The sequence below is a fragment of the Drosophila obscura genome, unplaced genomic scaffold, assembly GCF_018151105.1.
Source record: "Drosophila obscura isolate BZ-5 IFL unplaced genomic scaffold, ASM1815110v1 contig_1, whole genome shotgun sequence".
In the NCBI taxonomy this organism is placed as follows: Eukaryota; Metazoa; Arthropoda; class Insecta; order Diptera; family Drosophilidae; genus Drosophila; species Drosophila obscura.
In genome coordinates this window covers 10,551,918-10,672,063 of record NW_024542679.1, presented here as the reverse complement: position 1 = coordinate 10,672,063, position 120,146 = coordinate 10,551,918, and the positions used below count along the sequence as shown (strand labels likewise).

Genomic DNA, 120,146 nt, shown 5'->3' with positions numbered 1-120,146 from the left:
ACGGTTTTCTGCCATTTGAGGGGTGGAAAGTGGTGGCAAAAAATGAGAAAAATTAGGGCGAAAAGAGAGAGCAACGAAATACAAAGAGAAACAAGAAAAAACGAGAATTTAAAAATATCAGCGACCTTCTGCTGATTTCTGTGCGCCTGGTATCTCAGATTTGAATTTAACGGTTTTCTGCCATTTGAGGGGTGGAAAGTGGAGGCAAAAAATGAGAAAAATTAGGGCGAAAAGAGAGAGCAACGAAATACAAAGAGAAACAAGAAAAAACGAGAATTTAAAAATATCAGCGACCTTCTGCTGATTTCTGTGCGCCTGGTATCTCAGATTTGAATTTAACGGTTTTCTGCCATTTGAGGGGTGGAAAGTGGAGGCAAAAAATGAGAAAAATTAGGGCGAAAAGAGAGAGCAACGAAATACAAAGAAAAACAAGAAAAAACGAGAATTTAAAAATATCAGCGACCTTCTGCTGATTTCTGTGCGCCTGGTATCTCAGATTTGAATTTAACGGTTTTCTGCCATTTGAGGGGTGGAAAGTGGAGGCAAAAAATGAGAAAAATTAGGGCGAAAAGAGAGAGCAACGAAATACAAAGAGAAACAAGAAAAAACGAGAATTTAAAAATATCAGCGACCTTCTGCTGATTTCTGTGCGCCTGGTATCTCAGATTTGAATTTAACGGTTTTCTGTCATTTGAGGGATGGAAAGTGGAGGCAAAAAATGAGAAAAATTAGGGCGAAAAGAGAGAGCAACGAAATACAAAGAGAAACAAGAAAAAACGAGAATTTAAAAATATCAGCGACCTTCTGCTGATTTCTGTGCGACTGGTATCTCAGATTTGAATTTAACGGCTTTCTGCCATTTGAGGGGTGGAAAGTGGAGGCAAAAAATGAGAAAAATTAGGGCGAAAAGAGAGAGCAACGAAATACAAAGAGAAACAAGAAAAAACGAGAATTTAAAAATATCAGCGACCTTGTGCTGATTTCTGTGCGCCTGGTATCTCAGATTTGAATTTAACGGTTTTCTGCCATTTGAGGGGTGGAAAGTGGAGGCAAAAAATGAGAAAAATTAGGGCGAAAAGAGAGAGCAACGAAATACAAAGAGAAACAAGAAAAAACGAGAATTTAAAAATATCAGCGACCTTCTGCTGATTTCTGTGCGCCTGGTATCTCAGATTTGAATTTAACGGTTTTATGCCATTTGAGGGGTGGAAAGTAGAGGCAGAAAATGAGATAAATTAGAGCGAAAACAGAGAGCAACGAAATACAAACAAGAAAAAAACGAGAATTTTAAAATAGCAGCGACCTTCTGCTGATTTCTGTGCGCCTGGTATCTCAGATTTGAATTTAACGGTTTTCTGCCATTTGAGCGGTGGAAAGTGGTGGCGGAAATGAGAAAAATTGGAGCGAAAAGAGAGAGCAACGAAATACAAAGAGAAACAAGAAAAAACGAGAATTTAAAAATAGCAGCGACCTTCTGCTGATTTCTGTGCGCCTGGTATCATAGATTTGAATTGATCGGTTTTCTGCCATTTGAACGGTGGAAAGTGGAGGCAGAAAATGATAGAAATTAGATCGAAACGAGAAGGAACGTTTGAGTCGCTTCTGGGGACGCGACTGTACTCTACTGAGTATATATACTTTATGGGGTCGGAAACGTGTCCTTATCTGCGTTACACACATCCACTTTTACCACAAATACAATATACCCCCTTTTTGAGTACGGAAATAAAAACCAATTTCGGGAATAACCAACCAATACCACTGTCGTTGTATAAACTGGCACATCTATATACTGTATGGTTAGTGGCCTAGTTAAACCCTTTGGGGTTGCAATAGTAGCACTCCGATTCAGACTATTGATCTGCCTGTTCAGACAATACCCATTCCAATAGCAATGCAGGGTATTATTAGCAAACAGTCGTCAAGAGTCCAAAGACTGCCTGCCAAACCAGTTTTAAAATCAAAAATGCTGATAAACAATACGAGTGTGCCCACCCAGGGCGCCCCAGTCCAGAATCTGTTATCAACATTTCGAGACGCTGCTCCGGATATCCACGTTTACAAACGTGTGCGTGTTTACACACGCACACACACCTTCAGACATGCACGCTGTGCCGGCAATTGCATTCCAGCCCAGACTCTCCTCTCACACTGGAAGCCTGGCTTGGCTTCGGCTTCCAGCTCGACTATGAGCGACAGATCCGAGCGACTCTCGGCTCAGTTGACCAGACAGCAGAGCAGAGCTAGTAGATTCAGAACCCTGCTGGACAGTCAAGAGAAAGATGGATCTGTGAGAATCATTTGATTCATAGGAAGTGGATATGTACGAATATATCTGCATTTATTTTAGCTTGACTCAATTCACACCTTTCGGCTGCCTCTCATGGGTGGGTGGGTTTGTTGTACATGTGCTAGGGGCTAGGGGCTGGGGATGATGGGTCTGGTCTCTGGGTCGGAGGCAGAAGCTCCCTCCGACTTGGGCTGGCCACTGCCCGCCCCCGCCGGCCTGTGCTTGTGGGAGGCGAGCTGTGCCCGGGTGAGGACGCTGCAGCTGCAGGTGACACAGTGGTAGTGGGTGTGCCGCAGCGCGTAGGAACAGGCCGGGACGTTGCAGGACTCGCTGCTGGTGACCTTGCGGAAGCCCGCGGAGCGGACATAGTCCAGGCGCAGGTGCAGACGTCGGTGGGCCACCACCTTGTTGGAGTCCGTGCAGACGTAGTCGCACTTGCGGCAGTGAAAGTGCGAAGTCTTCTTGGCTGCTGCTCCCCCTGGGGAAGCCTCTTCGGGACAGCCGGAGGCATACAAGCAGCTGGCCACGCCGCAGCGCATATTGGCCCGAAACTGCTGGAAATCATCGCCCATCAGCGTGTCCATGCGATCGTGCCGCGCCGTGTGCTGCACGAAGCGCGTCTTGTCGCAGAAGCTGTAGTGGCAGTCCCGCCGGTTGCAGTGGAAGTGCGACTGGTGGTTCCTGTACCCGCACCGATCGAAGCCGCAGTCCTCGTTGAAGCGGAACTTCAGGTACCCGCTGGGAATGTCGTGATCCCGCGCCCGCTTCGGGGTTGGCCGAGGCGGCGTCACCGTCACCGTTGTCGTCGCCGTGCTGCTCATTCCCAGCGTTGGTGTCCCCACTGACGAAGTGGCTGCCGCCGCCGCCGCTGATGCAGCTGCTGCTGCTGCACTGGCAGCGGCTGCATTGATCAGCATCATCTTCTGTTGGGCGGCATTCTCGAGCAGCAGGCGCATGTCCAGTGGGGCCATCGGCTGGCTGTTGCTGGCAGCGGCCAGGAAGCTGGGCAGCAGCACCTGCCTCTGGTACAGGTCGATCAGCTGTTTGAATTGCAGCAGATTCAGATTCAGACCGGTATCCGCCGCTGGCAGCTCTGCTCTTGCTTCTCCACTGTCGTTGGCCTCGGGCTGGAATGGGCGCATGCTCAGATCTTCGGGCTGGTCCAACGCCAAGTCCGCTTCCTTTTGGCCCATCCTATCGGCCACTTCGGTCTGGTGAGCGGTGCAGGCGTTCTCCGGATAGAAAGTTCCTGCCGCACGGACAACTGAAATGGCGGAGGGTAAGTGGCGAGTGGTGGCATGCCCCTGAATGGATTGACTCACCGGAAACCCTCTCCGGAACTCTGCCCGAGACGTTCTTTGATGATACTGCATCTGCAGAGTGAGGAATGGGCTGAAAGGATATCGGTAAAATATCATTTAGAATTCATTCAGGAACTATCTGTGCCCTACCTGGGCTGAGGCTTCCTCCTTGGGGCTGACTTGGACTTGGATTCGTTTGCTCGTCTCCTCCGGGCATGTGGCCCACCAGCGACTCCGCTTCCGGCTCCGACTAGGGGTGAGATCTGTGGCTCTTCCTGCACGCTCCTCTCCACTCTCGCCCGTTGCGGCGCCACTTGGGGTGGCAGCAGCAGGCGCAGCACTCGGTTGCTCATTCCTCTCCAATTTGAAGCTGGTAAAGATGGCCTGCGGCGACAGCTGAGCCTGCAAGAAGCCTTTGTTGGTTACTCAATCAACGGATTCTCCTACCCAATACCCGTGAGTGGACTCAGTCCCCGACGCTGTCATAGTTTTCGATTTTTGGAACTCAGATTTTCGGATTTTGGATTTATGACAAACGGTGCGCGCCCGCAACCAGTTTATTATTTCCGAAATTACTGTTAATGTTTGTCGTTTGCCCAAAATGTCACTATTTGAATTTTGTTCACGCATCAAATCAATAATAAAGCGAGAAAGAGACACATGGAGAGAGAATGAGCGACGTGTACGAGCCACTGGAGAAACCACACAAAACTATATACAAAAAAAAATAGATATAGAAAATGCGCCATGGAATGTCCCAACCAATGGATACCCTAACCCATAAATGGGCATATGAAAGTCGCAAAAAAGTTAATGGTGGTTGATTGAGAAATGATATTGGAAATTGGGAATCGCTGAGCTGATTCCCTTAAAATTAATGGAATATTTTCCAGGAGTATTAAGTTCCCTTAACTTTGCTCTGAGCTGTTATTTATCCAAATATTCAATCATTTGAGAAGACTTTCCATGTGTGGAGAGCACTCGTATTCGTAGTCGTACTCTCCATGGCTCGTATTAATAATTACACCGAAAACATTGAAAGACAATGAAACGAGTTTGCTGCTTGGCTCTGATAACTTGTGTGTGTGTGCCACACTCCAGCGATACGCACACCTTATTTGTTTAAATACGATACGTACATATGTATGGGGAATTATTATTATTATTTTAATTATTTGTACTGGTTGCTGGCTGTGTGTCGTATCGTTCCTTTCAATCGCCATGGGAGAGACACAGAGAGATTATCGAATGAATCGCTCAGAGGCACCTTCCACATCCACTTCCACTTCTCCCATCTAGCCCTTGCACATGCACAGATTCCATTCCCTTGGACCGATTTGGGTCAGGCATTATAATACGTGGATCCGCAGCAATCGGGCAGGCTGGCAGGCGGTGGGGGGCTTATTTCCCAAAAGAATGCCACAAATGGCAATGGACAAAATATTTATTCAAATGTGATTGTTTATCCACAGCACAGCGCAGCACAGCACAGCAGAGAGACAAGCCACCCCAACCAATGAATGGGTCCGCCAAGGAGAGTGACGCGTGGGCTGTGGGTAATCGTAAGCGCACACACACAAGTGCGGCAAGGCAAGTGGATGGTGCGGCATGGTGGTGGAGTGGTACGCCGTGTGGTGTGGTGTGGTGCGTGTGCCTGAGCCCAGCGAGCGATCAAACTCGGATCGACGAACAAAAACAACAACGAAAAAATGTAGAAATTATGAAAATGACAGTTAAAAGCACAAAACGTTCGTCGATGCCGCCGCCAGACGGGCGTAAATGAAATAAATGCGGAAACACTCGTTGTCAATATTAATATGACGAATATGGCAAAAACCAAATCTGAATACACCACACGGCACGGCACGGCACACAAAATGCCGCATTAGGGCCCCCAGTCGATAAGAGACTAGATGGGATGGGATGGGTAAAGGGGGAGGTGGGTAACAGGGCCAAGCGGCCAACGTTGCACACAAATAGGCGCAAAATGCCAAACAGCAGAACTGCATTCGGGCTACTGGCTGCCCCAGACACACCGAAAAGGAGTCAGCCCCGTAAGTGGGTCAAATCACCGATACGAATCCCCAACAAATGCCCAAATACTCGATCTACTGGTACTTACGCTCTTGTAGACCTCCACAAAGCGATTCTTGGGCGGACGGCCGCGTTTCCGATTGAAGAATCCATCGATGGAGGTAATTTGGGTCGTCTGTGTGCCCTGGCTGGGGGTGTTTGGCTCGCCGCTGGCATCCACATCCGCTCCTGGTGTGGCGGACTCCATTGGGCGTGCTCTCCGACAGCTGGCAATGACAAAAAGAGTTGAGTTTGCAAAGTGATACGATGGGGGGGAATTTTAGCCCAAAATTTTACACCAACACATGCACACACAGACACAGATGAGTCATTCAATCAACGATTCACTCCGGCACTCAGCCACTCAGCAGAAATCAAAGAAAATAGCCAGAAAAGGGGGGGCCTTTGACCCGATCGGAGGTCAGGTTTCGGCGCCAGGCCCCCTCGCCGGGCTCAAGTGACCGGCCCTCGGACCAGCCAGGGAGGGGGGTGGGGTTGACTGCAGCGCGTCTTGGCCAGAGCACAGACGATTCCCCGAACACTTTGCATATGGAGCATATCGATATGGATCGATATTTATTATGCGGCTGTGCGGCTGCTGTCGACTCCAGCGAATTCCAGCGAGAGATCTGTGGCGGATTAATGGCGAAATCCTGCACAATGCAGCTCTGCCCAGCAATGATGCAGATGGGTGGTCGTCCCCACCAATTAGGCACCGTACCCTTCCCCTTCCCGTGCCCCTGCCCGCCCCACCTGGCGATTGTCTGTTGTCGATTAGCTCTCTTCTTTGGCTCACATGCCGCTCCCCAGTCCTGGCAGATAGACATCTACATGGGCCCATGGGAGGGAGCGTTTTTTTGTTTTAGTCATTTAACATCCAGCTGCAGCGGCATCCATATCCATATGAGTTACTTGCACTGCTGCCAGGAGTCCAATTCAATGGCACTCATTAGTCGCTGGGCCCACAACTGGAGGAGCCCTGCACAAAAGAGCAGATTCTTCAGATTACCAACGATTACCAATAACTGACAGTTTGAAGGCGAAGGCAACTTTATCTCGATGCCGAATCAGCCACACACAGAAACAAACAAACAAACACACACCGTGGCAGGGGCACTCTTTGATAGAACCGATCTGCAGCACATCACCCACCAATTATATGGCCAGTGGGAAGGCACCAGCAGCACACATTGCCCGCCAGTGGGGGTGCCCTGATAAATCAGTTCTCTTGGCGACACCTTGGAGCACTCAATCGTAGCAGTCCAGCCAGCCAACTTAATCGAATCGAAAACCAAAATCCAATCACCAAACCAAACGAAACCGAACCGAACCGAGCCGAACCGAGACGCGTCTATCGCTGCCAAGAAACGCTGATCGAGTGGCGGGCCAGACCGGCAAGCCAAGTCGGACCCAAGCGAGTCGGCTCGAGCCGAGCTCAGGCGGTAACGAAGGCGCGCTCCACGAGCCACCATGAGTCATGCCGAGAGCCGAACACCCAACGAATTCCGATTCGGGTTTGGTTGGGGCGCCCAGCGTAAAGAGGATTTGGATCCTACACTTGTCTGGGAAGACAAAGAGAAATTTGTACAGAAAGCAACAAACAAACACAGTCCAATGAATGACTGACTATCCAATGGGATAGCAACTGCAACAATACCGATGTACCGATTTGACAGTCAGAAGAGATGGAGACGATCCCTCCTATGTCCGTTTATATTGTCAAAGGGTTTATTCAACGCTTCTATTAGTTCCCTCTGCGTGTGTTCTTTGGGTAACTCATGTGGCCATCTGTTTGCTGTTTTCTGCCCAGTAGGTAGGTAGATGCTTAATACATGTATGAATTTCATCTTACAGATCCTGGCTCCCTTATCCTAGATTAGATTATGGTTATCTTCAATGTCCAGGCGTAGTCCAGGCCCCGCTTATCCATGTGGTTCTTTGGGGGAAATTTGATGTGCAGCTTGTTATGGTTCGATGTCCACTGCAGATGGGGGGATTAATAAATATATAAAGAGCAGATTGAGGACTTATCTATACCTGAATATCGGTTCCCTCCATGCCCAGCATGACCACTTGGGTTGTCTGTTTGGTCAGGACCTCGCCGTCGGTGCCAAAGTCGAGGCCGGTTAAGTGCACGTTGCGGGATATGGTGATCTGCTTGCCCAGCGGGTGTATGTCCAGTTCGTTGGTGTCGTACGGATAGTCCAGCACGAAGGCGTAGATGGTGACGCTGCTATTGGACTCGGACTCGGCCTCGGCCTGCTGGCCACGTGTGTACCACACGTTCGGCGTCTCGGTGTCGTTCTGATAGATCCATGGCACGCTGCCGTAGATACCCTCGCCGTTGATCTTCAGCCAGCGGCCCATGTCGCGCAGCCGCTCCTCGAATATGGGCAGAATGGTGCCGTACTTGGTGGGTCCCACATTGATCAGGACATTGCCGTTGCAGCTCACCGTGCTGACGATTTCTGAAACATGCGAAATGCGTAATTGATTTGGAGCTGGCTGGCTGGCTGGCTGGCTGGCGATAATACAGACCCTTTATTAGGTCCTTGGAGCTCATAAAGCTGGCAAGACTGACGTCGAAGCGTTGGCCCCAGCTGCTGCGCTCCAGGGTGAAGGCGTTCTCCCACTTGTGGGACTGCAGCACGCCCGGATTGAAGCGATCCGCGCAGTTGTAGAAGTCGCCGTGCGTGCAGGCCGTGCCCATGCCCCAGCGATCGTTCGTCACCACTGTGTCCCGCACCGGACTGTCGTTGTAGAGCCAGGCAATGAACTCCTCGGACTTCCAGTACTTGGCCGGTGCCTCCCAGTCGCCGTCGGACCAAATTATCTCCGGCAGATACTCCTGCACCAGCTCCAGCTGCTCGGGCCGCACCTTCTGGTCCACGAAACTGTGCTGCATCAACAGATGCAGCTTGTCATCGATCCACAGGCGATTGAACCACTCGAAGAGCGAATAGTACAGGCCGAACTTCAGATCCGAAACGCTGCGCACAGCTGCCGCCAGTTCCTCTGTGGAGGTAAGAAGAAGAGAGCTGAGACTGTGCCTCAAGCTGTGGCACGGAACAGGAATACTCACTGACTATATCGCGCTTGGGTCCCACGTCCATGGAGTTCCAGCTGAAGCTGTGCTTCGAGGGCCAAAGGGCGAAGCCATCGTGATGCTTGCTGGTGAGCACAACATATCTGGAGATAGGTAATTTTCAACTGTATAATCAGCAGTACGGAGTATATCTATCCATGAGTATATATATATGATACCTGGCTCCGCTATCGCGAAACAGCAACGCCCATTGAGTGGCATTGAAAAGCTCCGCTGTGAATTGGTCTGCGAATTCCTGATAAGTGAAGTCCGGCTTGTAATTGAGCTGCATGAATCGTACGTACTCCGGTGTGCGCAGATCTGGAATACACTCAGCTCAGAGCTCTGGATTCCATACTCTCCACCATATGTGTGTGCGTCGCGCGTGTGTGCGTCATACTCACTCTTCCAATTATGCCAGAACCATTCGGAGCCGAAGCTCGGCACCGAATATACGCCGTAGTGCAAAAATATGCCCACTTTGGCCTCATCGTACCAACGGGGCAGGGGCCTCTGGTCCAGACTGGCCCAATTCGGCTCGTAGCGGGTCCGCGGTGCCATCCCCTGTGCTTCATCCGATTGCCATGCGACCAGCCCCATCCCCACGAGCACCATCCCCATCCAAGCGGGGAATCCAAATCGCATTCCAAATCCCATTCCTCTAATTAAGCCACTGAATCTGCTCTAGCTCTGCTCTGCTCTGCCTCTGCCTCGCTGCACTGCTCGACGCTCGACGCTCGGAGCTCAACTGAGCCGAGAGTCGCTCGGATCTGTCGCTTATAGTCGAGCTGGAAGCCGAAGCCGAAGCCAAGCAAGGCTTCCAGTGGGAGAGGAGAGGCTGGGCTGGAATGCAATTGCCGGCACAGCGTGCATGTCTGACTGTGTGTGTGTGTGCGTGTGTAAACACAGCCGTGGATATCCGGAGCAGCGTGTCGAAATGTTGATAAGAGATTCTGGAATGGGACTGAGACGGGCACTTGTATTATTTATCAGCATTTCTAATGTGTAAACAGGTTTGGCAGGCAGTCTTCGGGCTCTTGACGACTGTTTGCTAAAAATACCCTGCATTGGCATTGTCTGAACAGGCAGATCATTAGTCTGAATCAGAGTGGTACTATGGCATGCCCAAAAGGGTTTAACTAGGCTTAGTTGTGGGATAGACTGTTAACACTAACAATACCAACCTTGTCCACATTTACTTGTAGCCTTCTGCTGTTCCAGTGGCAGAGGAGAACACGTGGACTGACAACATATTTTTCTATAATTAACCAGCCGAAAGTGGAGTGCAGGATGGTGTTTGCATTATCGACAAGTGGTTCGTCCATTTTTAACCCATGGAAACTGTTCAAAGTTCACACAACCCGTAAATGGATCAGGCATACCTTTAAAAGCGGTAGACTCCTCCAAGGAAGGCATCAGTCTCTGGCGTCTGCTCCCCTGAACAAGTCCATTTACACACCAACATGAAGCTGACCATTTTCATCGTCGGTAAGTGCAAAGCTCCGATCCCCGCCAAAGGATCGGTTCTTAATCTCCTTCATTACTTCATTTCTTATCCTTTCCATTTCTATACATTCGCAGCGAGCATCCTGCTCATCAGCTTCGCCGATCTGGGCACTGGATGCAAGACCCCAAACAACAAGCCCCCAAAAGGCAAGCCCCCAACCAATCCCTGCGACTTGTGCGGCTTATGCGGTCCCGGTGGAACCGCCTGCCAGGGATGCAAAGGAAGGGACGGTCTCTGCCAGGAGCTGCTCGACAATGTGCGCGTCCTTGAACGCAAGATCCGCCAGTGCGTGTGCGGGGAAAAGTCGTGGTTGCTGTAAAGTGGATCCCTCAGCCTCCTACTCCTACTTCCTGTTGTGACCCCTGCCTGGACTACTCTTACGCCATTGTAATTGTTATGTTTTCATCAATTCATCTTGTTTAAATTTACTCTTGTATGCATAAAAAACCATGCGGAATGCTGACATCGGTCGCCTTCCCATCTTTCATTCTGTTGCAAAAATGTTCGCATTTATATTCCATCAAAAAGAAAGCCACGAAAGTCGGTAGATCGTTGAAGGAAATGTGGGGGTGGTGCATACATACATAACTGATCGGAATTGTCGTGCTCCAACTCCGGCTGTATAAATTGTATACGCATTTATTTTAGTGGATTTAATCAGAGTTCAGTCTATAGCCAACAAGTGAATGGCATTCGTATATTTTAATTCGATCTACCCGTTTCCATTGATATTCCCTTTGATCGAGCGTATTCAATTGGTCATTTGTGATTAATGCTGTAATAGCCGGAGGACTCCAGGGTACGACCTCGTGCATACCCATCCAAAATGAGAACAGAACTACATTATTTTTATTTTGTCACATTTAAAAAATTTATTTTTTTTTGTATTGATTTTTTGATGTTTTTTATTCAACTTTTACACAGAGAAAAAATTAGATTGCAATTGTTGCATTTGTTTGTTTAATTTGATTAATTAAAATTTGTTAAGTTGCTAGAATTTGTTAAGCGCTACTAAAATTTAAATTTGTTGTTTTGTTTTTGTTTTTCTTCATTACATACATTCATAGGTAGTATATATAATATATATCAATATATTGTTTTCTCTGATGAACTCGCGTCAGAAACTCCATGGACCTGCCTGCTTGCCCGCCGATGCACATACTCGTATCATAATGGGAACGCTTAACGGTTACAACACATGGCTAAAATGTGTACAACATAGATGGGCTTTAACTGGACACTATTCGGGCAGCAGTGGAGCAGTGGATCGAGACCATATTGCAATCCATATTCAAAATCCGAAAATAAGACAAAACGAAACGAAACTGATATCGAGATGAAACTGAAATCTCCGCTCAGATTACACATGGTGGGATAATCGTTTGAATAGAACTTCCTATCGAGAGTCGCGGATGCAATTGGAATGCAGTTCAAAATATAATATTATGTAATATAGTACTCTATGTACTGTATGTATGTGGTCTGATGGTGTAATGGGTGGAGTGTGGATTCAGTGGAGGCGCGTCGCTTAATTGATTTGTAATTTGATTCTTGAATGCTTTAATTGGTTCCCTTAAACAACACACACACAGATACGCACATCGATAATATACACATACATATGCACATACATGTAGTAGTAGTAATGGTAATCGTAATATTTGTTTTTTGCTTAATCGGTAACTCTGTAGTCCGTAATAGAATATGTAAAAATTCTACAATATATAGCCATAAATCTATCTTGTATATAGAATATTTACTTTCTCTTGCTTATGCGCTTGATTTCGCCTTTTGTTTACTTGTCTCTTTCTTGTTTTATTTTTCCATTTCATTTATCATTATTGTTTACAAAATACTTTGAGGAGCACTGGACGTGTCTAAGATTCTTCCTTCTCTCTGCTTACACTTATCCATGAGAACGAAACGAAAACCTCTCTCTCTCTCCCTCTCTATCTACCTCTTCCGCAGATACATACATATATGTGTATGTATGTATGTACGATAAAAATTCAAACAGAAACCCTAGTTCCTAATTCCGTAACAACATCAAAAGCGTGGCGAACTCAACTACAAAGCCTATCAACATGGGTGGAGCAACTCAAAGGGATGATCAGGCATGGGTGAGTGGGTATATTCATGTAATTCGGGAGCTCTACAACTTATAGGTGTGTCTACTACAGACAAAATAAGTTATATGTGTGTGTGTGTGTGTGGCTAATACTCGTGTACTTTTGCTGGATCGAACAAACAAAAATAATTAAATAATTGCATATTTTTATGTAGCTTTTACGTTTTGCATTTGCATTTGCTTTTGTAAGTTTTAAATTTATTTAAGTTTACGTGTTATTATTTAATAGATCACATTCATGGTTCTATTTCTTCACTTGCTCTATTTATGTTCACATTTAATTCGTAATACAGTACACATATCGATTGGTTTTCTCTCGTTTTTTGTTTTTTTTTTAGTTTTGTTTTATATATTTTTATTGCTGCTACGGTGGCCCTATTTACATAACACTAGACATATATCTCTACTTTTGTGTATGTGTGTGTGTGTCTGATGCTCGAAAGAGATGGGATTGAATTGATACTTGAGTTTTGAGTTTTGAGATGGCTAAAACACATGTTAGCGTTAGCGTTATTGTATGCATTTGAAGTGGGGGTGTAAAGCAAGATTTTGTTAATATCTAAATGTTACATATGAATTCTACACCGTCTGCTTCTGCTTGCTATCGAGATCTTTGTGGGATTGATTGATAATTATTGATGGATTTGATGGATTAAGTTTTAAGCTATTCGTAAATTCTCGTTTGCTATTTTTTTTTTTTGTTTTGTTTTTTCTTGCGTGCGTCTGTGTTCATGTTTTAGTGTTATGTTTTGTGGGTTGAGTAAAAACTACAATTACATTTGTCGAATACTGGGGATCTGTTTGATTTCGTGCAACATCAAGATTTTGTTTTTGTTCAGATATTACAGATTACAGATGAATTTTGCTCCGATTTTTTCGATTTTCACTTGTTTTTTCGTTATTCTACGCTAAAAATTATTTTAAAATTTATTAACACAGATGACTTTATATTTTCCGAAAGTTTTCCTCTTCTTCTTCTCCATTTCATTTTCCTTTTCCACTTTAGTTACCCATTTTAGTTTTCAATAATTTTTTTGTTTTGTTTTTTTTTTTATAAATAATTTCATTGCTTCGATCTTGTAATCCAAAAACAATTCGTTTGCCAAACTATCTAGCCGAAAGTTATCCATACATGTATACAGGTTAATATCTGGGTGTTGTTGTTTTGAACCGATGCTGATGATCGTCGCTTCATTGTGTTGTTGCAATTGGTTTATTAACTACAGATACTACGGATAAACACACAGCTACGCACATTGAATGAATTTTCTGCTGGATTTTCGCCTTTGCTTGTTTAATATTAAAACCTTACTCTAGAAACACATCGAATATTAGAAATATTGTATCTTTCATATATATATATCTATATATATGTATATTTGTTATATGCGCAGCCCCTCTATGGGGGCTGCGATCTCTATAGCAAAGTTTGTAACTCTGCGCGCAAACAAAATTATTATAGTATTGATTAAAATAATAATACAAAGATTAATCGTAATTGGTGGAAATATTTTTGAGAATTCCAGTTGGTTCTATTGTTGGTTTGGATTTTACTTGGTTTGTTTTTTTTTGTTTTGTTTTGTCTCTCTCTTTATCCGGGATCTGCTCTTGGGCGTCCAGCGGATGGATACTTGTCTGTAATACTCTCCGAACTATGATTTCCGAATCTCTAGCTGGTTTCTGTGTGTACGTGTTTGTTTGGGTTCATGTTTAATGTTCGTGTGTTTGTATGCGTTTCTCAATATTCATAATTATTATATAATATCACATCAACTTTGTTTTTTTTTTATTCTTCATTTGTTATTATGCATTACTTCCTCTGCCCCTCCTCGCCGCAGAGCTCTACTGCTGCTTATTGTTTTCTCTCATTCTGGTTTATAAAGATCTGGAGTTTATCAGTGTACTATCTATATACGGGCATACGATGAAAATCATGCAATGATGTACACACATCCGTACACTAATAACTCCATGATCCGTCTACGTGTGGGGGAATTTTGCCCTTACGCTCGAAACGGGTCCCCGACAACCGCTCACTGAGTGAAGTTCTCTCTGTCGCTCGTCCGAGTCTGACAATTAACATTTTACAATATTTTGAATATTTCTTATGGTTTGTGTGTGTCGCCCGTCCGCCTTCAATGCGGAGCCGTTCCTCCTCTTTTTATAAATTTTCGATTTATATTTTCCAAAAAGTAACTTTTTTTTTTTAAGCCAAAAGTCAGTCCAATAAGAGTTTTGAGTTGCCTGCAACTGCAGTTGATTTGTTTGTTTGTTTGTTGGGTTTTCTTCCTCTAGAGGAGGTTTTCAAAATAATTGTTGGTTAGAGTTGAGTTGTTTGTTTGTTGATTTGTTGCTTGCAGGATTGGTTGATTGGTTGATAGTTGTGGTCCAAAGTTGTTGCCTCTACGGTTAAACGTTTCCTGGTTACAGGATGAAGATCTTTGATGGAACGCACCCGCACGTTCGCGTTCCCGTTCCCAGCGGGAACAAGGCCCAGGGACGTGGACGCGAGTGTGTGTGTGGATGTGGGGGCCAGTGCTGCTACTACGGCTTTTCGGCTGCTGCTGCTGATGCTATTACTGTTGTTCGGAGGGATTGAGTATTAAGTAGCGCCTCTGTGTCCACATCCACATCCACACCCACGTCCCCGTCCATGTCCCGGCCAGGGCCTCACTCGGATGAGTATAGCTTGTTCTTGGTCAGTGTGAAGTCCGGACTGATGTTGATGGTGTTGCTACGGGTGAGATTTCTGCGAGGCAAGAGAATAGCACGGATTAGTGGTGTCTCTCCAATGGAAGAGCGACTCTACTCACTTGAGAAACTGCGGCAGCTTCGAGGTCCAGCCGCTCTTGTCCTGCTTCAATGTCAAGTACAGCTCGAAAATCGACACAGTGTCTGGGTCCACTTTGAACGAGGCGATGCGCCTGAGGGGAGCAACAGAACCAAATGGAATCGTAAGCGCGGCTCCAACGGAGATCACTCAGATCAGATCACTCACCTGACATTGTTCGGCTCGCTCTCGAACTCGATGAAGAGCGTGCAGGCGCGCTCGCCACACGGCTCCCGGTCCGACATTCGGATGACCTCGGCGGCGATGCGCTCCGTGAGATCAGCGGGCAAGTTCACCTCAGTGCAGGCCAGGTGGCGCTGCTTGGCATCCCTCAGCTGGAACTGCAGCTGCTGCGACAGGTCCCGCACGGCGCTGGCGCTCACGTCGTCCATGTTGTCGGCGGCTCCGAAGCGAGCGCCAGCCGTCGACTGCAGTGGCGAAGCCGGCATGGGGCTGGGCCCGGGTCCGTGGCCATGCCCAGGGTGGTGGGCGGTACTGGCCAGCACGTTGGTCATGTAAGCGTGGTGGTAGGCAGCGGAGCTGCCGTTGACCACGTCGAAGCTGGCTGCCACCGCGGACTGCTTGCCAGAGCCGGTCACCGGGGGTGCCATCGGCACCGTTGGCCGCGTATTGAGCGCTTGGTGCTGTCGCATGTGCAGCACGGAAGCTGGATGCCCGTCCACAACGTCTGCGTCCAGTGCGGCGTCGACGTCTGCCTCGTTCTCCTCCTCCTCCAGCGGATGCGGCGCGGTGGATGCAACGCCCGAACTCGGCCAGTCTGCTAGGGAGAGGGGAGAAGAGAGTGTGGTTCAGATTACTGACTCGTTCATCGACCGGCAAAAGGGCAAGAGAAAAGGCAAAGGAGAATTCATAAAGAAGAAGAGAACACAAAAAAAAAAATCAGCTGATGTCTGGGGGGTTGGAGAGACCCACACGGCTTCGGATTCTCACTCGGATTTCCACTCAAGACACTGCGCAGACTCCACTCGAGTTGCTTCCAGGGAGCCGGAGCGCGGGGCGACACGAAATCACCTGGCAACAACAGCTGGAAATCAGCCGTTTGCTGTGCACTCTTTCGCCTCTGCTTCTGCGTTTCCAGCTGACGACTCTCCCCCTTTTCGCCTCTCTCGCAGTCAGCAGTTTAGTTTGTGCCATTCATTCCCCTTTCTGCCTTCCTCAGCCCCCCTCGACACATCAGGCGTTATATGACGTCTTCCTCATTTTGCCTTTACTTTACTGCACAGTATTTCTTTTTTTTTTTTTTTCTTTTGCTTTTTGTTTTATTACCCCACCAGAGAGGCCGTACAGTGGGACAAACAAGCGAAAGACACGCACTTCGAGAAAAGTATTTCTGTATGAGTGTATGTTTTGCTTCTGCGGATAATGAATACATATTTAATTCTGGAATCGGATGCAGCACTGTCATTTAATTTGTACATCTTTATGCCGAATTCCCCGTTTCATCCCATTGTCTTTCGTGTTTAATGTGTGTACTTGTGTGTGCGTGTATAAAAAGCAGTTACATTGCCCCTCAACATTGTATAGGTTCGTATGTGTGTGCAAGTACAAATTAACTGCTTTGACTCGACGTCTCGACGAGCGTCTTGTAATTAGCGCGGAAACTCTTTAAAGAGCCACGCCACGCCGTGCCACCCCCCGCCGACGTAAACCATTGTACACAATCATTGCAACGTCGCACAGTGGGGCCTCAGCCGCAAAGAGGTGGCAAAAGTTTCATCTAATTCATCTAATTTGTGGGTTGTTTTTTAACTTTAACTTGAAATTAAAAAAAAAAAATATATATCCCTACATATATTTTCAACAGATCAACATGCTCTTTGAATATTTCTTTACCTAAGCTGAAAAGCTCTCCCACATAAAATCCAAATTGTGCCGTTTTTCGTGCGAGGTAGCGTCACTCTCTCTCAGTGTCTCTCATTCACTCTCCTACCTTCATCAGCGTGTGTTATTGGATTTTGTCAAGTGCGCGCTGTCTCCTCTCACCCTGTCCATGGGTGCGGAGAGGGGAAAAGGGTTTGCTTCGTGTAAAGTCAGGAAAGCGAAAGCCAAAAGGAACGGGAATATGAAACAGAGACAAGCGACCACCAATACACATTTAATTGCAAAGTACTCATCCGAGACCGAACCGCATATTTAGTTCGTCTCTCTCTCTATCTCTCTCTGTCGCTCAGAGTATAGTTGGTGTGTGAGAGTGCTTTTTGATAAATATACTTTGTTCTTGTCAGAGCCGGCAAATGGAAAAGAGAGTGAGTGAGCGATAGAAAAGCTTAAGGGACATCTGCTTTGTCGCTCCTTGCGCGTCTCCTTTCGAAGAAATGTGTTGCTTTCGCAGATCTTTAATATCGTTTACAGGTACAGAAAACACGCTAATCGGTGCTTTAATTGGTGGCAAGTTTCGTAGGCCACACATTTGCACGCGTGTGCGTACATTTTAGTTTGTGAATCAATAATCAAGTTTATAAATTATTCATTACGACCAATTTTGGAAGTCATTCGCCCCTGATTGGAATCTTGGCAAGGGCTACCCAATCAATGTTCCACAAAAACACATAAACACCGAACGTACAATCGCCCAAACAACTATTCGTACATATGTACATAAATACATATGTATGTATTTATTTAGTAAATAGTGGTTAGTGGAGAGCCCTATTAGAGAACATTTCAAATCAAATTGGGTAATTAAACTTGATTTTCTCTGTACAGATTCAAATTCGCTACAATTGGAGACAAATTTGGATATTAAAGTTATTTATTTAAACTTCTTTTTAATATTTAAATACACTACTTTTATTTGTATTTGCATACAAATCAGAGGAATACTATTTGCTGTCAAGGGTGCACGTATAATTGTTTTACTCAGTGTATCTATGTATGTACATATAGAGATGACTTTCCTGGCAACCCTTTTCCCTCGTACAGACACAGAGAAAGTGATACTTATGGTCATGGGCATAACTAATGTTTATTCAAAGAAATTAAGTAATTAATTAAACAACATTATTTCCACTGGCCCCACAGACACAAACACATACACACACAGATGATGGAGACTACTCCCCTGAGCCACCCATGGGGTTCCACCATTTGACTAGGACATGAATATGCATGTCCACGTCGTTGGCAATACAGTTACGTGTGCGAGAGTGTGCAAATGCAAGTGTGAGTGAGAGTGTGAGTGTGAGAGAAGCTGGCTGACTATCGGATGTCCTTCGAAAATAAAATTGCATGCGCTCAGTCAGTCATGAAATTAAATTGACTGCAAATACAGCGGGAGGGAGGGAGGGAGGGGATTCCAGCCGGAGGGAGCGAGAAAGTCAGCCAGTGAATGTTCGTCTGTGTATGTGAGTGTATGCGACATGTTGTTGCATGTCGTTGTCGTTGTCGTTGCCGTTGCAGTTGCCACAGAGAGTTCTTGTGCTCGCCTTTGGCTGATTTTACATTTTCCAAAGAGACAGAGGGACGGGACGGACAGGAGCGTCTAATTTGCACAACTCTTTTCTTTTGCCGCTGCCTTGGCAAAGTTTAAAGTGACAGGATTAACAGGATGTTGCATAATCCGACCGTCAGACACATGAACAGGATATGCCTGCATGGCCCCCAGACAGTAACAGGACAGAACAGGACAGGACGGAGCACGGCACGGCGTTCTTTCACGACACACAAAAAATGCATAATGCAAATTACACATTTTCAACCCTCCGAAAAGCTTTCACAGCATTTACATACGAACATGTGTAGGAATATAATTATATGTATGTACATACATATGTAGGATGATATGTACATTGTACATACACGGTGTGTCCAAAAAGTGCTTAAACCGCAGGAAAGTATTGATGCTCTTCGACGTTTTCCACAGCGGCAAACAAAAATTCTACAGAAAACTTCACAATGCGAAATGAAATACTTTTTGAAACTCTGACAATCTGTGCTAAGAAAGCCGAGTTTAAAAAATAAATAAACTACTGAAATGATTAAATTCGAATTGATTGAAAAATCATTCTATTAAATGAATTTGCGGAGCATCGGTTGAAGGCATACACAATTCGAAAGCAAATCTAAATTTTTTGATTCTTCTGAGTGCTGAACACTGAAAGCAAGAGCCTCTTCAGTGCTCCAGTTTCTCTGGGCCCGTCGATACATTTACTACCCAATCACAGGGTCAGAGAACTACCTCGACGAATGGAGCTAATCAAATCAAAATCACTCAAAGAAGCATTCCACTGCCAAGCACAAGAAAAATCCATCAAAATTTTCCGTTCGTTAGGAAAACACTTGAATAAATGTATTTTATAATCCCTGGAAAATTTGCTGAAAACATCAAATGAAATGTTCCCGTACAGCAGTAAAATTAATTGAATCAAAAAATGGGCCATAAACATGAAAAATAAAAATGTTCGTGGCACATTAAAAATATCCGAAATGGCCCTACTTCTTTTCATTCTCTAAAGAAACACAGGCCGCATAATGGATATCGTGGCGGCTCGCAAGGTATACACACTGACCTTAAGTTCAAAGTTAATGCATTTCGAATATTTAAATTAACCAAGTTTTTGTTCTTTGATTCAGCAAACATCACAATTTTTATTCTGACTGTAATTGATTTCTTTTTTTTTTGCTGAGTAGACTCTGGCCACCGATTAACTTAATAGCGGAATAATAGAAATTATTTTTTCTGGCAACTATTTTTAGCTGCATACAAATGCGGACTCTGCCTTTCAGCCAAACTGTGTTTTAACAAACGCTGTTGTTCCCAACTTTGTTTGTTCAAGCCCCAAACAATGGGAATAAATTATCAGTTTGTCGACAGTTTCTATGCGATTAAGTCTCCTCTCTCATTTAAAAAGTTACTCGAATGAAACCTGGTATTTTGTTTCCCCTTAGAATTATTTGAACTATAGCACAGAAGAGTTGGAACCGATTACTGCAAATGAAGCGACTAAGCATTGGCACATTTTTTAATACAAATTCTACTGTTTTCTTTTTTTCATAAAAATGGTACGGAACTAAAATTTCGAAATCAAACAAAATATTTTCTTTTCTTGAACACAATTTCTATCACACTGTCACTCGCGGTAGGATAAAAAATGAAGAGGAGAAGGATATGTGTGTGGTACTCACCTTTGATTTTATTAACACCGAATTTTCCCTGAATGTGATTTTGTACTGAGAGCACTTCCATCTTCATAGAATCGCCGTTTGGTCTGCTTAAAACCGTTGCTTTTCGTTGCGTGCCGTTTGCTGCTCGAGTGCGTCTGTGTGTGTGTGTAAAGTACACACTAGTGTGGGCTATGGGTGTGGTGTGGTGTGGTTGTGTGTTCTTCTAGAAATGCAATTTAATCACAAACAAATTTGATTTGATTTGAAGTCCGTGGAAGGGATTCACGGTCGCACGGTGTCACGGATATATACGGATTCGATTCGGATTTTCACTTGGCTGCCCGCGTCTGTCGCGCCGCTCAACAAACAATTGGTAAAAGTATCAACAACTAAATTTGTTATTCTAGTTAAACGTTTAAATTTAATACATTCTAAAAGTCAACGGAAATTGCCGCCCCGTCCCGTTGCCTGCCTGCCACACTCTCTCTCTCGCTGTCTGCCTTCGTCGTTGTTGTTCATTCACGCACAGCACATGGCTCGTTCTGTTCTTTTTGTGATTCTTGTCGGAATTGTAGTTGTTGCTCGGGGAGGTGCTACATATGGCTTGTGTAGTGTGGGGGTGCTGCATCCGTGCGCTGCCCGGTGGATGTGGTGCGTGTGGCGGCCGTTGGAGCTCTGTTTTTAGCTTTTGCCGTTTCTCTGCCTTCTGCCGTTTTCTGTGCTCTGTTCTGTTCTGTTTCTCTGCTCGCTGCCGCTGCTTCAGCTTCTGCTGCTACGGGCAGAGACTTTCCGGCTTGCTTGTGCTCTGTGCTCCACTCAAAAACGCGCGGCGGTCTCTCACGGCTCAGCTGTGCTTCTGCTGCCGCTGAGGAGAGCTTGGGACGACGACGGGCAACTTCTGTGGCGTGCCGGAGCGGAGCAGTTTTCCAATTTTCCAAAGCTACTCCGGCCGGCGGTGTGTGCAGCGCCTTTTATAGGAATTTTCCCGGTCCGGCAGCGCCGTCGACGTCGCAGTCGCGTCGTGCGAATGAGTGGCTTTTCCCTTGACAGTGAACCGGTCTGGCCACTCTTGAGCATGTTTTTTTCTCCAGCTGCGAACAAACATATGTTGGTATCAGCTGTTGTTGCTCACCCAGAGAGACAGTTAGAAAGAGTGAGCGAGAGCGAGTGCGAATGAGACTCAAATTACTCTTGAGTGTTGTGCAAAGAGTACTCAAGAGCATATTTAAGAGAGCCTTAGTTGTGGCTTAGGCGCTCAAGAGAACAATTGTTTGTGACTCTTGAGTGTTTTTTTTTGTAATCTATTTGACAGTAACGGCTGTGCTCGAGTGGCAGTATTCCACTCGGGGAATTGTGGGCAAAATATCGTAACTGAAAGAATTTTCTGAATCATATCGGTCGTCATAGATATTCATAAGAATTATCGCATAGGAGGTGTTATCAGGGGTATTGGGGCAACAATAAGGGTACTATGGGATGGGTAATGGTACTCATGTTATTGCTGTTGCCTTATTGCTCTTTTTTTTCTGTATAAACTAAAAAAAAACTGTTAAAGTCTTGGTTTATTGGGTACTGAAGGGTACGGGGATTACAAAATCATCAGCATCAGGTTTACATATCTGCCAGGCCACGATTGACACGACCATTGTACCGCCTGACGATCCAAATCAAACCCTCCCTCCAAACCTGTCGCCAGGTCCCCATTGTGGGGTGGTGGGGCGTGCGGCGAGATAGAAAACGGAAGAAAATGAATGAAAATGCTTCGCCGACACAGGGCCTGTCACTGTTTTAACAATTCATCTTAATAGAAATAAAAAATGGCGCCGCTAGCGTTGGACAGTCCGGCCCTCACCCCACTCCACACGCCACACCACCCCACCCCACCCACCTCTCCACTGCCATCGTCCAGCTTTTGCTATTTGTCACTGGTTCGTTGTTTGGCGCTGCTGCTGCTGCCGCTGCCGCTGCTGCAGTGGATCAGCATCAGCATCAGACCCTACGACAGAAGCTTTCTCTCCGTATTTCCTTGTTGTCACGTTGTTGCTTTTGGGGCTTATACCCCGCCAGTCGTCTGGTGCAGGGGGTATATTGGTTGCATGCAACGGCGGAAGGTGCCAAAGCTGTGCCATGCACAATTTTAAAGCAAATATCAATTGGATTTGCAGCCAGTTCATAAGCTCGACTAAAGGGTATCCAATAGTCGGCACCTGTGGACTTCTTGTAAAGTCCCTGTTTGGCTCTCTTCTGCTTTGGTCGACCGCCAGCAATGGGGGGGACTTACACATGTCAGTTAATGCTGAAAAAATGTTTACACAACACAATTGCCTTAGGAGCGAGGGGGATGGGGCTGGGGCTGGGGCTTGGGCTTTGGCTGGACTAGGCGTGGGCCCATCAGGGGGTTGCAGCACCGATGCCAAAACTTTTAAAGGCCAGTTTTCCATCATCTTAGTTTAGTTTTTTGTGTTTGTAGCTGGGCGATAGCTGGGGGATAGCTGGAGGTTAGCTGGTGGATAGCTGGAGGGTAACTGGGGGTCGCTGCAGCCGGGAGTTGTCGTTGTCGAACAGGATAAAAGTCAGTGGCGTACAATTAATCAAATGCATGATTTATATTCCTCTAGCCATTCAAGTCTAACCTAAATACGTCCCGCTGCGCCGGATCCTGTCAAATGAGATGTCGGGGGCGGAACAACTTACAGGCAACTCCGTAAAGGTTCCGTACAGTCAGGGTCCCGGACAAGGAGCACACAGGAATAATTTCAACTTTAAGCAAATTCTACATAATTCTGCCAAAAGCTAGGAAAGAGCACAGAAAGAGGCCTGTTCTTGTTTCTGCCCATAAGGAAGAGGCACTGACGACAGCAGGGTACAAAGATTATGCTAAGAATATTCCCGAAAGAATATTTTCAAAATTTCCGCTATTTCCAACTGATTTCACGTTTCAACACAACCTCGAATACCCTTATTATTGGGACTATAAATGTTCCCGTACGCATGCGGTCACACTGCCCCTGCAACTGTCAAAGTGAAGAAGAAAGCGAAAAGTGAACGAAAGCTGAAATTAAAAGAACTGTCAGGCCGCGAAATAATAGAAAAAAAGAGCAAAAATCGAATCATGGCAGCAAGGAAGCCTCAGGTGAGTGGAAAATGATACGAGAAGACATCATAAGTGGAGCAGATTAAAGCCAAAGTCAACACAGATGTTCATGTTCCAAGAAGCGCCAAAGACGGCAGTCGAGAGCGATCAGAGGACTGGAAAAAGGATTTCCAAAGAGCTCAGCAGCGACTCGGATTCCTCAAGCGATCACGACAGCACTTCGGATGATTCCAGCATCAATTCCGGTAAGCCAGGTAATGCCAGTTGAACTGCCGAGTATTATGAAAGTTTTCCAACTTAGACTCAAATTCCTCGGAATGTGGTGGGTGGAATGAATCGCCAAAAGGACAGTCCATGGGGGGGTAAGGCGATGATCATGCATTTTTATGGGCCATATAATTTTCATTCTCTATGTAGCATTGAAGATTTACTGGAGATGTCGTCGCCCACATACGAGTATAGCAGTGGCCCAATGCCATCGATGCCTGTGTACGACGAGGACACCGATCAGTTTAAATCTCCCACTAGCCAGTACACCGGACTGTCCGCTGGCAGAGTCGCTGAAAAGTGGTAGACAGTAATAGATATTTCTATGATTTTGATTCACTTTACCCAAACGAACCACAGGGAAACGCCGGAGGAGCCAGTCAGTGATTATGAGGAGGATTTAAATGGCTTTTCGGATCCCAGCTGTGATTCCGACACCCCGGACGACGAGGAGGAAGACGAGGAAACAGTTCATCCGTTTGGCCAGAGAAAGGAAAGCTGGTTGAAGCTGCCATTGGGCACGGGCGAGGTGCCTTTTCGGTTTGCCAGCTCGAAGAAAGCCGCCCAACAATCCACCGGAAGTGGCAGTGATTACACCGACGAAGAAGAGGCTGCTCGCAGCATGGGTAACGAGTTCTACGATGACAGTGCCAGTCACGGCCAGGACCCCACCGAGACGCTCGTGTTCCAGGCCATCAAGCAGGAGGAGATATTCGAGGAGTACGAGCAGACCTTCCACGCAGTTCGCGCCATGGTGGCGGTGGTGTGCGGCCACTTGAAGTACGACATCCACCAGCTGCTGTATCCCATGCTGGTGCTGACCTATCTGCAGATGGTGGCCAGCGACAACGTGAACGGGGCCATGACGTTCCTGAAGAACTGCGGCAAGTGCTTGGACGACGCCTCCTACAAGTCGCGCCTCGCCAAGCTCATGAAGATCCTGCGGCCCGAGGAGGTGCCCGCAAAGGCGCGTCTGCTGCTCAATGGCAACGAGAAGGTGGAGATCCAGATGTCGCGCGGTGCCTACATGCAGTGCCTGCTCCTCTTGTCGCGCCTGCCGTTCTGCCAGCAGGACAAAATCCTGGGCCACTTCCGCATCCGGATGTACCAGGACGAGAAGCTGCCGCAGCAACGCACCCGCCTGGGACATCCCAGGCTGGACATCATGCTGTGGACAGTGCCCGGGAAGCCCGGAGAACGCCCCAAGATCTCGTCGCCCGCTGCCGGTTCTGGTCGGCGTCGCAAGAGGGAGTTCGCCGCACACACGAACGCCAATATGCCGCCCAGACAACAGCTGTACACGCCCCCGCCGAGTCTCAAGGACGAGATTAAGCGCCGGACGCACGAGCAGCAGCGAGAGGCGCTGGGTCGGGAGCACCTGCCCTCGGTCTACCTGTACACGGCCATGGCCGGGCAGGAGAACATTATCTGTGCGGACTTCTCGGTGAACTTCGACATGGTGGCCCTCGGCACGAACGCCTCCCTGGTGCACGTCTTCTCGGTGGATGCCGCCAAGAAGCTGGAGGATATGACGCTCGACACTGGTAGGTCGGACAAGCGGGACAAGCGCATCCTGTACGGCCACCAGGGGGCTGTCTACGGCTGCGCCTTCTCTCCCGACGACCGTTACCTTCTCAGCTGCTCGCGGGACTCCGATGTGCGTCTGTGGTGCCTCCGCTCGTGGCACTGTCTGGTCATCTACGAGGGTCACCAGAGCCCCGTGTTCAGCGTTGTGTTTGCCCCGCTGGGCTTCTACTTTGCCACCGGCTCGGCGGATGGCACGGCTCGTGTCTGGGCACAGAATCTCAAGAAATCGGCGCGCCTCTTCTCCGGCCACTTGGCCAGCGTGGAGGTGTGTCTGTTCCATCCGAACAGGTACTACCTGGCCACGGGCTCCTCCGACTGCACCGTCCGCCTCTGGGACATCGTGAAGGGCCACCAGGTGCGTCTGCTCAGCGGCCACGCGGCGAGAATCCCCTCGCTGGCCTTCTCCAAGTGCGGCCGCTTCCTGGCTTCTGGAGGCGGCGATAATCTGGTCATTGTCTGGGACCTGCCCCGCGAGCGAATGATCCGCTGCCTGAGCCACCACACGGCAGCCATCTACTCGTGCGACTTTGACATGAACAATAATCTGCTGGTCGTGGGCAGCCGGGATGGCCGGCTCTCCATCTGGGACTTTGACCGCCTCGTCCAGGAGTCTGGACGAGCCCACAAGAACTCGCCCTCCAGACGGCCCACAGAGGAGTTGCTGCTTAAGTCGTATGCCAACGATGAGGGAGCCATCTATAAGGTTTCCTTCACCAGCGGCAATCTCATGTTTGGCGTTCGCCTGGAGTCGACAAAGAAGTCCGAGGACCGAGCTGGAAGTGAACATGGGACGTTTGCTGTATAAAATGATCCCCTAATATTCGATTCGATTTGTGAGAGTTTTTCGAAGTGTATAAGCCAATGAGTTGAATAAAAAATGTATTAACCTCCAAGACAATTCGGCGGGAAACTGGAAACGAAGACATGTACATACGAGTACCAGATGCACGAGTGTATTTTTATGAACATATTTACATATAAGTAGATCAGCGATTGCCAGTGCATGAGCCTTACTTTCAGTTACTTCTCAGTTTAAAGATTTCATCCGAAATGCCACTTGGAATCAGCAGAGCTCTGGAGTAATCAAAGGCTTTTGGTGCACCAGCTAATCCCTGTTCCATACGTATGCCAGAGGCTTATTTGTCATTTGTTGCAGGCGATTTCCTCTAGCTATACTAGACAATGGGCTGTCACCTCCAGGTCCCCCTGTGGACTTTCTGCTTTAGGCTTTGAATCATTAGCGACCACATATCGCTGGTTGAAGTGTGCTTTGCATAGGAATGCTTTGAATACTAGTAAATAAATTATATTCGCACACATACTGGCCCCCAGTGAGATCCACGGATTTAATATGGCAAATCCATTTGGCTGTGTCATCTGGTGGCTCCATTGGAGTATGCCACCTGCACGATGGCTCTCACTGGACACGTGGCAATGGGCCATGAGCCATGGGCCATGGGCCATGGGGGAACACGTCTGCACATTTACCGGCAACGCCAGACACACAAATGCACTTCGGGACTGCTGCTGGTAAGGGGCTGCGTGGGGTGTAGTTCCGCTAAAAGCCCCAACCAAAGCCGGGCCCGGACCCAGGCACTTAGGCTGGCAATCCTTTCTTTGGAAAATCAAAATTCTAGGCAGGGTTCGTTCCAGCAACTACCTGGCGGGCGATGGCTAGGGGAACTGGGGGAACGAAACTACACACAAGAAACTCCCCCGGATTCAGAGCGCTTCCAAAGAGGATTCGAAGGAACGCCTATGCCCGTATGCACCGGCGAATGGACCACTTAGGACGCCTTTGCGGCAGCGGAGCAGGAGGAGCAGGAGGCACAGGAGCAGCCTTGCCACTTCTAATGCGCAGCACGTTTTTCCAATAAAATAGCAACAGCAACAGCTACATTGGCAACAATCCTTTAAGTTCTTCGATACATCTGAGTGGCGCGGAGCGGAAGGCAGTGCAGAGAGAGCCGGTTTTGATACCGTTTATACTTGTGGAGGGCATGTTGAATTCTGGGCAGTATTAATAGCTGCAGTCAGAGACAAAAAAAACACCGAAAGATTCAAAAAAGTATACCAAAAGATTTACCAGAAGATTTACACAAAGAGTATAAATTAGAATGCATAAATACTTAATTTAAATATAATGCACATTAAAAATAAATATATGTTATATTTAAATTAGATACAGAATTTTTAATTTAAACATGGGTGTTTTTACTTTATACTATAACTAATGCTATTACCATTTATTTTTCTATGCGTGCATGGCATCCACAATTAAATATATATCGGCGATCGGTTACCCTTTGTTGGAAAAATATATAAATTATTGTGACAATGTATTAAAAATCAGAAGTTAAATTATACTATACCTGATTCTATAATTCTTATAATTCTTACGATGCCTGGCTTTTTCTAGCGTATCTATTAAAAATCATCACTTTCGGATTACCTGCAAAGTCAGAACGGGATGCAACTTTCTTCCGTTAATTCATATTTAAACCTTTCCTTCACTAGTTTACACTATACACTACACTATTAGATATCTTATAGTCGTAACGTTTGACTGGTTCTCTGAGCTGGTTCTCGCGCCTCTAAGCAAGGAGCCAACTGCGATGAACATCGATTTTCATGTGATTTGTGTAGACGTGTTTGGGTTTTTATTGATTTTCACTTGATTCTCTCCATATGCTTAAATATACTTAAGCCAGTACGTGCACATTTCCATCCGCATTCGCAATTCGCAATCTCACCCTAGCCCCCTCCCCCCTCGAACCATCCCACCATCCCATCGCATCCCAAGTCCATGGCATCCGTACCCTACCGAGGCAAGCAAGCGGCTCTAATGTCAGGATCATGTGAGGTTATCAACATAATTTCCAAAAAAAAAGGAAAAAAAAAACCGCCCATCCGCACCAGCCTCCATCTCCATCTCCAGCCACCAGCCACAAAACATGATTCTAGTTTATGATGTAGTAGGTCTCTGTTTCCTTTCCTTTCCTTTCCTGCACCATCATGGGTGGTGGGGGAGCGTTGATGGAGACGGTGCTGTCGAAGATGGGCGCGTGTGCGGCTTGATAAGACGCAACTCCTCCTCGCCAACAATTCGGCTCAATTTGGTTTTGGCTTCCAGCCCGATGGATGCCCCCGATGCCCCCGGGGAATACTTATTTTTTGACAGCCTAGTTGGCAGTCAGGGAGTCAGGCAGTCGGGCGGGCATCAGGTTGAGGAAAATGTCTTTTTATTTTAAATAGAAAAGCGTTGCTGGAAAAATTTATCGCTTAAAGTTTAAGCTGAAATATAATAAACATGCACAGGAGATATCTCTACTGTAGCAATATAGATATAGATAAATGGTGTGCGTTCCCTTGTTCAACTATCTTTGTGTAGGTATACTTAAAACTCGAATATTTGACTGCAGATCTGCACCCACAAGTCGGGAAAAGATTTCCAAGAGCTGCAGCAGTGCTCTTGCTCATCGTCTCAGGTTTCGTATCCATGACATCGATATATAGATCGATTGGAATTGAAATTAGGCCTTGGACAGTGTCACATTTTGGGTTGGGAGTCCACTCCAAGTGTCCTGTTCTGCCCTGTCTTGTTTCGCGATACACTGGAATGGGAACAGGCCGCCCGGCAATAAGATGTGCCATTGCCAATGGTTGATGGTGGCCCATCAATTTTGGATGGCAATCAAAGTGCCTGGCATTTCTGGAGCCCACTGGGGACGGGCCGGTACGCGTTGGCTACCAGTTTGCGCGCTCGTTACTCATTTCGTTTCGGTATGTCTGACATTTGACATGATTATGTACATTTGTCCCCCGGTGGCACTGGCAACGCGAAAAGCTGACGTAATTTGCAAAACCCCAAACCCAAGCTAAAGCCAAGAAATACTACTGGTTGACTGTGAATGGTTGGGTTGGGATAGGGGTGGGTTGGGTGGTGACCCCGACGAGCGGCAGCTCTAATCTATCAGCGGTTACCTCGAAATTCTTGCACTTTTCGCTCTTGGCGCGACAAGAGCCTCCTTAGCCCCGGCATTCTCATTCACACTTCCTTCTCGCTTTTTTTTTTCGTGTTTCGGGCGGGCTTCTTTCGCAACATCGAGGACATGGGCAGGCGGCAAACATCGCAGGCATCGCAGGCACAAGTGTCCTCACAGCACTTTTTCCTTTTTCGTTTTTTCTTTTTTTTTTTTTTTTTATACTTTGTAACGCAAATTCTGAAGTAAGCATGAATAATGCATGCATTGTGTGTAATTCTTCAAGTACTTTGCTTCAAGCCGTCGACAAGCACACATCAGCAGCGGCCTCCACTACCAGTTGCCAGTTGCCAGTTCTCCAGACCCACTCCCTGTCCCAGTCCCAGGCCCTGTTCCGCCCTTCTAGACCAGACCACAACCTATTTATATTGCTCCTGGATCCAGGATGCCTTTGGTGTGTGTGTTGTGTGTGTGTTTGCGGGGTGTCGAAATTTATTGCGCGCTCTTTGAATTACAAATGTATTTAAATATTTTCTCCTGGGGTACACGAACTACTACTGGGCAAGGGCGTGTGATACTTTTGCTATTATCCTCATAAGCTGCGACTTCATTTCGATGCTGATTCGGCAGAAACTAGTCTACTGGCAATTAATGCAATTATTGCAAATAAAAGCTTGGCTTGATTTATTTATTTCTGTATCGATTTTTGTTGGCTTGCGAAGCTACGGCCGGCTCCATGGCGGGTGGCATCGATGTGCACTTGCGAATGCGAAACGCACAAGAAGCTAATGACAAGGCAGCGGATAACCAAGACGCCCATTTAATGGAGCTGTTTACCTGAATAATGTAGCAAACAAAACAGAGAGTACCCAGCACCCAGCACCCAGTACAAGGCAAAACCTCTGGCAAATGTACAGACCCAGACCCCCAGTCCAGCTGATGGCAATAAAATAAATGTAGCATTCGGCTCGGTTCCCACAACTGTTTGAGGGGCATAGCCATTCAAATTACGGATTTTATATGTCATGAGTGCATCACAAACATGGAATTTACCTACAGCAACGAGTAGGCAAAGTGACAGCTAATGATATGTAATTCAATTGGTCTGCAAATCTTATTATTTTATGTACGATATACCCGTAAGTCGTTCATTACTTTCTGCTTCTACAGTAATAATATTTCCTAGAAAATTACTATTCCCTTTTGCAGCTTTTGCCCTTAAAATTAAAATGCATGGAACATAATTTGACTGTTCCTATTGTGAAATTCTTTCTATCAAAAAGTTTGGCAATTCCTTCGCCAAATCTACGGCAGCCCTTGGACTTAAATGTGTACCGGGGAATGGGTTCGCCCTAACAGGCGGAACGCATCAGTTGAGGCTTTTAAATGTCGACAAAAGTGATGGCAAGCCCAGATCGAAGTGATGAAGCAGACGCACGATGCGATTTAAATTATACAGCAAAGTTACGAAAATATGCACAAAAGTCGAAACTTTACAGTTTTCGGACATTGGATGTTTTAGATGCCTTTTAATGCTATTAGGGACCCCTGACCCGCTGAAGCCTGACCCTCCCCCCACGCGCGTAGGCTTATGGTAGGCTGCTGCCCACCGTTGGAAATTCACTTTGTCATTTACACAGCCATTAGCTGGGGGCAGGCACAAAATGCCGAAAGCATAGCGTTCAGAAAAAAAAAAGCAGAGTGGAATGGAGTCGCCTTTTTATTCTGAACATTTTCTTGGCCCGAGCCGGAGCCCGGATCCGTGTGACACGTTCACAAACGGAGTGCCCGGACAGGGCAGCAGCAGCCCAGCCCAGCCCAGCCCAGACCAGTCCAGCCTGAGAGCTGCCGTTGCCGTTGCTGTTGCCGTTGCTGTTATTGACCAAATGAGCACCGCCCCAGCCCAAGCCCTTAAGGTACGGCAGTGGGTGGGAGCGAGGCAGGGTTTGGTGTGGATGGGATTCAAACTTTTAAAAGTTTTCAGCTTTTCACTTTTTCTTTTCAATTTAGGCGAAGAAGCTGCTGTATCGAAAGCAGTAGAAGCAGGGCGGCAGGGGGCAGGGGGCAGTGGGCAGTGGGCAGGGGCCGGTGGAGTGCCCATGGAGCGTCGTTAATGGTTTTTGCGAAACTTATGAAACAAACTATGTCCGTCCACGCCACTCCGCGCACAGGACCAGTCCGGGTCCGGTGTGACAGGGCCAGCCAAGGGATGGGGGCGGGGGAAACCATCCCGAAAGAGGGTTGGCACAAAAGTTACGCTGGGGTTTGATCTCAACTCAGACTCACATTGGAGATAGACTTCGCCACTCAATTGGAGTTTTCACGGCGTATTCCTCCATTAACACTGGACACTGGAGCTTTAAAAATATGAAACTAATCCGTGATAATCATCAGTAGAAGGCTCTCCTAGAGGATTCTGCTCTGATGTGGATTTGGCGATAAAAGAGACTTCTCCAGGGTCTTCAATGTGCCTTCCATCCAGAGAGAGGAAGAGAGGGACCCTCGCATACAACACACACACACACACACACACACACACACAATTGCAATGCCGTGTAATGTCACGTACTTTCACTTTTCTCCTTATGCCCTCACCCCCACCCCCACCCCCAACCACTTTCTCATCAAAGCAAAGGGGCCCAGGGGCTGGGGGCTGGGGGTCTTTGGCGTCAATGCGTCGTCCTTCGAAAAACGAAACCCATTCAAAGCCTCCGTGCGTTTGAATTCTATTAGCTCCAGAAAGGATTTTCTCTTCTGTGGGACAGGCTGCTGTCATAAGCACTTTTGCAGTGTGCTCCCCCTCCAGCCAGTCCGGATCCGGATCCGGGTCCGTGTCCGGGTCCGGGTTCTGGTGCGTTCGCCTCCTGCGTTACGTTTGTCATTTACCCACGGGGTGGCCGGTAATGGGTGGGGTGGAGGGGTGTGGTGTGGTATATTTTCATCATTTTCATTTCTGAGCTTCGCCTGAGTTCTGGCTGTGGCTCCTCCTACGGCTGTAGCTCTGACTGTGGCTCCTGCTCCTTGCTCCTTGCTTCGTAGTCGTAGTCGCAGTCGCAGTCGTGCCATGCACATCCAATTGACATTTCAGCTTAAGTCATTGTATGAGGCTGGCAACAAAGGGAACGAACGAACGCCAGCGAAACGGAAAGCAAGCAAAGCAAAGCCCGGACAAGTAGCAAGCTGTAGTAGCTGAAGCTGTCCGCCATTCAAACACGCCGACGAACCGACGAACCGACCAACCAACCAACCAACCAACCAACCAAGGGACCAAGGGACCTAGGGACCAACGGACGAACGGACCAACCGGGGCCAGTCGACCCTGTTAGCCCCTGTCAGCGCTGCTGGCGGTGGCGGTGCCGGTGGCAGTGGCAGGGCTGTGCATTTATTCTGCTCACTGTGCGAAAAACAAAGCGCCAGGAAGGAAGTAAAGTGCAAAAGCTGCAACGGCAACAAAGGCGCACACAATTACCAAGCACTGTGTCCCCCTGCCTCTGCCACTGCCACTGCTAGGGGCCCCTCCCTCGTGTTTACACAAAAACATTTAGACTGATCCAGAGATAGACGTGAATGTGGGTTAATGGATGAGGCAAGGGACAGCGAAAGGATTGACATGGACAAAGGCAATGATGAGTAGTCCTCTGGGATGACGGGGGGGTGGGGTGGGGCAGGGCTTAGTTCCTTTCTCCCAATTAGTTTCCGTTCTTCGGGAAGGATTTCTTGGGGCCATATCGGATCACAGGTTCGCTATACCTCACCAGAACCACATATATCGACAAGTAATATCACGCAAAAATCGTATAAAGATTCCGAATCTCATGGGGGCCAGCTTGAGGGAAAACGATTCCTGATGCCTCACTGCCGTCTGCCCTCTGTCCTCTGCCTCACTGCCTTCTGCCGTCCATTGTCGCCACTAACAACGCAGCAAATGAAGGCAATATCTCAAATGGGAACCACATAAACGAAATAATAAATATCAAATGATTCCATAATGAATGCCAGGCCAGGGCGCAGGAAGGCATTGCCTTGCCTTGCCTTGCCTTGCCTAGCCTGCCTGCCACTGGGGGCCGGGCCGGGCCGGGCCTGACTGACTGGCTGACTGACTGGCTGACTGACATGCCAAAGGACCAACTACCCAGCACCCTCATCCTCTCATCCTCTCATGCTCAAGCTCATGCTGGCTGGCTGGCATTTCTTTCATTACTGAAATTGCGAAGGGAAAATAAAAAATTTCTTAATTTCGTTTCGTTTCATCATCAGGGACAGCAGCAGCAGCAGCAGCAGCAGCAGCAGCGACAAGATTTACAACATACTGTGAGAGCATAAAATAAAAATCTTATTTTTGTTCAAATGCGAATAGTATGGTGGGGTGTGGGGAGGGGGGTAACAGAACGGAACGGACAGGCACGGGGCGAGCGAAATAAATAAATGAAATAAAATATAAAAAAAAAAGAAGTGGAAGAAGAAGCCAGGGAATAGAATGAATAAAAATACTCGAACGTACAAAAGGCAGCGCCAAAGTGACACAGCACCCCGGCCCATTGTCTGGCCCAGAGCCCCGAACCCCTGACGTAGCCGCGGAGTCCTGGCGGCAGGCGGCGGGCGGGGGGGCGTTGACAACCTTAATAGTTATAGAGGATATGGGTATATATGTGTGTGTATGTGTGTGGCATGTGGCATGGGGCATGGGGGCATGCTGCTTCGGGACCTTCGCAATTGGAACGCATACATCGTCGTACCCCCCGGCATTCGGCTGCAATAAAACGCACATGTGTTTCGTTTCCAAGCTCCGTCGCCATCTCCGTCTCATAATTTCTATGTGGTTGGCAAATAAATTTGATTTGAGCGAATTGCCGTAGATTGACTCTGTAGTGTCCCCCCGCCCGCACACAACCCCCCAAACTGGCAGTTAACTCGCAGCGTTCCTGGCAACCGATTTGGGGACGAACAGACAGTCGCAGAGGCAGTGGAAGAGGCAGTGGCAGTGGCAGCGTCCCCCACGCAGGAGAAAGGAATTCGCTTTTCGCTTTTGCTGAGCTCGGCTCGACTCGATTTTCCCCTCGCCACCCCCCATCGAACTGTTCGTTGACCTTCTCGCCATTTTAGGAGGAGATCCAACACACACACACACACAGACACACACAAAAGGGAAATTGAAGCCGTATTGCCGTTATAATTTATATACAGATATTCCTGGAAGGAAGTGCAGGAAAAGTCCCCATAGAAAGAGTGTCTTCGCCCTTTGAATTCTTTGGCTGAAATTATCCCAAAACAGAGCACAGATTTTTCTCATTTCTTATGACAAATGTTGGATATTTTCCTAACTCTGAGGAGAACAATAAAAATATTCAGAAATGAGTCTGCGAAAGTCTAGCAAAAGACTCGTATTATTCGTTTTATTTGGCACATGCCCTGCTGAGGTATACTTGTTATGGGCTCTGAATCAGTTCGCGACAAGCGAAGAATCTGTTCATTAACAACGAGCGCGTTGGACTGCCCGGAACGATGCTTAACACCCGCGCCAACACGCCCAAGGGGAAGCGGCTGGCACCAGAGAGTCAGAGCCAAAAGGCAGGAGGCAGGAGGCAGGAGGTGGCAGGCAGGAACAGCTTCATAGATAGAGGCGAGCTTGGGGCCCAGGCGAATGGCAGAAGGCAGGAGAATAATTCCATGCAAAAGGAAACAACGCAGCACAAGCACGCGCTGATAAATGGGGAGTGGGAGTGAAAGAAGAACTACGAATGGCAAAGGGAATGGGATTGGAAATGGTAATGGGAATGGGCTTGGGCTTGGGCTAGGGGTGGATGCTGATGGAGGTCGCAGGAAGCGCGTAGAAACGGAAACGCAAAGGACAAACACGCCAGGGGCAGAGGACAAAGGTCACAGGCTGTGCGGCAGTGCGGCAGTGCGGCCGGGGCACGGGGACCCTCTGAGGTGTTGCCAACAGGAAAAGCTTCAATCAGCGAAAAAATCGTGGGAGGGCAACGTCCAACTACACATTTAGTGTTTATTTCGCATTTATTGAGAGCCCGGTCCGGGAATCCGGAGACCGGGGAATGAAATCAGCAAGAAATAAATGTCCTTGTCGCAAGCTACCCAACCAGCCACCCCCCACCGCCCTTGCTGCTCGTACACAATATATAAATTGTTTCCAAATCATTGGATACCCGGCCACAGCAAATACGAAAATGAAATTAAGTCCAACGAGGACGAGTGCTGTGGCCAGCGCTAGCCGCACTCTGGGCTACCCTTCAAGCGGCCAAGACGCTGTGTCCCAGTGAATCCCACTAGAGTCCAAAGTGACTGCCACGATCCAGAGCTGCACCAGAGCATCGATCCCCTGTTAGCCGTCCCAAATATTCCCTGACTGCGACTCCTTTGCCCTGCCCCAAAGGCGAACGTTATCGCATAGCTTGGCTACCCCATGTCAATAAAATGGCAGAACTAAACTCAAACCCAACATCATATGATGCTGATCTTGATGGTGATGTGACCGAGGGGGAGGGGGCGAGGCAGTCAGTCGGCCAATGAATGTTTGCTCCAATGAATGGGGCTAGCTGGCTGGTTGGCTGCCTGCCTGAGTGACTGCATGAATAAAGATTTCGAGGGACAAAATCTGCCAGAGACATTAAAATTAGAGCGAGAGTCAAAATGCCTTTGGGCACGGCTCTAACCGGTCCCCGTCCCCTGTCCCCCACACACAATTGATGCGTGCGGTTTTAATGGACAGCACACAGTTTCGGGCAAATAATCGGCATCGGGCCACTGGCCAGCGTCCATCAGGCCATCACTCCATAAGCCAGCCACCTACCCAACGGCTGCCGTTCTACAAATGGTCCTTTCCACATGGACGCTGCACGTTTGATGTATGACACTCCATGGGCTCCGGCTCTGGCTCTGGCTCTGCTGACCGAAACAACCTTTGATTTATATTTGATTTTGGAGCAGGTCATGCAACATTTGTTTAACTTTTCCCTCGCGATTCGTTCCGGCCAACTGTAATTTATTTAAAAGGGGGGGATTAGTTATCGGCCAGAGAGGAAACAATCCAAAATCGATGCAGAATTATTCCATCATATTTGAATTATTTTCTATTGGGCTACAGTTTGTTCCTGGGATTATCTTGTAGGATTGGACATCGGCTGTTCATATGGGTGGCAAAAAGCGTCAATCAACGAATGTCTTAAAAGAAAAGTTTCGCAGCAGATGATGCAAGAGAACTCCTTTTGCCCCCCCCGCATGGAAAGTGCTCGCTGGAGCGCGTGCCCCGAGTGGGCGGAGGCTGCCATGCCATGGCAGGCCATGCCACACATCCGTTCCCAGCCGAGTCGGCCTAAATACATATTTATTTATGCGCCTCCCTGCCATTTGTATAAAGTGTTTGCACTTAATAAACCCATTTCGGTAAGACCTCTGTCAGTCTTGCCAACTCTCGCACGGCTTCCGTTTGTGCCTCTGCCTCTGCCCCTGCCACTGGCCCCTGCCACACGCATTTAACTGTTATTCCAGCATTAAAAGTTCCATTGAGTGGCAGAGGAAGTGAAAACAATTATCTCCAGGAAGGTGAAACATAAATCCTCGGATCCGAAAGTAAATTGCAAATTTTCGTTTATTGCTTTCTGTGTCTGTGTCTGTGTCACCCTGCCCCAGTGTCTGCCCCTGCGCTGGGGGAGATTTGCGGTTAAATCGAATCGATATTCTGCGTTATCATATTTATTATGCAAACACACTCCGCCGCCTCACCCGTAATGCCAATTGGTGTTGAGTTGCCAAAAAAAAAGTGACACACGCGCCCAATTCCATCTCCATCCTTCCACCCCCTCCACACACGCGCTGGGAAAATGCAAATGGAAACACGGCAAAAGCAAGCCATAGAACCCGCACGGGGGGGGTGGGCAGGCTCGGGCTGGGAGGAAATGTATATTTTGGATTTCTGCCTGGCCCCTCAAGTGTGATTGGAATTGAATTGAACATCCGAATGGACCCGTCCTGGCCAAGTTCTTCCTGCTTTTCTGTTGACAAAACCATCCGATGCCTGCCATAGATACACACACACACAAACACACTCACACACTTATAGTAGTTACTAGTACATTCATTGTGGTAAAATAATCAGGGCAGCCGTCTTTACCACATGGCTTCAATTATCATAAGCTATGTTTAAATACACTGGGAGAAAATTGGCATGGCAAAAGGAAACAAATAAATATATGTAAACAAAGTGAAATTAAATAGAATTAAATGCATTAAAAAGTCTTAGCATAATCCTAATATAATAATAAAATAAAATAATATAATAATAAATACAAAAAAAAAATAAATAAAAATAAATACTATGAATATAATCAATTAAAATTACGGGAAATATATTTCCTTTAAATGTGAGACTATTTAATTGGCACATGAAAATATTTAATAAGCGGCTGCACTTTCACAGTGGATAGCTCTGCAAGATAGATGCAGCTCCGATGTATTTAAGGCCGCAACCACACACGGACACTAAGATTCCTGTGCCAATCAGTCATTGCGCTCCACACGGCACAATCTACCATGGCGAGTAGTCTTGTACAAGTCACTGCGTTTATATGTCGAGACGCGTGGCTTATATCGACGCCGAGCACAACGCCGTTTGGGTTGTAGTCTCCTCTTTTTGGTCGGTTCCTTCTGCTTATTTATTATGTACATACATATATTTAAATTATATATTTGTAAAATTAATTATCACTTACATTGGCGCTGACATGACCCACAGCCTTGCGACGTTCCGTTGTGTGTCGATGCTTCTGAGATAAAAAGGATTTTTATTTTTATTTCTTTCAATATTAATTAAAGGTAATTCTTACTTGGTTATTGGTTGGCACCTCAGTAGGGGCTGCTGGGGGGATATTTTTCCGCTGCTGCTTTTCCTTTAGGCGCAAACTTTGGCGAGTTGTCATTGTTTGCTGCTAATAAACACAAGAACAAATATTAGCAATACAAATAAAAACCAAATCAAAATTTCACTCTGATGCTTGCTTTTCGAGCAGAAAAACGAAAAAAGAAAAGAAAATGACTTGCAAGGAGTCGCAGCCTGACACTGACAGTCCGAACAAATGAGTCAATTTTGTGTTTTTGGCGTTTGGCTGGCCACACTGGCAAGTGTGGCCGCAGTTGCTCAGAAAATAGAAAGTTTTTAGGACAAAAAAAATAGCAAACACAATTACATTATTAATTATTATTAATTATTATTTTAATCATTGATAATAATAATAATAATGAGGAGGCAGTTCCCATGTGATGGAGAAGCCTACATCTTCGTGTACAAATAAATGGCTACGATCAGCCCGTAGAGACCCAGCACCTCGGCGAAGATGAGTATGAGTATCATGCCGACGAAGAGACGCGGCTGCTGGCCCGTTCCGCGCACGCCGGCATCCCCAGCAATGCCAATGGCGAATCCTGCAGCGAGTCCGGGCAGGCCCACGGACAGGCCGGCGCCGAGATGGATGTAGCCATCGTGAATGCTGTAGCTGTCTCTAATGGAGCCCGCGATCAGCACGGAGACGACCAGGCCATAGATGGCGATAATGCCGGCCATGACCACCGGTATGAGGGACTTCATCAGCATCTCTGGCTTGGAGACGGCCATCTGGGCAATGCCCATGCCGGATACAGCAGTGCCGTAGGAGGCTCCCAGGGCCGGGAATATGATGGCACAAGCAGCCCCACAGCTACCCAGAAAGAGGGCGTATGGCGGGCTGGCCTCTTGCAGTCCAGCGTCGTACATGTCCGGAAATCTTTTTTGTAACAAATAAGAGGATGTCGTCAACGTTCTATACTAGAGATTCTACACAGATATATTGACAGATATTCCAAGGCATTTGCTCTTTCTGTTCTACTGAATTCCATTTGGAACTTCTGAAACTTTCCGGCCATTGCCGAACCTCATTGGGTTGCTGACGGGATGATTACTTCCCGCCTGTGTGCTGCGATCAAAGGTTAAAGCTAAAGCCATTTGAGGTGCAAAATATGTTTACAAATTCACGAAAGTTCTCGTTGTGTTTCTCAGCAGCGTTGCTGGAAATGGAAATGGTGCCGACCCGCAGCCATGCGGTTACGTGATGGGAGGGCCACAAAACCATTTTCTATATTGAAAATCGATGCTGCGGTTTCTTGTATGCTTTTGAGTGGTTTTTCTCCCCAGGGCCCGTCTCCCCCGCCACATGTTTCAATTAAACAAATTGGAAAATATGAACCCGAATCGTTCTCGAGCGTAAAAATGGAGACAGGCCCGCTTCCTCTTCCGCTTTTGCTCTCCTTCCTACTTCGAATGGAAATTGGTTGCCTCCTCGCTGGTGGGTGGGACCAGGCAGACGGATAAATTGTTTGTGGGGTTTCCAATCGCTCCTAGGCCCCTGCCTCAATCTCTGCCCGTGCCGAGCAGCATTTTATTGCGTCCCAGAACGCTTGGCATTTTGATAGAGATATTCGAAGAGCAGCTCTCCTTCAGGGGCGGCGACACAGCACCTTTCAGAGGTTTTCAGTTGATGAAGCATTTTAGGTTCTCCGATTTATATCTTTTTTATTTTACTGTCAACTACTCGTATGAGTTGAAGCCTGTTTTACTTGGTGTACAGATAGATGGCCACAATCAGGCCATACAGACCCAAGACCTCGGCAAAGATCAGAATCAGAATCATGCCAACGAACAGGCGGGGCTGCTGGGCAGTGCCCCGAACGCCGGCATCTCCGACAATTCCAATGGCAAAGCCCGCCGCCAGGCCCGAGAAGCCAACGGAGAGACCGGCGGCCAGGTGAATGTAGCCCCGGCGAATGGTGTATGTGGGCGACAAAGAGCCAGCAATCAGAACAGAGACGACCAGGCCGTAGATGGCGATAATGCCAGCCATCACCACCGGAATGATGGACTTCATGATCAGCTCCGGACGCATAACGGCCATGGCTGCGATCCCAGTGCCTGATTTGGCTGTGCCATAGGATGCTCCCAGAGCCGAGAAGATGATGGCCGATGCGGCTCCCATGCCGCCAAAGAAATACGCATACGGCGGCCTGTCGGCCTCATTTGAAACAGTTTCGTCGGACATCTTCTGTAAAGGTTAGTTAGCTCGAGTGAATGATACAAAAAATACAAGTTTTCCTCTTACTGTTATTCACAATGTTCCAGTCTCAATATTTGGAATCAACTGATATGAACGTTGAAGGTAACGAATGACGTTTGACACATTTATCACTTCAGATGAAATGCGTAGCCTGCTAGGCACAGGATTTGGAAGTAATGACAAAATTGATCAGATTAGAAATAAAGAAAACGAGAAGGAACGTGTGGGTCGCTTCTGGGGACGCGACTCTACTTATACCCGTACTCAGTCAGTATATACATTTTTGAAGATATGATTTTTTTGAATTTTAGAATTAAAAAAAAAAGTTACATTTACAATTTTTTTTCTACATTTATATCTACAATGTATATTCTACATCTAACAGGTAGATTGTACATGTACCATTTAGATTCGACATCATCTCCACTAGGGGTTGCTCGCGCACTGAACGCGGCAGAGTGTGCGAGCGAGAAAGAGAATGAGCAGCGTGTCTCTGGCTGGATAGAGGCGGGGGAAGCAACTGAAAATTAATTTCTTCATTCCGGCTATAACTATGATCCGATCTGATTCAGATTCGGCAATCTGGTAGATATGAGCAAAGAATGCTCATATACTCCGTTTTTAGTTTTATTCTGTCTTTAAAATTGTGCCTGCCACAGATTTTCGTCCTTTGTGGGGGCGGAAGGAAATACACTTGTAGAAGTGTGATATCACACGAGTGTGAACACGAAATTTGGTTTCCCTAGGTTTTTTTAGTCTCTGAGATCTAGGCGCTCATCGAGACGGACCGGACGGACAGACGGACATGGCTTTATCGACTCGGCTATTGAAGCTGATGCAAGAATATATATATACTTTATGAGATCGGCAACGTTTCCTTCTCTGCGTTGCACACATCCACTTTTACAATATACCCCTCAACTCTTTTTTGAGTACGGGTATAAAAACCTACTTAGCTATACGGTTATGACATAATGGCTAAGATCGAAGAGTGAGAAAGTGAGTGAGCAAACAGAGAAACAACAAATTCTGTCGTTACAGAGTCGAACAATTAGCAGAGAGCTAACAGCAAATGAAAACGAGAGTGAGAAGGAGGCCCTGACCTATCTCAACATTGTGATCTGGACACCTACACACTTCACTTTCGCTTTCGTTCTCTAGTGTCGTTACAGAGGCATGTTAAGTTAGCAGAGAGCTTACAGCAAATGAAAACGAGAGTGAGAGGTGGTTCTTGCCTTCATACACATGTACATTACCTTTGTGACAACTACATACATATGTATGCTTGCTATTGCTCGGCCACCCACCAACTTTCGCTTTCGTTCTTTCCTGAGAGAGAGGGAGAGGAAGACGAGCAGACACGAAGGCGGATGTGATCTCCAAGAAGAGCTTTGAGCCTGCACACGCATGCACTCTTATCGCAGCGCTCTCAGTTCTCCCCGTCCTCATTTAAAGCTGTCAATTAATTTGTGTGTCTGTTGCTACGCGCGCGTCTAAATGCACAGCTTATTACATACATTTATATACACAAAGCTCCAAGCGCAGGCGCAAGTTGTTTATTCGTGTCATGAAGTAGAAGCTTTTGCTTTCGTTTTCTAGTTTTAATGATTTTTAGTGTTGAATTTGTACTGGTTGATGCATATTTAGTATTTTCTAATTGACCCACAAGCAATCACAAATAACGTATCCCATTTTTAACGATGTGCCGAAACTATGGGAAAAACGCAGCTCAAACGTTAGTAATCCAGAGAAATTCGACTTTTGATAGTTAAAAAGAATAATAGATCCCTTTCGCCACCCACTTCTTCAATGGGTATGTACGTATGTATGTATGTATGTGTATGTATGTATGTATGTATGGCCGTTTGCAGTTGTTACGCGATTCCGAGATGTTTTCTATTAAAGATTTATGCTGCGCTGAGGGACTTGGCTCCTTTCGGCTCATATCCATTGTTGTTATTGCTATTGCTGCTGCTGCTGGCTGCTGCTGGCTGCTGCTGGTGCTGCTTCGTTTTGTTAGTTATTGTTCGGCTCGTTCTGTACCGTTTGGGCCACTATAAATCGTTGTTGTATTTTGTTGAGTGCGAGGATTTATCGCCAGAGCTGAATATGAGAAAAGAATCACACAAATACAAATAAATCAAAAGCATTTCGAATGGCAATGCCAATGGAAATCCTCGACTGCTCTGCTGGGACCGACTGAGTCTGAGGGCGAGAGAAGAATAGTGTTGCTGGATGTGGTTGTTGCTAGCCAGGCTAGACTGTGTGTGTGCTGTGCGAAAAATTGATGTCTTTGCTCATAAAAATAAGGCATCAGGAATGAGGCGGCTGCCCGAAAGCAACATTGTAAATTTTATGACTTTTTTATGCGCTGAAATGTATAAATTATGTAAACTGACACTGACAGCTGTCAACCGAAGGCTCAGGCGACACCGACAGCGACAGCTCCAGAGTAAGAGCAAGAGTCAGAGTCGAGTTCCTGCCACAGCGGAACGAGCGTTGAACGTTTGCAAGTGACACATGTGTCAAATGGTCGATGGGGAAAACGCGCAACAACGCCAGGGCTCTGAATCCCGGGATGCGGAATGCTTCAACACCCCGTATCCGTCCCACTCCAGAATCTAAAGGGAGCGAGCTGATGACTCGATATGATTAAATGATTGCGAGCGGCAATAAAAAATTGATGTTTCGAATTATTGCTAATATATATTTCGCTTTTTTCCATTCCATTCCCCTACTCTCTGCCCTCCCTTGCCAAGGCAGCAGTTTATGATGTTTGTTTTTTGTTTTATCGCATTTTACAGAGTAAAAGTTTCAAGAGAATTTCCCAGTTTATAGAGCCAGAGCCCAAGATATATACAAAAGAAGTGCCAAATCTTTGCATATTTGTGTGTGTGTTTCGCAGGGATGATTGCTGCCTGGATCCTGGGAACAGCAACGACTCTCGATTGCCAGAATGAGGGATGGGGGAAGGGGAATCTGGAATGACTAAATTCTATTAATGTCATGAAGGCGATGGATCGATCGATCTGGGAAGCATATTGGAAGGATTTACTCCTTTGGTGTGTGTTTGTTTGTTTGTTTTGGGGATTTCCATGACCTGGCTAACCCATATACCATGCTCGTTCGTATACCGTGCCCCAGCAATTAGCCCCCCCTGCCAACAGTACTGCCCCGCACCTGCACCATGCTCTTTATTAAAGTAAATCACAGAGTTCCTGCCAATGTGCAATAAATGAGAGGCCCCGGGACAAGCGGCAGTAACAGTAACTAACGAAAGAAATTAACCAAAAATAAATTTACTGGAAGCAAAAACCCCAAGCACAAGCCAAAGCCAAAGCCCAAGCCCCTACTCTCTTTCCGGCCAGCGGCAAGGACAAAAGGGTTTCAGGATTCTACTGGCTCTGGCTCTGGCTCTGGCTACTCCTGCTCTGGGTGTCAACTGCTCCGCTCCGCTCCACTCCGCTCTGTACGGGGCGGCTCTACGCTCCAGGGCCCCACTGCGTTGCTTCCGCTGCGATGGAGACGACTGCCGCCGACTTCTCCTGACTGCTGCTGACTGTGTGTGTGACTTCTGGAGTCCCAAATGTGTTTTCAACATGCAATTTTTATTATTGACTGTCGGCTGCCGACCGTCGACTGTCGCTGTCGACTGTCGCTGTCGCTCTCGAGTGTCGTGCCAGCTCGCAGCTTTTCAGTGTTTTCCGCCCAGCGAATCGTGAAAATGTCATTACTGTCAATCAAGTCGGGGCCAAAGGTTTTTCCCCGAAAAACCAAGAGCATTAAAGCCGTTCGTTCTGCCCAGCCAAGTGACAAATTGAAAAGTTCATTCAAAATTAAAGCAGTAATTTTTTTTTTTTTTTTTTTTTTTGTTGTCTATTTACATAGAAGTATCAAAGCAATTAACTCGCTCTCACTCTATCTCTGTCTCTCTGTCTACAATTTTCGTAACTCTTACTTACTTTTGAGCATCTGTTCTTTAATTTGGAATAGACCATTCCATTGTGGAGGTTCTTGTACTACAATTTATCGGTTCCACTAGACGCTGAAGTTTAATTATTTTTGTTTGCTTTTCTTTGAATATACCAGAGTTCATTTTCTTCATCTAAACTATTTTCCAGAGAGTTTGTTTCTTTGAGAGATGAATGATGCTGAACCGCAGGAACCCTGCACCGATGTGATGCTATTTTTATGACCGAAGCTATCAAATGTATTTGTATTGAATGCATTTATCCCAATGCTTGGCAGGCACAGGCACGTACATAGATAGACATTACACAGTTGGCAGACAGCAAATCAGATATGAATGTGCGATTTTCTTTGCAATGTTTGGGGATTCGTTTGCGTGCTTTGTGTCAATTCTTGATACGTTGATACACGGAACAGCAGCAGAGCGAACAAAACTGAATTGAAACTGTCACAGGAGCCACACAAAACGGGGCCGTAGACATGCAGCGGCGCGGTATTGTATTGGCGTGCCAAATGTAACGATTTGGGTATTAGGAGGAGGAGGAGCAGCAGCTTGTTGAGTAGAGGCCTACAGGGGGCGCTGGACGGACAGTGGCTGATATATCTTTTATTATGTAGTTCTGTGTCATCGTAAAAATCGTCGGCTATTACTTGATTGTCCTTCATGAGAGCCATAAAGCCGTTGGCACTTGGTCGGAGTTGCAGGGGGAGAGCGGCCCAATGGCCCATTGTAAAATGATTTACTCGCCTGTGCCCCCCCGTTCTTCCCCCCTGCCTGCCCCCCGCTCTTCGACTACACACTCATTTTTTTATGGTTCGGCTTTTTTTTTTACGGTCTTTTACAGTTTAACGACGCATCACTGACACAAAAACTGGGAACTGGGAGCTGGAACTAGGAAATTGGGGAACTGGTTAGTTGCTTGGTTGGTTGGTTGGTTGCTTGGTTGGTGGATGGTCTAACAAAAATCTATTCACGATTTTTGTATGGCAAAATAATGTTGCCATTTTATTGTATTTATTTATCATCCACTAGGAAGGCCGCACCGATGCGGCCTCCCTTTGTTTTTTTCCCCGCCCCATTTAATTTTCGGGCGTTGCTGGTCTTTCGCCTACTTTCATTTTCATTTCCTCCTCTTCTGATGGCATTTTTATGCTATGAGATTTGGTCATTTCACAGTTTTACTTTTGTTTTGGTGCTTTCGATATTTATTTTGTTGCCTTTAACTCTTGGAAAACATACGGCCGCTTATGTAACTGGTCTGCGTAAAATAATAATACGGGTACGGGTACGGGTAGTGCGTGCATTAGCCTAATGAAATTATAGACAACAGAACTGAAATTTTGCCCCTTGATTGTTCTCCTCTATATTTGTACATATATTCCCCAACGATCTGTGACATCTGCAGGCGATCGTTGGGCAGCAAGCAAGCGCTTCTTTGCCTTTTCCCATGATGTCCCAGCGATAAGAGCGAGGATCGAAAATGAGCTAATAACTTAGACGCTTTATGAGCGACAGGATTAGGGCCTGCTGCACAGGTGGCAGGAGCCAGCATGAGGCGGCTCCGACGGCAAGTCTGATGGAAAATCGAAGCGTGAAGCCGTTGACATTGATTAGGGTAAGGTAGGGAGCAGGGAGCAGGGAGTAGCAGCCGCAGCAGCAGCTAGTACAGGTCGGTGAAAGTGATGAAAGTGAGACTGCATTCCACTACCAACTACCACATACCACTACCACATATAGTCGTATATCTTAGGACTCTTGCGGTAAGATGCAGTCCATTTTTCAACGGTTTGCCGCTTTGGCTACGTTTGCTTTTTGGCCAGTCATGCCCACCGTCTCACGGCTGACTGGCCACGTCTACACATTAGATAAATTAGCCGTAATTTTTTGTTGTTTGTTGTTGAGTAGGGGGGAACGGAACCTTTCTCTGGGGCGTCCTCTAGTGTGTGTGTGTGTGTGAGACCCATGTGGCTTGGGCGATGTCGTCTTCTTAGCCATGACTGCTGCGAGTGTGCCTGTGTCTGTATGGGCCATGGCATCCAGCCAGCCAAACATCCAGCCAGCCAGCCAGCAAGCCAGGCAGCCAAAAATGTCTTATCATTGTTAGGCGGGTGGCTGAAGTGGAACAAATTAATTTCGTTCATTTTAATTATTCTCTTCTTTGTCTGCCGCTATAATTTGAGAGCTATTAACTTGGCCTGCCTGCCAGCCGCTGAGGTCGAAGGTGTACTGGCTCTCGCATCATGCTTTAATTATTTAAATGAATTCACATTTGGGCTCTGCTCTGCTCTGCTCTGCTTTTCCCCCCTCCCACTAAGGCACCCCGTAAATCATGCGGATCATCGTGATGCGAGTCTTCGGACCACAAATGTTTTCCTTAGTTCTCTCGAAAACAACACCCGTAATGGTCTGCCAATGGGGCTCTAATCTGTTCGAGGGTCAAATTATGTACGAAGAGGTATTATGTGTTATTTGTACGATTCTTTTCGGGGTGCCCACAATGGCATTTAGGCTAGAAAAACTTGCTATAAATATTTTCTAATTTAATTCGAACATTAGCAAGGATGCATTTTACGTATTGCCCCATGCCACACATGTCTATGGGCACTTCTAGTTCCCCCCCCACCTTGCTGGGATTATTGATCCGACATGCAGATGCAGCCGTGTGGAAAATATTAGAAAATTTTTGTAATACGAAAATCGTGCGATAAGAATTGGATTACACAATGTTGTTACGCAGCCCTTCCGGGAGCGCCCCCTCCCCTCCGTGGACGAAAATGCTTGACCCAGCCGCAGGATCGCGTGCAATGGGAGGCAGCTCGAAATTTCACACCCATCGCACCCCCCGCCGAGGGAGGTGCCGAAAGTAGAGAGAGAGAGAGAGAGAGTTTGTGCTGCGGGGGCCGCTTTGTGCTTTGGTTTTGGGGGGGAATATCACATGGGCACGCAATGTTTCCGCTGACTTGGCCTGTGCCAGGGCCTGGGCCTGTGCCTGGGCGCCTGGTTCTGTGCCATGGACTGCAGCGCCGGGTCTAAAGTGTCCAATCAAGTTTTTGAAATGAAACCTAAATAACATGTCATAATAAATAACCTTCAAGCGACCCGGGGGCCAAGTTGCCCAGGCCAGGCCTGGCCAGGGCTGGCCCAGAGAGAAGAAATCCAAAATCCTGTAATTACAACGTAAACCCAAAATGTCTCAGCGCCGCACAGCCGTTGCACAGGGCACAAGGGCTATCCAGCCATCCAGCCATCCAGCCGAAAGGAAACTTAATTCATATATCAAAAAGTTTGCCGGACCGAGCGAGCGAGCGGTGGACGAGCGGTGGACGAGAGTAGCAATTTGCGCGCAAGTAGCCAGGTCCGATACCAGGCCCACGACGACGACCAAGAGGCAGGCAAGAGGCAGACCAAGAGGCAAGAGCCAGGCCAAGTCGTGTAATATATTGTACACACTTTGTAGGTCCGAGGAGGAGCCTTTTGGGGCGGGGGGGGTGCTGTGCGGGTGGTCACTCAGGATCGTGGAAAGGAGCGGCAGCGGCAGTGGCAGTGGCAGCGGCAGCGGAAGCCGAAACAGAAACTGAAACAGAGAGAGAGAGCGGAAAGGGAGAGCTGCGAATGGAGACCTGCTCCCCAACTGGACCTGTCCGTCTGTCCGTTAGTCCGCCTGTCCGCCTGTCGTGTCGAATGAGAAACACAGCAATTATGCAATTTGATAATACTTCATTCTCGGGTAATAAATATTAATTATTTTTTTGCGAATGTGATTTCGTGTTTCGGTGGGGGTCACTCCACATACATCCCCCCCCCTACCTCCCCACCAACGCTCCCTGCTCGCTGAGCACTAGTTTACGGAGATTTATGGCCCGGCTGCCTGCGAGTGAAATGAGACAGAGACGTCCCTGCCCCCGGGCCAAAAAGATGCGCGGGCCATGTTCGAGTACGAATACTGCCTGCACTCGTGTCGGACATGTGGATTTGGTTGGAGTTCTCGTGCTGCAGCACCTTCGAGCCACAGCAACCAGAAGTCGAACAGAAGTTTTGGCTTTGCTGAATTACGGCCAACAAATTGGTTCGGTGTTCAGTGTTTGGTCGGGAACACAAGCCGCCCTGCCAAAGCATATTCTAGATATTCAATCAGCAATGACTGCCGCCAGTTCAGCTCTCAGCACTCGTGGCATATGCAGCTACATAGAACACACAACATACATTTCAAACTAAACATAAGCGAGTCAGTCGTAGGCCCCGCAGATCAAGTGACACGCGGGCTGCCTCGCTTACACGCCTCTTAAACTCACTGCACTAGCTCTGAGGTCATGCCAGACATGGCCAAGCGAGTGCACACTGTACCTGTGCACTGACCTGCCCACCCATTGACCTCCTGTCCTGGGGTTGGTTGGTTGGTTGACTTCCAGCCTGCCAGGCCGTTGGCTTTCATTTCGATTCGTTCCATCAGCAGTCTCTCGTGCAGAAGGAACATTTTAATTTTGAGAGCTACTGAGAATTGCGCGCAACAGCCGCAACATATCACCACACTTGCCCGCAGCCCAGGGGCCCTTGTGAAATGAATAAATAAATAAATAAAAAATAACACACTTCTCTCTCCCACTCGGCAAAGAAATGAAAAAAGTTAAATTGAATTGTGTGTCGCTGAGAATATTTACTTCGTATTCTGCAGCCACGTTGCCTCCCCCATTCGACCCCCCACTCCGCGCACCACGCAACTTTTTCGGTTTTCGGTTAGTTCCTGGGTTCTGTTTTTGTAGGTGCGCTGCCAGCAGCAGTCAAAGTTTCTGGCACGAGCGGAAGAGGTGCAATGGGCTGGGCAGGAAAGCAGTTCCTGGCATTGCTGGGGATATGCCAGATGATTTGAGAGCATTTTATTTTATTTAATTATTATCATTTTATTTAAATAAATACATTCAATCGGATGAAGGAATACCTGCTGCCAGTCTTGATTCCTGGCCTTGCAGATTAACTATTTAATGTAGTCTCAAGTGTCTCTAATTATGCATTTAGTTTTGGGTCGAAATAAAAGGATTTGCTGGTCTTCAGGGAAGAACTCTGTGAGGCATATGCCTGTTCCCTCTAATTGAAACGAATCAGTAGCAGTCTGCAGCTCATCCATCTTCTGGCATATTGTACATGTGTGTGGGGTGTGGGGTGTGTGGGGTGTGCGGGTATGGGGTGTAGTGTATCCTTTTTGGTAGCTCAAATGATTCCGCGTTTGCTCGACCGGCAACCTAGTAATTTCCTACGCACCACATAGCACGAGAATGGCCAACTTGTCGCCAGTAAATGGGCTGCTGTCACGTCATTGGGTGCTAGTAAGGTCTTCTGGTCTTCTCTTAATGGGAGAGGACTGGCAAGGGAACTGGGACTGGGACTGTGTATGGGTTAGGTTTGGTCGCCACAGCCCACAGCCCACGCCCACCCCAGCCATGTCAATGCCCCCTGAATATGAGCCATAGAGTGGGGCCAGGGCTGGGTTGGGCCTGGGCCTGGGCCCGGGCTGCAGTAATCAATTTTAATATACTACCTCCCAAAAAGCGAGAGAATAGTTGGGTGCCCTTGTTCATGGTTTGGTTTATGAGTTCATGTTGATATTGGTGGCCACATTAAGCCGTACGTCGCCATAACACAACACAACACAGCACAACACACCAGAATGGATACCGACACGTCACGTTAGTCAGTTAGTCAGTCAGTCAGTCAGACAGACAGACAGGGCGTCGCGGTTGTGGTTCCACTCATCCATTTACTGGTTCCATCATCTATGGTTTTGTGGTGCTCCCCACTGACGAACTGTCAGCTCACTGTCAATATGTCCTCGTGCGCCCCCCCCGTACAACACCCAAAACTAACCCCCCCAATGCCAATGCCAATGTAATATTCGTACGTCGTTTGGGGATGTTGATTTTTGTCGTCAAGTGTGCATAATTTTATTCTTTACGTTTTGTTTGACTTTGATGGAAAATGGTGTCCCCCATCTATTTACGAGCATGTACTCGTACACCCTCGTACACCCCCCGCCCTGTTTGCCACAGCAAGCTGCCCGCTCCAAGCTGTCTCTTTCTCTCTCTCTCTCTCGCTCTGCCCTGTGTGTGTGATGCGATAATAGTTTCGACTTGAAAGTGAACGTAATGAGCTCGAAGTGTGACACATAAAACATCCTCGCATGAGCCACTGGAGCACAAGGAGTCGCCACTGGAGCGCGTTGCATGATCCACTTAGTACATAACTTCCAGGCCACTGAATGCGAGACGAGAACCTATTCGGGTAGAGGATGAGCATCAATTGGGAGCTGGCAACATCCTTGGATTATTCCATTACTCAGTCGTGAATCATACATACATATAAAGGGGCGGGGGAGGGGGGGGGGGGGGGGAGTATCCATACCAGTCGTGAATCATACATACATATGTATGTAAATGGAGGCGGTGGGATGGGGCCGGATTGGTGTTGGAAATTAGGCAGAATTATGGGGGTGTAATTAGAGTTCCGTTTGCATGTGATGGAAGAATATGAAAACAGATTCCAGCACACATTAAAAGGGGCAATTAATCAAGCCACAAGTCAAGGTAGTAAAAGCGAGGAACCCCGAAAAACTCTGCCTTGCTATTCGGAAGCCCATTGGCAACGATTTAACAGATCCTTGAGTGAGTCGCAATCCTGCCATATAATCCCGTCTCTCTCTCTCTCTCTCTCTGTCGGCCCGAGGAAGACATCAGCTGCAGACTTTTTCATTTCATTTCCAAAACCAAATCACTGTCCAGGCGGAGTCTATTTATGCTTAGCATTGCAGATGCGGATGCGGATGCAGGAAGCGGATGCAGCATGTAGGCTACCCGCTGCTGCTGCTCTGGCTCTGGCTCAGGCTCTGGTTCGCAAATGGCTCCTAAATCATGCGGATATCATCAATGGCATGACAGTTTCTGGCATGTGCCTCATGCAGCGCCGGGGAACCAGCCACAGCCACAGCCACAGCGGTTGAATGCACAATTGCCACCAAAATGCACTCGGAAGTGGAAAGGAAGGAGGCACGGCTTACTGTGTCGCTGTCGCTTGTCGCTTGACGCTGACTTCGTTGTATCCTTGGACGGCTGACGGCTGGAAATTCTTTCCGGCTGTCATCCCTATCGCATGCTGGCTGGCATCGGCATCGCATCGGCTTCGGCTCCTATCCTCCACTGAGTGGTTGATTGCCATAATGAATGCCTCAATGCTGACAAGTTGTTTGCGGCCGCATGAGCAGGCTGCCTGTTAATCCACTTTACTTTCAAATTGAATAATTGAATCAAGATGTCGATGTTGATGTCGATGTGTATTTACATTGAGTAAAAGTAACTTTGTAGCTGACTGCTTTCGTTTCATTTAGTCGAAAATTTCGCCCGCCTCAGGATAAGCGAAATGCGATATGGGATTGTGGGCTGTCGTCAAGCGAATCGCTTGGATTGATTGCCTGGCCTATGCGCTGGGGCCTAGCCTAATTACAGCCCCCAGGTCGTGTCGAGAGGCCTCTGGTGGGAAGGATCTGAGCCCGCAGGCTGGATGCCAATACAATTAGGTATGGGTATGGGAATGAAATGGAACCCTGTCCCCCTCCCCCGATTGCCTGCCCTGTCTGCTTACATTTACCCCATCCGGGTCGAGAGTTGGTCGAGTGGAAATCAAATTATTTTAATGATACACAAATTGATACTTTGAAACAAAATAACAAACCAAATGAAAATTGCTCGCAGCATTTTCGGCTACTTTTGTGCTGCATGCAGGGGATAGGAGATGTTGTATGGGGGGAGGGGGGGGGAATGTGGAAAGGTTTCCATGACACACCAAAGGGAATGGCAAAGGACGAGATGGGACAAGACACCGATGTCCTGGAGAGACATCTTCTGGGGGCTGGGGTTGAGGTTGGGCGACCCTAGCATCGTCGAGAATTAAGTGAAAATTGGATTCTTTACATTTTGTTTTGACTCGGCGCGGCTCTCCCGTTTGCTCGCATTTTCCATTTTCCATTTTCCGTTTCCCTCTTTGCTCATTTTCCACTTTTGGCAAATCGAGTTGCGGATGGATCGGGGTCGGGGTCGGATCGGGGTTCGCATGGGCTGGCTCGGGGTCTGGACTGGGGCGAACTGTTTAATACCTGAAGCGTGTGCAATTGCTATTATTATGCAAATTTGCTGCTTTCATTGCATGCGTGTTACCCCCCCCCTCGCACCGGCCCGGCCATTGTTTCCTCTATTTTTTTATGTTTATATTTATAATTTAAATGAGGGTCGTGTTCTCGGTATGCGTAGTCCGCAGTCTTCGCTCCTTGCAATAATGAGAGACAATTGAAATGTCAATAGACTGCAATTGTCTGCCATAACCGTTCCAGGTAATCGTCAGCGTCAACGTATCCGTGGCCCGGACTTGGCATTATCTAGGGGTTGAACCCCGATGTGACCCATTTGCAGAATATTGCGGAGTTAAGGGTCGATTACCCATAATCGAATAAGTGCCGGTGCCGCTGCCGCTGCCGTTGCCGTTGCCTGATGCTACTGATATTGTAAAACGCATTTCCCCTTGAGGGCAGTTCAAGTCAGAGCTGATACCGAACAGATTTCAGCGACGAATCCATTCGAAATGCGTCGAAGTAGCAATTACTGAAAGATATCTGAGCCATGCGGGTCGACTAGAAAATTTTTGGATAAGTGGTTTTAGTTTTGTGGCCAAGGAACAAACTCCGCGACTATTCGTATCAGTGCCGTACCAGAAGACGTGTTGGGGTCCACTTCTAATGCAAATGTGCACCCAAATCGGAGAAACTTTTGAACTTGCTTTCTTTAAGTTAGTTTAGCCATTTAGATAATACCCAAAATTCCTATTAAATGTATTAGATATGATACGCAGACATGGCCAGCGGAATAGGCAGCCATTTAATTGGTGTGGTGCATAATACCGAGATTCCATTGGCGGGAGGGTAGTGAAGTTTATTGTATGGGCAAAGAAATATGTGGATGAAAGAAAAATGCTTATGGATGAGTGCAACGAGTATTCCGCCCTATGACCGATGGCAATCTTTCGCCTGGAGGGGCTATCAGTGCTTAGTTCTAAAAGTGTAAATTACAAATTGATTCAGGGTGCTTAGACTTTTCAGTCAGCTTCTACTAGTCTGAGTTGGGGACGTACTCTCGCATCTACATTTCTCTACAACACGCACAAGTACAATCTATCGAACACGTTCAGGAAACCCAAATTGTCACAGGAATCTATACAAAGCGAAGCGATGACCATACACGTGGTGTCTGTGGTGGCAGCACTTCTGAGCTGCATGATGGGATACGGAGCGTATCAGTGTCCGGGATTGCCAGGCGATAGCCGCGCTGTGGTGCACTTGGACGAGGGCTGCTGGGAGCAGCTGCTGCAGGGCGAGTGGATGGTGGTCTTCTGCATGCCCCTCGTGGAGAACTGCACCAGGTTGGAGCGGGTGTGGAACAACTTTGCCACCGCCATGCAATGGAAGGAGGAGCGCCAGGTGGAGGTGGCCAGCATGCAGGTGGAGTATGCCGGGACCATCGCTGCACGTTTCTCGCTGGATCGTCTGCCCAGTGTGCTTCATGTGCGCGACGGAATCTTCCGCGAGCTGCCCGTGGTGTACACCGTCAACGAGTGGCTGCAACTGGCCCTGGGCCAGTGGAAAAAGACAAGGCCAATGCCCTTCTGGCGCCAGCCCAATGGCTGCATAATATCAGCAAAACTCCTCTACCTCCAAGCCATCAATATGGTCTACGGCACAGAGTTCTTTGGCGGTGACTACAATCGTGCCACATTGCTCGTGGGTATCGGCAGCTTTCTGCTCTTCTCCATAAGTGTGAATATCGCCTGCAATCTGTATGGCCTTCTAAGGGACACCCTGTTGGCCAGCAAGATCCCAGAGGTGCCAGTAACCACCAAGGAGCAGTCTCAGCCCTCAGCTGCAGGTCTGCAAAAACAGAAATTATCAGTAGAAGACGAGAATTTCGATTCTGGCACTAGCACTTGCTAGAAGCTGCCCAAATTGATTGTTACAATTAAATTTAAATATAAATATAAATAATTAACTTTGTCTGTCCCTCGGTTTATACCGTTGGATCCAAGTCCACGTAATATTCGCTGTCCGTATTCATTTCCGTTTTCTGATACGTATACACAGCTATGGAGAATATAATGTACAGCGCTGAAGAGGCAGATATATATTTCCTTACTATTTGTTTACACTGCACTGCAACTTCTTACCCAGTGGAACAATCAGCCAGTGAATGACGAGTGTACTGAGGCCACAGACGACTATGGATGCGCAGACCAGGCATCGCGATCCCTGGTGGATCAGGTTGAGAAACGGAGACCATTCTTGTTGGATAATGGATCAGATTTACCTTCAGAATGCCAGCAAGCAGCATGGCGCCAGATAGAGTGAAACCCGCGCCGGATACACAGCCGATTACTTTGATTACGGTTGCCAGTTTTTGCGCCCTCACAAAGTCCAAGACTTGATCTAAGCATAGACAGAGGGAAGTTGAGATGAGTCCAAGGATAGGGCAGCTTGCAAATGCCCCTGCAGAAAGGTAGTTCGAAGAACTGATTCCAATTCTCTATTCTTCTATTCTGCAAGGGCAGATTCAATCGAAATTAATATGCACCAATTAAAACGAGTCCAAAAATGATATTCCAGCAAGCCCAGAAAAGGCTGGCTCTGAAACTGGAGCATTTACAGAGCCACTTGCACGACGGCCCCAAAAAGCACATGATTCGAATTCTCTAAACAATTCTTGAAACTCAAATATATTGACATTGGAAGAAATACTGTGAATTCTGACAAACGTGTTCAGATTTCAACTCAGAGATTATTAAAGATGGAAGGTTGAGTCATAGTTTCACAATAAATCCAATCTAAATCTCTTGGGTATTCCATTTAGCTGAATTTCTAGCTGTGGGAACAAGCAAGCAAATTACAATGCAAGCAGTTCATCCATTCAACAAGAAGCTTTGGTGCAAGCAGTGCGCTGCTGTAGCCTGTTGGTTGGTTGGTTTTCACCCTGCAAGCAGTTCAGCCACCTAATCTGAAGCTGTTAGGATTCTTTTCTATTTGCTTTATTTATTTATTTTTATTCCTATTTGTCATACGATATTAATAATTATTACGTATATTTCTTTATTGTACCGAATTTATGCCTGCCCAACAAACGAAACTCAAAACTAAAATCCACGGTACAAGGTACAACACCAAAATAAATATAAAAGTGCAATATATTGTTTGTTTAATTGCATAATAGTAGCTGCAATTTGAATTTGTTTATCAGTAGAGTGAGTCACTGACCGAACATCGCCTTGATAGTACAATAGAATATTTGGCCTGGCAATAACAGAGCCATGCAAATGACTTTGTAGAAGACATTCTTTATGCAAGGGGGTTCTTCACCGAATACGGCCAGTACAGCCGTGGGGATGACCGACTTGACGGCGTTGACCAGGTGGCTGAGTTGGGGCACTAGTTCCTCTAGGCAATCCGGATACGGAATAAAGCCGAAGGGAGTATCACAAGCGTCAATGGCCTTGCTGCTTTTAATCATTTCCCAGACGATCTTCTTTATTTTGGCCCACTTTCCCTTTTTCTCTTTAATTTCTTGTCTCATGGTTGAATTTATCCGGTATAATGGCGTCTCACATTCGTTAAGCGCCTCGAGAAATTCCAAGCAAGCCATCCGGAGCCCTGCAACTATGCCCATAAAACAGCTATACGTTCGAACGGTGCAAATTTCCTGCACAATTCCAGCCACTTCTTCGTCGCTTATGTCCGGTGCATACACGGGTTCCGGCTCCGTGGGCTGGTTCGTGAACGGTGGATACGAGCTGCTTGTGTCGTCATCCCTAATTCGAATACGAATACGAATTTGTGTGTGGGTTTGAGGGTTTTTAGGTGCATGTGGTCGAAACTTACGTTGGAGTTGTCTTGGTCTTCTTCCTATTAGAATTCATTGTCTGACCAAGACAGCTGCAAAGAATTGCCAGAATGACAAGGGTCTTCAGTAGATTCATCTCTTGAATATCTCTCCGGACTGCTGCGGACACTAGACTGATGACAAACATCATTGGCATTGAATTTGTTGTGGTAATTATTTCTGTTCCGCATTTGTCATACATTTACGGGATTCGATTTGCTCTGCAGAATCGGTACGATATATTATTCCATTATAAAATAATAATATTCAATTTTGAAACTAGCAAAGAAGTCAAAGAATATTTCCAGACAACAGCTGAAGTCCTAAACAAACATTTAAACAGCCCGAAACTATTGCAATTTACATGAAGTTACAAACAATAACCAAATTCCTGGTCATAGGGGCGCAAGCCGGGGCGGAGGTTGAAGTTTGAGTAGGAAAGGATACACGAGTACCTTCACGCATGTTTATCGAGAGCCAACGGGCATTAATTACGTATACACCACGTGGCCCAAATGCCACCACAAGCAAATGAGTCAGCCAGCCCCAGTCAGTCAGTCACTATGTGAGTAGTGTGGAGGGGGAGGGGGGGCGGAAAAGTTTCGCTCGGTTTGCTTTGGCATCGTGCATGCAAATTAGGGCTCGATATCTTGTTGGCTTTCTGACCGCTAAGAGAACCTTTGATTACACATGCGAACACTCGATAAACTTTGTCAGACCCAAAGGGGCCAGGGAAACTGATTCCCCCTTAAAACTAATTTTAATCGGAGACAAAGGCAAATAAAGTTGTCTCATGTGTGTAGGTTTTTATTTAAGCGAATTAACAAAGGAAACACGGAGACGTGAAGATAAAGACGATAAATGGTTGGGAAAAGAACTTCCAAAAAATATTTTTGTTAATTTCGGAATAGTTTTCTGCATCTGCAATTTGCTATTAAGCCAGAGAACATTTCACCTGGCATTTGAAGCCTTTTTCAAGCTACTTGGGCTATTAATTCTTCTATGCAATCGGGGAGTGGGATAAAATCCAATCAGCTTCAATTTTGGTAGATTTAGCGATGGTTTCCATTACCCTTTTTACTCCGCCCCACACTCCCTTTCCATAGACTTCCTCTTCTTAGTATTATTTTGCCTAGAAGAATTGCCAGAATGATCAGAGCGATCCTCTGTACATATATTTCCAAATTCTTCTGCTCTGCTGCTCTGCACTGATTTATTTCTACTCTGCATTTGTCATGAACTTCCGGGATTAGGTTTGCTCCAGCGAACTATGCAAAAATGGTTTCGCAACAAGCAACTGCCACTGTCGAATCTGCCACAACACATATTGGGGCAATCATCAAACTTGTCGCAAATCAGCGTGCGACTGGAGTGGGAGGAGTAGGAGTATGGGGAGGAGGAGCAGTTTCTCTTTTGGATACAATCTCGCGCTCGAGCTGAGAGCTTCAGAGCGGAAGCGGATGTCGTTCTTTTGATTTAGCAATTGGAACAGAAATGGAATGACAACAGCAGCAGCAGAAGCAGAAGTAGCAGCAGCAGAAGTGGCAGCAGCAGAAGTGGCAGCAGCAGCAGCCAAAATGGGAAAAGTTTTGGGAAAGTTGTCTTGGCGGAAATGTGGCAAGTAAATTGAAGTACCATTGAAGACCCATACAAAACCACATAGTGAGGGTTCCCCGGCTCCCCGTTGTGGGGTGGGATGGGGCAAGGTCGCTCTTTAAACCCAAATTGCTGTCTTTTTGTTTGACATAATCGAAGGATTTTGGTTGCTGTTGCTGTTGCTGCCCTCTGCACAATGGCACAGCAGACATTCGGGAGGAAATGAAAACATTTTTGACCAGAACCATGCGGGCAACATCCTCATCCGACCGCACTTTGATCTGCCCTGAGGACCGGAGACGGAACGGAGATGGCGCACTGGATGGTAGGAAGTGGTTTGGGATGGTGCTGCATTTAGCGGACATTGAACCGCCATCCGCCATCCGCCATCAGCCATCAGCAGCGTGGACAAGTTACTCAATTACCAGAGTGTCCAGTCGAGCTTATCGGGGGCACACGGCAGGGGCACATGGCGGCAGGACCAAAATATCCCCCATTCGTGGGCTCTAGTCGGTCTAATCCGCTTTGTTCCTTGGCTATTGGCTACTGGCTGCTGGCTTTGATTAAATGTCAAAACAATTGCGGGCTGCAGCAGCATAATCAAAGCTTTGCTTGCGTAATTGCCCAATGAAGCGGACGGAGTTGCACGAAAAGAACCATCCAATCGAGACCCGGGATTAGGAGCAGGTCGCAGGGCGTGAGCACAGCGAGAGAGTGTTAATATCAACAGCGAAATCCGAGCGCAAATCCATATCCAAAGATGTTGAATTTACTTTAAAGTTTAAAACTGAAACAAAACGAAATAAATGTAAGCTGAAAGTGGGTCATCCCAAACAGGTTAGTGAGCGAAGTTGCCACATGGATTAATAGCAGATGAACCCCTGGACTGATTGATTGTTGGGGATATATTTGCGCATTGGTAATGGAATCATTTGTAGTGCTGCTCTTCTCAGATGCTCCCTGAAATCCCCACAACCGGATATGCAGAACGAAGTCTGAATTCATTTCCGGCTTCATTTAGGGCCAACAAAATACACGAAAATATATACAGAATATTTCTGCTGTAAAATTCTACAAGTTTTATCTGCTGCCAACCTGGATGCTGCTTTTTTTTCTTTTTCCTTCTTTATGTGGAACTGACAGGCGCTGCCCGCAGAGCGGGGGAGGAGGAGGGAGTGGGCGATGTGACAACTGGGCATAAGTGGCGCGCGATAACCGAGGCTCGAGACAACAAACCGGCCAGATCCGGAGCACCCGCCCCCACCAATGGACATCATTAGCGTGGGGGATGGAACTGTGCGTGGGTGCAGGATGCGTGGTTCGTGGCTCGTGGCTGGCTGCTGCGGGTGGCTGATTGTCATCCTGTGCTCTGGCAAAGTGAATATAAAAAGCGAATATAAAATAGCAACAAAAGGCACAAAATGAACAGGCAATAGAAAAAAAAGAAAAGTTGCAAAGGGAGGGGAGAATTTTAAGAAGGAAATTTATAACTTCCCCTGCTCCTGCTCCGGCTGCTGCCCCCTGCCACGGCCATCGCAGCAGCGTGCAGCGTGATGACCTCATTAATTTTCAATCTGAGCCAGATTACAGGCCGCTGACCACGCCCAGCGCGGGGCGCATGATGAATCTATACTGGGGCCCCCCCAGCCCAGCCCAGCCCACTCCTAATTTATGATGATAAATGAGTTTCAATCAAGCGGCAGAAGTGGAGTTGACGGCAGTCCAGTGGCCCACCACCCATCGCTTTCTCCTACATCTGTGCAGAGATTTTATGTATAAAAATATATATACATAATTCGATTTGACTTCGTGCCGCGTGCGTGGGAGGGGGATTTTCATTTGAATATTTATGAATTATTTTGGGCGATTTTTCGTTTTGTGCCTTTTTTGTTGTGATGACAAAATTGAAAAAATCAAAAACGATTTTCATTTTTTTGACTCTAATTCGGATGCGACCCAGCGGAATGTTGTACGTTATTGTTGTTGTTGTTGCTGTTGCCATTTTCAATTAATTATTTTTTGCCGAAGCAAATTTGCATAATCCGAATCCGTTGGAGCAGAAGCGATAAACAGTTGCCGACTAAAATGTTGGGAAAAATGCTAAACTCTGCCGGAGGAGAAGGAGGAGGAGCAGCAGCAGCAGTTGTCCACCTCTGCTTGTCGTTGGTTTAAATAATCTGGTAATATTTCAAATTGTCAGGCAAAAAAGAAATGCAGAAACGAATAAAAAGAAAGACGCATCATAAATAAATGGGGACAAAACCCTTTTTAGCCCTTTTCCGCAAAAGCAAAGCAAAATGGATGCCAGCCGAGGGAGGCAGCGTTTTGCAATCAATTGGAGCGAAATGCGGACAGAGATGCTGCGAACAGAGTATATCCATGCCATATCCATATATCCGATAATTTATTACCGCTTACCGTTTCTCCTTGTCCGATCCAAGCGTTGTGGCGTCGTGGCAAGGTAATTATTATCTTTTGGCACACGGTGCGCATACGTAATAAATGGCCGGCTTTAACGGTTTAAGGTTTTGCGACAACCTGGCCATCCCCCAACCGCCCAACCGCCCAACCAGCATACCTCTGCCCGTGAAACCATTTTCATTATTTTCACTTTGCATTTCGGCCACAATTTATGGATCCTGGATGGATCCCTTAGCCGCCTGACCCCGAAACGGAGCAAATAAACGAAAATCGTTAAATTTATGTGAAATAAATTGACATTTGTTCAATGCAAAACTTTCAGCCAGGCAACAGCCGCTGTGTTGCCCCTTTTGGCCAGGCTTTGTCTCTCTTATCGGCGGTGCCTTCTGCCTATCATTTATATTACGGCAAAAGCTGCCAGCGACCACTCAGGCTGAATTAAAAATCCCTTTTCAATTTCACTGTTCAGCAACAAAACAAAACAAAACAAAACAAAATCAACACAGAAATAAGGGAACGGAACCACGAGAAAAGGGTCAAGATGGCGATAATGCCGCTCCCAAGGGTTTCGAATCCATTCTACACGACTAACTACGGGCTTTTGACAGTATCTGCTTTGTTTTTATGAACACATTTCAACGCATTAATGGCTCTGCCCTCTTTGTAGTGGAAACTGCTCAAAGAAAATGTTAATTTAAATGAGATTTTTATATGGAAACGGATCAGCTGAAACCAATGGCAGGGGATCACAAAACGAGGCTGCTTATATGACTGGGGCTATCAGAATATCGGCAATGTGCTCAAAGCCCCTCTTGGTGCACTTGTGGCTGGCCATGCGATTGGCAAAGTCCACCGCCACGGGCACAGATCGTTCCCGTATGTAAACGGCATAGATGAAGGCCGCCGTGAAGGTGTCGCCCGCGCCCAGTGTGTCCACCATTTTTCGTGGCTTGTACGCTGGCGCCAGACTGAATTTTCCCGACTCCTCCAGAATGGCGGCGCCCAGTTCTGCCCACTGAAAGACCACAATCGGACGCTTCAGGTTGAGGCCCCAGCGGGTGCGCAGCTTCTCGTCAATTCTGGTGCAGGCGATCTCGGGCGTTGGCCAGCCCTGCTCGCGGGCGAGCTTCCTCGAACATATCACGTAGTCGCAGTAGTCGACCAGGGGCCACATCTCCTCCAGTTGCTTGCTGAACTCCATCGAGACGACGATCTTGTCCGAACGGCCGACATTGAAGGCCGCCACATGCTGCATCATGGCCAGGGTGGTCTCGAAGCAAATGCTCCGCATGTGCATCCAACCGTAGGTGCTCAGAGCCAGCTTGCGAAAGTCCTCGATCGAGACATAGGGAAACGCCCTGCTGCAGCTGATGATGTTGCGCGTCTTCGTGGACTTGGCCAGAATGACCGAGGAGAAGGGCGGCTCCTGGTCGCAGGTCGGGCAGTTGTCAATGATGATGCCGCGTGCCCGCATATCGTCCGCCAGTATGCGGAACATTTTCAGGCTGCTCAGCATCCCAAAGGAACTCGCACTTGACGCCCAATTGCCGCAGTACTGTGCAGTTGTTGGACGCGTTGCCGCAACGCTGCCAGTAGCCACGCGAGCACTGCGCATGCAGGTCCACCTGCAGGGCCTCCTCCTGCGCGGGAAACTGCCTCACCACCGACATGTAGTCCATGGCAGCGGTGCCGGTGCACAGCACAGTCTTCTTGCCCGCGGCCCAGCTCAGTTTGCTGCCCTTTTTAGACATCTCCAAAAGCAAATTTTGATTCGAATTCGAATAGAAATTGCCACAAGCAGAATAGTTTTCACATTGATGAGACTTACTTGGGTGTCGTCTCGTCTCGTCTCTCGGCCGATCCGTGGCTGCCTCTTTTGTGCTTTTCTGGCGCTAACCCAAGCAGAGATTCCGCTGCCAATTGCTGAAAGATCCGCCACATACTTCGGCTATACTTTCCTTTTCAGTTTGACTTTGGAAACCATCAAAATTATATCGAAATTATTCGAAATTCGAATTCAGAATGAGCCATTTTTGTGCGCCCAGCTTGATGAAGGCCGTGCTGTGTGTCGGCTGCACGGAGATTGCCTACGTGACGAATGTGGAGCGGTTCCCGGAGAAGGGCGAGCGGATGCGCAGCCTGAGCGCCTTCATGCAGCGCCATGGCAGGACCTCCAATGTGTGCACAGCCCTGCGGCTGCTGGGCGCCCGTGTGGAGCTCTTCGGGGTGCTGAGCAAGCTCGGTTCGTTCCGCATGATGGTGGACGATCTGCGGCGCAGGGATATTGACATAAGCCACTGCTCCTGGACGGACGAGAGTCCGACCTTCTCGACAATCATTCGGGAGCGCAGCACGGGCACGAGCACAATGCTGCGCTGCAGCCGGCCGTTTCCGTATGTGACGGCCAAGGAGTTTGCCGGTCTGGATCTCTCCCTCTACGGCTGGGTGCACTTCGAGGCGCGCCATGTGCGGGAGACTGTCCTGATGATGCGCCGCGTCCTCGACCACAACAATGGGCGGGCGGAGGAGGACCGCATTGTGGTGTCGCTGCTGGTGTACGACGCCCTCGAGGACAACTTGGACCTGCTCAGCCTGTGCGACTATGTGGTGTTCGGCAGACTGCTGGCCCTGCAGGTGGGCTGGAGCTCGGCGCACATCGCCTGCGAGCGGTTGAACAGCGCCCTGCGGACGCCCCGGTCCATACACACGCGCCGGCCGTGCATCATCTGCCCGTGGGGCGGCCAGGGAGCCGTGTGCCTGGACGCCCAGGGCAACTTCTTCGAGCTGCCCGCCTACACGCCAAAGAAGATGGTGGACAAGATGGGCGATGGCGAATGCTTCACGGCCGCCTTCATCTACGCGACCTTCGTGCGCAGGCGCCGCCTGCCCGATGCCGTGGACTTTGCCAATCTCGTGGCCAGCCACAAGATCGCCAGCATCGGCTTCGACGACATTGCCAACCTTCAGATCAGTCCGCTGAAGCTCTTTCCTGTGCCCGTTGCGGACAGCGAAGGGTCCTCGGAGGATGAGTACCTCTCGAACGAGCAGCGCCTCTGCCGCAAGTACCTGAACCGACCCATCCAGATACCGAAGCCGGCTGAACAAGTCAACGAGACCGCCTCAGTGGCTGTGTCCGAGGTGGGCACGGAGCCGATTTCCGAGAAGGCTGTGGAGGCTGCCTGGGAGCGTTTGAGCAGAACTGCCTATTCAATTATCGGCTGACACTTTGGCCCTTTAGCAATTATTTATTTGTGGCTTTTCTTCTCCAACTGATTCCCATTTTATTGCAATTAAAAGAGGGAACTGGCACAGAATTCAATCGCACAGCTGATTTTACGATTAGTGTTGGAAAACTTCATGGAATATTTCTCACTGTTGCGTCACAAATCAGAACTTTCCAAAGCGAAAGTCTCTTTAATTGATCAGCGATAGTCGATTCCCAGAATATTGCCCATGAAGAACTCGAAACTGAGTTTTATTTATTTATGAATGAATGCCGGAGTGTACGATTTCTACTCTATTCAATGAAGTGTGTACACAGCATGTTTTGGGGTAAAACTATTGCAATGTGTTGGCAGCACGAGTGTGGCCAGACTGCCTCAAAAGTACAAAAATAAGTGAAAATATTCTGGAAAGGAAAGCGCAATCTCTATTCTCTACGGATCTCTTTAGTCTGCAGCTAAGAATGGGTTCGTACGCGCACAGCATTTATTCCGTCTCTTCCGAAGGCTTCTGCAACAGCTCAGGTTAATTCTAGATAAATACAGCCTGGAATTCCAGCTGCCACGTGTCTTCTTTGACGTATGCGCTGGCGAGGAGCAGCTCGGACGCATTGTGATGCTGCTGCGTGCGGATGTGGTGCCAAAGACCGCCGAGAACTTTCGTGCCCTGTGCACGGGCGAGAAGGGCTACGGCTACCAGGGTTCGGTATTCCATCGCATAATACCCACGATCATGGTACAGGGCGGCGACATTAACGACCAGAACGGCACTGGCGGCCGCTCCATATACGGCGAACAATTCGGCGACGAGAACTTCCGGCTGCAGCACACGGGAGCGGGTGTGCTCTCGATGGCGAGTGCCGGGTCGCATACGAACAACTCCAAGTTCCTGATAACCACCGGGCCGACGCCTTGGATGGACGGCAAGAACGTTGTGTTCGGCCGGGTGGAGGTGGGCATGGATGTGGTGGAGAAAATAGAGGACTTTGGCTCTAGAAGTGGCAAAACCTCGCGCAGAATTGTGATTGCAAACTGCGGCGATATCGAGCCGCGCGAAGGCGTAACCGACCCAGACGACCTATCCATGTACAAGCCAATAAAATAAGCGCCCTCACGCATTATGCTGTAAATATTTAAAGCTCGTTGCTATCCATTGTTGCTGGAACAATGCGATTTTCGGGTCGATCGAGGCGCACTTTGTGCTCTTTGATTTATTTGATATTCTCACAGACGCGTCGGACCATTGCGAAGTATGCCGCAGGCTGGCCCCAGGGCGGAGGAATTTGGCCAGTGAAAATATCTGTATTTATGTATTCAGTCGATGTGGCGGGGGGGGACTGTTGCCACAGCATAATTGCCACATGATTAATTCTGGAGTCAGACGGAGCTTGGCCGGGTCCAAGACCAAGATAAATGCTAATAGATATACATTTATGTAGCCGGGGGGAATGGGCCACGGCCGAGATGGCGATGGCGATGGGGGAGATGGTGAGCGTTTCCAGGACGCTGGGCAAATGTTGTGCATAGCGGTGGAGCCAGGCAAGGCGGTTCTTTGGTCATTTATCATTTCGGACAACAGGCAGCAACAACCAAAGCAGCGGCAGGCAGGCAGACAACAACAATTACCACGAATATAAGTGACAATTTTCATACATTTCCATGGCCACACGGCGTATGAGCGATGATGACAATTTTTGGCGAAGCGAAGCTCTAAAGGAGATTACCAGCAATGACGACGCCATGCCAAGCAGGAGCCGTGTCCAACAAATCGATAAGTGTCCCAGGACTTGACACGACGAGTCTGTGAGGGGGACGGAACACAAAAACTTGTTCCGGAGCTTCTGCCAGTTGTTGCCGCCGCATGAGAGCCAGAATTATGCGTCGAAAATGTGCAGCTGCCAACTGAATAAAGCCATGGCACTAGCACTGGCACTGGCACCCACACTCACAGCCAGACTCACAGTCACAGCCACACTCACACCCACATAAGCCATGGCTGGCTGGGAGGCTTGCTTCCGGAGAGAGCGAGAGAGAGAGCGTAGCAAAAACTCCTTCTGCTTGCATTGAGCAAAAAGCGAAGAGCAACGGCACGGCCAAGGCACACACTCGGACGACCGGCATTTATGTAAATTACAAATTATTTCGGCTGTAAAAATTCAGAGGGAAATTGTTTTTGGCAAGGCAGCAAGGCAGCACAAGAGCCACAAAAAACAAGAGAGCAGAGGCCACACTGCCACTGCCACTGCCACATTCATGGCAATGGCAATGGCAACGGGCAACGGCAACGGGCAACGGCAATGGCAGTGGCAATGGGCAAAAACATTTGCCTTTTTAACTACATTGGCTGTTAAGCAGATATAGGAGATAGTTATTGTTATTATTTCGGGCCACTATGTGTGGCCAGAGCCAGGCAACGGAAATGGCAGAGCGGAATGCAATGCAATGCAATGCGCCGGAGATATGCAAGAACAGAGCTGAGCTTGGCTCAGTCCCTGGCCGCAGTCAGCGTCAGCTGCCGGAAACAATGAAGCTGCGGGCGGTGGGAGCCCCATCGATGGAGCCCCATACGATATATCCTTGCAGTTAGATCTTCACTTCGCAGACAACTACTGCAGCTATAACACGTTAAAGTGGAGAATAGTTGGCTATAGCGATTCGTAGCCATCATCGAAAATTGTTCAATCGCATGCCCCTGCCCCTGCCACTGCCACTGCTCCCACCACGCTGCCTGTGCGCGACTGCATTGGTGCATAGATTATGCTGTTGGCTTCAGTTTATGATTGGCAAATCCAATATACGCTGTGCACTTTGGCAGGCAGGCAGATGCAGATTGGCAGGCTGGCAGGCTGGCAGGCAGGCCCTGCCCTACACAGACCGCAGCGACTGCAATTTCGACAGCCCCTGCCACAGCCGCAGTGCTCCCGAAGATGGCCTCTGCCTGGCTGCCACTTTATGCCACTTGCACGCATATTTCGCTTGGCTTGGCTGACACATTCACCCATACAAACACACACACACACACACACACACATATGCACACATGCACATGCACATAGCGCAGACACAAGATGGCGGCGCGCCCATTTCCGGCTGATGGGGCAACGGCGTGATTATCGGCAGACGGGCAGCGAAGGGCAGGGCAAAACCGCAGCGACAAAAAATGATTGTGTGTGTGTGTGTAGGAACCAATAGTCCGGGAATGGATCGACTGCGGTATACACTGCACACTGGAAGGGAAAATTGGGCTACAAGGCGAGACGCCTCTTCAGCTGCTGGCCGGCCAACGGCAAACCCGTTACGGAAAGGGCATGGAATGGGCCCTTACCCTTACCCTTACCCCCACCCCCTATCCCTTACTCTACCGCCATTTGCCGTGATGGCTGGAGAAAGCAGCCGGGCAAAACTGCTGCCGCAGCAGTAAGCTGCAAAATAAGCCAAAAATATGCGTTATCAAGCTGGGCCAATAAAAAAAAAAACACACACACACATGCGGACGGACACACTCATTCGAAGAGGGGCGCACACAGCTGGAAAAACAGCGGCGTTGCACCGTGGTTGCAACATCGATGCAGGCCTTGGGGCTGCTCCACATTAAAGGAAGTCTTCTGTTGACAGGGCTGCAGAGCAGAATACAAACATTCCCTCACTCCACACTCCACACCACTCATTCCTTTCTGTGAACAAGCAGACTTGATTTTCGGTTGCTGTTTCCATGGCATCGGTGCCACTGTGCGCTCTGTGTGGTGTGTGTGTAAGTGGACCACTTGCAATGGAACCGCTGCTGCTGCTGCTGCTGGTCGCCGTCGCAATTTTGCATTACTTTGCATAACCAAAGAGAGAGGGTCTCGGTCTCCTCTCCAGCTGTGCGGCTGTGGCAGGGGCAGGGGCAGGGGTAGCAGCAGGAGCAGGAACAGGAGACGTAGATCCGGACCACGAACCAGAATGCTTGCCGCTGTGTCTAGAAAATGGAGTTTTGCCGCTGCGCCTCTATTTAACCATAAACTGTTCTTTCATGGTCATTATGGAGACTTCCTCCTCTGGATCGCACATTATTCTTATTTATCTATGGCGCAGGCAGCAACAGCAGCAGCAGCAGCAGCCACCAGGAGCAGCAGCCACCAGGAGCAGCACATGAGTGGTTCAGTAGAAACGGGAGGATTAACCTTTCCATAAATAACGCAGAAAAGTTTACTTTACTTTACTTTACTTAACGTTTTCACTCGTACGAATATTACGTAGCAGGATTCGCTGCGCTTCAGCTCAGCCAAGGGGTTCCTGGCCCCAGCTTAGACTTTCCACCGGAAGTACATCTCTGCTGTGAGCATTTTTCCTCGGGCTGAATTAGTTTGAACCAATAATCAGGACGGGATTTTGGTTTGGGTTTCCTTTGATTTGGAGTGTATTAGAGAGGGGAAAATATCTAGAGTCTGTCTGTGCGGATTTAATCGGCTTCTGTTTGGGTTTGGGTTTGGGTTTGGTTGTCCTGCCGCATGTTTCTCTCTCTCTCCCTCTGATTATTACGCTCATTACATGGGAAAACATTCCATTCCGGGTACGGGTACGTAAAGGTATCCCGCCTCAAACCTCACTTGTTCTCTCACCATACGCTAGGATTTGTTATTATTTTTGTGCTTGGCTGCCTTTTCACAGTTCGACGGAAACGAATACGGCGGCGAGTACGGGTAAAGCAGGGGGAACAGAGAAGCACGGGGGCAAAACAACTCATGTGGGGTAGAAGTCATTGGTTATGTTATCCCTTTAGCCCACACCACACCACACCGCTGTTCAATCCGTTGAAATCTTTTCAAGTCCCAGCGAGCGAAACGCGCGAAATTCATTTGTTAACCCGGAAAGGATGACGACGACGACGACGACGACGAGCTGTCACCCCGTCTCCATTCCATCCTTTGCTGTTGCCTAATCCACTGCAGTCGCGACCCGAGCGAGCCCCCAGAGGACCCCGGCTGTGACAGTGTTTGCTTTCGCAGGAAATGATTGATGAAGGTATCGGCTGGAGGGTGCGAGTGTGGGTGCGGGTGCGGGTGCCCTGAAAGGAAAGCCATTTAAATGCATTAAAGTGAAATATTTCAGGCTTTAATTTGGACGCTGCCCGCTAACAAGGATATAAATCATGGCGCCAAGCTCATCCAATATGTCTGATTCCCCCAGCAAAAAATTCAAAAAAAAAAAAAAAAGATTAGTCCAGGCTGGCCCTCGCATGCTGAGTGTTTTTGGTCCTGAAGTGTCGCTCAGATATTCGCTCTGTCCGCGCGTAGAACTTAATTTTGCTCATGGGTTTTATGTGCTGTACCTGGGGCCTTTTAATGACCTCGTAAAGCGGTGCCACGCCTCAACCTGTTGGCCCGCTCCTGCGCATACCTCTCCTTAGTTGGTGTTTTTATGGCTAGTTACTCTCGTTGGCCGGTATTAGCATAATTTATGTATGAACACGAAACTACTAAGCACACTCACGCGCTCTCTGCGGAGGATGCTGCAAGGCTGCCTTCGTGGATAGTGGAGGTAATAAAGCAATCGCGTCTCCCATTTAATTGCTGAACAATGTGGAAATGGGAGACTGCCAGTGGGTGCTTGACCGCGCCGGTGCTTGACCAAGTTAATGAGTTTTCCTGGTGCTGGTTGGTGACTTTTAATTGATTTGGATAAGGAAAAATGTGTGTCTCTGTGTCTCTGTCTCTGGGATGTGGGCTGGGACCAGCTAAAGAGTTCCAACATCACACATGAAAATACGAGTATGAGTATATCCGCGGCTCGGGCTAGCAGGCCAACAAAAATATCCAAAACTGCGATATTGGAAGTACCGAAAAAAACTGCCGGGGACTGCAATAAAAAAAAAAGTCAGAGAGGGACGTGAAAATGTTTCGTACATTCAATTTTACGATATGCAAAATAATCATAAAACGCGCAGCGCCAACGGCACAGCGCCGCCAAAAATTGCAATAAAAACACGAGTGCCCACCAAACACCAAAAACAGTCAACAACAATGCTAACAACAACAACAACAACCACACTAACAAAATGTGTTCCAACTTCCGCTTCCGCTTCGCCATCGACAACCGCTATGCGGCGCGCCCCGCAGCGAGGCCCCAAGAGCCCCAACAGTGGGCAACAGCGCGCCTAAAAATCCACTCCACGGCTGCATAGAGATTTGAATATTTCCCTTTGGACTTACAGATTTATACCAATATATTTCCACCTTTCACAAACATTTTGACATTAATACGAAAGTATTTGATTTAAATTGAATATTAATCAATGCGAAAATATTTTACACTAAAAATGTATGGGGGCCTTAAAAAAAAAGGCCCTGTATATTAAATATATTTTATTTATTTTAAAGTCTTTTTTTTGTTACTTGTTCTCAGTGTTTACCAATTGGCTATGCCTATGCAGTGTATATTTCTATGATACTGTGCAGGAGTTAGCGAACAGATTTCTGCCTCTAAAGTTTTTGATTATATTCATACCCTGTACAACACCCGTCCCACTGTGCCACTGGGGCCTTGTTTTTGGGGGTGACCATGCTGGTATTTTTATATACAAACCTGTTAAAATTGAGCGCACACGCCATGCCATGCCATGCCATGCCCACTCGACGCTGCCCCCTCAACACACACACACACACACACAGACACAGTCATAATCGTAAACTAGTGATGGCGACCGCGACATTTTATAGCTAGACCTGTGCCAGTGCCAGTGCCTGTGGCTGTGGCTGTGGCTGGGCCGTTGGATAGCGGTTAATACCCGTCCCACGATGCTGGGTGGGGGCTGCTAGAGGGGCTGCTATGGGCACTGGCCACTGGGCGGCACTGGGACCTGGGGCATAAATTAAAGCGCCGTTAAGCATAAGCTCGCCCAATTACCAAAGTATCCTTAGCCATTATATTTACGGATTTATTATAGTGTTGACTGCCATTTCGAGTCGCTGCACCACCCCCGGCATCATGCATGTCATGGCATAGCATGGCATGGCATGGCATGGCATGGCATGGAGCCTTTATCGGGTGCTCTGTCATTTGTCATGTTAATTTAATGATATTTCGGTACCAAACCCACCCATCCACCCACTCATCCACCCACCCATCCACTCTGACGTTCCATCAGCGTTTCGGTTTTTAATGCTCTAATGACAATGGCCGGTCGGATCGGATCGGATCGTCACAGAATGCACGGCAAGGCACGGCACAGCAATGCCAATAAGTATGCTATATAAATTATGCCTGGTGCGTGTGCAGGCCTATGTGCCAGTGTGTGTGTGTGTGTGTGTACTTCCGTTTATTCTGTACACACTCCGCAGCAGAGTTGTCACACATTCGGGTGACTGACGTGGCAAAGATACTTATCGTAGGCAACGTAGCAAGGGGTCCCCCCGGCTGAGCGGACAGAGCAGAAGTTTTAAAAAAATAAAATGACCGACATTGCCCCTGCATTGCCTGTGGTGGTGGGGGAGGGGGCGTTCTGTTATGTTATGCATGGGGGCGTGTAATTTGTATTTTCCGCCAGCCCCCCCTGTGCCGTGGGGCTGCTCCTATGCCTGATTGAGCCACATTTGGTGGATAGTTAACTTAACGCATTGCTGATAATTGTGCGCGGAGAAAGGACCCTTTCTCGGCAAGAAAAGGGAACTGTAGCACCCACCCAACATTCTTTTGTGCATCAAAACCGAATCAAGATAGCCTAAAACTTTGATTGAAACGACCCAGCTGCTAGTGTATGTAGATCTACGAATGGGAGGATTATTTCCATTTATTTCCTGTTTTTTCCACAGCTAAAAATACATACATATGTGGCAGGCATATTGCTGAAAGGAGCATGGAAGTATGGAAGCTCGTGTGTGCAGTGCAGTATGGGATGTAGGATGGGATGCAAGTAATTTCTAGTCGAGATTCCTGCCATCGTCGTCATCATTCGCACTGCAACGTCTTGCGTGCCTGTCTTGCTGTCTGCGACTGCCGTGTGCTCGTTTAATTAATGCGAAATCTAATTGAAGAACGAACTGATACGCAGACCGCTCTGCGCTGCTCCTCTTGGCTGTCAGCGTTGTGCGTGTGTCGGCTGCCGGAGTATCTACGGTGTTAATTGAAATTTAATCCAGCCAACACGAACCAAGAGACTGGCAATGGGACTGGGATTGGGACTGACACTGGGATGGAGACGGAGATGGAGATGGAGCTGCGATGTGTTGTGTTGTGTTGTGATGAGAATGGGAATGGCAACAGCCATGAAAATGGGAGAATGCGGGCACGGGAATGAGAATGGGCGATAGGCACTGCCACACTGTGGCACTGGCACAGTGGCAGTATCTCGGGGATGTACGAGTATTTATCGGCGACGGCAGCGGCGGCGGCGGCGGCACAGTTTAGAAACATTTTGTGCGACTAAATAGCTGGGGGTATCTCATGGATACGGATGCACGGCAGGCAGGCAGCCAGGCAGCCAGGCAGTCGGGCAGGCAGCTTTCCCTTCTCTGACAGCAGTTTCCCAGCAAGTCCAGTCCACCAGAACAGTTCACTGCAAATGCTGCCAGAGACGGAGACGCGTATCTCTTGACTGCTGATGTTTCGCTATCTGCGACTCACAATCTATCACCCGTTTGGCTTGCTCTCCCGCCTCCCTGCCTCCCTCCATCACTCCTCCTGATGGTCTACTCGGATCTGGTCTGGTCTGGCCTGGCCTGGTCTGGTCTGGTCAGTTGTATGTATCTGCTGCTGTATCTGCTGTTGCTGCTGCTGGGCCAACTCCAGCTCTCGCTCTTGCGCTCGCCTTAAATCAATTGCTTGGCCGTGCCATTAATTTCTCAATGTAAGTATCTCTCCGAGTCTGCCTGGCCTGGGCTTTCGGTGTGTGTGCACTCGCCGATTTCATGGCGTTTCATGTTGTCGCCGTTGCCGTCGCCGTTGCCATCGACGTCCTGTTCGCCAGCGCCCCGTCCCGTCCAGTCCCGTTGTCGGCGAGGCGACTCTTTAATTTATTTTGTCTCCTCATGCGACTAGCGACAAAGCAAAACTGCAGCCCCAGAGCGTCACCAGAGTCGGCCAACAATGTCGGCTTGTTGCATTTCTTTAATTTATTTGAGCCGCGTAGCAAGCGGTGCGCGGTGCGCAGTGCGGGGTACGTCTGGGCGCCTGCAGTTGCCAAATGCGGGCAGGCACTGGTAATGGAGCAATCGATCAGAGGGAAAAGCCTCTCAAACGAAACACTAACCTAACCCCGTTTCCGCAGTGACCGATTTCGTTGCAGTCTTAAGCCATGACATCCCCCCCCCAGACACTTGGGCTACCAATTAAAACTGGCAGCAGAAGAGCAGCGGAGAATACGGCCAGCCAATGGGAAGAAGTTAATACTCTCTCCGAATCAAGTTGCCTCTAAATATTATCCCTCTACGTGTATTAATCTTTCATTGAACTCTGTCTAAGATTATCTTAAATCTGTGCATCGCTTATTATTTTATCCAGTTTATATATTCCTTTATCCGTTATCCGGAAATTCGTTGCGTCCATAATTTACTGTTGTGCCACACTCCACAGTCCCCACTCCAGTCCCCACTCCACTCCAGCAGAAAGCCAGAAGCTGCTGAGTAAGCGCACAATGACATCGTTCGCTTTTCCATTTGTGGCCCCCCGCTCCATCCATTCGTTAATATGTGTGTGACTTCGATGGCAGCCTCCAATTTATTTCATTCGTTTCAAATCATTGTAGGAGCAGACTCTCCCTCGCTCTCTCTCTCTCGCTCTCCCTCTCTCTGTCTCCTGCTGCTGCTGCTGCTGCTGCTCCACTGGTTGCTTGGCTTTTGTTATTTATGGCGTTGAGGGGAAAGGGAATCGACGCACTCAGCGTGTGATTCTTTATGCTGACCCAATGCCCAGTTGCCCAGTTGCCCAGTTCTATGTCGCTGCATGGGCCACTTTCCGCAGAGCTGCAGTTTCTGGCTGAAGCTGCTGCAAAGGAGCTGCCGAAGCTGTAGCTGATGCTGTGTGGCAATCATAATAATAATTTTGCAAAAGCTGCGCTCCGGCAGCTGCTGGAACAGTGCTCTATGGCTGGCTCTATGGCTCTTTGGCTCTATGGCTGTGTGGCTGTCATTCCATTATTATTATTATTATTATTCCGCTTCAACATTTTCTCTCTGCTTTTCTTTGATTTCATTTCGCTTGCACTTTTTTGTTTTGTTTGCCGCTGCTGCTGCCTCTGCCCCTTAGCTTTCAGCCATGGCCATAAATGGTTCGTAAAATTTTATATACTCATCCATAAAGGAAACAGTTTGCTCCACTTCCCATTCCCATGCCCATCCCATCCCATCCCGTTCCGAATTCGAAATCAGTCCAGCAAATAGATGCAGTATCTCCCGTTGTAATGCCCTCCCGTATGGGCATTGGGATCCCATCCCCCCCCCCAACAGCCAGCTGTCTGACGATATATGCATAATTTCCTTTTGCTAAACGGAAATCGTAGAGTACAATGGCAGCAGAAACCATTTCCGACTCCATAAAGCACGGACTATATATCCGTCCCGTCTGTTCGTTCATAAGCTAAATAGGAATATGCCAAATAATTTCAGAGTCGGATTTGATTGTTTGCTGGATCCTTTTTCCAATTGATATTCCTGCCAAACCGAACTCCGATGATATTCCACGATTGATGCCAAATACTTTTTTTTTTGTGCCGCATCGTACGAGTATCTTCCGCGTTGCCAATATTAAACGGTGGCTGCCTGGGCTTATGTAAGCAACGAATTCAATGTGCAACGTGCAACTCCAACTAGCTCCAACCAACGCCAGCCAACCCCAACTTGGCACAGAGCAGTGGTCGCGAATCGCGTCTGAAATCGCTGCTTACGTGACCAAACGGCCGATTAAATCCTAGCCTAGGCGCTGGCCACCAGCAACTGAAAACTGAATCCAAAAAAAAAAGCCACCAAAAAAGTTACCGCTGCAGTTGGAGTCCCCTCCGCACCCCCCCCTGCTCTCCATAAAGGTGCTGCTGCTGCTGCTGCTGCGCCAGTCGGTATCTTGCGAGCATTATCAACGCCCGTGTACGCAGTCGGACTGAGTTCGCTGGCCGTTCATGAACTACAAAAGCGGCTGCATTTCGTTTAGCATTGCAATTGCCTGTCCCGGTATCCGTACCCAGTACTAGTCTCGTCTCTCTCTGTCTCTGTCTCTGTGGTAACGTCGATACCCACCATCAGTGGCAGTGGCAGGCTGTCCTCGATGCGGTTGTTGGCTCTAGCCAACCACCGCCACTCGGTATGGCTATCTGTTGGATCCAAAGACGAAACGCACTGCGCCCAAAACGTGTGCGTTTTGCATTGTATCAGCCACGACGTCAATAGCCGACTAGCAGTTACACTTTAAAAGCAAACGGCTCTGCCTTTATCTACCAGAAAAATACATATAGGGAAGGGGAATGAATACAGGCATTTCCCATAGATATCCTCGAACTGTGCTCAACAGAAAGGCGGCAAAACTTTAGCCGAAAGCCAATGGACTCCGACCGCCGACATCGTTCGACATCGGCCTAGAAGTTTTCCACGCCAACTGGCAAACAACAACAACACAAAATGCAACAAAAAAAAGAGTAAAAAGACACAACATGCCCCATGCCGCATGCCCCCACACCCCACCACCATCACAGTGAAGCAACGCAAAGCAACGCAATTCGTGGCTTGTTTTACGCTGAGTTTTCTGTTCTGATAAATGGGTGCAGTGTTCTTATTTATGCATCTGGTGTGTGTGTGTGTGTGAGTTCGGCTTATGCCGAAATAATTATCCGCAGTGCATTTTGGGCAGCAAAAAAGGCCCAGACAGACAGGTCTGCGAAATGGAGACAAAATCGGAACGGGCCGCGCTGTGATTAATTTGGCAACTAATTCAAGTATTCAAGATCTGTGATCTCGTAGCACACACCCGCAAAGAACCCCAAAGAACCCCAAAAGATTCGAAGAGAAATGCTGCAACGTTTTGGAGACGAAGAGGAGGAGCAGAGAGAGAGAGAGAGAGAGCTACCAGTAGGCGAAGTAGTTGCAGGAAAGTAGCTTGGGGAGGGGAGGGAGGTTCATGCATCGAAAGCGCTTACTCATCATTATCAGGCATCAGCAATCAGCTGATTTGGCGCAACAAACACGACCATTACCATTACGCTGGCGATTAACCCCGCACACAAACCAGAGCTAGAGTCAGAGTCAGAGCCAGACGCAGAGCCAGAGCCAGCAACTGGGCCAGAGCCAGGCCAGAGCCAGGTCTCTGTAAAAGCAGCTGGAAGATCATGCGATCATGATTACCAAACCAAACCAAACCAAGCCAAGCCAAGCCAGTCGAGCGGGTAGACCGGGCCAGGCTTGGGCCAAGTGGAGGCGGGTACGCGGCGACGGGAGCACCCGACCAAACCAAACCAAGACAAGACAAAGCTGCCAGACAGCCAGCCAGCCAGCCAGTCCGCCAGTCAGCCAGTCATTTGGGCGCTTGGCAACAAACACAGCTCCAAAGAGAGTACAAGACACTTCAATTTCGGATTCGTGTAGTAGACAAAATTGAGGAAACCTCGAAGCGCAGAAGCACCCAATTGAGGGCCCAACGAACAGCAGATGCCCTTTCCACCAACTGCACTCCTGGCTCCTGCCCTCACCGGCTCGTATCACCACGCAATGTGGTGTTAGGGCATCCAATAGTCGTGGCTTTTGGGCCATGCACTGTACCCAGCTGGGGAGTCGTAACGGCTCGTGAAAATCAAGTTGGGCGACTTGCAAAAGTGTCTTCATAAATCAGTCAACGCTCTCGGGGTACCAGTACCCAGTACCCAGTACCAGCGTCAGCTGTCAAGCGGAGATCGCTCAGCGGTCCGCTTGGGTTCAGCGGTAATTATCCTCTCTCTGTCTCTCTTTCTCGCTGGGTGTCTCTCTGGCTATGGCTCTACTATGTGTGTCATTATGCGGGTACTCTCGTCATGACATGACACAAGACACACAACACACAACACAACACACAGCACAACAACTCTGCAACAGGCTAAAAGAGTTTGTTGGCCCTCAAAAGCGACTTTTACCCAGGCTGAGAGCTGAGGTTTTGGGGCCATAGAGAAAGGGGTGGGGGGGGAGGTACATTTGGATGGGTTCGTTTGGGTCTTGCCATATGATTTTGACAGCCACAGCCAGAGCCAGAGCCATGGGCCTGAGGTTGGAGCCAGAGTTGGGCTTTCGGCTTGGCTTGTTTGGTTTCGTCTGGGATCGTTTCAGTCAGTCAGTCAGCTGCTGAGTCAGCTGTTATAATTATTGGTAAAGGTTTTTTGCAGCGAGAAACATTTATGGAAAATTTCCACTCTTCACTTGCGGTCTTCAGTGGAGCATTCAAAGCCAAAGCCTCAGATATTCGAGTGGCAGCAAAGTTTTGGGCAGGTAAATGTACGATCATTGGACTTCTTTTTCTTTAGATTTGTAGGTGAATCTATTGCTTATTGGAGGTGCTACAGCTAGAAGGATCTGCGAACCATCATTCCAGATTCTAGAACCATCGAAATTGTCGCTGTCGCATCGTGACAGGTTTACGTAACTAATTTAGCTGGAAAAACTAGGGAATAAAACTTGAAATGCGCTGCTTCTGGTCGGTCGGTTGCACTCCATGAAACTCGATTGCCAATGAGTCTTCACTAAGGCAAACCAAGGCAGAGCCAGAGTCCGCAAGTGTATCTGAGAGGGACACCACAGAGAGAGAGATAGAGAGAGAGGGAGACACTCGATACGCGTACACTGCTAATTATTTTGGCGGGCGGGCAGCGAACGGGAGGGTGGGGTGGGGTGGGCAGCGAGCTTCAACTTCAATTGAAACGAATTTAATTAGTTTGTGCTTAATTTATGCTGCCATCGACATCGAAGCTGTCACATTGTGTGGCTGTGCTGCATTTTATCTTCTTTATGGCGCGGACACTCGAGCAGATCGGCAACGGGGGGACGTGTAGCAAATGCCGTTGGCCATTCGACACGTACCTAATTGAACCGTCCACCCACCCCCCCTCCTAAAGGAGATTCCTTCACCCAGACAGTCGTCAGCCTTTGGGAACTCCTCTCAGCAGATCCCTCACCAGATCACTGACGCGCAACAATTTAATTTAATTAACGCACCCCGGACGGACGCCTTTCCATCGACGTTGTGGCATTTGTTAAATTGTTTAATGTTTAAAAAGAAAAGCACAAACAACCAAGAAGCAGCCATTCTTTCAGTTGCGGATGCCACTGCAGTGGGGCTTCTTCAGCACAAAATCCACTACCAAATGCGTTTCTATGATTAACTTTCGTTGACGAAATATTTCCCGTTTCGGTTGTCGGCACTTTTACAATGCCTCCGCCTCTCTCTCTTACTCGTAGGGCTTCTCCCAGAGCTAACATGTGTGTTCTTATTATGATCTAAATTGTAGAATGTCATTCTACAAATCCATGCCGCGTTCCATTTAACAATTTTTGTATGTCGCAGCCGGTTTCGATGGCTCATCCAGGCTCATCCAGCTAACGTCTGCCCTTTTAGTCTAGAAATGCAAACAGCCAGTGTTAGTTACTCAGCTTTATTTAATGCAGCTTGAACAACTATTATCTTAGGCCTGATATTCAATTTAGGTCGAGCAAGGCCATAAGTTCGGAAAGCTCCACACTGTCCTCTTGCTTGAAGTGCATTAACTTGTTGTAAATGGTGGACAGACGTTGGGGTTCGAGACAGAAACAACGTACTTGAGAGTCTAAAAGTAAAGTATTCAAATGTATTATCCATATTCATATTGAGTGGTTTCACACTTACATCAAGGATGCCATCGCTGAGAGGACGATTACGAAATTTGTCGGGAAAGTAACAATTGTCGGTGTCTTCGGAGCGTTCTATATTTAAATGCTTCATGAATTTGTCACATGCCACAATATCATCTTTGCCAATTATGTTTATTGGCTTCTCTAGCACCAAGAACACTGTACCGAAGGGTTTGTAAACGTTTGGATCATCCAGGAATTGTAAGCCAAGCTCAAAGTAGTAGAATAATTCCGGTCCACCAGCAATGGGCGACCAAGTGACATCAATTGAATATAAAACTATTTCACTATTTGATTCCGATTCTGCGTCGAGCTTGTAGACCTGGCCACTCTGACCTGACCTGACCTGACCAATACGGCCAACAGCTCGTTTCAGATCAAAGTCAAACAAAGCGGCAAGCAACTTTGGATCGACAAGTCCATTTTGCACAGCGAGATGGCGCACATTTCTGCCAGCCTTCAGCTGGTAAATGCCGCCCTTTGAAACTGTGCACAGCTTATTCGGTGTAATCTTGAATGGCATTTTCAGCACAATCCATGGCTGATAATAAGACTTGAGAGTGTCTAAGCGAAAGTACAAAATGAATGCATAAAGCATGCAGTGTGCAGTGTGCATGTGCAAGGCAAATGAAAACTACTCACTGGTTTTGTTCAAGTCAAACAGAGTCCCCTTGAATATGGAGTTTACATCGTGGAATGCTTGATATATTTTCTCGCAAATTTCTTCGTCCACCTTAAGCCCATCATCTAAGCTTGTTACCTTTTCTAATACTTTAGCAAAGGCCTCGTTAAACTTTAGCGACATTTTAGTTTACTTTATTTTTAATTGTTTCTTTCACGGAATTTGCAATTGCAATGACAAATTACGTATGTTCCCTGTCCAGGGGATGGCATTCGATACTTTTCACAACTATCGAGCTGCAGGAATACTTATTATTATTATTATTATAATATTTTTAGCCCATACCATGCGATATATTCACCATAAATATTTGCACTAAAAATTGAACTGATCTGCCATATTGTACATTTGTCGGGAATACTGCAATTAAAAGTCCCAGATGATCGATCGTCAAATTGTTTACCTTTTCTCCTGCTCCTGCTGCAAACTTTTACGCGAACACCCCACACCCTGCAGGGGCGCAGAGACTGGCAAAACTGGTTCTTCGGCTTCAGCTTCAGCTTCGGCTTCGGCTGCTCTTGGTTGGTTCCGTTCCGGGCACTACTGGAGTTACACGCACTGTCCGCGGTCCATGGTCCACGGTGGTGTTCTGGATGACGGGGGGGACCCTTGGTCCGTTGCGCTGTTTACGTTTAGCGTGGATTCCTCCATTCCACGCTATTTGTTTTGGTTCCGAAAGGTCGGGCGGCTGGCTGGGCCACAACAACAACAAAAAACTGGATGCTCTCGTTTGTTCTTGGGCTCTCAAGATTTTTGGGCTTTGTGTTTGGCGTCGCGTTGCCGGTTTTATTTTGTTCGTTTTCTACTGCTCTACTCCGACTACCCCCCTGCCAAACCGCTCTCCACTGCTTACTCTATGTAGAAAAGGTCTCTTTATCTCTCTCTCTCTCTATGGCTTATATTTCAAGTTTTTATTTGGTTTTTAACCCATTTCTGGGTATCTCTGAAACTATGGCACATTGGGGGGTAAAGTGAATGGGCTGCTGTACATACATACATATATACTAAATATATATATATATGTATATATTCTGATATCAGGAACTCATTTAATCAGCCCAATGTAAGTCGGTTCACATTTCAGTAAAGAAAGACCCCATTGGGCGGCGGTACCTCATCACTTGCCGCTGTTCCCAGCGATTGTCGGCTACGCTCCCAAGATCCCCAAGGGCTGTCTGTGTTGCATTGTATTCCTCCCACGCTCCCGCCCTAACCGGCGTCGCGGGAGCTGCAAAACACAAATAATAAACGCCAACAAGTGTCGTAAAAACAAATTAACAGCGTACAAGCCAAACACACTAGCCCTGCCACTGCAACGCAGTGCCTGCCCCTGTCCCTGCCCCCGCTTTTAAATGAGTAAACATTATTTTAATTTATAGCATCGCCTGGGCCCCACACCCGCGCCCCACAGCACAGCAGCAGCAGCAGCAGCGGCGGACAACAACTCCCCAAAGGCAGCGGCAGCGGCAGACATGATGCAGGGCCTTGCTTTTGATTAGAATAATTCACAGACATAAACATGACATTCATTTCACGTGCAAAGTGCAACAAGAGTGGACATAATCCTGGGCGTGGAGGGGGTTCACTTTCAGGTGGAAATGCAGCTCAGTTTGGTGGGGAGTCATCGATTCATTGGGAGGGATCTCCTGAAATGCTCATGGCCCTACCCAGTCACATTTGCAAGCAGCCAATCTGTCCACTTGATGATCTCATTGATGCCTCGCCTCACAGTGCAACTCGTAAATGCAATCCACTTGACAGTAGTTCACCGATCCATTCCATTAGTAGTGCCACGCCTGGGAACAAGTCCATTGAATGGGGGGCGTCCCTTTGGGGTTTCGGCTTGGCTTGGCTCCTCCTCGAACAGTGGTGCAGATAAGTGCACACCACACCATAGAGCCACACCATTCCCTGCCAGCGAACAGATGAGCAGCCCCACAACTCATGAGCCATGAATATTGTGCTCTCGAGTGGGGGTGCTGAATATCTCTGTGGCGGAGCTGCAGCATAATTGCTTAATGCGTTCAACAATGTTTTGCCACTAAATTTAAGTCGAAATGCATCATTAAAAGAGCATCCAAAAGAGCTCCAATGGCCCTGGCACATGTGCTGTGCCGCCTACTCGTACTCAGAAGAAACTGAAGATGAAGCTACAAGCAGACACAGACACAGATGCAGATGCAGATGGATGGGGGCAGAGGCAGGGGCAGACACAGGGGCAGAGGCAGATGGTGGGGCGACATAGAAAGTGATTGCAGCCTGAGTAAAAACATGTGGAGCACAGATCGGTGCAGCCGCGTGACTCATGCGACGGCCAGATGGTGGTGCAACAACCACAACCGATGGGATGGCTCACACTTGCCGGAGCGCAGGACTACCCCCCTAATCGATCAACCTCCTCCAAGCGAATCTGTGCAAAATACTCAAAGTATACGCAAGCACCCATCAGCACCCCCAGCACACTGGCGTCCTTTTTCGACATCTACGGCTCTAATTTGAATGATTTTCCAGCCAGATGAAACTCCCACTTCTGGGCACAGCATCCAGGGATAACAAGTTATCAATTTTCAATGGGGGGAGGGGCAGGCACAGCATGAAATGGCAAAGCGAAGCGAAGCGAATACCAGGCCTATAGCTGGTCCATCTTCAATGGCGAAAAGCCCGCTGTTCAGTGTCCAGTGAAGCTCCTGCACAGCTCCTCCCTGCTTGGTGTTCCGTGCCACATACACCAGCGCACAGCTCGTCACAGGCAGAGGCAGCTTGATTGGGGCCCATCGACAGCGCTGATTATAAGTCACAGATTGCCGCCTGGGCAGCAAAATAAATTCATTTTATTTATGACAGTTGCACACAGCTCCAAAATGTATTACCCCGCCCCCGCCCCCGCCCCACCACGACCCTGACCAGGACTTGACTTTCGTCTATATTTTTGTAATCAATGCTTTTGATTTTGATTACGTGAAAAGGCGATTCAGGGCCCTACACACACCCAGAGGGAGATGTCTGCTTTGCGAGTGAGTCTATCTTCTGGTCAGCCCTGAAGTAGGGGAGGTCTGCTGCTGCCCCCCTGCGGAAGTTTGTCCAGCTAAATGCCCTTTTTGTGATTGGCTCAGCAATATGATTTGTATGTTGATGAAGTGCCCGCCCCAGCAGCAGCAGCAGCAGCAGCAACAGCAGCAGCAGGAAGCAGTTCGAGTACGGATGAGTGATGTGACTGATGGATTGACTGATGGCTGGATATAGCCAGCGCCCAACAGGAAGCACCACCCACCCACTGGCCGCCGACTCTCCGCTTGCCATCTCTCGGTGTGCCTGGAAGTTGTTGTCTGCCCTGATAAATGATTGGGGCAAAAACCCTTCATTCAACTTCCGCAAATGCAAAGTTCTCCCTGCAGCATCTGTCACAGAGCAGAGCAGAGCAGAGCACAGAAAACAGTCAGTTGTATATCTCAGTTCCGTTCAGTTCAGTTCAGTTCAGAACTCTCTCAGTTTTAAAATCTTGCAAAATTTTTAATATTTTCAACACGCGGATAGCGATGGCTAATTGCATGAACCACAGCTCCCAGGCCCGGGCACTCGGCCTGGGTGACTTCGAGGAGGATCCGCGAACGCGCGGCATTCTGCCCAACACCAGCTGCCGCAGCTTTCGCCAGCGACTGCGCGCCACCCGCAAGATGAATGTCGTTCAGGGCCTGGCCATTGCCACAGGCGGCATAGTGCTGCTGGCCGTGCTCATCCTCATCGGCATGGATGTGGCGGCAGGCGACCCCAATCCGTGCATTGCCCACCGGGTGAAGGGACTGTGGGACTCGGCGCTGACCTTTCTGCGGGTGCCCGCACTGCTGCAGCGGGTGGCGGTGGAGGGCGGACGGGCAGGGGTCAGCTTGGACGCTGCCACAGCGGAGGAGGACTGCCAGAAGACGATCGACACAGAGCGCCTGTTCGATCTAGTGGGCAAACTGGTGCTCAACCAGCAGCAGGCGATGGTCCGCCTGCGGAATACCCTAGACCGCCAGCGACAGTTCCAGTCGGCGGTGCTGATCGGTCCGCCAGGTGTGGGCAAGACGCTGACAGCCTCGGCGCTGCGCCACTACTTTCCGTGGCAGGGCAACGTGCACGCCCTCTCCGGGACACCGTGCACTCCGGGCAAGGAGCGCGACTGCCCGGTGCTGAAAAAATTCCTGGCCGAGCTCTCCGACTGCGGCCTCAACCTGCTGGTCATAGACGACATCGCGCCGTGCGACTACGGCATGGTGGCCACCTACAACCAGCTGATCCGCGACTGCTTGGAGCAGCAATCGGTGCTGGTCGTGTACATCATTGGCCTGGACGTGGACCACTACTGGAGCCAGTTTGACGCACTGCAGCGGAAGCTGCCAGCGGACACGACCATCGTAAATTTTCGCATCTTTGGGCGCGAAGATCTGCGCGACTGTCTGGAGATGGAGCTGAAGCTGGAGAAGCGCATGCTGGACAACGACGAACAGACGCGCATCCTCAACGAAGCCCAGAACAAAGCCTGCTGCGCCGGCTGCAAGGGGCTCCATGAGATCGTCCTCAAGCAGGGCCGCCCAGAGTCTGTCTAAATCTGTTCTAGCCATCACTACATATATTGTAACGCTCACTGCAATATAACGAAACAATAGAAGAGAAGCTTCCACACGGGAAATCTGTGTCCAGTGTCCCTCGTTTCCCTCAAGCAGTGAGCAGGGAGAGCAGGGAGAGCAAGGGACTGGCACCCTGCAAAGCTGTTGTGTGAATTTATTAGCATAATGACTAGAAATATTGCCAGAGTAGAGCAGCAGCAGCAGCAGCAGCAGCAGCGGCGGCGAAGCTCCTCTTCGGGTTGGCTGGCTTTGGTTTATTTGACAGCTTTTCCCGGTTCTTGCTTGGCTGCCCGCGCTGCTCATTTTGGCCGAGTTGTCGTTGTCCCTCATGACCCCAGAGCTGCCTCGTCTCTGGTGGTCCCTCGTCCCATCCACTTCCACTTCCACTTCATTCTTCATTATGTTAATAAGCGGAAAGGCAACGCGAATTCGCCTGTAATGAGGACTCGACCAGAGCAAGGCAGCGACCCGACCCGACCCGAGATCTCTGCCAGTGCCAGTGCCAGTGGCGCTCACTTGAAATCCGTAATATCCAAGTTTATTAGGTCAGGACCAAACGGCGACGAGGACGACATTTTGTTGCAATGGCGCCATAAAGTTTATTCGTGTACGAAAAATACCTATTTTGTTTTAATACAAAACTGAGCGTAGCACTGGGCCCTGGACTTGGACGCGGACTCTGCAGAAGTGAATCGCGATGCGAGACTCTGACTTGGCCATACAAATCGACACAATTACTGTGACTGCTGTGACTGGCCCCCCGAAGGTCTTTAGTTTTGGGAAATTTGAAGGTTTACATAAATTAATCCAAGTGGGAAGCAGATCCATGGGGACTGGTGCGGCAGTGTTGCCTATCTATGGCTAGTAAATGTTGTAACAGGGGGATATGCCAAAGCCCTATGATAATCATTTCCAAAGGGGAAGAATATTTTGAATGCATTTTGAAACAGGAAGAGCCTAAATCAATGCTCGAATTATTTATTAAGGAATCATTTTAATTGCAAAGAAGCGAGCACTTCATCCTTTATTTATATGCGTATATAAATATATATGTATATATGTATATTATGTATATTATGTGTCTGTATGTATCTCCCTTTAAGTGCGCGCAATTAATCCTACTTACTCGGCGTATGTACCCAAGTTGTTGGTGGGTTGGGGTGGAGTGGGGGGAGTGTACATCAAATATGTATTGCTAATTGGCACTCGTACGCGCACACATTCAAATGAGTGAGTGTGTGGGTGTGTGTGTGTGTGTGGGTGTGGGTGGGCGCAGTACTCCTACTCCTCACCCAACAGAACACCTACCTCTAATCGGCTCTGTGGCCTGGCTCAAAGCCCAAGGGGTGGGGTGGGGTGGGTATGGGTGGGCTGCTGTGGTGGCACGCTTGGTTGCTTGCTCAAAAGCCGTGCTCCTCTGCCACGGCGGGCACTCAATTATGAAAGTATAGACAAAATACTCGTAATTAGAGTCACAGCAGCAGCGAAGCTTACATGTTCTAAAGGAATTTCCCAAGGAGTGGTGAGTGCCCCCACGCCACGCCACTCCACTCCACTCCTCCACATTTACTTCAGACATTTTTGCTAAGACCAGGCTAAGCACCTGTGTGTGTTTCGGAGTGCTACAGAGGGGAGCTTTGGGCTCCAGTGGCAAGCCAACAGCTCTCTCTCTCCTCTCTCTCCCTCTCTCTCTCTCTCTGCATCTATTGGCACCCTTACAAATTGACAATAAATTCCCGGCAATTGGGAGCCGCTTTTTCCCCAAGCAAATTAAAGCCAAGAAATGGTTGAGGCTCTGAAGCCTGAGCAAATCTTTGCCACAATTAAAAGGCAAGTCGAGCGTTCGCACAATTATAAATCTGTGCAACGAGGCAATGGGGCAGATTTTCACCAAAAAAAAAAAAAATGTTCTTTTGCCTGCCCTTTGCCCGCCCGCTTACCCAAAAATTATTATCCATTTGGCAGAGAGAAAGGCAAAGCCAAAGGCAACGCCGCATCTGAGGAAGATTACCTCATTAATTTCTATTAAAATTAAAATAAGTTTTGTGCCTTTTGGAAATGGTGTACAAAGTGCGCCAAAGGAGGGACCGACGGACCGACCGACGCACAGGCATTAATAAATAAATAAATAAAGAGACCAACGGGCGGACAGTCCACAGTCCGGAGTCCAGAGTCCGGAGCAGGAAAGCTGGTGGGTTCGGCTGAATGACTCTGCGGACCACTGAAAGGAGAGCAAGGCAAAGCCGACAACACAATTTGCTACTTACAACACATTTCATAAATATTTTAGAAGCGGTGGCCGCCGCCACAACCACAGGCCAGAGCCAGAGCCAGAGCCACCTGACTGGGCAAGGACAAGGCTTTCTGCGAGCCTGCTGTTTCCTGTTTGCTGTTCCCCATTCCCCGTTGTCATCCTTCTATGCTATCGCAACCATTGAAAGGCATCATGCGTCAGACTTTCGCTGGCACCCAGCCCCATCTGCCCCTAATGATGCCCCCAGCGCAGTCCCTGCTCGGACCCACAGCTGACTCGCCAATCCAGGCTGCTCTGCCTGTGGTTATTGATTGAAGAAAGATCGATTCAATCGCGGTACTCCACTGGGGTGGCGCTAAGCAGCACGACAAGTACACTCTAAAGAGTGTGTCCCAGGCAGTTCCCTAACTTTGCTCGGCTCTCATTAATCCCACACTCGCAGCCTGTCATTGCAAAGCAACTCGTGGAGGTGTTCCTCTTTTAGGCACTTCTTTTAGTGATGTTTTTGTGGGCAGAAGCCACCCAAGAAGTTGGAAAAAAGTCTTAGGGCACCGCAGCTTGGGATGGGATGCCCCTGTAGCAGTTGTGGATCGTTGCTGCGGTAGCTGTACGAGCTACTGTGAAATATATCCCGGAAAGTTTTAATTCAGATCGTTTGGATGCTACCTCTGCTCTCTCTCTCTCTCTCTCTCTCTCTCTATGTGAGGGTATGAAAGCGCAGGGCGAGAGGCAGGCAAAGATGAAATGAATGAATGAGAAAAACAGCGCCCGTCTCCGTCTCCGACTGCCGCCTGCCGCCCTAATGATGACGATTAAAATGCAGCAGCGGCTGCCTGGCAGGGTGCCGCAGGTGCACGGTGGCACAAGTACTCTCGTGGCTGCCTCTCCGTGAAGGGGTTGCTTGGGGGCTGGGTGTGGGCCGAGACTTTGTGCGATACATGGAGAGAACTCATAAAGCCGGAGAGGAAACAATTACAAATGCCTTACCTGCGAGTGTGTGCGTGTGTATGTGTGCGCTCACAGACAGGGACACAGTGAAGGTTCTATGAACGGACAGCTGCCTGGGGCCGCGTAATTTCTATTTAATTGTTCCCGCTGAAGGATAAAATACGAAAAAAAAGAATAAAAATTACAATTTGCGCAGATATAGCCGGATATTTAGATATATCTCTAGATTTTGAAGGCTGTCCGCTCCAGCGAGCGTACACTGTGGTGGCAGCAAGGGCCAGGGCAAGGCAAGGTACACGTAAAGTAAAGTTGAGTAACGCGTGGGTTGGGTTGGGGGGGGGCGGAGGAGGAGGACTCGCAGATGTTTGAGGGATTTCTGTAACAATTTCAGAAACAGTTTTTGTCAGCGCTTGGCTTTAACAAGGACTGCGTCTGCCGTCCTTCCCCTTATTTCCTTTTATGGTTTTCCTTGCTCTGAAGAGGGAAATTGTTTCCGCCGCACTTAGCGCTGCGCCGCCCACCTCCTCCTGCAGCTCCATCTCTTGTTCCCACCCCCTTTTGATGGCAAACATTTCCGCAGCTCGTCGCATAATTTAATGCAAATACTTGTACCCATGCCGCATGCCGCGCTGCCACGCTGCCACCTTCACCAGCAGCATCCCAGTATCGATTTTGGTGAGGGGGCGAGATTTTTGTGCATTTCACTGTGTGGGGAGGGGAGAGGCTTGTGCTTGTGCTTGCGCTTGTCCTTGGGCTGACCTTTGGGAGCTGCATTCGGCCGGGCATCCTTGAGTTCGTTTTATGCTGCAAAAGCTCCTTGAGCAGCGCGAGGACTGAAAATCATGGATACAGGGCAGCAGCTGTGGATGTTGCAGCCTTTGCGATTCGCCTTTCATTCACTGCAAAAGTGGAGAATTCCCGACAGGAAGGATAGGACAGGACGTGTGTCCGTATTCCCGGCAATTACGGGACCCGCTGAATGCTTATTAAACTGTCGCTGCCACAGCGACTGTGGTGCCGTTGCTGGTGGCGTTGCAAGCTGCAATTACAGCAATTTGAATTTTTAAAGCGGACAGCGAGAGGCAGGCTCATGTCCGGAGGTCATTTGATGACTTTTCAGCCCCCCCCAGCCCCCACGCACTTGCGAGTTTTCACACGCAATACCCACCCGAACCCCAACCACCGCGCAGATAGCGAAATATTCCGCAGTCGCGCGAATATAAAGGCAAATAAGGCAAAAATAAGCATACGCCACGTGGCCACACGAACCGAACGGAACGGAATGGAACGCAACGGAGATGGAATGATAAAAAGGTAACACACAGAATACTACACCCCAATAAACACGTTTGCATATGTACATATACATATGTATGTATGTATGTGTATGTGCACATATATGTTTGTAAATACAAAAGCCAGGGAAGGAAATCGAATTTCAAATTTCAGAGACCGGAATTTAAGCATGCGAATTCGAATGCAAAAAAAAAAAACAAGGAAGAAAGGGATAAGCCCAACTTTTGTGAAATATTGGGAAAAAAAAACCCAATTTTTGTATACGCAAAGGGGCTTATAGCGGATTTATTTGGGAACGCACGCGTCGCCCCCAATGCCCCCGCCCCCAGCCACAGCTCCCCTTCCAATCACACAACCGAAAAACAAACACAAATGCACGCAATCCAAATATTAACGGGGAGCACTCTCAGCCCCAAAAGATACAAATTTGCAAAGCACCGAAACACAGAAACACACACACAGGCTCCTCCATTGAGACAGGGACAGGGACATGGACATGGACAGAAACTGGCACGGGTATGGATTGAAAGCTGGTTGACAGGCTTAGCCAAACATGGGACATGGGACACTGGACCATGGGACAGTGGGACACATTGAACCTGCCAAAAACTTCGGCCTATGCTGATGCTGAGCTCACGACAATGATGCCTTGATTTCCATAAGACTTTCAAATAGTTAACCCTCTGGTTCATGCACATACATATGTGCATATACATACATATATAATGTATGCCCAAAACATTGACTGACTATTAAGAGAAAATTGTAAGGCGGCAAGTCCATTGCCACAATTGCTGGAATAATACGTATTAATTTATGCCAGTAACTAGTAGGTGGAATTAATCAGTAATGGTGGAAGGGTTGTCTTGGGGAATCTCTTATAGAATTATGGTTAAATATGAGCCGTGGAAAATATAGTTTAAATTTATTTAATATATTTAAATTCGTAAATAATATTTTCGCTGAATGCCTATTCGATTTCTACCGATTGAAGCCTCAGGAATATTCTCCCCGCAGAGCAACTATTCAGCTTCTGGTGTACAACAGACCCACACATACATACAGGCATGAATATGTACATATGTATGCATGCATATGTGTATATTTAAATACACATGTAAATGGCTACTACCAGGGCGAGCAAGCAGATCTTAGAGCTAGTGTTGCTGAGATGCTGTGGCCAGGAGGGGGCTGTGTGGCAGTCACGCCTCACGCCGTTTTTGGAGTCTACTTTGCCGCCAAATGCTTTTCGCTTAATGAGTTTTCTACTTGCGGTTTTCGAGGAAAATTTGCGCAGAAAAGCGCCACTCCACTCCACTCCCACGCCCCACGCCCCACGCCCCAACCATTCCACACCATTCCACACTCTACCACTCCAGCCAAAAACTGGCAATGCGAACGACACGGCTTTTACCTAAACCCTGAGCCCTGCCGGAGAGGCGCTGTGTGCGCTGTAAATGTTTTAGTGGTTACCGCGTTTAAGTCATTAGAGAAAATTCTTAGCTAAAGTGCGGCATAAAAAGGGGTGTAGCCAGACGATGGGGCCGCCCCCCCCCCACCACCACACATCCAACCTCAAGCCGAAGGAAAAGCAGAATGAGAAGGCAAAGTTTTTTGTCAGAACTCACGGCTTTGGCTTCTCGTGTTGCTGTTGCCAACCTTAGGAGGTGGTGAAACACGGATGATGGCTGGCTGGCTGGCTGGCTGACTGCTCCCTGTGGCTCTTTTGTGGGGCATGCAAAAGAATTCCCCCCAAAAAGATGCTTAAAATTGTCTGCTGTGTGTTTCGTTAATGTTATCGGTTCTGTCTGGCCAAATTAGTCAAATGGGAATTCGAAACTCAATCAGATTTACTCAACCAATAGCCAGGAAGAATATTAATATTATTTTGCTTGTATAAATAAATAATAATTTATTTATTTATTATTTTTATTTATAAATAATAATAAATAATAATTTATTTATTTATTTATTAGTTAAACTCAAACCAACAACTCAGCTTCGAGGCCAAACAATAGAAGTAGAACACTTTTGAGTCTCTCTTGAGTGGCGCAAAAAATCACTCAGAATTTTCTCTCTCTCTCTCGCTCTCTTACCCTGCCCCACGCTCAAGAGAGTCCCCGTGCGCGCCTCTCTTTCGATTGAGTGCGAGATTTTGGCTTAGATTTTAATTCAGGGAACTCAGTCCTCCCTCCCGCCGACACTGGTGGGTCTTATTTTCCGTCCTAAAACTCAATCGGAGCTACAATTCGAAGCAATTCGTAATCGAAGCAAAACTGCCGCAAAAACAAAGCAAAGCAAAGCAAAAATTAGCAGCAGCTCCAGCCAAGCCACACAGTCAGTCGACCCTGCCGCGTATCATAATTATATATGCACACAATAGGAACTGACATACATACATATGTAGCTATGTATAGCTGCCCAAAACAAGTCCAGATTGCGGCTAGACGTCATGGAATCATATTTTTGCGACGCTCTTCCTTTCGGCTATGGTCAATATTTATTTTAGATTTCTGCAGACGACTTAAGTGGGATAATAAACGAAAAAAAAATAGCAGGCAGTGCCCACTACTTAGCAGCAGGCTACAAATTGATATGGCAAATACCGATGCGAACAGATGGCTAGGGCTAGGGCTAGGGCTAGGGCTAGGGCTAGGGCTAGGGCTAGGGAACGAAATTGTCCACTCAGCACTCAGTGCTATAAATAAAGAAATTATGAAACAATCCACCAAGATTATAACCTTTGAATAGTTAGTGTGTGTGTGTGTGTGAGTGAGGGGAAACTATCACAGCGAGATTAAAAGATTATTCGAAGCACACACAAAACTACAAAATAATTTTATAATTTTGTGGCAGATTGCTGGGGAATAGAGCTAATATTGAGCCCTCTCAACACACAATTACGAAGCAGAGTCACCGATTTACATACATACACACAGAGAGAGAGAGAGAGAGAGAGAGAGAGATAGAGAGAGAGAGAGCAGCCCTTTAGTTCTGAAGAACAAACATCTTGCAGCTGCGTTTGATAAGCGGAATTGGCTGACTGTCGGACTTTATGAAAGGCAACCCAACCAACCAACCAACCAACCAACCAACCAGCAACCAACCAACCAATCTCAAAGTCAAACTCAACCTCTGGCCCATTCCGCTATCAAAGGGGAACCGCCAGACGTTAGCCCGAAATGTTGGGAACAAGTCAATCGCCCCGCCTGCACACCGCTCTTAACAACCCACTCTCTCAGCGACACTCCACCCCCATGGCAGGGGGGATGGCATGGAACATTGTGGAGTATTGTGTTCTGCGGCTGATGGCTGATAAGCTGCGCGCGCACACCCAATATTTGCATTCGACATTTGTACTAATTGCAGGGTACATATTTACACGGATTATACAGGCCAATGCACGGCGGATGGAGAATGGGGGATGTGTGGATGGTGTGTGGAATAGCCGATTGTTTGTGCGGCATGTAAAAGTGCTTACAGCCCAAACGAACACGTGGCGAGCGGCAAAGGGAAACGGTCTCTGATCTGGGGGCACTTGCTGGAAATATTTCACAAGTATTTGGAGTTTATTCAGCCACAAGAGCTGATTCCCAGTGCCAAACTGAAGCAACAATTCCCCTGCAATGATGAACGATGATGCTGCTGCCGCTGCTGCTGCTGCTCATTGCCTTTCTCAACTTCGACGATTCTGTTGTGGCTTTAGCTTGGGCTGGGGCTGTCCAGTGCCAGTGCCAGTGCCAGTAACTCTTATCGGGCCCCGTAATTAACGTGTTCTATTTCTGGATGTCGTCTTGTCGCTCCATCAATTGTATCATCAATTGGCTTTCAGCCGCCGCCGAGCTGGCATTCGCTACCCTTCGTGGGGGCTGCGCGGAGGGGGCCACAATAAGATTATCAAGCTGGCAAACCGACAACAGTGGACAGTGGACAGGGGAGGGGGGGGACGGCCAAGCCGGCCAGGCGGCTGCTCGACAGCCACTGACGCGGGATGGCTGATTGCTGTTTCTGCTGTTGATTTAATAAATTAAAACTCGTAAATTAACTGTGAAGGCAAAACGACGCGCGACAAATCAAATAAATAAACCCATACATACATACACATACACATACATATACACATATATATGTATGTATGTATGGGTATTTTTTGTATGTATACATAGCCGTTCCCATATGGCAAGCAAAAGCCAAAGAGCCTCCGGCATTCGGTTTGGAACGAGCTGCGCTGAGGATCGGGATATAACTTCAGGGGCAGATACTGGAAGTAAATCAGAACATCTATAAGCTAAGAGCTCCCCCACCCACCAAAAAATGGGTACACGTGTGCCCTGCCCCTGCGGCGCTCCCACCCACAAAGCCACAAGCGACCACGCGACCCCTGAGCAAATACATATGCCATCAATATCCAATGACTCTCCAGGCCATGGCCATGCCCATGCCTTGCCCTTCTCTGCTTTCTACCTTCAATGGGCAAGGGCGAGGGTGTCCCTTACCCACAGCTGACAGCTGGACGACGACGGAGCTGGACGACTTATCAGTGGGCCCATCTGTGTTAATGATGCCGTAGCTTTCCGATAGCCGATGGGTTGCTAGATCCCAGCGCCGTGCACACGTGCAGCCGGGGCGGACGATAAGAGTCGCCATCCCTTCCCCTCTACGCGCACGAGTATTTGCCCCAATGCGAGCATCAGCTGTGCTGTGATAAGACCTCCTGCTAAACTGCTCGTATGTAAACACATGGGGGCCAGCGTCACTGCCAGCGCCAGTCAACGGCAGTCAATTTTGGGGCTTCGGTCGCAAAGTCGTTAACCCCCTTTAGTGGATAATGCAGCTTGATTGATTTGTTGTTGCTGCTGCTGCTGCTGCGCCACCACCACCAAAATCGGTTGCACTGGGCCACTGGGTACCGTAGCAGAGGGTCTGGGTCTGGGTCTGTGTCTATTATTTAATTGAGTTGTGTCTGCCCCGTGCACCGTGCCCCGTGCTCCACGCCACTGAAAACAATTCCAAATAGATCGATGACTCTATGACGAGTAATAGTTGTGATGGCAGTAGGGAAAAACGCTTTGGAAACTACATATCAAAGAACAATCGCTTTAGTTGGGGTAAGCCAGTAATTGCCTTGCCCGGACTATCCAGCTACTTGGCGAATAAATCATAAATCGCATGGAGAAATAAACGACACGTTGCAGTACTCTTTGCGCAGTCGGCAACTCTCACTTCAAATCCCTTCTCGACAGATAAAACAGGCAGCAAGCCTACGGCATTTGGCACTTCAATTTCAATTATTTTTAAGGCAGTTAAAAATCTTCAAAAAAGGAGGAAAAAGGAGGGACTCCCAGTCGAAGTACTCAACGTTTGTTTGGCTCTGTTTCTGTCGCCTTGCCTTGTCCACTTGGCCGCTCAGCTCATCTGTTGTCGGCAGGACGACTGCCACACTGTCCACTCGGACTGCGCCGCGTTGCAGTCGTTTTTGCCTCCGCATGCCCAGCGCAGATATTGAGAACCTAAGCTCCACTACACCACAGCCTCAAGTGGGAGGCTGCTGCTGAAGCTCCGCCCGGGGCAAGGATGTGGCAGAGCACTTAAAAACAGAGCACCCACAGCCCAGCCGGGAATCGATGCAATAGAGACGCCGCTGCGGCCCCCCTGTCGAACCCTCTTCGCTACGCCCGTCAGCAGGAATACAAATTGCAGTTTGGTCCCTTCTTGGCCATATGGCCAGAGTCGTAGCCGTAGCTGTAGCCGTAGCCGATGCAGGAGTGCTGCCAGGCCTGGCTAATTGTAATTATCGGACAAAGGAGGCTGCGCCGCGCCAGCGGCACAGACAAATATTTACAGTACGCACTCGCTTTAATTGCCCTGCGGTCAGTTGACCTTCCCCCACCCCCACCCCTACCCATACTCCTACCCTGCCATCCCTGGGTACCGTACCGTACCGCCGTCATCTGGCATTGAAATGTGAGCAGCCCATCCAGCCCCATCAGCTGTGATCCGCAAGAAAGAAACAAATAGCCAATTGAGGAGAGGGTAGGGCAGGGCAGGGCAAACTTGTAGTAGGTCTGTGAGTTCCCAGAGATCTGTTCCTTCCTATGGCGTCCCTGCTGAAGGTGTAGCTGCTGCTGGCCCTGCCGTAACGCATTGAGGAGCGTGACTAACAGGCCATTCAGACCAATTGAAGCTCGTATTGGCGAGCCCCAACCAGTACGTACCCATGGAGCAGCGAGGCAACGTGTTGGTGCACGCGTGCAGGACGCGGCTGCTGCTGCTGCTGCACTTCGCCGCCTCGACGCACCTCGGCTACGCCGTCTACTACGATTACAGGTACGCGCGGCTGCCGGAGCTGGCGGTGGAGCTGCGCCTGGAGGCGCCAATGGGGGGCAAGTGGAAGTACATCACCTTCCTGGGCGGCCTGCTTCAGCTCTGCTACTATACGCTGGCCCTGGTCTGCGACGTCATCCGTGTGCGGCGGCTGAGGCTGCTGCGCGACTACCTGCTGGCCAGCTTCGTGCTGCCCCTGGCCCTGACCGTCGGCCTGACCTTCTGGACGCTCTACGCCATCAACAAGGATGCGATCTACCCCGGCCTGCTGGAGCTCATCTATCCCGTCTGGCTCAACCAGACAATGCACACGTTCGTCGTGGTCTATGCCCTCGTGGAGCTCTGCGTCACGCAGCACCGCTACCCGGCACGGAGCAAGGGCTTTGCCGGCCTGGGCGCCTTCATGGCCGGCTATCTGGCTGGGATCCACTACGTCTGGCTGCGCACCGGCATCTGGGCGTATCCCTTTCTGGGCGCCCTGTCCGCGCCCCTGCGTCTCGTCTTCTTCGCGCTGATCGTTCTCCTGAGCTTCGCCTACTATCTGTTTGGGGAGCGAATGAACGCCATTCTGTGGCCGCGAAACTGCGGCCTGCGACGCCTTGGTAGCAGTGAATAGTCGCCCCGAAAGTCACCCAAGGAGGCCGCTTTCCAATGCTGTAAATTCGAATAATTTAGCCACGCTGAATAGAGACATTTCCGCTGCCCGAGTCTGGAAATTAACTCGTAAACGACAGACCAATGTCAGGCCAAGAGTGTCGCACCCTCCTCCGCACCCCTCTTTTCGTTTCTTTTGCGGTCGACAAGGCGTGGAATTAACCCAAATCAATTGGCTACGTTACACTCAAGGGCTGTGCCGGGGCCTGGCTCTGAGCGCAGTTTCCATTCCGAGAGGCGTTTCCAATCCACAGATTACCCATCAGCGCCACAAAAGACTCACCGTAATGAGTGCGAGTGCAATGCCAACACACAAAACCACAGGACAATGCACCAACGCTGGAGGGGAAAGTGTATCTGCCAGTGGCACCAAAAATAACAAAATGCAAGCACAAATATTAAGAGTCAGTTCTGTGCTAAGTTCTTGCTTAATCGAGCTGTTTTTTCTGCATCAAAATGATATGCTGCAACGTGCTTAGTGTTGATTTGGTATCAGAGGCATTAATCATTGCCATGCCAGCTGGCTGGCAGTGGGACTCCGATTCAGCCGCCGATTTCTATTCGCTTGAGTCACGTGACTCGTTCGTGTTGGCAGGCAAATGGCGACTGGCAACTGGCAATTTCAGCTGCCAAACAGCTGAATCCCTGAGAACAAAACTCAATCCTTTCAGCACGAGACATCAGGCATCATCAGCGGCTAGTACTAGTCGGTCGGGGGTTCCGGTTCCAGTTTCAGTTTCAGCGAAATTCATGCCAAGCCGAGCTGAGACTGAGACTGAGACAGAGACAGGGACAGAGGCACAGCGGCAGACGGGTCGACCACTTGTGCTAAAAATATTTCAATATTGAATGCCGAACAGCTGAAATCCATTCATTCGGGCTGCGATAGAGCCGGGCCTGGGATTTTCGGTTGTTTATTGTTTACCGGAACCAGAGCCAGGCGTACGCGGAGCACCGATAATGCCGGAAACGTGTTTCATGTGCCGGCAGCAGGGGATGTCCTGTTAGAGGACTGACGCACAGTGGTGCGGCATCGAGCAAAAAGACTAAGACTAAGACTCCAAAGGCAATCCTTGATAATAGTTGTACAGGAAAATACTCTCGCACCAAGTCTGTCTGCTGCAATGTCTCTCCTTCCGCCCACTGTCGATTACTGGGGGGTACTTGGATTTTGTTTTCAGTTGGTTCACATTCCATGCCACTGTGCTCTTTCCTCTGGGCCACTGCCACTGCCACTCACTGCGATCCTCTTCAATTGCTTTGGTACACGACTCCCAGGTACCCGGGTGGGCACAGCATGCAAATGACCGACAGCAGGGCAGGATGTGCCAGGATATGTGTCAGCTGTCTGCCGGTTCCTAACCGAAAACTTAGATCCGTATTAGGCATTGATTGGCGCTTGATTGGTGCACCCTCACAACAGCTTCATAATATCTATAGCCCCTCGCCCGAAGGTCCTTTATTCGATCGATTGCTTAGCTCTGGGGAGCAGCCTTGAGGGAGTAGTCCCCTCTCTGTTCAGCTTTTGCCATTAAGTGGGTTAGTAGTTCGCCCGGCTGCAGTCTGTACAGGTGGAAGGAAGTCCACCTACTGCCTCCTGCCTCCTGCCTCCTGCCTCTTGCCGCCCCTCCATTCTGGGGCAGGGGCTGGGGCAGGATGGGGCTGATAGCTTCCTTGTTGAAATCTCTCCCCCTAATTGCGCACGTCAAAAGGAATCACACGACTCCGCCCGAACATGCCACCGACGAGACGCGACGCGACGCGACGCGAATTTGGTCGTTGTCGTTGTCGTTGTCGCAGACACGGAACGCGGCAGTGGCAGTGGCAGTGGCATGCATCAATTTGTGCAACATGGCGAAATTTCACGCGTTGCGCGGCTGAACGTTGCGGGGGAGTGGGGAGCCGAGGCGGACCGAAAGTTTAATCAATGCTGACAGGAGACAATGGCACCGGGAAACGCCCTCGAAGAGAAAAGAGAAGAGAAAGAAAGGCCTTGGGGCGGGAAACTGCTGCTGCCCTTTCCCTATCCTTTGGTAGGATCAGGCATATTCAGTATACACTTAAATGCTTTCCGCTGGGTGTGGCAGGCACCTACTAGAAGTCATGTTACCCCTCCGCTGGCTGGGTGCAGTGATTACCGCCAAAGGGGTGCGCATAACGAGAGGACAGACAGACAGACTGCCTGACTGAACTGCCTGACTGATGTGCGCTCCCCAGACTCCAGCTCCGTGCTCCATCCATTCCTAATAAACATAAATTGCTGATTTGAAAGTGATTCGCGGAGCCACCACAGCTGCGGGCAGCCACCCAGCCGAAGGAAGGGCTGCCAGGTTGAGCACGTCTCGAAAATTCACGCGAGTTTTTTGTTTTTTTTTTGCATAAGAGCCAGAGAAGAAGAGCGGGGAGGGGGGAGGGGGCACCACCCATGGGCAACATGTGTGGCACAGAGTGGCGGATCAGGATTGCGGCAATCAACAAATGGAGCGGCAACATCATTCGTCACAGGCGGAAGTGGGCGAGAGCAAGAGAGGAGCCGCGCTCAGAGATGGACACGTGACACACAGGACAGAGGACACAGGACACAGCACAGACCTTGTCAGAGATGTCATCGATTGCCTGATGCCTCGATAATTATTTATTCCTCACGCCACCCAGCATTATGATTGGATACCTGATGCTATGATCTATGCGCCACATAGCCAGCATTTTGTGGCAGGGAGCAGGGGGCAGGGAGCAGGCAGTGCGTTGCAAGACGCCCCTCGTATATGTATATATTTACAAATTCAAACAAACAATTCGTGGAGGGAGGTGGAGGGCCCAGGAGGGACAAATAAAAACGTCATGTCGCTGGCAAGCTCTTCTGTCACTTGATGAGCAAAGATGCTAACACGCTAAATTCGTGTGCGTGTGTGTGTGTGTGTGTGTGGCGTGTGTGTTGAACACAAAATGTGGCAGACATTTCCATTTGCCACTTTGTAAAACGCGCACACAGGGCGGCTTGAGGGTGGGGTGTGGGGTAAGGGAAATGAGTAAAAATCGCGCTTGCGAAAATCCATAAGCAGCAGCAAGTGCGAGTGTCCCCGTCCCCGTCCCCGGTCCCCTGGGAGGCTGAGGCTGGGGCTGAGGCTGGGGCTGAGCGACTGACTGAATGCGGTATGAGGCGGAATCACATCAAGGATTTGCTACTTGGGCTGGGCTATGGGGGCCCGGGACGATGCTGCTTTTATATGTATCAGCTGCTGCTTCCCTTTTCCCCGTTCCGCGTTCGCCCTTTCCAGTTACCTCCTCCTGGTGGGTGGCACACACCTTGCCGCTTGGCGCAGAAAGTAATTTCTTGCGGCAGACGCGCATTGTTGGCATTTTGGTGGTTGAGGTCCCCCCGCACCCACTTCCACTGCCAGCATCCGGAAGCCCCACAGCCCCACCGCCGCACAGCCCCACAGCCCCACCGCCGCACAGCCGGAATGCGCGGAATTTTGCTTATAAGAAATTCTATTTCTGTGATTGTCGCACGACTTTACATAAGCATATAAATTATGTGCGAAAGTTTGTCAGTGGAACGGGGCACAGATGTTCAAGGTGGCACAAGGCAGGGGTAGGGGGCGGTTGCGGCGTCGGTTGGTGACCCAAACATGCGACACTTTTAATTATGTGGCACTGCCAATTCCCCCAGGCATGTGCCCGCCCCTGCCCCACCTGCCTGTGCCAGCAGGCGCCTGAGTTGCTTAGGCCCCAGATTCCTTTTAATTTAAATAATAAAATCACTTCGACCTGCCACAATCCTTTCCGCCCTAAAGCTCAGCCGAACTCTGCTTTTATAGCCGCCACATCAGCCAGAGGGAAGAGCACTTGCCACTGCCACTGCCCCTGCCACTGCCACTTGCCCCTGCCACTGCCACTGCTGGTGCAATGGAAGCTGCTGCCAAACTCAGAGCAAATAATTTGTAAGTATTCTTTTCTATGCATCGAATGAGAACTTGCAAAGTTTTTTCCAATTTGTTAGCACTGGACTGGGGGGGGGAACTGCCAGCCAAAGTTGTGGCATAGTTTTGTGGCTCGAACTTTCCACAAAGAAGAATAGATACCCTACCCCCTCCCACCCAGCAAATGGGGAAGCGAAGCCCATATAGTGGCAGATGCCTTTGGGCCTATTTCCCCTACCCCTACCCCGACAGAATGCTCAACTTTAATTATCAAAAAATTGTTTCATGTACTGCCAAAAAAAAAAAAGGAAAGAAAAGAAAAGAAACAACATCGCAGCGCCCTGCTCTGGCCCCACTGCAGCAGCAACCCAGAGGCAAGTTTCTGGTTGAGTTGTGCTTCAGTTTTTTGCCTCCCCCCCACCGCCAGCAGCAGCAGCAGCACTAAAACAACACTAGGCAACAACTCGGCTGCCACAAAGTAATAAGTGCACGACGAGGGAATTTAAATTAAGTTACCAACTTTGCATATTAAGCCCTTTCAGCCCGAACACACAGAGAGAGAGAGAGAGAGAGAGAGCCACCCACTCACCCACCGACCCACAGACCCACACTAGTCCGTCCGCCGGTCCGTTGGAGTGTAATTTGCCAATACTACTCGTACTCTAGGCAGACCATACACCACACTTGCCACATGCCACATGCCACACACATGTAATGGCCACTGGATATACTATGCGAAGGGCACTCGAAGGTTCTTGGCTCTTGGTTCTTGGCCAGGACTCGACACAGTGCCCAAAGGCTTACACGTGTGCCCCGAGTGTCACAGTCTTAATGCCACGCATATGCATATTGTGGAAGGAACAGCCATGTCCAGCAATATTATGCCAGGAATCGTGAGTACCCATAGACCCAGAATTCCTTGGAAGATTCTTGGCAACAGAATGAATCACTGCAGGACTGCCTAGGCAGGACTCGCAGCACTAACTGCACTCGTAAATGCCACAACAAGTTTTGGGTACTTCTGCCCTATCATTTGTTGGAATATTTGCCACGACCTGACCCCACGGCCGCCATTGATTTCAGTTTCCAGTGGCTTTTACGACTTCGACAGTTCCGGAATTGTCCTGTGGCATGGGTGGCAAAGAGGAGATGGAGGAGATGTAAGAGATGGAAATGGAGATGGCCATTAAAACCGCACGGGCAGCACTTTTATTGTGAGTTTGTTAGTAGGTGTTGTCAGAGCCATTCTGTGGGGAGTTCAGTTGAGGGGATTGGCTGTCGATGCGAATAATGCCTTTAGATGCCACATAGCAACGTGCCAACGAGTACGAGTGTATCCCATAATCAAAGGCAATCAACTGTTAACAATTTATGACGTTTATTACATTTTTAATGCCATCTTCATTCGTTATCTGTGCCCCGTGCCCTGCCCGTGCCAGCGCTTCACATCTGTGGGAAAGTGCCTTTGAATTCGCTTTGCCTCTGCGACTTTTTCTTTGCCTAACATTTCAGTTCGATTGGCAGCGAGTGGAACAATCTTACTTAGCATCTACTTACATTATGTATAGATGTGTATGTACGAACGTGTATAATACGCATATTTATTTGTTCAGTTTCCAGTCAAGAGAACTCTCTTGTGAATGCCATGGAAGCCGATGGCCCAGTGTTCTTTTGGCCCCACAAAGTAAAATCAGGGCTGCTACTGGCTCTGTCCATGAACTGCTTGCAGGATGAATTGCTAGAGAAAATGCATTACAGCCTCAGCTTTAATCAAACTGCATTTAGGATAATTTCCACATTAAATTTGCTGCATTTCTCATTCCGTGGCTGCTCCCAAACTCCATAAAATATGATTTGAAAATTCTTCACTCCAGCGAAGAGACCTCCCCACCCAGCAAAAATACTTAGCTAGGGACGTACCCTAAGTAATTAAGTGTAATTAATTAAATAAATATATTAGGCCTAAGGTTTGTATACTTGTCGTTAGTCTCTAATAGGGAAGATTCGATAAATAAAATCATAAACATTTCAAACGAAGCACGCAGGACACACTGAATAGTTCCGACGGAAAAAGATTGCCAACGGGCAGAGCCACCAATAGGGAGGCGTATCATGGGCATTTTTCCCAGCTTAAAGGGTGCAAAAACGGCATCCTTCAACCATTTAAATTTCTTGCCAAATTATTACTGATTTTAGTATATTAATAGAACAACATAAACTTGTACCCCCAGTGCCATACAGCCCCTAATTGCCTCAGGCATAGCATCAACAATCTTCGCGAGCCTCTTTCTATGGCTGCCTGTTCAGTTGTCTGAATGCATCTCATGCATCACATGGGTTGGAAAGGCGGCCCCAAAGGCGGCCTTGACGCAGCTAAAACACGTAACGAAAAGGAACACAACTAAAAGTTAATTCATTTGGAATTTTCTTCACAGCTAGAAGGCACACTCGAAATTCAAATAACTTCGGCCAGTACGGTGAGCGATGCTACTCAATCTTCCAGTGTAAATTCGAAATTTTCTACTGTCTGTCTGTCCCATGCCCCGTAAAGTCCATTATCCAAGCCCCCGTTTAATAATAAAATTCACTGAAGTGTGTCCAAAGGCACACCACAAATAATAAGCGAAACAAAATCAATTTCAGCCATTTTCGCTATTGCTCTAGGATGAATCTATTCTTAATAGTTCAATACAGTTTACATTTGCTGTTTGCTCTCTCCACGTTTTCTGCCAGTAAAATGGCCTAGAAAATAACTGGCAAAAATGTTAAATTTGCATTTCCCCCTGCCAGCTGTCGATGAGCTGCTGTCCCATCGCTTTGATTTGGGGGAATCTCCATCTCCATCCAATGCAAAAGTCACGTATGTATGCCCCCCCCCCACCCAAGGTCTGTTGCCAAGCGAGGGTCTGATGCTGGAGCAGGGGGGGGAACCTCCGCATGGCAACATCTACAATGATACCAGGGCAGGCCAGGCCAGGCCAGTTCAGGGTAGGAGTGGGGTGGGGTGGTGGGTGTGATCATTGACGCTCTATCTTCTTTGTCTCGCGATTGACGTGCGGTGATCGCTGAGCCGTGAATGGCGATCGGTTCCGTGCTTGCGCCGTTGCCAAGAAGGAAATGAATGTCAATTATCCGCTCGCACACCATTAGCACACAATCGTGTGGGGGGCATGCTGCGGGGGTTGGGCTGTATATACGCGCATACATACATATATATCCGAAACGGTCGGTCATCAAACTTCCATGGATAATGTCCAAGCGAGCTCAAGAGTCAGTCGCGAGAGTCTGCATGAAGGAGTCTGCTCGAAAATCGCGATAAACTAATGGCAGTATATATTAAGCGGCAGCTTTAATATTATATAACCTTTGGAACTAGAAGTGTTGTATCCGTTAGGCAGTTCTTACTGTGACTCAGACTCAGACTCAGTTTGTGAATTTATTGGCCTGCAATTTGCATTGGCGCCCGCCCAGCCCGAAAGTTTCGTTCACCTTTCGATCTGACCACACACACGAGTACATATCTGTTATATAGTATATATTTATTTGTATCTATAGATGCTTGCGCGCTGTATCTGTATCGGAGATTGTGGCTTTTGATTGATTGCTTCGAAATCATCGCCTCGCACGGGTCGTATGCTAATTAATTTGAGATTCGGTTAGTATTTCAGTTGCAATGCAAATTTGTGCATTGAACTCCAGCGGAGTAGCCAGCAAGAGTCAAGGGTATGAGGTGGGGTCGGCTCTTCGCTACATAGAGAGCAGATTATGTAAGTGTTGGGGGGGACGTCCCCCACACGTCAGCGTAATTAGGAGAATCGTCAAGGTAGTTTTTAATGATTTTTATGGGCACACGTGACTTTGTTGCCAACTCCGTGTTCGGGTCACCAAAAACGGCGCCAGTGACGTGCCCCGCCCCGCCTCGCCATCGACCTTTGAGCACACCGACAGATATCCGCACGTGGGCGCGTACCCGTACCCATAGCCGTGCCGCCTTCCGGCCCGACGTCACATGTGACGGTGACGGTGACGACAACCCAAAGATCCCGAAAGAGAGCTCGGACTCAGAGCCATGTGCCATTTGGGGCAACGTGTCTGCAGTTCTGGCCACCACTACGCGTACGCGTACGTGACTCGTCTGGACACACCCGGGAGAGCAGAGAGCGGAATATTCGTAGAATGCTTTTTAATGCAAATTAATCTACAATAACCCAGCGACAGTTCGGGGGACGAAGCGCCGAGATTTGCGCACAGCCACACTCGTATTTGGGCTAGGCCTTTGCTGGGTCTAAATTGCTGCCAAAATAAAGCACTTTGACTCGGAGATTTGCTTCACCTTTACTCGGTTACAACTTCGCTGTTATTCTGCACCTTTTGGGGATGGCTCCGAATCATGCTTTTGGCTGGCACTGTGCCAGCGTAAAGTTCAGCTACAGGTCGGCTGATATTACACGGATATTGAGCATTGTCCGCCGCCGTGCCTGGACACAAAAAAGTGCCTTCATTCCGTTTTGCATCGTCGCACGGTTGGGTGGGTGCATGCAACGCACCAAAGAGTGACAATGGCACAGGCCAGAGGACAGAGAGACAGTGCCAAACAGACAGAGAGAGAGAGAGAGAGAGAGAGGTGCGTGCCAGGGAACCGTATCGCACTCAGAAGCTTCGTTTGAATTTCGGAAAATGCCAACAATGGGTGGGCTGTGTGGCTGTGTGGCTCTGGGCCTGTTTTGGCTTTGGTAAAAAGTCGAACGCGTAGTGGCGGAGCGGAGCCAAACATACATAATTTGCTCCATTGTTTCATATGCACTTTGTCCGTGTCTTCCATTTTTGCCAGCAGAACGAACGAAGAGTACGAGTAGAGTGTGTGGCCATGGAGAGGAAATGCCACACAATGGCATGGCAATCAGCGTTTCAGGTACCAGCAGACAGCAGACAGCAGACAGCGCCACAGAGTTTCACCTCACCGGTCTACGGCGGTTGCTTGGTGTGTGGCGAAAGTTTCATCATCAGAAACTGCGTCGATTAACTGGGGCACTCAGAGTCATCTTCCACTATTTCCACATACAAATATCTGTGTTGTGTTCTCTGGCTGCGCCATGGCCGCGTACAGGTTCCACTCTTTCCATGCTGGAATTTAGTCTACAGTTTTGTCAGATATAAACCTGCGATAGCTCCCTTCAGCCCAGCCACTATTTGTGGCTCTCTCTCAGGCTAAGGGATCCGCAGACCAGTGGAATGGAATAGTGTCAGTATTACTGCCATTGGCCCTACCTCTGTAGTGCAGCGGCTGGCAGGCAGAACAAGTCCAAAATTCTTGTACTGCTGCTGTCAGGCTTATGGCTGTCCGCTTGGCTCTATAAGCGGACCATTCGGACAGACAGACAGACAGACAGGCAGGCAGAAGAAAGCCGGGGCGAGCGAGAGATGGAAACATTGACAGACGTAACATGACACAAAAGTCAAGTGTGAAGGTTGAATGGAGGGGGGGTGAAGCCCCACAAAAGGGCATGCCACGGCAGCCGCAGTCGGGGCACAGTGGGGGCACGAGCAAGACACCAGACACCCAGCGGGGGCGGGACCCGGCGGATGGGGAACGCTGCACGATACAAGCAATTAAACAATTGCAAACCAATTGATACACACGCTCATTAATTAAATTAAACGATGGAGGAACGAGCAACTGCGAGGCACTGCGAGGCACTGCGAGGCACTTGTGGGGCAATGCGATGCGATGGAGCAGGCATGCGTATGCCCAGAGCCCAGAGACCCCAATACTGAGACGGCAGCCGGCAGGCGGAAGGCAGCGGACGTGGAGGCAATCAATCATGCCAATTAGTTTCAATGGCCCATTGCACAGTAGCCGTATGCAGGGGACTGCCTGCCTGCAGTCCGCCATTAAAGCCCAGACCCCGCCAGAGTGCCAGAGTCCAGTTCCAAGTAGCACCAGCTCCAGCTTCAAGCTCCAGCTGCAGCTCCAGATCCACATTCAGAGTAGACCTCGCCGCACCTTGTCCACTGGTCGCAGTCGTTCACTGAAAATCTGGGCTCGTAAAAGCGCTAAAATAGGCTACAAAAAATAGAGCCAGAGGCAAGGCAAATGCAGAGGCATAGACCAAGAGACCTGCCACTGATCTCAGAGCAGGAGAGAGCACTCGGAGCTACGAAGCTGCAGTTACTCCCTGAAGCACCTGTGCAGGGATGGTTTGAGTTCTTGGAGCGTTCCACCTAGGCGTAATATTGTGCCACCTCCTCTGCCACTCCCATCGAGTCGATCGAGTTCAATCGAGTTGAAACTTTATCTACACAGCACCGAAATAGTCCCAGTGCCAATCGGTGGGGGGGCTCGACTATCTATCTGTGGAGCTGCCAAACAATAGAAACCCAAGCCGATAAGGGGCTGCTATCAAACACCTTTCCGCTGCCTCTGGATACGATTATTCTTGTGATTTGCGGGCGATTGGGGCATTCAACTCGTGCTGACCTTGCACTGGGGGGTGGGGGCAGTGCACTCTCCACCGATTTGACAGAAGTCGCGATGTGTTGATCTTGGACACGCTGTGTACACACACACACACACAGACGAGCGCCCTCCTGGCCGAATTCCACTGGCTCCATGTATGATCAAATATTTTCACAGCTGTACGCGTGTAATAATTGCAATTTAATGGCTTGTCAACACATGTCCAGGTCCCCGGTAGCGCCCAGGTGCGAACAGCTAACCTCCGACAGATATCATCAGGGGTGAACGAACACCAAACGCCGCCGGCCATGTCTTTGTCATATCTCGGGAGATATATTTGCACTGACTGATCACACGCGATTCGCCTTCAATATATTTATTTATTCCATAGCCTTTATCCATCAAATCTGTGCCCTTTGGCCACTGTTCCGTTTTGAAGTTGGCAGAGGCATTAAATTGCATCTTCCAGCTACTTTTAGGATACAATTCGCTTGCTGGTGAGTGTAACTACTCCGATTTTGAGCTGTCATCCGCCAGTTGATCGCTTCGATCGTTTTGTTTTATTTTCTTTGTTTTTTTCTCTGTCTTTTGGCTCACGGGGCAGACAGAGACAGACAGAGACAGACAGAGACTCTGTGACTGTCGTTCTGTTGCCAGGCAGACTTTTCTACTTGGAGGATGGAGAATTGCCTGGCTCAGTGCTGGGTCTGTTGGTGGTCCGCTGGTGGGTGGCTCGACGGGCCATCAGTGAAGATCGATCAGTCCCACAGTAGTGCCACAAACTGAAGACAGCTTCGAGGGAATTTAGATGATAGAATTAGGCTACAAGTCAGGGCATATCCAGGAAGAAACTTCTACAGGGCATCCATGGATCGTCTAGCCCCCGAACTGCTGCCAGTCTTTTGTGCTGCTCTCTTCGTCGTTGTTGTTGTCGCGTTTTGTGTTGGGTAGCAACAACAGCTGATGTCTGTCACCAGATAATGACGAATAACTGTGCTATGGTGACACAGAGAGAGGGAGAGAGAGAGAGAGGAGAGACTGTGGCAGGCAGAGTAAGTTTATGCAAAACTAAGAGGGAGTCAGAGGTAGTCAGGGGGAGAGTGAAATGGCTGAAGTGAAGAAGTAAGTCAAGCCCCACAAACGATGGCACCCAACCAACCGGCTGCCAGCCAGCCCCTCCACTTACAGTTAACTTTCAGAACTGGGTGGTGGGGGGGCGACGCTTTTCGCGAAACGGGTTATTACCTCCGATGGAAACTCCTCCCAGAGCAGACTTTTCTCCGTTCAGAGCAGCGAAAATGTTTCAACTTCCTGCCAATGCATTTTCGCATCTAAAATTTAGATTATATTATGAAATTAAATTTAAATATTATAATCGATCTGTGGCTGTGTGTTCGAAAGGGTTTCTCTGTATTTTTGATGCATTTTCTTTTCTCTGTGGGCCATTTGCATAGCCTCAGTGGGGAGTGGAAGACGAACTCTTTTAACGAGCTGCTTTGGTTGCTCTGAAAATGTTTATTAAGTCCCTGATCAGATCAGCCATGGATGGGACAGAGCAACAGAGCAACGAACACGAACGAGGGAGAAATAGTAAAAGGCGGCGACCCCGAGACAGAGGCAACGGGCTGATGAAATCGCAAGATATCGCTCAAAGACTGACTCTACAATTAGGTGGCACATTGGACTCGTTTCCCCCACCGTTTCCCCTTAACAACAGTTTCAACAGATTCCACTGAAATCTACGTAGCTAATCGCTTTGACCTGGAGGACTTGGAGTACCTACGAGTATCGGGCAAGCATTTTATTATGGATATGAATTGATATATGTATGGTTAGATTCCGCCCAAATCCAACAGACAAATCACAGAGTGAACCACAGTTCTGCCATGACTAACAAGAGATCCGAGCGATATAGCGATGTGGCATCTTATCAGCTAACTTCCGATTCGCCGCCGAATATTCCGTAGAGAGTATGACAAATGCTTTCGAAAACTTTCAGCAGCGAGTGGGCCTTGACAACAGCCGCTGGCCTGGCCGATCCGAACCGAACCGAAGCGATCTGTCGCTGCCACAGTGAGTCACAGCGGTGCGAGAAAGAACTTCCAGAGCAGAGCAGAGCAAAGCAGGCGGCCTGACTAAATTAGATCAGTGCCAGCAGCGTGGTAGCCAAGATCTGGCTGATGAAATAACCCCCAGAACCGGGAAAAGCCCCCGGACAGCCCCGAACGGGCGCAGCAGCTGTGCAAATATATTGGAGTGCAGTCGAGGGGCGGTAAATCCAGGTGAGGAGGAGCGTATGGCTCGGGCCTGGTACAAAGTTGTTCGCGTGACGAACCTCTGGTTTGCCCACTGACTAAACTACTGCCACGAGAGAGCGGGGCGGGGGGCCTAAGGTCATCCGTATCAATGGGTGAATGCGAATGCGAATGTGGAACTGTTGCCAGGCAGGACGGAACGTGTGACGCTACGTGACTGTTGCCAGCGCGTCTGTTGCGCTCGCACAGTGGCACTGGCACTGACAGCGGTGCCCCACATATACTTTAGATATATATATACCATAGATATATGTACATATGTCATTGGCTTGGCGTTTATTGTTATATTTTCATTTAAATATGGTACCGTTGAGTGTTTGTTCGTGTTGTGCAATTATTCATCTACTCCTCCGCCCCACTGTGCACAGTGTGGAGACATCGATTTCGCCTTGGGCCGCCACTAATGCCAAACGGAGCTGCTAGCCAGTCCGTCTCCCACTTTTAATCGCTGACGGTGACTAACAGTACTTGCTGGCCATTCGCTCTCTCCCCCGCTACCCCTCTCTCTCTCTCTCTGAGCAATTATCTGCTGAAACCTTCAGCGTTTGCTGCTCGCGTGCTGCTGCTGCTGTTGTTGCTGTTGTTGCTGCTGTTGTTGCTGCTGTTGCTGTTGCTGTTGCTGCTGCTGTTGTTGCTGCTGTTGTTGCTGCTGTTGCTGTTGTTGCTGCTGTTGCTGCTGCTGTTGTTGCTGCTGTTACTGTTGCTGTTGCTGCTGCTGTTGTTGCTGCTGCTGCTATTGCTGCTGCTGTTGCTGTTGTTGCTGCTGTTGCTGTTGCTGTTGTTGCTGCTGTTACTGTTGCTGGCAGCTTTAAACGTGTATTCGACCGACAATCGAGAAACCGGTCGATGACTAATCGTCCATCGGGCGATATCATTAAAAGTGCTACGATCTGACTTGCAATTGCACGGAACAGAACGGAACAGAGCGGAGTGGAGCGGAGCTGAGTAGATCGCTGCTGCGATCTAATCGCATTTAATATGCTCACTCGAGCACAAGTCGAACCGGGGATGCTCTGCTCTGCTCTGCCCAGCAGCTAATTGGGTATCCAATTCAAGCAGATTAACATTCGGGTGAATGCTATCCGAATGCATAATTAATGACATTCTCCAGCATTAGTATTCTCCAATGGAGATTTACTGGTGCATGGTACATGGGCTAATCCCGTGCACAGACTTCGCCCCAATCACTACGTCTATCAATGCATCCCGTCCGTCCCGTCCGTACGTCTCTCTGTCCGTTCCAACCACAGCGGGCACGAAAATCACACGCTGCCGTCAGCTTGTCTGGCGCGATTTTTGCTTGGCTTTTGTCGCTGTCGTTTTCGCTGTCGTTGCTTTTGCTGTTCCTCGTGTTGTTTCGCCTGTTGGCTACTGGCTGTTGGCCGTGTAATTGCACGGCAAAAAGGTGGCACAAAAGCCGTTTGCTGTTTGCCGTTTGCCATTTCCCTTTGCACCCTTCCACGCCCGTTGCGGACGGCACTAGAGGTGGTCATACACGAATATGGCAGCTTGCCGCTTCAGATCTGATATAGCTAAAGCTACAGCCAAAAGCTGCCAATTGATCGTGGGAAAATGCTTGGAAATCCATGATTATCTGTTTCCAGCAGCGATTGATTTTATCGACTTATAGGCAGAAGTGATATCTGGCTAGATTTTCGCACTACCAAGTCGCGTGCATCGTGAGCCCATCTCTGGCATGCCCCTTGGGGGTGCTGCTCTTGGCAGTACGACTGCAGTGCCTTGTGCTCCCCCTGTGCTCCCCCTCTCCCTGGAGGGGAGGGGCTTACGTAAGCGCAAAGGCGGCAAAATGAAATGAAATTGTTGTAATGGGCGATTTTCATTGCGGCATTACACGCTACCAGCCAACAACAACAACGCTTATAAGCCCGCTCATACATACGCATGCGGTATGTACATATACATATGTACATATGTATATACATATGTATGTAGATCCACCGTCACACAGATGTATGTACATACATGTGTATCCACAATTACCATTTGGGCCCGATGCCACCGCTGTCCCCAACTCTCGCCATCTCACAGAGAGCTAGAGAGAGAGAGAGAGAGAGAGAGAGAGAGAGAGGAGAGAGTGTGTGTTGTATGTTTGTTCTATAATTACAGCCTATTTGCGCTCTATTCTCGGTACACATGAAATTTTAATGGCCTGCTCGGGACTGGACTGGGACTGTGACTGGGGTCTGAGGGGACTGGGGACTGGGGGGACTGTGGGGACTGGGGCAGTAAGAGTGGGACAGGTCCGAAATGCCCTGAACTTCCAGGTAAATGATCCATCAACTGGGCTCCAACTCCGTGTGGGGTCTGGCCCGGTGCCACGCTGTCTGTCTGTACGGGTCTCACTGTATGGCTCTCGGCATTAGTCATTCACGCAAGTCCCAGCAATTAGACATCATCCCACCCATAAAAGCATCGATGTGCACAGAAAAACAAACAAACACACTGCAGTTGCATGCCTCAATGAATGATGCACGAATGCATGAAGGGTTGAACTATCAGGGAAGTTGACGCTGCAAATTGTTGCTTGGATCGTGGCCACCAATCCAATTGCAATCCAAAGGGAAAGCCGATCGTTGCTGCCCATTAAAAAGCTCAAAATATGCGGCAAAAGCCAATGAACGGATCCCTGCCAAGTGAATTGAATTTACGATTCTGCATTTCGCGATTTCGGTGCAGCTTCCTTCCGATTGGCAGTGCAGCGACTGTGGTACGGTTCTACAGTGCCACCACAGCCCATGCCATACGAGTGAGTACACGCGCGAAGAGGTCGCCACAGCCACAGCCACAGCCAGAAGAGAAGAAGATCAAAAGATATCGCTACAATCAGGCCCGGGGTCTCACAAACCAAAACACAGTAAAAGATTTTATTTTTACTCTCTGCCTCCCCCCACCCGTGCACTCTGCCCAGCGGTGTATTGGGCGCGACCTAAATTTTGTGCATTTAATAATTGACCTGGGGAGCTTCCACAGTTCATTGGATGCACTTTTAAAACGAATTTCGTTCCATTATTAAATACTGTGGGAGAGTACTGTTCTGCTCTAGGGTATTCCACAGTCGAACCTTCACCGAATACTCAGACGTGTTGCCTACGTAGGTCGTCGATGTTTTTGTGGCGTTCACTCGAATGGTTTTTTGGGATCGCGGCACTGGGACAGGGACTGGGATGGGGATGGGGATGGGGACTGGGGATTCGGATTTGTATTGGCGTGCTGCCGATTTTGATGTTTGTTTATAATTTGCGTAGCGCTTCGATTTTATTATTTCTGTAGCTGCTTCCCTCTGAAAATAATCATTTTATTTTTGATCACTTTTCTTCGACTCTGGCCATAAATTATGAAGCACCATCCTCCATATGAAGCATGTGCATACCTCAACGAGTCGTTATGTGCATACATACATAGGGTACATAGTGCACATAGGGTACATATGGATGTTCCCAAAATAAGATCCCGGACAAGTGTCGGCTGTTGTCATGCGGAGGGGAGGAACCTGCTGTACGCATCTTCAGCTACAACTTTTGCATATCTCCGCACTCGAAAACTCTTGTGGCTGAGTTTTCTCCTTTACTTGTGGCAGGCTCGAGGGATCAAGGATATATGGCCAGATCGGCCAGTAACAGCCCGTGGTAACATTACAAATCGGATATACTAGTCCCCTCGGCTGAAGTAAGTTCGCAACTCGTAGCTCGATCGCAGTGAACATTGAGAATGCTGTACAGAATATAGAAATCATATTCAAACAGATCTCAAACACACACAAAAAAAACTCTCGAAAAAATTCAATTCCATTCGCCATGTGTGAGTCTTGTAAAAATTATAGTGATGAGAAATGTGTAAAGTTTTTTGCAATTTGGAACATGGTCTGGGGTGCCTTTTTCACCTTTGCTTGTGGTGGCGCCGTCTACGAAATGCATAGTCTGTACGCTTACGTTGTTTATTATTTTTAAAGTAACTTTTCTATATTTAATTTCAGCTGGTGAAAAGCAGACCATTGTCACCCAAATTTTCACATATTGTGGCGTAGTATGTGCGCCAATATACTTGCTGTCCGGCATATTGATTTATTTTGGCGATAAGCGGGCGAGTGATATAATCCAATTGTCCCTGCCATTAAGTATTGAACGTTTTCAGCCCGCAGGATAGTCAAGGTATGTTCAAGTTGGGCCTATATCTGAGCAATCCACTGCCAGTCGTGCTGTTCACCACCATATTTATGCCAAGTAATCAGGAGTGTAGTCGTCGCTAGTGATTCCTTGTCTCTGATGCTTCTTCTTTTGTTTCAGTTGTGCATTTCATTGCCCTGATGAGACTGTGCAAATATTACCGTGAGCGCTGGGAATGATGTTCTGCCATGCGTCACTTTTCCCACTTGTTCCTAACCAAAATTATCCGTCTCTAGCCCAACAGTAGCTTTTTTCCAATAATATCTTTGGGGCATCGTAGTGCCATAAATTTTGAAAGTACCCAATAGATAGTCCCCATACTTATTAAAATAAATTCTTTAGTCTATTTTCTCATATACACAAAGCTCTTTGCGATTACCTTCAATGTTGTCAGCCAGGAGAGCCAGTCCCCAACGATCGCTGTCGGTCAAATAATTTGAGGCTGTTTAGATGCAAGATTATGGCATGACGTTGGGTTTCTGGGTTCTGCACCATGGCGGAGCAATCTCATAGCTACCAGGTTGATGGTAGCTATTATCTGCTCCTCCTGCTGCCGATCGAGCTGCTCTCCGTGGGCTAGAAAGACAAAATGTCGATTTATATTGAATTTAGCTTTGGATCCATGGAATTATTTTATTTAAATTATATTTAAATTTTATGTACAAAGGTACATTTTGCCTGATCAACAAATATCAACCCTTGCCAGGGCATCAAAAGTGCATTTTTACATACATACATATGTACATACATTGTACATTGTATATATGTAACTCCTGACACCCCACTTAGGCTCCACTCCACTGCCGTTATGCCTGCGGCAATGTGTGGCACGGCACTTTCGTTATTTTCGGTCTTGTTGCAATTTAATTAAAAAATTGTTACAATTTGCCGTAAATTTCACATGAGCTTTGGCCAATTTCGCCTTTTGCATGCGCGCTGCTCGTGTCCGTATCTCAATCCCCCCCCATCTCTGGGTAACAGTATCTGTGTGTGTGTGTTCCTCTGTGTGTGTGTGTGTGTGGGTAATTTAATACGCACACGAAGGCGCACACGGGGCATGCAAATTGCTATGGGGCAGGTCGCAACAAGAGCGACTCTTTCTATCTCTATCGTTGATTGTGCTGGTGGGGAGGAGGAGGAGGAGATGATGTACTACATATATAGCAATGCGGTGAGGGAGGGGGTGAAACTTATAGAGAGTATCGGTCGTTGCGCCGACACACACACACACACACACACACAATATTTCGCATAGGAAAGGAAAACTGTAAAAATCAATGTGCAGATGCAGATACGACAGCAGCAGCAAGAGCAGCAGCAGCAGCAGCAGCGTGCCACATGCTGCCAACCAACCCCAGCCCCAACCCCTTGCCAACGGACCCCCCCACCATCATCAACGCTGACGCAGTCAGCAGCAGCAGAGGCAGCGTCAGCGCTGCAAAATATATCTATTTATTGTTTGTCGTAAACAATTTCGACTTTTTTTTTGTTACACTGTTTGCATGTACATATCCACGTACATATGTACATATTTATGTACATGCAGAGATACTCTGTTAATGTCTCTTGCTCGCTGTCACGATCAACATATGTTTTCTCTAGCCTCTAGCTTTGACTCGTCGCTCACTGGCACTCTTGTGTGTAATTTGTTGACTTGTGGATCCACTCAAGAGCGGCCACCGAAGATCTCTTAGCTCTGCCAAACACTGAGAGAGAGAGAGAGGAGGGGATTGACTTCTCTTGAGCGTCTTTTTTTTCTTGTAAGAGAACCTTCAGCAACAACCAACCCTCTCTTTATGTGTAGAAAAACTCTCAAGTTGCTCTTCCGGGCTCTCAAAATACAGCTGTGATCATTTATTAAATCAGAGAGGGAGGCGCTTCTGAATACTCTCTTAATATCAATCGAGTGACAGAGAGAGAGAGAGAGGTTCGCTCAGCTGGTTTGTTCTGCTTGGAACTCTGCCAGCTGATTTGCTCTGCCTCTCGTTTTTAGTGGCGACTGCGACTGCGGCAGCGAAACGTGAACGTGACTTGGCTTTGCTTTGCTTTTTTTTTGCTGTTTCTTTTGTTTTTCCTCCTTCCTCCCCGCTTTTATGTCTTCTTTTGCTCTTTGCTTTTCTACGGCGAGCTGCCTCCTTCTTTGTTCGTCGATCGCCAGCTTCCTCCACCCCACCACCACCGCAGAAAAAACTAAAAGCAGTGCAATTTTTGTTGTTGTTCAGTTTCTTTGTTGTTGGCAGAGGCCGAGGTAGTGGAAGCGGCAGCGGCAGCGGCAGGGCAGCGGCAGAGGATCACTGCTTTGCTTTTCTATAGATGCACACACACACACACTCTCCGTGCTCTCCACACACAGACTCATAGGCCCGTTTGCTGTTGCTGTTGGATTGCTTTTTGGTTTTGTTTATCGTGGATTTCCTCATTTTACGCTTATTTGTTTTGAAATAAAATTAAACGACGCATAACAAATCGAAGAGGGGCAGCGCGGCGGCCGAGCTGCCAGCGGCAGCGACTGCACTAGAGACGATTTCTTTTGATGAATATCAGCCATATCTTCTATGAATACTTATGTACTATATGTATGTATGTACATTGCACATGCTATTATTGGTATGAAGATATGTACATTTATATGTTATGAAAATACAAGAATTCAAACGAAATTTCCGTACAAGTCTCAGGGTAACATGACGATATAATATTCCGATAAATAATAAAGATACAATAGCCTCAATTTTTTTCGAAGGCATTCATATACATACATATCATACAAATGATATGGTAATCTAGCAGTTTCCTGGGCAAAAATGCCTTCCTTTGATGCCATTACTAAATTACCATATATTATTTCTGTTAAGTTCAAATTTGGTTGAACTATAAAAGACCAAAATGTAATAGTGTCGTTTCCATTACAATATTTTCATGGCTCTGATTTTGATGCATTCCCAAAATTGAGTAAAAAGAAATCTTCAATTAACTGAAATACATATATCATGTTCAGGGGGGTCTCTTGGTGTCATTATTTATTGGTCTATTTATTTTACTTATTTATTTACTGGTCCAATTGGATGTTCATAGTGAAATAACTAGCCTGGTATATCCCGGGAAATGTGTCTAAATCAACTCCCAATTTGTCAGCTTCCCTTAATATCAGTTATTTTTACGAATGGGGCCTCTATTTTTGTCTTGTTTATTATTTAAGTGATGTCAAAAGCACTCGCGAGTGCACCAATCCATGCTGAATTGTTTTCTGTTCGTGTCACTCGTATCGAATGACGTTTGTTCGCATTATCGGAAACAAACAAGAAGCGAATCCACGTAGGTTTTGTAATTTGCGTCATTCGAAGAGTGTGCCAGAAAAAGAAAACAAATCTAAATCTGGCACACTCGTACCCAGAGAAGACCTGTAGGAGAAATTCGAGGAAATCTTAAGGCTCCACAGAGGCCTCAAACCGAATCCCTGGGAGATGGCACATACATTTATTGATGGGCACTCACGGCGTATGCGCAATATGCGCCGTTTTACCCTCTAACGGCTCCATTTGTTTGGCTTAATTGCCGATAAATAATTGCAGAGCCGTGAGGACAGAAGGCCAGAAGGAAAGACAAAAGCAAACAAACACCGAAGGGAAATTCGCATTCGCACATCATTTTTCAGACTTCAGCGACAGCTGCGAAAACAGGGAGGAGCAAGCATTAGCAGCAGCGGAAGGGAGAAGGGGCCTGGATTTGAAGGTGATGGCAGAAACCTTTTAGCCTTTCGGGGTCTGCGTCATCGGCTGGGCGGGGAGGGGGGGGGGGGGGGCATACGTCAACCCCTTGGAGTCGTCGTCGCTATTCGGGAGTTGGGCGAACTATGGGCTGGGCTGTGCTGGCACTTATCCCTTCTCTGCTGCTCCCGTGGCCGATCAACCGCAAGTTACAAATGTCAAACGCTGTGTTTGTCAAAAGACCTTTCAATGTGCGTCTTTGTACAGCCTGTTCTGACGGTGCCAGTGGCAGTGCCAGTGGCAGTGAGCTGTGGGCTGTGGCATCAACATCAGCATAACCATCAACCCTCCTCGGTGGGCAAGTTCCAGTAGAAGGTGCCGCCATGACGCAACAGTTCTATTATTCCGGTTGAAAACCATCAAAAATACGAGTTCGAGTACGAATACGAGTATCTACGCATTTCGAATTTTGAGGCCCTTCTTCTGACATTGACTGACGTTTATGACGCACACAAAAGCTGCACGTTCACAGATACAGATGTGAGGATGGGATGTGAGGATGGGATGGGATGTACGTGTACCTACTGGGATTCGCACATGCCAAAAAAGGGCTTTCCACAACACATTCATAATCATCAGCATCATCCTCCGTTTGCGGCCAGCTGCAGCCACCAGCCATGCAGATGCCCGCCTTCTGGACAGGGCTGCTGGACAGGGCCGCTGGACCCCTAGCCATTAGCTGTGTCAGTCGCATCATTTGCTTTTGGTCAACGAAGGGGTTGGATCTACGCCTTTCTCACTCTCTCTCCCTTTGTCTGAATTGTGGTGCTACTCGAGTTTCCTGGCTGCCAGCTTAACCCCTAATGGCCCGAAATCTATTGCCGGAATCTGTCATTTAGCCCTGGACTCCAAATCGAAATAAAGACCTTTGCCATACATTTCTGCTGAGTGCCTTGAGTGCCACACCTTCGCTAGCTTCCTCTTTTTATTGCTCAACTATAGCTTAGTGGCCGTCTGCATCCTTGAGGATATCGAGAGAGCGCAGCTCCTTGAGCACCTCATAGACGGGCTCGAATTTGTTAAAGGTATAGAACTGAATGCCATACACACCCAGGTCGGCGTCGAGGATGTCGCGAATGATCCGAATGCTCAGCTGAACGAAGAACTGGGTGACGCGCTGTGGGTGGGACTTGAGTTGGAGCAGCTCCGCCCGCTGATCGGGCGGCAGGTGCACCCCTGCGATATTCTCCGACATGCGGTAGGTGCGGAAGCAGTCGGCCACCGTCTGACCCACCACAATGGGCACTGTTATGCCGGCGCTGCGGCAGTCCCTGATGAACTGGATAATCGTCGCGGAACGGTAGCACATCTGAGTGATGATGCAGTCGGCTCCGGCGGCGATCTTCTTCTTTAGAAACTTCATGGCCTGCACGGGATCCTGACGCTCGGGCAGGCTGGTGTATCCCTCGGGGTAGCCGGCCACGCAAATGGAGATGTTCTCTGTTGAGGGATAACAATGAGTTGATTGATAATAATTCGGTTGAAGTTCAGAGGGTGGGGCAACTGACCGCCTCGCTGCCGTCGCAGGTAATCGACCACCTGCCAGCTGTACTGAAAGTTCTGGGTCTCGTGAACGGCATCGCCGCGTATGGGCAGGACATTGGTGAAGTTGAGCGCGAGGAACTGATCCAGGCGCTCCTGGGACAGGCAGTACGCGGATATGTGCGGCATGACCGGAATGCGTGACTCCAGGCTGCGGGCCAGCTGCAGGCTCTTCACCTGATCGATGGGATTCACGTGGCAGTAGGCCAGGCCCAGCCAGACAATGCTCACGAAGGTGGGCAGCACCGGCAGGAAGCTGTTGAAGTCCAGGCAGGTGGGCTTGCCACCCTGCAAGGCCACCACCTCGATGCCGTAGAAGAACTGCCGCCTCGCCGTTAACTCCGTCACCAGCGCCCCCACCCGCTGCTCCGCCAGATCAGTTCCGTTCTGGCCGCTGGTGTACCGCACGCAGGGCACGTACGATGTGGGCTCCAGCCCACTGCTGCTGGACGTCTCTATGGCATGCATTTCTCTGAGGCTTTCGCAGTTGCTGCTCACCCGTTGGCAGATCGCTCCAAACTGGCGCTGCTGGCAGCTGGGCAGAGCTGTCTGTGGCCTCCACTTGGCGTGTGTTTTAATGAGTTTGCTGTTCGCAAAGGTTATCGCTGCTCTACGATCATCTGATCTCTGCGGCAATCCACAATTGCGGCGACAAATGGCTGCTCTACAAATTAAAAGCGAGAGACTGTGGAGAAGGCACAAATATAGACAAAAAAAAAAAAGCGAAGCTACTGCGGTTCAGTGGGTCACAGCGCAATAATCTCCGCTATGCCCCGCTAAATGATTCGTAATATTCTAATTCTAATCTTTCTGGGTGTCTGGCAGTCGCGCCTACAGATCTGTGAATATTTTCAGCTAAACTCTTGACTGGGAGGCGCGTGGGAACCTGTTCTCGGGGGGGCAGCCACCAAGCAACCCTTTCCCGTTGACACTAAATCCACTAAAGGCTCGTCCAATTACAGATACAGATTTGCTGCAGCTGCAACTGCAACTGCAACTGCAGCACCCCCCTGCAATAGAGACCTTGAAATGTATCCAGAAGGAGTAGGAGTCGGAGGAGAAGGCATTAAAATTAGTTCGGGTTCCGTAAAATGTGGCATGTGCATGGCGGATTGGTTTGGGCTCAGGGAGTGCCGCTCCTCCGCTCCGCTCCGCTCCGCGCCGATGCATGGCCATGGAACCTGTTTGGCTTCGTTAGAAGGCCATTCTAAATTTAAAACCCAGCGACGCAGCAGGCATCGAAATCCGCTGCTAGGGGCAGATCTACGCGTATGGATCTATAATAGGACACAAATAAACATGACAACAGAAATGTGTTCAACGAATATCAACGAGTAGGTGTACACACACACACACACACACACATGGATACATACATATGCATGGAATGGGCAACTAATAATAATTAATCGAAATAATGATTATTATACATAGAAAAGGGAGAATCATGTGGAAAATACGAATATAATGATGGAAATGGTGGAACTGCGCAGCGGCCTATTCTGTGCACCGAATAAAGGAAATCCAAGGCTGCACAAATGAGATGAACAGAGAGCCCTTGAGCTCCTTGAATGGATCGGCTATAAAGGATTAAGTGCCCCGCAGACAGGGTTCGATCAGCAGAGACTTTCACCATTAAAGAAAAAACCCTTAAGGCTGCCTCTCAATATATTCTCTCAGATTGAAAAACTTTTGAAAATTAGCTTGCCCAATGGATTCTGAAAGGAAGCACCGCTCTGGGTCACCTGCTGCGAGATTGAGCAGGCACAGCCACACGGCGGGGCGGGGGAACCGGTGTTGCATCGGCTGGGGGTGGGGCTGGGGCAGCATAGTATTTGCGTGCCAATGTTTTGGGATGAAAAGCGCTGAGGAATTAAATTACGACGTGGCAGTGTTGCCCCACAGCACAGCAAATGGAAATGGAAGAAAATCTTTGATGAAAAGCTGATGAAAGTCTAACCAGAGTACAGGGGGGGGGAGGGCATGCGGCACACGCATGGAGGATACTTTGCCTGAGCTGCTTCTGGCTGCTCCTTTGCCGCAAAAGATACTTTGCTTGGGCTGAAATTAAAAAATTCCAGCGAGCGGAGAGCTGGGAAATTATAATGCGGTGGCAGTGGGCACAGCGGAAGAATGTAATAAAGACATGAGTTGTGAAATTATTAAGATGATTATGGTAACAGAAGAAGCCCAGCTGGCAGGCAGCTCCCCGAGACAGTTTTATAATCAGTCTGAGGAGGAGGAGCGTAGCCCCACAGCCTCACAGTCCCACAGCCCCACAGCCCCACAGGTAAGTCGCTTATATGTAAGTCCCCAGTTACGAGAGACGTGGGCGGAGCCGCCTGGCTGGCCTGGCTGCAGCTGGAAACTGCTTTGGTAGTAATTCAAACATTTCCGGGCTGGCAAGGAAACTCTGCCAGGCTCTGCGTGCCGCAGTTGGGATTTAAATTGGCATCCAAACGGATTACTCCAGGACTGGGGGAGCTATGCCAGAAGCAAGAGACTCAATCAATGCCACTGGCAGAGTGTACATCAAACGTACATCAGTAACGACTTCTTACATCAAAAGAAAGGATGTGATTGTGCGCTTCCGATTTTAATGCCACAGAAACTTCACTCTCTGCTTACCTTTCGCTTAATTCACGGATATGTAAGTACGTATGCTTACGTAGCTTACGTTAGTACGAATACGTATTGGCGGATGCATGGAATTTTCCATAGAATTTGCTGCTCTCTCTCCCTCCCCCTCCCCCTCCCCCTGTGTGGCGGCATCGGGGGTTGAAACACTGTCGTTTCGGGGGATGCATCCGATGGGCCCACCACCAACCCAGTTGCCAGTTGCCAGTTGCCAGATGCCGG

The 120,146-nt window shown here is 48.4% G+C and overlaps 15 protein-coding genes across 17 annotated transcripts; 5 read left to right on the top strand and 10 right to left on the bottom strand.

Moving 5' to 3' along the window:
- Positions 1 to 2,335: 2,335 nt before the first annotated feature.
- On the bottom strand, positions 2,336 to 7,094 carry LOC111072729. The gene is made up of 5 exons (XM_022364763.2): positions 6,817 to 7,094; positions 5,714 to 5,891; positions 3,742 to 3,993; positions 3,613 to 3,682; positions 2,336 to 3,554 (listed from the first exon to the last, which is right to left on the bottom strand). Exons 2-5 carry the CDS (start codon positions 5,870 to 5,872, stop codon positions 2,419 to 2,421), a joined length of 1,617 nt encoding a protein of 538 aa, XP_022220455.2. The 5' UTR covers positions 5,873 to 5,891; positions 6,817 to 7,094; the 3' UTR covers positions 2,336 to 2,418.
- Positions 7,095 to 7,355: 261 nt separating this feature from the next.
- On the bottom strand, positions 7,356 to 9,450 carry LOC111072730 (putative alpha-L-fucosidase). Its single transcript, XM_022364765.2, has 6 exons — positions 9,154 to 9,450; positions 8,929 to 9,070; positions 8,747 to 8,853; positions 8,203 to 8,679; positions 7,702 to 8,132; positions 7,356 to 7,645 (listed from the first exon to the last, which is right to left on the bottom strand). The coding sequence occupies exons 1-6, from the start codon at positions 9,404 to 9,406 to the stop codon at positions 7,541 to 7,543; spliced, it is 1,515 nt and encodes a 504-aa protein (XP_022220457.2). The 5' UTR covers positions 9,407 to 9,450; the 3' UTR covers positions 7,356 to 7,540.
- A 677-nt stretch (positions 9,451 to 10,127) lies between these two features.
- On the top strand, positions 10,128 to 10,630 carry LOC111072732 (salivary glue protein Sgs-7-like). The gene is made up of 2 exons (XM_022364769.2): positions 10,128 to 10,237; positions 10,331 to 10,630. Exons 1-2 carry the CDS (start codon positions 10,213 to 10,215, stop codon positions 10,573 to 10,575), a joined length of 270 nt encoding a protein of 89 aa, XP_022220461.2. The 5' UTR covers positions 10,128 to 10,212; the 3' UTR covers positions 10,576 to 10,630.
- A 2,351-nt stretch (positions 10,631 to 12,981) lies between these two features.
- On the bottom strand, positions 12,982 to 21,305 carry LOC111072731 (protein charybde). Of its 2 annotated transcripts, none has more exons than XM_022364766.2 (4): positions 20,360 to 21,305; positions 15,383 to 15,995; positions 15,198 to 15,308; positions 12,982 to 15,133 (listed from the first exon to the last, which is right to left on the bottom strand). In XM_022364766.2, exons 1-4 carry the CDS (start codon positions 20,424 to 20,426, stop codon positions 15,055 to 15,057), a joined length of 870 nt encoding a protein of 289 aa, XP_022220458.1. In that variant the 5' UTR covers positions 20,427 to 21,305; the 3' UTR covers positions 12,982 to 15,054. The 2 variants fall into 2 exon arrangements, with proteins under 2 accessions (XP_022220458.1, XP_022220459.1); XM_022364767.2 differs by having other exon boundaries at positions 15,383 to 15,992.
- A 2,005-nt stretch (positions 21,306 to 23,310) lies between these two features.
- On the top strand, positions 23,311 to 26,158 carry LOC111072706 (transcription initiation factor TFIID subunit 5). Its single transcript, XM_022364719.2, has 5 exons — positions 23,311 to 23,471; positions 23,536 to 23,677; positions 23,734 to 23,794; positions 23,850 to 24,002; positions 24,060 to 26,158. Exons 1-5 carry the CDS (start codon positions 23,316 to 23,318, stop codon positions 26,089 to 26,091), a joined length of 2,544 nt encoding a protein of 847 aa, XP_022220411.2. The 5' UTR covers positions 23,311 to 23,315; the 3' UTR covers positions 26,092 to 26,158.
- Positions 26,159 to 38,519: 12,361 nt separating this feature from the next.
- On the bottom strand, positions 38,520 to 39,111 carry LOC111072695 (V-type proton ATPase 16 kDa proteolipid subunit-like). Its single transcript, XM_022364706.2, has one exon. The coding sequence runs from the start codon at positions 39,030 to 39,032 to the stop codon at positions 38,553 to 38,555; it is 480 nt and encodes a 159-aa protein (XP_022220398.1). The 5' UTR covers positions 39,033 to 39,111; the 3' UTR covers positions 38,520 to 38,552.
- Positions 39,112 to 39,815: 704 nt separating this feature from the next.
- LOC111072694 (V-type proton ATPase 16 kDa proteolipid subunit-like) lies at positions 39,816 to 40,376 on the bottom strand. The gene has a single exon (XM_022364705.2). It carries the CDS (start codon positions 40,348 to 40,350, stop codon positions 39,868 to 39,870), a length of 483 nt encoding a protein of 160 aa, XP_022220397.1. The 5' UTR covers positions 40,351 to 40,376; the 3' UTR covers positions 39,816 to 39,867.
- Positions 40,377 to 54,314: 13,938 nt separating this feature from the next.
- Positions 54,315 to 55,174, bottom strand: LOC111072696. 2 transcript variants are annotated; one of them, XM_041593667.1, is made up of 4 exons: positions 54,991 to 55,174; positions 54,727 to 54,845; positions 54,556 to 54,668; positions 54,315 to 54,503 (listed from the first exon to the last, which is right to left on the bottom strand). In XM_041593667.1, the coding sequence occupies exons 1-4, from the start codon at positions 55,094 to 55,096 to the stop codon at positions 54,353 to 54,355; spliced, it is 489 nt and encodes a 162-aa protein (XP_041449601.1). In that variant the 5' UTR covers positions 55,097 to 55,174; the 3' UTR covers positions 54,315 to 54,352. The 2 variants fall into 2 exon arrangements, with proteins under 2 accessions (XP_041449601.1, XP_022220399.1); XM_022364707.2 differs by having other exon boundaries at positions 54,335 to 54,527; positions 54,587 to 54,668; positions 54,991 to 55,168.
- A 405-nt stretch (positions 55,175 to 55,579) lies between these two features.
- LOC111072691 lies at positions 55,580 to 56,427 on the bottom strand. Its single transcript, XM_022364702.2, has 2 exons — positions 56,289 to 56,427; positions 55,580 to 56,218 (listed from the first exon to the last, which is right to left on the bottom strand). The coding sequence occupies exons 1-2, from the start codon at positions 56,384 to 56,386 to the stop codon at positions 55,660 to 55,662; spliced, it is 657 nt and encodes a 218-aa protein (XP_022220394.2). The 5' UTR covers positions 56,387 to 56,427; the 3' UTR covers positions 55,580 to 55,659.
- A 4,557-nt stretch (positions 56,428 to 60,984) lies between these two features.
- On the bottom strand, positions 60,985 to 62,243 carry LOC111072687 (ketohexokinase). Its single transcript, XM_022364697.2, is given in 2 exon segments — positions 60,985 to 61,825; positions 61,827 to 62,243. Coding segments are annotated over 2 exon segments (987 nt in total). The 5' UTR covers positions 62,058 to 62,243; the 3' UTR covers positions 60,985 to 61,069.
- A 1,432-nt stretch (positions 62,244 to 63,675) lies between these two features.
- LOC111072693 (peptidyl-prolyl cis-trans isomerase-like) lies at positions 63,676 to 64,646 on the top strand. Its single transcript, XM_022364704.2, has 2 exons — positions 63,676 to 63,995; positions 64,064 to 64,646. Exons 1-2 carry the CDS (start codon positions 63,992 to 63,994, stop codon positions 64,630 to 64,632), a joined length of 573 nt encoding a protein of 190 aa, XP_022220396.2. The 5' UTR covers positions 63,676 to 63,991; the 3' UTR covers positions 64,633 to 64,646.
- A 13,113-nt stretch (positions 64,647 to 77,759) lies between these two features.
- On the bottom strand, positions 77,760 to 79,219 carry LOC111072688. Its single transcript, XM_022364698.2, has 3 exons — positions 78,977 to 79,219; positions 78,330 to 78,898; positions 77,760 to 78,270 (listed from the first exon to the last, which is right to left on the bottom strand). Exons 1-3 carry the CDS (start codon positions 79,137 to 79,139, stop codon positions 78,208 to 78,210), a joined length of 795 nt encoding a protein of 264 aa, XP_022220390.2. The 5' UTR covers positions 79,140 to 79,219; the 3' UTR covers positions 77,760 to 78,207.
- A 15,100-nt stretch (positions 79,220 to 94,319) lies between these two features.
- Positions 94,320 to 95,067, top strand: LOC111072692 (androgen-induced gene 1 protein). The gene has a single exon (XM_022364703.2). It carries the CDS (start codon positions 94,339 to 94,341, stop codon positions 95,059 to 95,061), a length of 723 nt encoding a protein of 240 aa, XP_022220395.1. The 5' UTR covers positions 94,320 to 94,338; the 3' UTR covers positions 95,062 to 95,067.
- A 16,472-nt stretch (positions 95,068 to 111,539) lies between these two features.
- LOC111072697 lies at positions 111,540 to 112,203 on the top strand. Its single transcript, XM_022364709.2, has 4 exons — positions 111,540 to 111,730; positions 111,789 to 111,895; positions 111,954 to 112,035; positions 112,099 to 112,203. Exons 1-4 carry the CDS (start codon positions 111,610 to 111,612, stop codon positions 112,155 to 112,157), a joined length of 369 nt encoding a protein of 122 aa, XP_022220401.1. The 5' UTR covers positions 111,540 to 111,609; the 3' UTR covers positions 112,158 to 112,203.
- A 4,416-nt stretch (positions 112,204 to 116,619) lies between these two features.
- Positions 116,620 to 117,951, bottom strand: LOC111072686 (5,10-methylenetetrahydrofolate reductase). Its single transcript, XM_022364696.2, has 2 exons — positions 117,254 to 117,951; positions 116,620 to 117,185 (listed from the first exon to the last, which is right to left on the bottom strand). Exons 1-2 carry the CDS (start codon positions 117,753 to 117,755, stop codon positions 116,689 to 116,691), a joined length of 999 nt encoding a protein of 332 aa, XP_022220388.2. The 5' UTR covers positions 117,756 to 117,951; the 3' UTR covers positions 116,620 to 116,688.
- Between the last annotated feature and the right edge of the window lie 2,195 nt (positions 117,952 to 120,146).

Coding starts and splice junctions, on each gene's coding strand:
- LOC111072729 (XM_022364763.2), bottom strand. CDS start 5,872: ATGGAGTCCGCCACACCAGGAGCGGATGTGGATGCCAGCGGCGAGCCA. Junction 3,994..5,713: donor TTGTGGAGGTCTACAAGAGC/GTAAGTACCAGT, acceptor GGCTTCTTGCAG/GCTCAGCTGTCGCCGCAGGC. Junction 3,555..3,612: donor AGTTCCGGAGAGGGTTTCCG/GTGAGTCAATCC, acceptor CCGCCATTTCAG/TTGTCCGTGCGGCAGGAACT.
- LOC111072730 (XM_022364765.2), bottom strand. CDS start 9,406: ATGGGATTTGGAATGCGATTTGGATTCCCCGCTTGGATGGGGATGGTG. Junction 8,680..8,746: donor ACCCAAGCGCGATATAGTCA/GTGAGTATTCCT, acceptor TTACCTCCACAG/AGGAACTGGCGGCAGCTGTG. Junction 7,646..7,701: donor TGGAGGGAACCGATATTCAG/GTATAGATAAGT, acceptor CCCCATCTGCAG/TGGACATCGAACCATAACAA.
- LOC111072732 (XM_022364769.2), top strand. CDS start 10,213: ATGAAGCTGACCATTTTCATCGTCG. Junction 10,238..10,330: donor GCTGACCATTTTCATCGTCG/GTAAGTGCAAAG, acceptor ATACATTCGCAG/CGAGCATCCTGCTCATCAGC.
- LOC111072731 (XM_022364766.2), bottom strand. CDS start 20,426: ATGAAGATGGAAGTGCTCTCAGTACAAAATCACATTCAGGGAAAATTC. Junction 15,996..20,359: donor CGGTGTTAATAAAATCAAAG/GTGAGTACCACA, acceptor CCCTCTCCCTAG/CAGACTGGCCGAGTTCGGGC. Junction 15,134..15,197: donor AAGCTGCCGCAGTTTCTCAA/GTGAGTAGAGTC, acceptor CTTGCCTCGCAG/AAATCTCACCCGTAGCAACA.
- LOC111072706 (XM_022364719.2), top strand. CDS start 23,316: ATGTTCCCGTACGCATGCGGTCACACTGCCCCTGCAACTGTCAAAGTG. Junction 23,472..23,535: donor TGGCAGCAAGGAAGCCTCAG/GTGAGTGGAAAA, acceptor AAGTCAACACAG/ATGTTCATGTTCCAAGAAGC. Junction 24,003..24,059: donor GGCAGAGTCGCTGAAAAGTG/GTAGACAGTAAT, acceptor AACGAACCACAG/GGAAACGCCGGAGGAGCCAG.
- LOC111072695 (XM_022364706.2), bottom strand. CDS start 39,032: ATGTACGACGCTGGACTGCAAGAGGCCAGCCCGCCATACGCCCTCTTT.
- LOC111072694 (XM_022364705.2), bottom strand. CDS start 40,350: ATGTCCGACGAAACTGTTTCAAATGAGGCCGACAGGCCGCCGTATGCG.
- LOC111072696 (XM_041593667.1), bottom strand. CDS start 55,096: ATGTGCTTTTTGGGGCCGTCGTGCAAGTGGCTCTGTAAATGCTCCAGT. Junction 54,846..54,990: donor TTTTGGACTCGTTTTAATTG/GTGCATATTAAT, acceptor GTCTATGCTTAG/ATCAAGTCTTGGACTTTGTG. Junction 54,669..54,726: donor TGCTTGCTGGCATTCTGAAG/GTAAATCTGATC, acceptor CTGATCCACCAG/GGATCGCGATGCCTGGTCTG.
- LOC111072691 (XM_022364702.2), bottom strand. CDS start 56,386: ATGAATCTACTGAAGACCCTTGTCATTCTGGCAATTCTTTGCAGCTGT. Junction 56,219..56,288: donor AAGACCAAGACAACTCCAAC/GTAAGTTTCGAC, acceptor TATTCGAATTAG/GGATGACGACACAAGCAGCT.
- LOC111072688 (XM_022364698.2), bottom strand. CDS start 79,139: ATGTCGCTAAAGTTTAACGAGGCCTTTGCTAAAGTATTAGAAAAGGTA. Junction 78,899..78,976: donor GTTTGACTTGAACAAAACCA/GTGAGTAGTTTT, acceptor ACTTTCGCTTAG/ACACTCTCAAGTCTTATTAT. Junction 78,271..78,329: donor TCAGCGATGGCATCCTTGAT/GTAAGTGTGAAA, acceptor CTTTACTTTTAG/ACTCTCAAGTACGTTGTTTC.
- LOC111072692 (XM_022364703.2), top strand. CDS start 94,339: ATGGAGCAGCGAGGCAACGTGTTGGTGCACGCGTGCAGGACGCGGCTG.
- LOC111072697 (XM_022364709.2), top strand. CDS start 111,610: ATGTGTGAGTCTTGTAAAAATTATAGTGATGAGAAATGTGTAAAGTTT. Junction 111,731..111,788: donor CGCCGTCTACGAAATGCATA/GTCTGTACGCTT, acceptor ATTTAATTTCAG/CTGGTGAAAAGCAGACCATT. Junction 111,896..111,953: donor TTTATTTTGGCGATAAGCGG/GCGAGTGATATA, acceptor TTCAGCCCGCAG/GATAGTCAAGGTATGTTCAA.
- LOC111072686 (XM_022364696.2), bottom strand. CDS start 117,755: ATGCATGCCATAGAGACGTCCAGCAGCAGTGGGCTGGAGCCCACATCG. Junction 117,186..117,253: donor CCTGCGACGGCAGCGAGGCG/GTCAGTTGCCCC, acceptor ATCCCTCAACAG/AGAACATCTCCATTTGCGTG.